The following is a 137,433-nucleotide window of genomic DNA, read 5'->3' as shown; positions in this document are numbered from 1 at the left end:
GTGATAAATTAGACGTGTTGGTCTCATTCGTTGATATATTCTGGTGTAAGTTTAATGTGTTGGATGTAGCGCCATACTTACTCTTATCGACGCAGAACTTTCTGTGCAGGACGCTACGTCTGGTTCAACACTCGGCACTGGTCAATTTATATGTAGCCGCGATATATTTAAATATTTAATTCTACGTGCCTTCTTGTGTGACGACAGTTGTCCACACTCACAGGTGATCTCTCATCATTTTTTTCGTAAAGCAAACCCCCTTGGGGTGGAACGACCCCAACTGATCCCCGCTCACTGACATGTAATTGTAATTGTGGAATCTGGTTTTGATTTATAGCCTCAAGCATACATCATCCTGCTGCTGCTCACGTTTAGATGCACGCATTCTCTCTACGTGCATGACGGGACGAATAACTCTGTCGCTTTCTTAACCGTGTCCTTGCATCAGCCCGTTTGAACGATCTGTCACACCGACGGTATTTCGTCCACGCTTGCCAAATAAGCTCATTGAATAAATCACTCTGTCCAACAGGCACACGCATTCCACACTTGCGGCGTCACTTCGAGACAAGGAGAGTGGCGTTTCTATCAAACAATGCAATGTCAATGGAAAACTAAGTGGGGCTATGAGGTGGTGGGGCAGAGGGTGTATGGTGAGAGAGTTAGAGGTAGGAGAGCGGGCAAATGGTGGAAAGACAGCATTTAGAAAAGTTAGAATGCCCTTACTATACAATACACTTGTTTCCGAGAGCTTCACTTGCATTAAAAAATAATTAGCAATTCACCGTCTGTTGCTGAATCGTGCATTGGGACTTTTCAGAATGAGCATCTCTCGTGCGAAGGGAAAGACGTACCATTACGACAGTTGCCATAACTTGCATTTTTACAAATTCATCATTGTCACCAGCCACGATCAATCCACTGCTGGATGAAAGCTTCCCGAAGCCACCGCCATATCTGTAATTCACAGCATCTCTCCATGCTTCACTGTCCACCCCTCACTTTGCTGTCGACGTAGACAATGCATGATACTCTTTCTGAGCCCACCATATAGAGCATCGTCTCTTAAATTCATCAAGTCATGTCACGTCTGATTCCGCCATCGCGAGCTGTGTGCTAGAGGCTCGCACATTTCTCTGCATTTGTTTATTATGTCCCTCCGACAGACATTATCCGGAACCCAACTTTGCAACCTTCATCATTTCCCTACAAATTCATTCCCTTTTGAACTTTCCAAATGATTGCCAGCAGAAAATACGAGGTGGTTGACGACTTAAAAAGTAGCTTTTCATTTCCAAAATTACGATTGATTTTATTTTTTTAGGCCCCGGATATTTTCCTTATTCTATTCTTGTGAGAGGCAATGTGCATGCGGCAGGTGTGGATCTCCCCATCATATTCCGCAAAGTCAACCCACACAGTCTTCCCGGCACTCACCCTGGACGAAATACGGAGACCAAGCTCAGCTGCATGAAACAATTTTTTAATAATAATAAAAAAAACATTCACATTTGGCGAGTGTTCATGAAGATTTCTAAAAACTATATATTTTTTATTTTACCGGGAAAGGCCCACTGAGCAATGAAGCTCTTTTTGAGAAGAGACCTGTCCACAAATGATAGCTCAACATAGTGGCTTAACACGTGGACATTTATAGAAGCCAAATACTTGAAACGCATGTTGTTGATTCTAAATTTGGGAGGCAAAAACCGGTGAGGACCCGAAGAAAAATCCACGCGTTCACGGGAAGAAAGAAACACCGCAAACTCCAAATATACAGCAGTCAAGTGGTCGGGGTGGAACCCATGACCTCCTGCTTACCGGGTGACGAAGCGCACCATAGGGACAGCGTAAATAAACAACAAACCCACTGAGCACAACACGCCCGCAGTCATATGCACCTGCCAGGCCCGTAGTAAGAGTTCCAGGCAATGGTGACACCGTGCTCTCGAGTCGAGCACAGCACAAGACAGAACGGACACGCGGCACCAGGTAGCGGATTACGCAGAACAAACTCCGAGTGCGCAATCTCATCTGATTAGATTTTAAAGAACACAAATTGTTCAAGGTGCTTAAGGGGACGTCCATAAATGACGTCACGCACATAGGTGGGGGGGAGGGGGGGTTGGTCAGACATTTGTGACGATGTGTGACGAGGGGGGGGGGGGTTGAGAAATGTGACGTCACATCAAAATGCGCAACTTTAAATAAATATAGACAACACGTTCTACTTAATTAAATATACTTTTTTATGAATGTTTTCTCCTACAACATCAGAGTGCAGCGCCACATTAAATACGCACTACAATGACAATAGTTTAAAGCGATTTGAAGCATGTTTTATTATTTGGGGGGGGGGGGGACAGAGCTTTGTGACGTCATTTTGAGGGGGGGGGTCTGACTTTTTGTGACGCCGTGTGACGAGGGGGGGGGGTCAAAAATCGTTCAAAATCGCGTGACGTCATTTATGGACAGCCTTTAAGATAGTTTAACAAACAACAATTTAGATTGCAGGGGCGTGCATGGGCTGAGGAATGGGGGACGACGGTCGAGGGTGCGTATGGCTTACGAGATGGTAGGGGAGTGGAGGGGAAGAAATCGAGGGGTTTGGGGGAGGGAAGAGGAAGAGAATGGAAAATGCACAAGAGGCGAGGCTTTAAGAGAGGAACGGAAGGAGGTTACGGAGGGGAGGGACTGTTAAATGTACAAGGGAAGTTTATTCTAGTGGAAGGTTAGAAGTTAAGAGAGGACCAAAGACGAGATTAGGCACAGGGAAGAAGGGACAGAAAGAGACAGAGAGAAGATTGGACGATGAAGAGGACGAGAGGGATCACAGAAGGAGATGCGAGAGGCAAGATTAGGTGGAGCAAGACTACGGAGAGATTTAAGTATTTGAAAAGACAGCGGTGTAGTCAACGGGAAGCCAGTGAAGTTGAATGAGGGGGGCGAACTTTGATCATTAAAGGAAAGATTGAGAGAGAGAAAAACCGTGGCAAAGCTATTCTTGGGTCTTTCGGTAAAGTCACGTAGATAGGTTCATAGAAAATAACAAAAAATCACAATAAATACTTGTTGGAGGCGAGAGGATAGGCAGGGAGACCCAAAAAATTTAAATTAAAATAGTCCAGGCGGGTAAAGATGAGAGCATGGAACCACGAATTTGGCAGCGGAAAGTGAAATGAGATGGCGATTTTTCCTGCCATCGAGTAGTCGCGGAGGTGTAGGCAGAAAAGGCCGGAGAGGACTCAAAGGTGACACCAAGGTTGAGGACAGAGGAAGCAGGAGTGAGGGAGAAAGGAGGGAAGGAGACGGTGGTCACCGGAGAGCGAGAACAAACAAACAAAAAACAAGATCGATGTTTTTTGAAGGATTGAGGGAGAGTAAAGCGCCATCCAGGATTGGATGGCGCCCTGCCAGGAGGAGATGCACGAGGAAAGGTCAGGGATGAATGAAGGAAGTGAGAATAAAATGTGGGCATCGTCAGCAAAAGAACTGACGAGGGAAGCACTAGAGGAGATCATCGATGCAAGAGGCGAAAAAGCGAGAATGGTAAGGGACCCAGAACCGACACCTAACCGAACACCGACACTGAAAGGGGAGGGAGGGGATACGGAATGACAGAAGGATACTGACGATGTGCGAGATGCAAGGTGGTGAGACTCAAGCCAGGAGAGAAGAGTCCCAGAGATGCCGAGGTCAGGAAAGAGCGAGAAGAAAAGTGGAGTGATCGGCAATGTCAAAGGCTGGAGGAAACGTCGAGAAGAATGAGAATGGAAAATTAATGACGGGTGAATTTCGATTTAAAGCTTTCGTGACTGCAGGGATTCATCTTTAAGATAAGACTAATGACGGGTATTGAGGGAGTTATGCAAGATGGTTCTGGATATTTGAGAAGGGCTGTTTTGGTGGAATGAAGTGGACGAAAATTGGATTGAAATTGGCTGACGCAGGTTTGATTTTTAATCCTGGGGCTCACTGGTCGCTAGTCTCTCCAAACATCAACCCTCTACTTGGCTGCAGAGATATCAATAAGAGGCCCGCCACAGTGTCGAGATGTTACCTACCTCGCGTGGTATGCAGGAGGTCGTGGGTTCCATCCTGACTCTGACGCCTGCTGCTGTATATTTGGAGTTTGCGTGTCTCTCTCTCATCATCATCACGGTCGCTAGGAGATGTTAACTACCTCACCTGGTATACAGGAGGTTGTGGGTTCCATCCTGACCCTGACGCCTGCTGCTGTTATTTGGAGTTTGCGTGTCTCTCTCCCCATGGTCGTGTGGATTTTTCTCCGGTTCCTCCGGGTTATCTCCTCCACATTTAGAAACGTGCGTTTAGACTATTTGTTTGCTACACATTCCCACGTGCTATGATTTGTGATGGCCGGGTCGCTTCTGAAAAAGAGTTACGTGGCTCAGTGGGGCCTTACCCGGTAAAATAAAATACACATTTAATAGTTTTCCTGTACACTCAATAACTTTAAAACAGTCACCAAAACACCACCCCCCCCCCTCCTCCACTCACCGCGCGCACCTGGATTTTTGCAGAATGAGCCTCAAGGAATCTGCAATTAAAAAGCATTTGGACGCCTTCGTTGAACAATCAACATCACTCGTGAAAATTCCTGACAGCGATGATCTGGCATCACTGCCCACCTCCCGCACCTCCGATTAATACTGTTGGCTACGCACTGCGCGAGAAAATTTCAACACGCAATAAAATGCAACCGATTTGGGTGTGCATTTGAAGCAGCAAAAACAACAACAACAACAACAAAACACGTGCTTCGTTGACAACTGGCAGCAACGGGGCAAATCAAAACATAGCAACCGTGACAAGCGGAGACTGTTTGACATAGTTTCGGTCAAGATTAAAAATGTTCACCTTAAGCCTGGAGTTTGCTCCGTGTTACTTTATTTAAACCTGTCGCAGCCCTCCAGCCGTGACGACGATGCATTGCAAGAATAATGTCGAAGGCGCCCGCTTGACTTTTGCGGGGAGAACACACTGTCCTCACTCTCTCTCTCGACAATATTTGACGGGGCATATGCGAGAATAGATTCGTCAAGAGGCAGCACAAATGTCCCCGTTTGAAGTAAGCGATGAAAGATGCTGAAATTGTTCTCACGATTGGGGACACCGTGATGTCATACTCTTTGGTTCTATTCGGTAAAGTCACGTAGGGAAAAAAATAAAACAACCAAAGAGTATGGATCCTTGCAGTCACGAAAGCTTCAAATCTAGAACTGTGATGTCATGTTGACCAGCCCCCTACTGGACATCTGTGACTAACAGAGCTTCGAAGATGATCGGATTTCTCCCAGATAAATTTAAACAAAAATTCTGATACTGAAGCCGACACCACTGTACGGGTTCTGTTTGTGCGATTTCGCGTGCATGTGGGGAACCCATTTGTACACAAAATTCGCTCTATGCGGTTTGAATTCACTCAACATGCGGCTGTGCGGTCGAACGCGGAGCAACATTGTGTGTACCGTGCGTACCCTGTGTACTGTGTGTACCGTGTGTACTTTGTGATGTAGCGGTTAACACGTTGCGCTACGAACCCGGCGACTCGTTTTCCGCTCACAGCCACCATCTGTGGCGATTATCTGAACCGGTCCTGGGCCTCCCCTACGTCGACTCAGCCTCAAATTAGTACCTGGTGCGGTGTGTATGTCAACACCGGGGAGACAAAGGTCGGCCGGGCGTGGCGTTGGCCACCCACCCCCTCGTGTGCCGTGCCGGCCTTCATAAGTGCTACTAACAAGACTTGCCCCAACAGTCTGCTTGGGGTATACGGGGGATCTTTGTCTTTATTGTTTTGTGTGCTCTGTGTGCGCTACTCGGAAGGCAGCTGTCTCCTCGTGCCGTGTCACTTTGTGCGCCCTCCGTTTTGTGGAACGCATACTTTCTACTACCGCATAAAGCGAGGGAAAGCTGTACTTTGTCATTGAACTGGACTGTAGAATATGTACTATGAACGCTGAACTTATTTTCGCAGCGTGCGGAGCCAACCGTGCCATTCGGAGGTGCGAAATATACCGAGTGCAGTCGTTACTCTGTATATTTGTAACTACTCCGCAGTTGCAAATATACAGAGCAGCTATATTTCTTGTGCCTCAATATATTTCACTTATTCCCGGTAAACTTGGAACGTTCGGGGCAGCGTTGGCATGTGGCTGGAACCGTTGGACCAACGCTGGCCCAACGTTCCAAGTTTACTGGAAATTCGTGCAATATATTGAGACACAAGAAATGTAGCTGCTCTGTATATTTGCAACCGCAGAAAAGTGACAAAGATACAGAGTAACTACCGTACTCTAAGATACAGATGACGGTAGATACAGAGCAACCACCGTACACTGTATCTTTCGCACCTCCGATTAGCACGGTTGGCTATGTACGGCACCCAATAAATGTGCCAACATTGTGGCAACGATGGCACATTTACTGGGTTCCTTTCTTTAAGCCAAGTAAAACCGATCGTTACAAATATTTAAATACTCTTTTTTTAAAGAGGGGGGATGGGGAGAGGAGGATTTTCATCACTGATGCAAAATGAAGACGAGTCGGCATTGTGACTGCGGTCATCACAAGAGTCCATGGCCCGCGTGACCCCAGCCACTGCCGCCCTCTTCACCGCCCGATGTCCCTACACCGTGGGTCACGGAATCCAGGAGGGTCATCGAGTTGGCATCGGACCGTAAAGCCTTCGAAGAGGCCGATGAAATTGGTTTAATACTCTCTCGGTATGAACACAAGTAATGTCGCTCGGCTCGCCTTGCCATCCATCCTTACGCGTATGATAAAGGAAAAGGAAGGAGGAAAAAAGGCATTTGACAAATAAATTCTTGCGGGGTAAACGCTTTTATGCTACCGGCAGAGGGCATGCGATGAACTGCTTTTTGTGTATTCATATACTTGGTTCAGTCACGAAAGCTTTAAAACGAAATTAGCTTTTTGTGTTTTCGGTATCCCCCCCCCCCCCACCACCTCATCGCACCTGCAATGTGCACGGTGCGAAAGAAGTTCAACATACAGTAATGTACGTACGTGCGCGTGGTTGCATTGCAATGTACAGGCTGTAAATTGTTCGTTAGCGACGCTCACAGTGTATTATTTAATAATGATTTAGACACCACTCTCTCGTGTGAAAGTTAAAGCACCGTAATAAGTACAGTACCACAAAATAACTAAATCATTATTGCCGGAAAGGGTATAATGTACGGCCTCATTTTTTTATCATACTCACAAAAAGGGTCCCATGGTTAAATTTTTATTTAAAGCTTTCGTGACTGCAGTAATTCATATTCTTAGCTCTTTTGGTAAAGTCACGTTGAAGGGAAACAATAAAATAATAAAATATATATAAAACAATACAATTGTCTCGACGTTTCGACCGTTTGTGTTATGGTCGAAACGTCGTGAGAATTTTATTGTTTTATAAATATTTTATTACTTTATTGTTTCCCTTCAACGTGACTTTACCGAAAGAGCTAAGCATATAGGTCCCATGGTTGTTATTATTTTTCCAAGGCTGTTCCCGAGGTCACCACGAGGCTACGCGGTCTGTCGAACAGTGTGAATCCAATGTCATGCAAACTCAACTTTTTTGTATGTTACCAGGTAAGGCCCACTGACCTATGCAACTCGTTTTCATCAGCGACCTGGCCACAAATGATAGCTCAACGAAGTGGCTTATCGTGTGGCAATTCACTGAAGCCAAAAACTCTAAACGGCGTGTTGTTGTTTTTTTTTTAAGTGGAGGGGGAAAACCGGAGGACCCGGAGAATAATCCACGGGGAGAGAGGACATGCAAACTCCAAATACACAGTAGGCGTCAGGGTTGGGATCGAACACACGACCTCATGTATACTTGACGAGTTAGTTAACATCTCCTAGCCACCGTGGCGCCCATGTACGGGATGCGATTGGCGAGACAAAACTGTTGCGAGACTGACAGAAAAAGAATTAGGAACGAAAATGACCAATTGGACATTCGTTCAGGGCACGACAAGCGCTCCCTCCTCGAATTGTGCAATTATTTGAATGAATCAGAAAACCTATATTATTGCATCGTTTGGTTTAATACGTTTATGAATGTATTGTCGTGAACAATAATCTGTGGTTGCATACATTTGATGATTGTCACCCGCGTTTGTTTTTTTTTATGACGTAATTGTTTTAAATCGAGAAAACAACACGATTGTGATTTAAGCACTCGTAATAACCGTACTCGATAACTTAAGGAAGATTCGATTGAGTGGAATGTTTTACGAATGTGGCAATGTCTGCTGACAGAAATACAATGTACGTGGCTGGAATATGCAAGTGAAACTGCCGATATTAAAATACACGTAACTTGGCAATGTTATTATTCGTGGGAAAAAGTTTGTTATAGAATTGAGTAGCTAAGGCGTTAACATCACACTTACAGTTTTAAGCTCCTTCACAGCGGTGGCACTATCGTTATCACAAAGCCCTGGATATACAAATGTACTGCGAAATGTAACTTCCAGCCATGCTCAATGAGTCTGGCTGGAACATTACACCAACAGAGAATATAATATGCTGCATATTTAAAATGCACAATGTTATAAATCTTGACTTTCGTGACTGCAGGAATTCATATTCTTTGGGTCTTTCGTTAAAGTCACGTAGATAGGTTCAAAATAAATTTTTAAAAACCACAACGTTTCGATCACAACACAAGCGATCGTCTTCAGGTGGAATAAAACCGTTGAAAAAAGGGGTGAAAGCTCCCAAAGGCAAGCTGTTTTGAAAGTTTCAAGATGGGCGTAGCCCAAGTGTCAACTTGCAGTGCATCAACGAAGTGGGCGGGGCACAAGGGCCCTGGGGCCAGCACAAGTGGAGATGGTTATGTTAATGTGGGGAATTAACAACTATTTGTACTTGTAGTTGCATGCCCAACTTCAAGCGGAGATGGTTATGTTAATGAATCAAGAGAAGGGTAAGCGCAGGAGCCCTGGAGAAATTAGTAAAATAAAATAACTAACATTGGAAGGTGACAAGATGGAAATATCACAGCCAGTTATGACTTAAACTGGTTGATGACGTCATTCCAATGATTGCTGAGTTTGTACCCATCCTCTCGGTTGAAATTGTGTCTGTGTCTATATATATCGATGGCTTCATGAACGAATCTTTGTTGATAGCTAGCCAGTGGGCTTGCAAAGTACCTTCGTCTTAGAAAAATACATTTCTTGTGAGCCAACCGCATTAAGACAATGTCAGCCACGGCTGAAGTGTTGGTCCTCCCGTGTTTCAGATCTGCCTTATGCTCACGAACACGATCAGAGACATGTCGCTTAGTTTCCCCAATGTAACTACTGCCACAGACACAGCTTAGTTTGTAGAAGCCGGGGTATTGCATGTCAGGGATTTTATCCTTCACAGATAGGATCAGATCACGAATTTTATGCACTGTGTTAAATCGAACCTGGATCTTGTGTTTGCTCATGATTTTAGAAATATTTTTGGTGACCCCTGCTATGTATGGCAAGGTGTTGGTTTTGATTGGGTCCTCAGATGGTTCTTTCCCAACGGTTTGAGTGATAGCTTTATGGATTGTGTAGTCAGATTATCCATTCGTCTTGAGAGCTTGGTGCACGTGTTTCAGTTCACGGGCTAAGTGATGATGGTTGGAGATACATCGAGCTCTATGGTCTAGAGTTTTGATGAGGGAATTCTTCTGGGATGGATGGTGGTGGGAGTCTGGTTTTAGGTAGGCATCCGTATGAGTTGGTTTCCTGTAGACAGAGTGGCCCATTGAACCATCTGGTCTTTTTTCGATTCGAACATCCAAGAATGGTAGCTTGCCATCCTTTTCCACCTCCATGGTGATTTTTATGGCTGGGTGTATGGAATTTATGTGATTGAGGAATTGGTTCAGAGCCGGTCGGCCATGTGGCCAGATGACAAACGTGTCATCTACGTACCTCTTCCACAAGGACGGGTGTAAAGTGGATGCCTGAATGGCGTCTGTCTCAAATTTTTCCATGAAAGCATTGGCTACAACCGGAGATAAGGGAGAACCCATTGGGGTGCCTTCAACTTGTTTGTAGAATGTTCCACTCCAGGTGAAGTATGTATTGGTGAGGCAGTGTCTCACCAGGACTGGTACATCAGCATTCAATCCTTGTTGGACCAAATCTTCAATGATTGCAATGGTTTCGGGCACAGGAACTTTGGTGAACAAAGAAACTACATCGAAACGAACGAGCAGATCACCTGAAGATAGTGAAATGTCCTTAATTAACTATACCAAGTGAGCTGAGTTAAATACAGATGAGGTGGCCTTACCAGTGAATGGTTGCAAGGTCTCAGACAGAAATCGGGCCAGTTTGTAGGTGGGTGAGTCAATGGTGGAGACGATAGGACAAAGGGGTGTACCTTCTTTATGGATTTTTGGTAAACCACACATTCTGGGTGGTCTAGCAGCAGAGGGTTTTAAAGAAAACTGCTTGGTTTGTTCAATTAATGAAGCCGAATCAGTGATGATACTGTTGGTTTTCGTAACGAGGCTGTTGGTGGGATCTCTTTTAATTTTCGTATAGCTACCATCTTTAAGCAGGTCCTGAATTGTTACTGTATGCGGTTTTGTCGATGAGGACCGTGGCATCGCCCTTGTCGGCTGAGAGGATGACTATATCGTCCCTATTTTTTAATTGAGCTAGCTCAAAACGCTCATCCTTACCGATGTTGCTGATCGGTGTCTTAGCATTTTTGAGGATTCCAGTGATTTCTGATCTTGCCACATCTGCAGCGATGTGTCCCAAACCCTTAAGGGCTGGGCAATGATATCATCCACTGGGATGTGTTTAGGGGTGACTGCGAAGTTCAACCCTTTAGCCAGAACCGATTTTAGGCCGCCGGAAATTGGACTATTACTCAGATTAATAACAACCTTGTCAACGTCTAACTTTTTAATATGTGGATCTGTATTCTTCTTGGAAAGGAGGTTGAACTTGGAAAATCAAGTTATTTTGCATTTAGCTGACATTGTAGTGGCTGTCTCGAAGTTTGTTAAAGGATCTTATAGTTGTGTGGAACCCCTCCCCGGAGAGGCGGTTAAATCTTGACTTAAAGCTTTCGTGACTGCAGGAATTCATATTCTTTGGGTATTTTGGTAAAGTCACGTAGATAGGTGCAACATTAATAACGACACAACCATCTCCACTTGTGCTGACCCCAGAGCCCTTGTCCACCACCCACTTCGTTGAGTGCACTGCAAGTTGACACTTGGGCTATGCCCATCTTAAAACTTTAAAGACAGCTTGCCTTTGGGAGCTTTCCCCCCTTTTTCCACCTGAAGACGATCGCTTGTGTTGTGATCGAAACGTCGTGGGGTTTTTTCATTTTTTAAAATAAATGTTTAACCTATCTACGTGACTTTACCGAAAGACCCAAAGAATGTGCACAATGTTACGTCCATAATAGAGGGGGGGGGGGTTGGGTTAGATCGCATAAATATATAAATGTGTCGTTAAAACCCGCCACCACCCGACACAGCCAACTTGTAAGGGTTGTGACGTGAACAGAACGTGGCCAATTCGTCACTAGTACAACACACCGATGTGTTGGAGAGCCAAGCCACAACATTCACAGAGTACGACCTTTTGCCAGTAATTAGAAGTAGCTTCATCAGGCGACAGCCAGATTTGTGGAGAAGTCCACCTGTTTCGTTCCTTATATAGATGCGTAGATGTGGTGGCCACAGTTCTGCGCTCTTGCATAAAGTGGGGGGGGGACGACGACAATGTTATGTATTTACACTTTGCAGACAAACATTTGTACTCTATGCTGCCATGCTTTAGATCAATGTTCTACACAGGACCGCTGCCAACGTGATATCTGTTTTCAAGCAAATGTCCCAAGCAGGAATATACACAAATAGAATATTAAACGATTTCTCGGCCCTGGCTGGCATCCATAATGGCATGGGCTCATGTGGCATTGAGTCTGCACAGGGCTGCAGTCACTCAGTAGGGATATGTGATCACTCCTTGTGATTGACATAAGCCACTCGCTTCCTGAGCGTATTGGTTGGTCCTGGTTGCTTGCTGCAACTCCGTGCAGTAAGTTGTGTTGTAGGGGCTCTTCATGAGGCCCATAGCCCAGCCTCGTGGGTGCTGACAAATCATGAGCTTAATATGAAGGGAATGGAAGAGGGCCCAAAGGTCCATGACCTAAAATCTGGTCAGGAGAATCATTAATCCATGGTTCAAGTTCATGGCTATGTGTAATCCATTGACAAATATTGCCGTGATTAGCACTGCTACAGCCTGTCCTCCTGTGTGCTCTCAGTAGACACATGTGCAGGTGCCTAAACCTAATTCTAGGAATTGTATGCATAGTAACACTGCTAAAGAAAACGCAAGGCAAAGAGTTCACTATTGCTTTTTCACAGTGTGTGTTTTCAGTATTTTTGGCTGTGCAACATAATGCTATGCTGATGCCATAGCATTTTAAAGTATGTGATTCCATGCCAAGTGATAAGGCACCGAAAGCTACTGCCTATAGGGAAAGCTAAGTGAAGGAGGGCAAGCGAGCTCATCTTTGATTTCCAGGAAAGCTTGGTTTCTGACGCTCAGGAACTCCGTGCTGCTGTAAGAGATGAGCATGGCTGGCGGAGGCGGCGGCGGCTCCCTTCTGCCGCGTGCCTTTCGATCACGATGAAGGCACAGCGAGAGCACGGTGATGCATCCCAGCTCGACCAGAAACACGACCGCCACGATCGCCGCGTTGAGTCGCCACGGGCCACCGGCAGGCGCGGTGAACTCGGCCGTGGTGGCGGCGGCGGCGGCGGCGGCGGCGGCGGCGTCCGCGTCACCAAACGACCGCTCGGTCTCCCAGCAGCGGCCGCGGCCCGGCCCGCCGATGGCCGCCACGCACACCTGGTAGCGCCCGTTCGGACGCAGGCCCCGCAGCACGTGGTTGCGCCAGGTGGCGTGCACGAGCAGCGACGAGCCGGCGTTGCGCGCCGGCTCGCCGTCCATGGCACGGTAGGCGACCGCGAACGCCCGCACGCCGGAGCGAGGGGAGCACCACCGCACCGCCACGTCCGACTCGCCCACGGGCACGACGGCGAGCAGCCGAGGGGCCGACGGACCCGCCGGCGACGCGTCGCATGGACAGCCGCCACGCCGCCCCGGTGTGCGGCAGGGCGGCTGAGGGTGGTGGCAGGGATCCACGTCGCACGGCTCTGCCTGCCGGTACTGGGCGACGCCCGACTCGTTGCCCACACCGGCGACGTTTTCTTCCATTTCCAAATCGAAGGTCTCGTAGGAGAAACTGGGAGGCCCGAACAGAAGATGAGGGTCGATGGCTTGCGGCGGGCGCGCCTGGGACGCAGTGGCATGTTTCGGTGTCGGTGTTTGAAAAATGGCAGGATGCGCCGTGGACGCGTCCTCGGGGGAGTTTGTTGGGTATTCTTTAGAAGTAAAGAGACTAAGTGGTGGGGTCGTGTTATCCGAAGTTATCGATTTATCCGCAGTTGTGGTGTCGCTGTCAGCAGACAGAGTAGTGAGGATGATGGGTGCTGGGCTTGAGAGGTAATGGACATCGTAAGGTTGAGACGTGGGTGGCTGACGTGTCCTTCCTTGTGCATTATCGTGGGATGTGTAGGGTTGCGTTGTGTGCCCATTATGTACGTTTTGCCTGCGTGCTGTGGGTTCTGGTGTGAATGTTGCGGGTGCGCGTGCGGTGGTTGTGTCCGTGCCCGGCTGGAGTGTGTGCGCTGTCGGGGATTCTGGCGTATGTTCACCGGGTAGGTGTGTGTGCGGTTGAGTGGCGTTTGGGTTTCGTGTGTGAGTTGGTGTTGGTTGAGAATTCAGGCTTGGCCTGTCCGTGTTTTGTTGCTCTGTACCTGATTGAGCTGTTTCAAATTCAAAGGTGCCAGGAATGTGTGCGGTGGCTGGGTTTTCTGTGCCCATAGGAGGTAGTGACGTGGGAGCTTGCTGCGTGTGGGGTAGTCGTGGACGTGTCAGGTTTGAGAGCAAATTCTCCCGGGAGGGGGCACCGCTGGGAGTGCCGCTCTTATTTCCTCTCTCGCACAGAGTCACCACAATCTGTTCGGCTGAAGGAGAGGTTGTCTTTGAATTACGGGTCACACAGTGGATCTCTTGTGGCCTGTAAAACATATGTTCATAGAATTGTATTATTACTCGGTTTCAATCGTTTTCTGTATAGATTTACACTTGTTTTTTTTCGTCAGAACATTTCATCTTGTGACACTGGAGAAAGAAACATACATTTTAGCCATACCACTGAACCACATGTATATATTGAGTTGTGAACGTGGTTTTTAAAGTAAAAGAGATGTTATTTTTTCCCCGAGGCTAATGTTTAAGAGGAGCACTTTCACACATACTCCACCAAAAATGCATGCAAAGCATTATGGGTGTCTCCCAAAACGCCGTGTTATCTAAAGCTGCACACAGTGACTGACAGTGGTGGAAATAGGCCAAAATGCCCCGGAACGCCGTGGTGGGAGTGACATTTTAAACCCGACTGCATTCCGGTTGTATTGATTTGACTCACAGATAGACCCCTAGACCAGCAGAGAGACCCACAGACACGCATAGAGACCCACGGACACACAGAGACCCACATATACTCTCAGAGACCCACAGGCACGCACAGAGACCCACACACAGGCACAGAGACCCACACACAGAGCTAAGCTCCTGCTCATGCCCCTCCTCCTCACATCTAGTCGCGAGTGGGGGGGGTGGAATCATTTATGAGCTCCCCCCAGTAATTTCTTCCCATTTCCAGCCCAGGTGACTGATAAGAACATTTGCTTGAGCAGTGAGCAAATCTGACAATTCTGAGAGCATTCCCTCACCTGCTGGAGTTGTTCTCTTGGCCTCCCGGAATCTGAGCATCACTCAGTGTTAAGCAGAAAATGAAGACGGAATGCAGAAGATGTAGCACGCTGCGCTCCATGGTCTTGTTCTGGGCTGTTTTTCTTTTCTGTGAGAGCATCGCGGAACGTCCATCACATCGACTGCACTCACTTTTAGAAGGTGAAGAAAAGACCTGTATGGCTAATGAATAGGAGGGGGGGGGGGCGCAACAGCTTTCCACTGGTTTAGTGCACCACGTTGCGAGCCATGGGGCGATAATTTCGTTTCAATACACTGCAAACAAGAGCGGCGATATCTGAACCGGTCCTGGCCACTGCTCTGTGGCCCTGATCTCCACCATCTTGCACTGCAGCCATGAGTATAAACACTGAACGGCAAATTGCACTTGCCTGGCAGCTTCGGCAGCAGCTTGTTAACCCGTTGGATGCAGGGTTTAAAAATCAATTCAAGCGTGAACTTTTTTTGTCAAATTTCTACTGCGTTGTACTCATGTTTTTGGCTTCGTGAAAAATGTTTTAATTTTCATGAAATTATGAGAACTCGCACTTTTTAAAACTTTTAAGTTCATAAACAGTACTGTAATTTATTTAAAAAGGCACAATTTTATTCATGTACCGTGAGCATAACACTTACTTTTAATCAATCAAACCATTTGAGTTCCCCGCCTGGAACTTAGCACGCGGTTCAGATTGTCGGCCATGTTGTCATCTTCACCGACTCCGAAACAGTGGCGAGACTGGGAGTGTTGCGCTGTGTAGAAGGGGCCATTGCCCGAAACGTCGCCTGTCATATACGTTTTGATTTTTTTTAAGGCCACAGTGTTGTTGACGAACGTGTTGAGGTTTTATTATAATTTGTGATTGTGCATCACGGCCAACGCAGAAGCAGCATCAATCGCCAAATAACGCGTTTAACGTAGTATTGGGGAGTTTATGGTACGGCAATAAATACATAATTATTGAGTAGACGTACAGAACGTTTCTTTCAAAAGTTAAGGGAGCAACAATTTACACCAATAACTGTTACCTAAACATGCCGCTTAACACATGTATAAACTTTAGATCCAAGTATACAAATGCACAGACTAAAGCCTTAATCGATTTTTTGGGGCAAGTGCTGTTAGCGAGTAGCACCTATGAAGGCCGGGACGGCACACGAGTGGGTGGGTGGCCAGCACCACGCCCGGCCGCCTTTGTCTCCCCAGTGGGGATGTTTACACATCTCAGCAGGTACTCGACCTAGGGGGAGGCCCAGGACCGGTTCAAATAATATTCACCGGTGTTGGCCGTGAACTCGGGTCGCCGGGTTTAACCGCTACACAAACACAAAACTCTTACGTACAATGCCTACAGTTTAATCAAACGTAGGATACACACATACGAGTTTACGTGGTTTGTCCGCACAAACAGCATCAACAAAACAAAGCGACTACTGCAGCTGTATCTTGCGTGCATTACTGTATAAGCACAGTGTTTCTGACAAAGGTGGTCAAAAACAACCACTGTTCAAACAAGGATTTAAATGTACTATTAATAACAATTTTTAAAACGTATCACATTCCTTGGGAACACAGCCGTATTTGGTACAGCCTTCGTTAAATCAATATAATCATACGCGAGCAGATGTGAATGATGATGCATTGACGGCACTTTGGGGTTGTCCGCAATATTGTAGATAATCCAGCGGGTTTTTTTGTTTTCCCATAACCACAGCCCCACTTCTGTCTGCGGATAATCCAATTTGAAATACAAATGACTCCTGCGGTGGGAAGCTCTTGTCGTGGTGAAGATCAGCGCGCCGGACTGCAATGCAGGTCGCCAGTTCCGTTATCCCCGCCACGGCAGTCAAATCAATGGTGCGCGTTTATTATAAACCCACCGCATCTGGCCACCTCTTTCAAAGTCACTGCCCAACGTGGAAGAGAAGGCCAAAGTACTCTAACGAGTTCTCTCCAGAGGGAGAGAGAGAACTCATGAGAGTGGAGGCGCTCCCGCAGGGCTGTACCTCTGCTGCCTGTACTTCTGTGTAACATGAAATGTGTCTGCTAATACCTGTGGGTTAATCAGCTCAACCTCCGATTAGCAAGGTTGGCTACGTACGGTGTGAAAGAAAAACTCAACTAAACATTTGTTTTACCAGGTAAAGCCAACTGAGGTATATTGCTCTTTTTCAGAAGCGACCTGGCCACAAATGATACTCAACGAAGTGGCTCATCATGTGTAAATTTAAAGCAGCCAAATACTCTAAAAGCATATTTATAAATGTGGAGATGTGGAGGGGAAAACCAGAGGACCCGGAGAAAAATCCACGCGACCACGGGGAGAGAGATACGCAAACTCCAAATAAAAAAGCGTCAGTGTCGGGATGGAACTCACATCCTCCTGCATACGAGGTGAGGTAGTTAAATGTCTGAAGTTTAACATAAGTACACTAAGGTTGCCACCTTGTCCACAGTAAACCTGGACACATCTCAGCCCAGGTCGATTATCAAAACTGCAATCTACTGGAATAAGGGTTCAATGCAATAATAGTACCAGATATCAGTACAAATCATATCCTGCCACCCATTTCCCAGTGGCAAGGCTGTCCTCCACACCTCACGGAATTCTATGGGTTTTTTAAAAGTGTAAATATGCGACTCACACCATAGAACTCGTCCCTGAAAAGAGATGTTTTAATCTATTTTATTGACCCATTGTATTGATATTAGGAAACGCACACTTCTGCAAACACTTTGTAAATACATTAAGGGGGCAGAATATGTGATGTTTTGTACTTTATAAAACAACAATTTTTCTGCGTAAAATAACCACTATCTTCGTGACTTGTGGTTATAATCTACACGTACTGTAATCTACGAGAGGAAGAAAACAACACAATCGATTCTTTCCAAGAGCAGAGATGTCTCCCGATGAAAAAAAAGTGTACAGTAACTCACCAGTCTCTGCGTCACAACAGCGACTGCAACAGCGTGGAAACAAATCTGAGTCGATGGCGGCGAGGGTCTATTTACCATAGAGGAAATAGACAACGGGTATTTAACACCACAATTCCCCCGTGCAGTTTCGCCTTGTGGGCACCGTAAGTGTACTTACATCTACCCCCCCCCCCCCCCCTCTGCGGGGTGTGTGTGTTGAACCCTGTTGAGTGCCTCTTACAATCACTCACCCCTGGTATGCGCGGTGTGTGGAGGACACCGAGCGGGTGATCGCGTGCGTTGGGGGGGGTGGAGACATCACCATGGAGCGTCTCTCTCTCTCTCTCCCCTCTGTGCATGTCTCCCACACAGATTCTTGGGAACATTGACATCGGCCGTGGACCGGGGAGCTTGCGAGAGGCGGTGAGGTGGCCTCGGGCGATAGCGCGTTCGCCTGCTGGGTCGCGGTCGGGGTGGGTGGGGGGGGGGGTGGGGTGTTCGCGGTTCGATTCCGCCAGACCGCCCTGGTTATTACTGCGGTGTTGTACCGAAATACTACGCGTCCGTTCGCTTCACAGTGGACGTTCGACATCCCCTGACGTCGTTTGACAGGAGTAAGCCATTGTGTGGCGGCAGCGATGGCACGCTCACAATTGATCAAAGTATAAAATATTACCGTAAAATTACTCAATTTTGGATTTCGCGTTGCAATATCGCCCCCCCCCCCCCTCCACTGTGCAACTGCGGCAGACCGTGTGTGAGAAACTAACAACGTTGCGAGCGTGCCTTGTGCTATAAGAATGGCGCGAATACCAAATGTCCTAACATATTACTGCTACCGCTGTTATTATGATTCACCAGGGTGAGAATTACGTGAATCTTCCGCGAAATGCGGCGTCATATTTTTTAAACTTTTGTAGGGCTGGGGGGTTAAAAGCGTGCTTGTGAAATTAATCATCGGATAGTCTTTGTCCTGAGTTACATTAGCAGGAAAAAAAATGTCATAAATTAATCGTGTGTTACTTTAGACTAAATTCTGTTTAATTTCTGCAGCAGTACCACGTTGCCATTAATCGTTATACACTGCAACATGAATGTAAAACAGCGTGTAAAAAAGGTAGAAACGTAAGCAACATGATGCGGAGCCTTTCCCCCTACGTTCGGAGACACTCCACACTTCACCGACTAACCCCACGAAGCGTACGTTTGACACGCGTACGTGCGCGTCACCTACCTACGCGTCAGGTGCTACCGGAGCCTGGCCATCCATGAGTGAGGATGACGCCTTGACGTCCTCACCTCTGAAAACTAAGAATCGGCTTTACACTTCCTGGCAGTAACACAACAGGTGTTAAGATGTTCAAACGCCAAATGCCCAGTTCATTTGTAACGCAACGTTTCTCCACCCAATCCGTGGGGGGGGGGGGCGGGGGGGGCAATATGCGTACGACGCACCCTGAATTGACAACAAACGGACTTTGTCAACGAATGCTGATTTTTTCCACATTGCCAATTACAGCTCCATTCAGAATATCAATTTTCGCTGATTTCACACATCATCACAGACTTGCCCCCATTGCTTCTTCTCTTTCATCTCACCTCCATCATCACATTCACATGTACTATTGTTAGTTCTGTGTAAAGCGCCTCGGTTAAGGCGCCGTACAAATTATTTTAAGACAAGGTAACATCCATTTTCCTCGTGAGTTTTCCTCTCGTGAAATTGTATCGTGCTTATAGGGACGAGCGCACATGAACATCTACCGCATGTTCGCTACGATATGCACCGACACAACGTTGGAATGGGGTTGAGCGGTAGCGCGTGGCTTCTCGCGTGGTGACCCCGGTGACCCCGGTTAGATTCCCGCACACAGCCAGCGCACCATCGGGGAGTGATATCTGAATGCCGACGTGTGGCCAAGCAACCATAATGACCGCAAAGCACTTTCACTCAGCTAGTGCGCGGACCATAAAAGGGTTATACAATTCTAATGTACGCTCCTCTTTGTAGTTATACCTTGTACCATTAAGAGAGAGAGAGGGGGGGTGGGGGAACACGTATCTGTGCTTTCACATTCCTATTTCGTATCCACTGCTGTGGAATTTCAGCCCTGTTTAAGATAACCTGTCAAGGCGGTGCCCCCCACCACTACCCCCCCCCCCCCTCCCACCACCTCCTTTACCGAGCTGGTAGGAGAGAGAAAACACACACAGGAAAGCAAATAAACTTCAGCCAAATGTGATTAATTCTGTGTAATAAAAAAAATCAACAATACCAGCAAGCGAGGGGCGCATCCTCGTGCATATTTTCCCAACCCCGCTTATTAAATCAACAAATGCTGCAGCGTGCTTTGTAATATACCACATCCCAAGCACTGCACTTGATTTTCGGAACGTTTCCCGTACAATTGTTACCTTTAAGAAGCACATGCAGACCAGTTGTTGGATTAAGTAATCCATGGATAATTTTAAATATTTACATACATACGTATTCTGGCTATAACACACATGTACAAACTACCATAGCATGAATAACCGTACATTTAAGCTGTTCGCCGTGCTGTTATTTGTATTAATTAGTATATGGAAGTCCAAGTAAGCTGCTATAGTTTGCGATGCACGTATCAGAATAAGAATATGCATTTATACTGTAGGAATCCGATGAGCTTTAAAGCTCTTTTGTTCACGGATGTCCAGTTGACATGCAGCAATAGACCTACATACTGACGCACATTCACACGCGACCTCCCTCCACCCAATCCTACTCCCTCGCAAAAAAAGACAAAGGTCCCCCGTATAGCCTGAACATACTGTCGGGGCAAGTGCTGTTAGCGAGCACCTATGAAGGCCGGCACGGCACACGAGGGGGTGGGTGGCCAACACCACGCCCGGCCGCCTTTGTCTCTCCAGTGGCGATGTTTACTACAGACCGTACCAGGTACTCATTTGAGGCTGTGTCGACCTAGGGAAGGCCTAGGACCGGTTCAGATTATCGTCCCTGGTGTTGGCCATGAGCGAGAAATGAACTCTGCATCACCGGGCTTGGAGCACACCGCTCTACTCCCTCGCACGCACACACGGACACACACTGTGAATTGTCAATGTGTGACAAGTGCATTTTCTTACTCATCCCAGTATGTGTTGCGCTGGCGGACCAACGTGCCACGGGGCAGTCCTCTTACCCTCCTTGTATGGGCAGCGCTCGGAGGGCGGACCCTCACTGCACCGGGGCACGACAGATGGCGTGCCCTGGCGTGCAGCTCATCATTTTAAAGCAGCTCAAGAGCCTCAAAATAAAGCAGGTGAGAGAGCCAATTGAAGCTTACGGATTTCACAGATGAAGCTAGGACTCACGTGGGTTTAGAAAAGAACCTCACCACCTTCGTCAATATCAGTTGATATTTACTTTAGAAGGCTCGTGTTTTTTGAGCACTAGTGCTTCTTTAGAACCGTGAAGGAGGCAGCCGAATTTCGTTTGATGGAAATCAATTTGGTGTACAAAGCCTTAATACGTTTGCTGTGGATATTTTCAAAGGCGCTTGCCGTCTGGAACAGGTATAATGGGCAATTCTCCATCTTGGCGGGCTGCCAGAAAACAGCACGCCTGACCTAGAAAAGGATTGGACACCCATGGTGCTTGTACGTGTCGCTGGGGTCACGTGGGTCACCCTGCCACTGCAAGAAAAAATCGGATGGAGGGGTACAGAGAATACAGGTGGCCTAGTGCCTCGGCAATGTGCTTTGTCTGGCTATGTGTAGCCAGAATACATCTCAGGTGAACCGTTTTATCAATTCATTGGTTATACAATGCATTGTGGACGCTGCCTGGACAACTGCTCGTCTTTTCGGCCACGGTCATGCCCTCTCGCCTCTATGCTTGTGAAACATTGACCTCAATTGGCATAAAACATTGATTTGTGTGAGGAATGCCCATAAACCTGTACTCGAAAGATCTAAACAAAGGCCAATTTGTGAGCTTTTCACACAAGTGAGACTGCATTGACTGGGTAATGTAACCTGCATGTCCAGCTTGCTTTGGCCAGAAAGAGAGCACTTAACGGGCGCAGCACGTGGTACAGTATTGAAGAAGCTATCTGATGTGATTCAGGAGGTCAATGAGATGCATGGATTTGTTGACATTTGGTGGCAGTGTTGTCAGGTTCAGCCTCCATGGAGGAGACTCTTGAATGATGCCAATGGATGGACAGCTGACAGTAGCCACCCTCCAACAACAAAAAGAGAAAATGCCAGTTTTCACGATGACCTCCAGCCAACAACCTTGCGTTACTTTTCATGACCACGAAGTGCACCCAGCCAAAGTGTCACCGACACGTAATGGCAAATGTGTGATGTTATCAAATATATTAATTCAGAGATATCATTCTGCCCTATCTTCAGCTAAAATCATGATCAAGTTCTCAAATCGTACTGTTCCAATCTCCGCTTCCCGGAATACTTTATTCCGATTGTTGCAAGTTATTTTCATACACGTGCACCTACTTAGCGTACAATTCAAATTGATTGCCGATTCATGTTTTTCCGTGCAATTCACGACGCGGCATTGCATCCGTTGTATTTCATACATATATGTGTTTGGAGACAACAACATCAACAACAGCCGCCATTCGACACTAAGTGGCGGTGACGTCGCAACGGCGCTTGTGCCAGGCCATATGCATTTCGAGACAGGACACATTGAGCCAGGGCAACATCAATTGTATGAAATGCTGCGTTAAGCCATAATGGGAGGATATGCAGAGGTTTGCAAATCGAGCGTAGTAGCCTCCTTATTAATACTGAATATACGCACTACCTGCTTCCCAATGACCGTCAAAGATCCTGTGACATTTGAAACACAGTAGGTCGTGAGCACTGGCGTCACAGACCAAATTTGCCAACTTTGAAAATAACACCCAAAATTATTCCCAATTGGGTAAAGTTACAGAGTAACATTGCCCCTTACTCTGAAACTGCTGCACATCCGCCAAGAATGACGTGAATTTCAAATGTGTTAGTTATTTCATTTGATTAATGGCCCCTCTGGGCTCAGGAATGGAATCACCCCTTTAGGGTCATTCCAGAAATGGAATGAAATTACTCCTTTGGGGTCATTCCATTTCTTTCTTGAAGGGAAAAAATAATTAACTTAAAAGGCAAAACGCTCTGCCTAACTTCCTGTACTCCTTGTTGGTCTACTACAGCATAAATATTAAATCATTGCGACCTTTACGATAGCATCATTAACAATGACAAACATAATTGGTTATTCACGTCCTCCTGGGTGACATCTAATACTTTACCTTGTAAAGTCCATGTTGTCCATATTATTTTATTTTCTGACACTACACTCATACCAGCTGATTTGGTGCATCATCAGTTTGATGACCCTGCTGGTTTGGCTGAATCTAGCTTGTTTTTTTAGCACCTGAAGGTCATGTTTGTTTTCACTACGGTTACCGACCACCTTGGGGACGCAGCGATGAGATCACCTCATGCGTAGGAGCGAGATGGATTGTGATATCACAGGACCATGAGGGATGGTGATGGTGTGGAGATGCCCTTGTCCAGCTGTGGATGGAACATGGCTGAAGATGAGCATGATGATGGAGACCGAATAAAACATCGAGCATACTCTAACAAAGCCTTGGAGAGACTTATATTTCCTACGTTGAACTCATTTTATTATAAAGTCCTCCAGCTTCAAAAAAAGGGAAACACATCTTACCTGAATATACAATATTGGCGTATCTAATTATCCACATGTATCTGCAAAAAAAATAATTCCTCTTTGTGTGATTATCCTCCAATGAGTGCAAACAGGATGAATTTTCTGCCAATTCCCAGTCACCTCTCATACACCCAAAACACGTGAATAATCGAAGTCACATATACTATAGATAAGAAGAGTGTCACAAATAGCCATTTATTTATCCAGGAACGACTCACTGTGTCATTTGAATGTTTGGCCAACTCCTTCGTAGGTGTTTTTGCCCGTGACTCTGTCGAAAAATGACACGCGGGAGAGAGATGCAATGGAGTCTCTGTGATCCCTCGACCCTCGATAGTGTCCCGGCTTGGAGGTGTTTGCCACCATGCCTGGATGTGCCACCGCCCTTCCTTTTGTTATAGGCCTCGTTTTCAGTAAACATGATCGCTCTTTTTGATGCCCTTGCGTCGTGTTACGCAATCTTACAGTTTGAAATGCTGAAATGCTTCTTCCTCAATCTTTGACTTCTCCCAACAATCCCGTCTATGTCTGTCTCAAGCTGAACTGCACAACACTGGACGCGTGACCACGATTTAAGGGATCCCGTTTTGACAGCTATGTGCACCAATGGCCATTTTCAATATACTGTATATTTGCTTTCTTCAACGCCATCTGGTTCTGTGACAATGAAAACAACAAACGGCACCTTTCAACGAAATACCGATGCGTTCTTGTGCCGAGTTTGCGTGGGGGTTTGGGGCACGGGTGGGGGGCAACGCCACTCCCAAACTGGACATCTTTATATAATTTATTTTCAGTCGTTTCAAATTCAGATTAAAAATAAATTAATTATATGCACCCGCGATTCCTAATGTGTGTGACAAAGCGACCACCCCCCCATATATAGAAGTCAAACTCCGCCTGTGGATGCGTTCATTTTGAGGGCTTCCTCTGCCACACGAATCTGTCAGCTCCTTCTGCCTCCTCAGCTTGGATAGGGGGGATGCGCACAAATATATCTCTCACTCTCAAGTTTCCACTCACCAAGCGCACTCTAACACACATCTTCAATCCATCAATACAGAATGAGTAGCCAGTAGCTGATAGGTGTCTGTGTGCCAATGGCTTACCACTCTCCGTAACTGTGCGCTGCTATTGCTCATTACAGCCCTTGCAATTATTTGCAAACCACTAAAATGGCTTCATGGTTTAAGTGCTAACCACCTAAGCCAGTTTGCATGGATTTTATGGTTCAATTCCCGCTGATATATCGTTATTTCCACAGGGAATAAACAAAGCGCTGTAAAGTGAACATTAAAAACTGTATGCCATGTCGTGGATGTTAAAGACCTATCTGCATTATTCATAAGAGCAAGTGTTTTGGTGTTAAAATCTTAAAATCACCTCCATTTAAATTGAAGAAAAAAATCCCCGTTCGAATAAATACAAACATCCAGTTGCGAAAAATATACATATATGCAACCCCTTAACGTATCTTGGTTATCCAAAAAGAAGACGAACGCAATGAGCGGTGAGCAATTGTGTGAGCAGAACGCCCGTAGATGAGGCGTACGAGATCTTGACAATGAAATCCCAGAAGGCACTGTAAAGGACTCCGGCATACGCCACTGGTTCCAAGCGCTTCCCGTGCACGTGCGCGAATCTCTCTCTGGGCTGGCCGAGATGCCGCCTCGTCTTGTCCATTCCTCCATTGAAAGGTAGGCCGGGCACGCTTCAGGCTTTTTTCATCCCTTTTTTCACCTTTGCGTTGTTATCGTGCGACAGGAGCTGAAGAGCCGCGATGCATTCACCGTCAGCCGAGCGAGCGAGCGGCGCATAGAGGCGTGCGAGAGCTGGGGGCGGGGAGGGGGGTGGTGGAGGGGATGGTGGGAGAGTGCGTGGGGAGCCCAATCATCCAAGCTCTCTCCTCCCCCCCCCCCCAACATCATCTATTTATCTGCACGGCTGGCTGGTGGGCTGCGATTTCGCACTCTTTCGGCTGCACCAGCGTTCGGAGGCTGCAGGCGCCCTTCACACGATGTCTGTCTCGAGCCCGCGCGTGCGTCTTGCACGCGCGGCTTGACGAGCGGGATTCTCCGGCGCTGGAGAGGAGCGGATGGGGATTAAGCGAGGCTCGTCGCTATCGGTGTCAAAACCTCCCCGTGCACATGGACAGGGGAGGAGGATGCAATTAAAATGGCCGTGCGCATGATGTCTGGATATCTGCCTAAACTGCAATTTAAAATCGCTCTTCAGAGATTTCCATTACTGTCATATCTAACATATGATCTCATGATGAGCATCACTTTGGGTTGTGCGCCTTCCGGCCTCGGACAGCTGCCGTTGCCCCTGGAAATAATGCGAAGGTAGGTAGGCTCCGACACTGTGTGGAATGTGATTGCATATTGGTAAAGTATGGTGAAGGTGCTCGTTTCGTGAATGACCCTTCGTAGCGTGTGCATGATGACTGACCTCCATAGGTTATTTTTGTACAAGTTGCACATCGCTACGACCGTTTTTCGCGAATAAAACCCTGTACCTAATTGTGATAAAAGAGTGAGCATAGATTGATTTTTTCCTGCATAAGGCTGTTTTGTTTCATATGTGAAAACATAGGTTTCCGTTGTTGTTATTGCACTGCATTCGTCCACTGGTAAATTTTAAAACGTGTAAATCGATATTTTGCTCCATCCAATAGATATATTGATATACAGTATATCCTGTATTGATTCTACATGTGCACAGCACAATTGTTGGAGCTGGCCAGAAACCGTGTGGGTGTTATGCGGTTCTTTATTTTTACACTTTAGGTAGCCACTGTGTTACTCCTGGTAAAAAGCAATTCTCTCCACAAGCATCGAGATATTATTTCATGACGTTATAATGCTACGATACTGCAAAATAGCATCCTTCTGTTTTTGTCTTTGCGTTCAGTCTGCACTTTGGGCTGCATTTGCTCAGCCTGCATTTAAAAAAAAATACTCAATCCACCGGTCTCTTTTTTTCTTCATTTCAGGACTTACAGAAAAGTAATTTGAGTGTCTCTGAAATAATTTGGTGAGATTTGGTGAGAAAAGGTTGTTGCTCACGCTGCTGCAAATGGAATCCTCGGAGCAAATTCCTCTTAGAACGACAGGAGCCTATCCTCATAGCTGGTGCCAATCATCCTCCGGGCCAACCGCCAACCAGCAGAGTCGAGGCTCCATTTCAGTACCGTGGACAGCTCCAAAAGGGCACCCTGCCACAGCAACGGCAGCGTCAGCTGCAACGACGGCTCGGCTTCTCTTGACCGGATCTTCAGGCGTGCAACCGAGCGGTCAGGGGGAGACATCCTTCACGGCGCAAAATTGCGGCACAAACGAGGTGAACAACACGGCGAGGCGGCACTCGCAAAACTACGTGGACGTGGAATTGGTGGCCATCAGCCCCGTGTCGGTGTCGAGGCGCACTGTGCAGCCGAGGGCTGTCGACATGACCCCAACGCCTGGCAGTGAATCGTACCCGGCCGATGACAACGGTGAACCTGTGGATTACGGCTTCATCATCTCCCTCATTTTCCTCTTCGCTGGGATTGTCCTTGTGGTCATCGCATACCTGGTGCCGAGAGAGGCGAGGGTTGATCCAGACTCCGTGTCGGCCAGGGAGATGGAGAAAATCGAAAATTATTACGCGCGGCTTGGGACCAATTTAGATAAGTGCATCGTGGCTGGTCTTTGTTTCCTGACCCTCGGCGGAATGATCCTATCCTGTCTTTTATTAGTGTCCATCTGTAAGGGCGAAATATACCGCAGGCACAGAATGGGTGGCTATCGAACGAACAGGACTTATGGCTCCGTAAACCTGCGACTAGAGACGCCCGACACTGATCTGCACATGAGCTCTCTGGTTGAGGCTGAACGCGATCCTCGGGATTCGGATGCAGAGCACGAAGTGTAAAAATATCAGCGTGCTACAACCGGCTGCTGACTGCATTCCCTGCTGCTAATGTGCATCGTTCTGCCAGCTGTCAGACATGTTTCAGTATACCACTTGATATGCTCCCGACTTTTTTTTTACATTTGATAAAAACGCATTTAATTATTGTATACGGTAGACTCTCAATTATCTGCACTTAATTTGATGAGCCTGCAGATCACCGATTTTTGCTTTCAATCAGAGATAATTCAAACGAGATTGTCCGCAGGATGGATTAGTGGATGGAGGCTGTTTGCGTGAAGCAGGAGGGAGGTGAGCAGGGTGGGGGACAATAAATGAATTAATACACTGAATGTACGAGGAGAGAAGTTGATGTTCCACACAATCGTGAGTTCTACACTCCTCGTACGACAATTTACTTTGGACCGTAGAATGATCCCATATGCGGTTGAGTAAAGTGCGGTTATTTGAAAGTGTGTTGTATGCTAAATACCAGTGTTGAACTATATCTCGTTGCATGTTTTAGAAAATGGAGACCTGAAAATTCGACGTAAATTTTAGTTAATTAATACTCTGAAATCGCAGTGAACCCCACCGTGTTCAAGATCAATGACTGCATTTAAATATTTGTATTCCTTGGTTTGAGGTTGTATTTCAAGAGCCGTATTTTATGGAAATTCACATTGTCGTGTTGGAATGATTGAATAAATTAAATGTAGGCTATATATTCCTATAAAATAATGAACCCGTATAATTTATGTTCTTTTAAACTATGCAGGAAATGTGTATAGCTGAATGTAGTGCTCAACATTTACTTTTAATGGAACGTGAAGTCGCCTTACATTTTCACATATGCTGCTTTGTGTTTTATTTAAATATACATCCATGCATATATACGAGGCCTGTACATACACGCACGTTTCACCGTACTGAAAACACATGTAAACATCAAATGTAAACCCTCACTTACCAACTGTACGCTTACATATACAGTATACACAGTGTACACGAAACGAGCCTTTTTATTCCAGGAGTATAGATAAGGGCGTTATAATTTATTTCAAATGCCTTACATTCAACGAATTAGGCGTTGATTAAAAATATGTATTGACTTTTAAATTTTGCGTGCTACTTTGAAACCACAGTATGAAAGTTAATATTCAGCACAAAAGCATATGTGAGAATACAAATGAAATAAAGTTGTTTTATTGCTCTTTCTACCTCTTTCATATTTTAAAAGTGTTTATGTTACAAAGTCAATTCATTTCCAATATGTTTCGTATAATGTGGTAATATACAATTTAAGTTAATTATATTGGCACCTACAAAGGAATGTGGTGTTAGAACATTTGCAAATGATTAATTCCTTGCAAACAATCGTCGTTCATATCTTGAAAGATGCGGTGAATCTATGTGAATACTTTTTAAAATAAATTGAAATGTTCTTGTCCGTCGGCTGCTAAAACTGCGGTAGGCTACTAAAATGATTTTATTTGGGTAAAATGCGATCATGTGTTGTGGGGTTAAAGAATATATAGATAGTAATAAGGCTAAAGTACTGTCCTCTTCGCCTACACAGGAATTTTGTGAAAACCCGAGTGTGAATTGTGACTATTTCTGCTGACGCCCACGTACAGGGGTCAAAAGATGTAAACTGTATTGATATACTGTAAATATTGACACTCTGTAGTAAAATATAAGCTACCTCTACGCGAGTTGTTTTATTTCAACACAGTGAACAGAGGAGGCAATGAAGGAGCAAGGCATGGATATTTCAGAGGGGCCATCCATCAACTCGTCACCTCACAGAAACCTGGGAAATACGCACTGCTCCCTCTGGTGGCAATCTCACGTAACGTTCACGGACTAATCGGAAAAAATACTATAATTTTCCATAATTACTGTAACAGCAATAAATCCCCCTTCTTTGGAGTACTTATAACAGATGCACATTATTATTATCATCATCATCAATGGCATGATGTAAATGGTGGCCTGGTCATGTAAGTGTGATGGATTTTTGGATATGCCCTCCGTGCGATGTGAATGCGTTTGTCAGTGATCGTATTTCGGGCATATAACACACAGTTTAGACTTCGTTGATTGCAATATTATCTTGGGGTTTTTTTTGTGGGGGGGGGGGAATTAAATCGCCAAATTATGTGGTTGCTTAGAATGGTCCCTGCCTTAAATGCAGATGTGATGTGTGTGCGAACCGTACAGCCTATTTTCCTAGATTCTTCCCCCAGCCTAGGCGCCACCTGTTCGGTCGATTGCGCAGCCGCCACCCGTCTCACGCCGGGCATGCCGTGGTTGTTAAGCTAGGCCTCTGAAGGCACCACACAACTTGTTCTAAGCAGAGATCCTTCAGAAGCAAAATAAAAAAAATTGACAAATATTAAAATAAATTCACACAATTAAATTGTGTACAGTAAAACAAACAAAAGCTGATCATTATGGCATGTATGGTATGTTTGACCGAATAAAACCAAAGAGTGATAAAAACAAGTGTTAAGATTTTGATTTGAAGCTTTCGTGACTGCATGGATTCATATTCTTGGTTCTTTCGGTAAAGTCACGTAGAAGGGAAGCAATAAAATAATTAAAATATATGTATATAAAACAATACAATTCTCACGACGTTTCGACTGCAACACAAGCAATCATCATCAGGTGTGAAACCCACAGCAAGAAAATTTTGAAAAAAGTGGTTTTCACACCTGATGATGATTGCTTGTGTTGCAGTCGAAACGTCGTGAGAATTTTATTGTTTTATATTTTTATTATTTTATTGTTTCCCTTCTACCTGACTTTACCGAAAGAACCAAGAATATGATTATTTTATTGTTTTATATTTTTATTATTTTATTGTTTCCCTTCTACGTGACTTTACGGAAAGAACCAAGAATATAGGTGTTAAGATGTTCAAACACCAAATAGAAACCCTAATCAAAATAAAAACCTATTCTCATGTTTTCATACTTTGATACTTGCAAAAAGGTCACATTTTGTAGCATGTATGTTTACATTTGGAGTGCTGTACAATATAAATTTGTCCTTATATTCTACCCATGCCATTTGATCAACATTTTATTAACTTGAATTCATCAATATGATATATTTAGTGTCGTAAATAGCGTGACATTTGAATAATCGCACATTTACTCTACTTATCGGACATTTATTCCGGGATGTTCTGAGGTGTTTTGTCATCCTTACCAAATGCTATTATTTCCTAGATTACCTCAACCCAACTTGTAATAAAATAAAATATTGGTAAGATTTAAACGTCCTCTAAGTGAAATACAGCAGAGCTTCAACAATTCGCGCTCCAATCCGCCAATTCATATTCGCGGATTACCCGCGGTTTGTGACACCTCCCATAACCCGCGGGGATCGTTGAGCCTAAAACGCGGAATTTAGGGAGCAGCTAAATTGTCCACTTAACAAGTGTCGTATTGTCGTGTGGAAATGTGTCGCGGCAAAATACTCTAAACGCGTGTTTCTAAATGGGAGGAAAAAATCCACACGACCACGGGAAAAGAGACACGAAAACTTCAAATATACAGCAGGGTCGGAATCGAACCCACGACCTCCTGTATACCAGGCGAGGTAGTTAACATCTCATAGCCACCGTGATGATGATGAGAGAGAGAGACACGCAAACTCCACATATACAGCAGGCGTCAGGGTTGGGATCGAACCCACGACCTCCTGTACACCAGGCGAGATAGTTAACGTCTCCTAGCCACCGTGGCACCAAACATGAAAGTCGTGGGTAATTTCAAGCCCGATGTCAATCCACTGCTGGATGAAAGGCCTCCTCATGCCGTGTCGGTCGGGGTGATTGTTGGTTGTTCAGCACCCGCTGGTCAGTGCGCATTGGTGGAGGGGATTGTAATGGGGGCAGGACCCGTTCAGATATCACTCGCCACTCATGTTAGCCATGGCCATAAATATATAATACCAGTTTGATTACATACCACGCGAACCACTGCACAGCCGCTCAATCCCAAGCGTCATTGATAACTGAGTATTGGTGATGATCCTTTTTCTAAAAAAATAAATATCATAATAACAGGAAGAAATTCCAGTTACCCATTTCCTCAATTTTGTCACATTTTATTTCAGTTACAGTAGCTCGTCTATGATCGTATCTCAATGTCGCATGAATAAGCCGATCTCATGAGACGAAAAGTGGAGTGTGTGAAATGGTGACACTGTGTACATAACACGTACGTGCACAACTACCTATCAGTATATGCGAGGTGAGCAAATCTGTGCAACAGGAAGAGCCGCAAATTGTGGGCAGAAGTATTCATCTCAGATTCGCTGAACCTCCTTAGATTGCAAATAAGAGGTGTGCATGTTTCGTCTTTCAGTTGACCTTTCGCTTGGAAAAAAATTTTTAGGTCGATCCGTTTTCTTTATAATCCGAATGAAGATACAAACATTGTGTAAAGATAATACATCACATATTTTCGATGTCAGGTCGTATATTGTGTCTACGTGTATATATGTATGCAGTTTATTCAAATTCGAGGTTAAAACATCTTATCGATAACGACGGAGGGACATTGTTGTGATTGACAGCATGAGTCCAGAATTGTCTCAAGCAAGTGACGGTTCAAATTTACATCTTCTTCTTTCGTACGGCTGCTGACGTAGATGCAGAGTAACAACAACATTTGTACATTCAGGTGGTCAAACCCAGACAACCGCGTCAGGAGCAAGTGGAGTGTTTCGCTGTGATGTCTCCTTCGTATTTGTGTATTGGCCATTGCGTCGTTATACGTTGTTACGATCTGTTCTGGATGACCACAGTCGCGCACTGCTGGAGAGTTTTGAATGGAGTGGAAGATGGCAAACTTCACGCGGCCCATTCTCTTAAGTGAGAAAGCACGACGAATCTTATTAATGCGGTGATGCGAACATCGATCATCGATCTCCCGATCTCCAGAGCAACAACAAAAGACATATTTACGTGACGCTCAGTCCCTGTTGTCGCCTGCTTTGCGCCACGTTACCCGTTGTGCGTGACTCGTACGATGTGACATGGACAACCCCGTGGGAAAACTTAAAACATTCACCACTGCGGTGAGCCCTTGCAATATGTTCAAAGACTTCATCATGGCTTGAAGCATGAGGCCAAGGCGAGGTTGCTCATCCATTAATGCAATTATCTGCAAATTCTCAGATATGCAGATACCGGGAAGAGTTGTGGATGTGCGTACAACTTTATTTCTGTCGTGAAAGCCTGACAAGACAAGGTAACTCGATACAGTTTTCGGATTTAAAAAAAAAAAAATCTTCCCCCCCCCCCCTCCCAATGTTCTCCTCATTGTGCTGTCGGCATCACGCCATAAAGTGAATCGTCAATTTTGGAACTCTCTCACATGGCAATGCTTGTTCGCGGACATCACAAGGCTTACACGACTCAATGTCCAAGGTCGCCTTACGTGACCTCCGGTGTACACAGTAGGGGGCAGCACTTTCCCACCCACGCCGCTGAATGACACCGCTGATCCCTTCAAGCCTCCGAGCTGGGACTTAGTGACGACATTAAGCACGGGGCCTAATTTCAATGTGGCGCTTTGTGTGAGGTCATTGGTCACTGAGCCGAGAACATCAACTCGCTGTACTGGACTAGAAACCCAGGATCTCAGCAGTGTCAGCTCAATGCTCTTAACCTCCAAAGGCCACCCTGGCCACTTAAACTCTATAGGGGCGTCCATAAATGACGTCGCGCGGTTTTGACCCCCCCCCCTCGTCACACGGAGTCACAAAAAGTCAGACCCCCCCTTAAATATGACGTCACAAAGCTCTGTCCCCCACCCAAAACCATATTTACATTTTGAAAATAAAACATGCTTCAAATCGCTTTAAACTATTGTCATTGGTGTGCGTTTTTAATGTGGCGCTGCACTCTGATGTTGTATGAGTGTTGTTATAATAATTCTACATTTATTTAAAGTTGCGCATTTTGATGTGACGTCACATTTCTCAACCCCCCCTCCCTCGTCACACATCGTCACAAATGTCTGACCCTCCCCCAGGTGCGTGACGTCATTTATGGACGGCCCCATACTGTACATTAAAATATTTTTTTGGTTATTTTAAACACACAAAAGAACATTAAAAAATTTTATTTAAAGCTTTCGTGACTGCAGGAATTCATATTCTTGGTTCTTTCGGTAAAGTCACGTAGAAGGGAAGCAATAAAATAATAAAAAGATAAAACAATAAAATTCTTACGACGTTTCGACTGCAACACAAGCAATTATCAGGTGTGAAAACCACAGCAAGAAAATTTGAAAAAAGTGGCGTTTTTTCTTAACGTTAGCACCACGGAGAGCGATTTGGCAGTTTGTTCAGATGGACGAGTCCATCTATACTCTTTGGTTTTTTCGGTAAAGTCACGTGGGTAAAATAAAATAAATGAAAACAACTAAATTAAATCACGACGTTTCGGAGGCAACACAAGCTTCTGTCTTCAGGTGGAGCAGACACAGCAAAATTAGCTGTATCGAGTTAACAGCTCTGGGACACACGAGATTATATACAGGTTAAGGGGGGGGGGGAGGAGCCAGGAAGGGACGTGGGTGGGGAGGGGGGGGCTAAGTTGAGCCGCCTTTTGTTATGCTGCAGGGGGTTCTGGGGGAGGCGGTGGTGTACTTGCACGTAAAACCACCTTTTGTTATGCTGCAGGGGGTTCGGGGGGAGGGTGATGGCGTGCTGCACGAGAGCGAGTACAATCCTGGTAGAAACCGAAATGGCTGTATAATTATAAGCCAGCTAAAGTTTGACTTGGTTGATGACATCTTTTCAAAAGTTGCTCAATTTAAAGCCATCCTCTCGGTTGAAGTTGTGTCTATGTTTGTATATCTGGATGGTGTCATGGACAAATCTTTGGTAATAACCGGGAGGTTTGCAGAGTACTTTGGTATCAGAGAAAACAATGTCATGAGAACCCGCTGTGTTGAAACAATGATCAGCTACGGCCGGAGAATTCGTTCTGCTGTGTTTAAAATCTGATTTGTGTTCGCGAATTCGGTCAGAAATATGTCGTTTCGTCTCCCCGATATAGCAGTCACCACAGGTACAACTGAATTTGTAGACACCGGGGTACTGTAAGTCAGGAATGACATCCTTTACAGATGGGATCAGATCACGGATTTTGTGTACTGTATTGAACCGAACCCGGATCTTGTTTGTTTAGAATTTTAGAAATATTTTTGGTAACGCCGGCTATGTATGGCAGTGTGATGGTTTTGATCGGAGTATCAGGTGGTTGTTTCTGTATGATGGGAGAAACAGCTTGGCGAATAGTACGGTCAGAGTATCCGTTCATCTTGAGGGCCAGATGTACATGTTTAATTCACTGGCCAGGTGGTGTTGGTCAGAAATGCAATGAGCCTTATGGTATAATGTTTTGATGAGAGAATTCTTTTGAGCCGGGTGGTGGGAATCAGGCTTCAAGTATGAATCTGTGTGGGTGGACATCCTGTAAACAGAATGTCCCAAAGAACCATCAGTCCTCCTCTCAAACAGAACATCCAAGAATGGCAGCTTGCCATCTTTCTCCACTTCCATGGTGAATTTGATGGATGGGTGTCTGGAATTTATGTGGTCTAGGAAATGGTTCAAAGCTGGGAGGCCATGTGGCCAAATGACGAAAGTGTCATCCACATATCTCTTCCACAGGGAAGGACGAAGGGTGGATGTCTGGATGGCGTCTGATTCAAATTTCTCCATGAAAACATTGGCTATTACTGGTGACAAGGGGGAACCCATAGGGGTACCCTCATTTTGTTTGTAGAAGGTACCATTCCAGGTAAAGTAAGTGTTGGTGAGGCAGTGCCTAACCAGCGCAGGTACATAAGGGTTCAGTCCATGTTGGACTAAATCTTCAATTATTGTTATGGTGTCAGGCACTGGGACCTTGGTGAACAGAGAGACCACATCAAAGCTGACGAAGATATCGTCAGGAGATAGTACAGTGTCCTTGACCATATAAACCAATTGGTTGCTATGGTCAAGTACAGTGTCATTGACGATAAGACCCGAAATGGTTTATCAAATACTTCCAATGATTGCTAAGCCAGAATCCATCTTCTCGGTTGAAATTGTCTCTGTGTTTGTATATGTGGATAGCCTCATGAACGAATCTCCCATGGTAGCCAGATGGCTTGCAAAGAACCTCTGTCTTGGAGAAGTCAATGTCATGTGAGCCTACTGCCACGGCCCGAGGTGTTGGTCATATCGTGTTTTAGGTCTGCTTTGTGTTCACGAATGCGGTCCGAGACATGTCGTTTGGTTTCTCCAATGTAACTACTACCACAGAGGCAACTTAGTTTGTAAACGCCAGGGTACTGTATGTCCAGAATCACATCTTTTACAGACAGAACCGGATCACGGATTTTATGTAATGTGTTGAATCGGACGCAGATCATATGTTTATTCAAGATTTTGGAGATATTTTTTGTGATCCCCACAATGTAGGGTAAAGTGATGGTTTTGAAAGGCTCCTCAAGAGGGTCCTTCTTCATGGTTGGAGTGATAGCTTTGCGGATTGTGTAGTCGGAGTAACCATTAGCCTTAAGAGCTTGGTGTACGTGCTTGAGTTCACTGGCTATGTGTTCTTGGTCGGATATGCATTGGGCTCTATGGTGCAGAGTCTTGATGAGGGAATTCTTCTGGGATGGATGGTGGTGTGAATCCGGTTTCAGGTAAGCATCCGTATGGGTAGCTTTCCTGTAGACAGAGTGGCTCATTGAACCATCAGGTCTCTTTTTTATTAGGACATCAAAAAAAGGTAGCTTGCCATCTTTTTCGACTTCCATGGTAAATCTGATGGCTGGGTGTATGGAATTTATGTGGTCGAGGAATTGGTCTAGAGCAGGCCGGCCATGTGGCCAGATGACAAAAGTGTCATCCACGTACCTCTCCATAAGGTTTGGCGCAGAGTGGCAGTCTGGATGGCGTTCGTCTCAAATTTCTCCATGAAAATGTTGACTACAACCGGAGTTAGGGGGGAGCCCATTGGGGTGCCCCTAGTTTGTTTGTAGAAAGTTCCATTCCAAGTGAAGTATTTATTGGTTAAGCAGTGTCTCACCAGGCGGGGTACCTCAGTGTTTAGTCCTTGATGAACCAAGTCTTCAATGATTGCGATGGTGTCAGGTACGTGAACTTTGGTAAATAAGGAAACTACATCAAAACTGACAAGCAGGTCGTCTGAGGACAAGGGAAATACCCGTGATTGTCGATACCAGGTGAGTAGAATTTTGTACCGCAGATGTTGTTTTTCCAGTGAAAGGCTGCAGGATTTCAGAAAGAAAACGAGCCAGTTTGTAGGTGGGGGAGTTGATAGTAGAGACGATGGTACGAAGGGGTGTATCTACTTTGAAAATTTGAAAAAAGTGTCTTTTTTCAAATTTTATTGTTGTGGTTTTCACACCTGATGATGATTGCTTGTGTTGCATTCGAAACGTCGTGAGAATTTTATTGTATAATATTATTATTTCCCTTCTACGTGACTTTACCGAAAGAACCAAGAATATGATCTCAAAGTTATGTGGAAACCCTCCCCGTAGAGGCGGTTAAATTTAGATTTAAAGCTTTCGTGACTGCAGGGATTCATATTCTTGGTTATTTCGGTAAAGTCACGTAGAAGGGAAACAATAAAATAATAAAAATATAAAACAATAAAATTATCACGACGTTTCGAATGCAACACAAGCAATCATCATCAGGTGTGAAAACCACAACAAAAAATTTTGAAAAAAGTGGCGGGTTTTTTAACGTTAGCACCACGGAGAGCGATTTGGCAGTTATTCAGATCGACGAGTCCATCTTTGTTCGGAAAAGAGGAGGGGGAAGACGAAAATAATGGATGCGGTCTGAAAGCCACCGTAAACGTGAACAATCAATTAAGACCCAAAATGGTTTATCAAATCCTTCCAATGATTTCTAAGCCAGAATCCATCTTCTCGGTTGAAATTCTCTCTGTGTTTGTATTTTATGATAGCCTCATGAACGAATCTCTCATGGTAGCCAGATGGCTTGCAAAGAACCTCTGTCTTGGAGAAGTCAATGTCATGTGAGCCTACTGAATTATAACAGTGATCTGCCACGGCCGAGGTGTTGGTCCTACTGTGTTTTAGGTCTGCTTTGTGTTCACGAATGCGGTCTGAGACATGTCGTTTGGTTTCTCCAATGTAACTACTACCACAGAGGCAACTTAGTTTGTAGACGCCAGGGTACTGTATGCCCGGAATCACATCTTTTACAGACGGAACTAGATCACGGATTTTATGTAATTTGTTGAATTGGACCTGGATCTTGTGTTTATTCAAGATTTTGGAGATCTTTTTTGTGATCCCCGCAATGTAGGGTAAAGTGATGGTTTTGAAAGGCTCCTCAAGAGGGTCCTTCTTCATGGTTGGAGTGATAGCTTTGCGGATTGTTTAGTCGGAGAAACCATTAGCCTTAAGAGCTTGGTGTACGTGCTTAAGTTCACTGGCTATGTGTTCCTGGTCAGATATGCATTGGGCTCTATGGTGCAGACTTTCCTGAAAGAACCAAGAATATGAACATTTCAATGTTTATGTAACTCAGCTAAATATGTTTTTTCAGAAGCAAGTGGATCAAGAGCAATGCATCTGAGCACGCGTAACTTGTGAGAACATTTGTACCTTACGGTTTGTTGTAACGTTCTTCCCAGCCCCTACTGGACATCTGTGAAAAAAAGAGCTTTACTGTATTGCTCATCGGATTTCTCCAGTATAAATACTTATTCTGATTCTGTGTGAATAATAACATCCGCGTCCGATGGTCTGGATTACATTTAAGGTCCTTTTGTTGCTGATGGGTGTCCACAAACACGAGGCTGGTGTCATGTAAACAACTACAAAATGTAAACAACTACAAAACGTAATTTACCAACGTATCTGCATCCCAAGGTTTGCGTGTGTGAGCTCTAATGAGGTCTCAAATTACAGGTCACCCCCAGACAGCTGTAAGGTAAACAGCGTGCTGCATCTAATCCCGTGATCCATAATATAGGTGTTTTGGGTGAGATCACGTAAAGATAAATGTGTCGTTAAACCCGCCACCACCCGACACAACTAATTGTTAATGTTGTAGTGGGTTTACTCTCCAACACACAGGTGTTGCTGTACGAGTAATGAATTGGCCATGTTTTGTTTTACGTGACAACCCTGTCTAATTGGCTGCGTCGGGTGGTGGAGGGTTTAAGGGGCCGTCCATAAATGACGTCACGCGATTTTGTACGATTTTTGACCCCCCTCCTCTTCGTCACACGGCGTCACAAAAAGTCAGACCCCCCCCCTCATTAATGACGTCACAAAGCTCTGCCCCCCCCCCCCCAAAATAAAACATGCTTCATATCGCTTAAAACTATTGTCATTGTAATGCGTATTTAATGTGCCGCTGCATTCTGATGTTGTAGGAGAAAACATTTATTAAAAAGACTATTTCATTAAGTAGAACGTGTTGTCTATATTTAAAGTTGCGCATTTTGATGTGACGTCACATTTCTCAAACCCCTCCCCCCCCTCTCGTCACACATCGTCACAAATGTCTGACCGCCCCCCCCCCCTAAGGGCGTGACGTCATTTATGGACGGCCCCTAACTACACATTTATATTTACGCGAGCTAGCCCAAAAAGCCTGCCACGTGTTGATCCTGTGATGTTTTCACCATTGCAGCGTCCTGCCAGCTCAGACTGGTCACGCGGTTCAACGCGCACAGCGCAACTGCAGTGATCACATTTCAAGGAGATTTGTTTTTAATTCAAAACAACGCATTGCCTCAAAACTCTGCAATGGACACGCGCGCAGTGATTTTGGTCTGGGGCCAGTTATAACATGACAGTACTCTATCTGATGACAACCAACATCAGCTTTTGATTAGGCCTGCAGGGAATTCTAACACTCAATGGCTGGCCCTACTGAGTTGGGGGGGGGGTTATATCTGAATATATAGGGGAACAATACTGGACTTGACTTCGATGGTCAAGTGCTGTTTTATTGGAAATCCAGGAGAAAAAAAGTGGGGGGCGTAGTACAGTGCAGAAATATATTTTGATGCACTTCCCTCTGTGGCCCAACACACAGCCCTGCGACACCCCATAACATCGGATGTTTTGCAAAACATCTCAACATAATTCTTTACACAACTCGTGGGGCTCCCCACACCCTTCTGGGAATAAATAATGTCAGCAGTATTGACCCAGTACAATCAGACTCTGTTTTCGACATGCAGCATCTCATCAGCACAGTCGGGCTTGTTTGTACGTTGAACTTCTTTCGCACCGTACATAGCCAATCACCCTAATCTGAGGAGCAGTGTTTAGTCTAATGGCAGTGTTGAATCTATGGGTAGTGTTAGTCTATGGGCAGTATATATATATGTATTTTTAACTTCTTTCGCACCGTACGTAGCCAATCGTGCTAATAGGAGGTGCGGGGAAAGGACAACAAACTAAAGACAAAAGGCAGTTCTGAACAAATGTTGTTGCTTGAATCAATGCTGATGAACTGATAGATGTTCTACGGACAACCATATACTGGAATGGGTTTGACCTATACTCTTAGTGGTAAGGTCCTTCCGCCTCTAACACGTGATAGTTCAATCAGCGTTGGTTCAAGCAACCCTGACTCAGCCCATGGGACATCGCATGTCAAAACTCGTCTAGAATTGTACTGAGTTGTACTGTACTGGATCAATGCTGCTGTAAATCTTTACTCCCAGAAGGTCATCAGGCTGATGAGTTGTGTAAATCATCTTTTTTTTACCTTTTTGACGTAGAGAGACAGATATGAGAAAGGAGACATTTATTGTCCAGTTATGTTTTGTTATATTCTAAGAATGACCGAAATTATTACTTTGAGTTATGTTGCATGCATGGTGGTTGCCCATCTAAGTACTATCTAGGCTCAGCGTTATTTAGCTGCTGAGGTCTGATGAGATCAGGTGCATTGTGTGTGATTTAGTCATAGTCTGCTCAAAACAATTCTGCTCTCATACAATGGTCCCAAAAGCGCTATTGGCTGATACATGTTAAATGTTGTTTAGTTTATTGGCAATGAAACGGACATTCGTCGTTTTGTCTATTAATTTATTTTTGTGTTCTTCCACTTCTTCAAGGCAGTGCACAATGATGTTGTATGTATACCTCTATGTCTTGTAAAAGAGACAAAGAGTCTCAGTGGGCTCTGACTTGATTCAAACAACTTAATATGATTGTAGCCCCCATGCTCAGCTGTGTTCTCTTTTGGAGACGATTGTGTGATTGCACACGTGGGTTTGCCCCGTGGTTGCCCTTGTCAAATGAAGCAGGAATTTCTGTTTATCGCTAACCTTGAACCATAGAACTGCTGTCCCGTGGCTGACGCCAGTAACAGGACAGCTAATCAGATCTGTAAATGACATAGAAAACACAATCATGGCAGAAAAGTCAGTGCAGGCCGAAAAAAAACATACGTTGCACTGCGCTGATTGTTAAGTTATCATGGGGTTTATTATAATCTACAGGTTCTATTATTGTTGGCATTATCCAATCTAATTGGCCCCATAGTGTAGAAGTGAGGACTCTGCACATATGGTTACCAGAGGCAGACTTTGCAGCAGCAGTGAGCATTGGTCATGATACTATCCTGATGAGTCATCTAAAGAATGAAACCAGTCTACAGTTTATCTTTGTCTCACCACTGCCTTTCAGCCGGCCATATTTGCTGAAATTTATATAATGGTGACCTAAGAAGAGAGGACCACAATGCAGTTATTTAACAACTACTGATGGTTATTGCATGATACAGAAGGCCTAAGTGCGTTTTGTCCAGGAGCGGGTAGTGGAGCACGCCTCTAACCCAGCAGCACTGTGAGGGCGAGAGTTGGTGGGTCACACAGATGTTGTGAATCTCCTTCCCGTGGGCATCAAGTTGCCACATCCTGGCTCACCAGGAAAATGCAGAACAGCAAAATGTTGACTCCACTTGTTGTATGGGATAGTGTTTCCCCCTTACCCGCGTGGGGTTTCTCCGGGTGCTTCCAGTTTCCTCCCACATTGAAACACTTATTAATTGTCCGATATCTTAATATGTCGAGGATAGTAGAGCTTGGACAATTATTGGCGCCAGCTAGCACGTGGCTGCCTTCCTGCTTGCCTGTGGTTTCTCGCGCTTTTGAGTCATTCTTCCTCTTCGAGAATGAGCGAATACTGTGCACGTTATAATTATTGAAGTTATTTGTATTACTCCATCTATGTTCGGAAAAGAGGAGGGGGAAGAGGACAGAGATGGACTCGTCCATCTGAACAAACTGCCAAATTGCTGTCCGTGGTGCGAACGTTAAGAAAAAACCGCCACTTTTTTCAAATTTTCTTACTGTGGTTTTCACACCTGATGATGATTGCTTGTGTTGCAGTCGAAACGTCGTAAGAATTTTATTGTTTTATATTTTTTTATTATTTTATTGTTTCCCTTCTACGTGACTTTACCGAAAGAACCAAGAATATGAATCGCTGCAGTCACGAAAGCTTTAAATCAAAATGTTACAGTTATATCACTTTAACGGGAAGGCCAATAACATGACGAGGTTTTTATTTTATTAGAACATCATTTTCAGAGGTCACTCACAACAGCCCCACCTAGTGGCAATGTCGTCACGAGCCTCCACTGCCTGACAGTCTACGGCAGGGGTCACCAAACTTTTTTCACAGTGGGACGGATAACTGAAAGAATGACGAGCGCGGGCCGCATAATCATTCTGTTCAATACTTGCAAGCCAGAACGAAAGCTCGGGGAAAAAGACGAAAAACTAAGTTTAGCATTCCATGTTAATCATGGGTGAGTGGCGTGCAATGCACAAAAAAACAAAGACAACCAACATATTTATTTACTAAAAAGTTATCAAAGAAGGCGACGTTAGCAAAAAGATAGTTACATCAGACCTAGTGTGCAGATATCCAAATCTCACAAACTAAGTAGCAAAAAAGGTTAGTGAGATTTGTGAAGCCGACGTTTGGCTTTCAAGATATCATCAATGTTTGGTTTGGGATTGCTGCATCCAATCAAGAGAATTGCTTTCAAATGTTCATCAGTCAATCTCGTTCGATGTGTTGGCTTCACATACTTCATTTTTGAAAATGTTTGCTCACAGACATAAGTTGTTCCAAACACTGATGCCATACCAGCGGCAAATTTCTTCAGTTTTGGAAACTCAACATCAGGTAAGCAGCCGTAAAATTCAACAAGTTGTCCTTCTCTGTGCTTCTTTCAACAAGTCATTTGCTTGCAAATCAATGAGCTCCAACTGTAGTTCAACTGGCACATCATCAAGGTTACAATCAAACGGATTCTGGAACAGGAGAATGTCAGTCTCAATTCTGTCAAGATCTGAAAAGCTCTTCGAAAAATGCTTCTTCAAGTCACGAATAATCTTTTTCGGAAAATTGAGGTTGACATCTTCAGCGATTGTAGCGCAAAACTCTTTGAAACAGTGAAAATGAGGGAAACTTTCTTCTTCCAGTTGTGCTTCAAACAATGACAGCTTTCTCCGAAATCCTTTGAATATTCTGTAGAGATCACAGACGAGGTTATCCTTTCCCTGAAGTTTCAAGTTCAATTCATTCATGTGGGATGTGATGTCGACCAAAAATGACAACTTTGACAGTCAGGTAGGATCTGACAGCTGTGGATCAGCTCTATCTTTTTCAGTGAGAAAAACATCTATTTCGTTTCGGAGCTTGTAAAAACGAAACAGGACTTTACCGCAGCTGAGCCACCTCACTGCTGTGTGATAAGGCAAGTCACAGAAATCAGAATCCATTTCTTCAAGAAAAGCCTGGAACTGACGGTGATTGAGTGCATGTCCCCGAATGAAGTTCACAGCAGAAACGACTGGTTTCAGTACGCAAGAAATATCTAAGTCTTTCCCACAGAGTGCTTGCTGATGTATGATGCAATGTATGAACAGAGCGCCCGGAATTTGCAAATCTTCCAACTGAGTCCTGATCTGCCCCACCAGACCCTTCCTCACTCCAGCTGTGTTTTTTCCTCCATCAACTGTAACACCTTGAAGCTGATTCCACTGAAGGTTATAGTCTTGCAAAGTTTTTTGCACTTCCATGAAAATATCTTTTCCAGTTGTTGTTCCATGCATGCTGCAAACGCATGCCAACTCTTCCGTTATCTGAAAGTCCAAATTGACACCACGAATGAACACGAGAAGTTGTGACGTACTCGAGAGATCAGTAGATTCATCCAGCGCCAGAGAATACCACAACAAGTTCCTAGCTTTCTCGCGTATCTGTAGCACTATGTTCTCTCCAAGTTCTTCTGTTCTCCGCACAACTGAACTTGCCGAAAGGCTGATACTTCCAAACAAATCGGCTTTCTCAGGACACAATTCATTTGCTGCTTCCATCATACAATCTTTGATGAAGTTGACATCAGTAAACGGTTTTCCTCGTTCTGCCATCTTATGCACTCTTTTGTAACTTGTACGAGTGACAGATTCTTCATTGAAAACGCGACACTCGGCGTCCACTTTTATTTTCTTAGTAGCCATAATGAAGGGTGAAGAAAACGGGATCTGAAAATGAAAAGGACATTGAATTGTTTCCTATTGAAACACAAGAAAAGCAGAGGATTCAGGGGTCACTGGTGAAGCTACGGCTCACCAAAGGTACATATAACGTTTATAGGTACCTTTGGTAATATAATATATCACATAATAAGGTTTACAAAATATATAAATAGGGCGGGCCTAAATAAACAGCCTAGAGACCAGCTCGATTAACACCTTGACTGGGGAATTTTTCTGAGCTAGGGATAATATTATCGTAATAACACGAGGCTTCTATGGCATTGTTATGCTCTGTTTGTTACTTTATGACCTCTAATCACACTTGTAGTTCACTTAGCTATCACTGTCAACACAAATAAATCCTTGTTACATACCTATGAAATGGATGACAGGCAAAAAGAAGTAAATATTTCTGGAGCGTGGGACCTGTGCTGACAGCCGGAAAATCTTGGGGCGGGAAAGATGCGTGCTTGTGTGTTGCCATGGAAACCACGGTAACGTGTTGCCATGACGTTGCCATGGAAACCATAGTAACGTGTTGCCATGACGTTGCCATGGAAACCATGGCAACGTCATGGCAACGTCAGAGCGTAGGCGCGAAATAAGCAAACATCACAATAAACAAGAACATCTAGATACAATCATTTAACATTTAAAATAGTAAATTTAAGGCACATAGCAGTCAGGAGGTCTCCGCACGCGTGAAGATCTCCTAGTATTCTAAACATAAAATTTAAATTGTATCACAACGTCTTGTGTTCAATACGTTTTATCAACCAAATTCAAGTACCGTCGGCGGGCCTGATGGACCGACGTCGCGGGCCGGATCCGGCCCGCGGGCCGTAGTTTGGTGACCGTAGACTCTACGGTATCAGGTTTTACGGGGGGATCTCTGTGTGTAATAGGTCAGGTATCTTGCTATGAATAGTTTCTGAATCGAGTAAAGGGAGAAGTGCGTGGTGGCAAGAGGTGTGCAGGACTTTGCAACGTGCAAATGCCATGGAACCAGTCTGCCGTCACAAAGACAAAGATCCCCCGTGTAGCCTTAACAGACTGTTGGGACAAGTGCTGTTAGCGAGCACCTATGAAGGCCGACACGGCGCAAGAGGGGGTGGGTGGCCAACCCCACGCCCGGCCGCCTTTGTCTCCCTAGTGGCGATGTTTACACACCGCACCAGATACTCATTTGAGGCTAAGTCGACCTAGGGGAGGCCCAGGACTGGTTCATATAATCGACACTGGTGTTGACCGTGAGCGGGAATCAAACTCGGGTCGCCGGGTTCATAGCGCGGCTTGCTAACCGCTACACAAATAAAGCCACAGACGCACGCGTGCATTTACACACACGTGCTTTTGGAATAATGTAAAAAGATTTGAGTGATTCCATTTTTTATTTAAATATATTTTTTATTTTACTAGGTATGGCCACACTGAGCTGTATAGCTCTTTTTCCCATAAGCGACCTGGATATCGCAAATAAACGCTTAGTGAAGTGGCTTGTCATCGTGTGGAATTTTATAGTAGCAAAAATACTCTCAACACATTGATTCTAAATGTGGAGAGAAATCCCAGAGGACCCTTGGAAAAATCCACTTGATTCAGACCCATCTGGCACACACAGACGTACAATTAAATATTCGTCATCACTTCCCCTTGTTAGATTTACGGTTAGTAAGGAGGTCAGTGGAGAAGAGCACCACGCCCATTCCCGCAAATTGGTGGAGAGAGAGGGGGGGGGGGGAACTCACTGAATTAAACAGATTCGTTTTTTTTTACTGGACATATACTCAGAGAAGAAATGTAGTTAAAGTGTAAAAACAAAATGTTAATTAAATGAGCCCATAATATCATCAACAACAATACTGTACTGAGTGCCAACGAGGAAGTATCTTGTTGAGTTAAATCTCGCAAAGAAAAATAAAGACACATTTAAAAAAGCACAAGCTTGTAATGAGTTAATTATTTTAATATATTTTTTGTATTATTGAGGTCAAACCAGCAGTCACAACAGAGGGCACCGTAAACATACAACGAAGGCCATCGCGCGTCTCGGGATTGGTGCTCTCTGGGTTGGGCTTTCCTCCCTAAACCGGGGCTTGTTAAGGTGCACCAGGTTCATTCTCGAACCAAGGCGTGGGGTGGGGACTGGATGGTGGGCACAGTGACGAGATTTGAACTAGTTTAACACGTAGTAGTAGTAGGCTTTCGTAACCAATCTATAATCGAGGATTTTCGGGTTAGATCGCGTAAATATGAATGTCGTTAAAAACCCCACTTCCTAACCATTTTCATTCCGCTTTCTTGCTTTGAATTTAATGCCGTGGTAGTTTGTGCTTACTGGGGTTATTGAGAAAGGGGGCCCATACCCGTCTCAAATTCCTGTTCCTTTACCCTTCAATTCGTAACTGAAGTGTTCCATTTGCAGTCAGAGCCTTTCATGATCGGCTCCAGTGTCTCAACAAAGGGGATTCGTGGTCTATAATTATCAGTGATTTTAGTATATGGTATTACAGAGAAATGTCCCCTATTTCATTAATTACTCTATTTTTGCAAACTTAAGAGCACCATAGGAACTGAATCTGACATCATTACAGTTCATCGTTCGCAAGTAGGTACCTGTTTCCACTTTTATATTACTCTTGTAATCATTGATTGGACCATGCTGCTTATCATGAGTATTACGTACGGAGTGTTTCTGCTAAGATTATTCAGAGTTAGAGTCGAGAGGTTGTGAAAACCATTGTCATTGTTGCCCAGACAACACTGTTCCTTCAACACAGTTTAGTAAAAAAAAGCCGCGAATATTGACTCATCAGCCCTGACAAAACATCTACTCCATTGCCCCGACTTCATGCACTATCAATTATCGCTCTACCAGATATTCACTGCAATGCTGCAACGCTCCATGAACTGCACCAATGACGAGTCGACCTAAACCTGCCACAATCATTGATGATCTGAACTACATCCCTCATCCACAGCTGAGATCCAGAAAAGCCATTTTGGAAACGTGCACACAAACTTTGGCGTTCCGAGAATTTTACCAGACGAAACTTTTTATTGAGCTTTACCCCGGAATTGTTTGCTTCCTCTGGAATGGAACGTGTCTGGAAATCATTGACGAAGTAAAAAAAAAGATGATGTGGGGGCTACCGTCCCCCGCCATCACCGAATTGTCGGGGCCGCTGTCCCCCAATTCCCCCGTAACGCTCGTACCACTACCCCCCGGCTGTTCTGTGGGGTCCAGGCTACCGGCCTCCACTCCCTCGCCTCCCTGTACCCCTGACTTTGTTGCTGCCCGCGTCGGCATATTTCTATTAGCGGGGCGCTTTACGCTTGCAGCGCGCTACGCTGGTTAAAGGGGGATCCCTGCGTTCTGATTTAAAGGGGCCGTTTAAACCGCCGCGCGAATACGCACACGCCTGGCGCGTCGCTCGCTACCTCGCTATAGACACTCGTGCAGGCGAGCGATCGCAACACAGCCACACCGGCGCGCGAGCGCTAAGCACTACTGTAAGTGATTGCGCAGGTACACGAGCGCTAAACGCTACTGTAAACAATCGTACAGATGCGTGGACACCAAGCACACTCCACACTCTCAAAGACCGCACGACGCAGTTTTATCCCCCCCTGCTAGCGATTTTATTTGCCGCGAGTAACCATGTTTAATCTACGTGTGATGGTGTGGGTCAGTGGACGCTAGTCTATCCCTCGGAGGTCTTCGATTCAATTTCTCCTACCGATCGCCCCGCTCTCTACCCTGGATTAAAAACACTTAGACTTACGCCTCTCTCCTTCACACTTACTGCCACCCTGCTGCGCTGAACGCTGTAGGGGGACGAGGCGGCGATTGTCTCTGTAGAGGGGCGAGCCTGGCGGTGCTGGAGTACGTCCCACGGACGTCTCGGACGGCTGACTCTGCTGCTCCCGGGACCGCGATGATCTTGAAGAAGGACTCTCTAATACTGCCTCAATCACCTCCTTTTATCCTACCTATCCCATAGGCATTCCGTGGCGCCCCCATGTTCCGCACCCGTGTCCTTTGATGTGCGGATCCTAGCGCTGGTGACGTCACCGCAGTGGTTTCTTGCTACCAGTCCACTGACCCGTGCTTGTGCGTGTGCGGTTCCAACCGCGGTGGCCCGACGGCCCCTGCCGTGACCATGCGACTTTAATATTAGGTCACGGCGCCGCAGTGCATGTCAGCTACGGGGGGAAGATCGCCCAATTTCCCGGCCGCAGGAAACCATGAAGTTCGATCCCATTAGGGGCTTCTGGAAAAAACCTATCGGCCGGGTGACCTCCCCTCCCGGCTCTATGTGGGGCGTGTGTGCGTTCGTATGGGGGGGGGGAGGGGGGGAGGGGGGGAAAGGAGGGGGGCGGCGTGGGTGCGCAGCGTCGGCGTCGGCATCACCCGGTGGCGGCTTCACGGCGGTGGGCACAGTCTCGGCAGAGAGGCTCTGCTGTGGCGGCCTCACGACTGTGCAGTGGGCAAAACGCAGACGTCTGAGAAGGCACCGGCCCCGGGAGAGTGGCGGGAAATCCGAGGCATCGGTGACGGCGTCGCGGCGGTGGGTACGGCTCCGCTGGAGCGGCCCTGCTGCGGCGGCACCACAATGACATTTCATGTTCATATTGATAGCTGAGAGGCTGGGATTATTTGTTTTTAGTCTTGAGGAGTATGTTTGGTTCATTATTGATAACACTGTAACACTTTAAGGGCCGAAATGCAATTTCGCAGGAGTTCAGTTTGCACATTATCAAAGTGTGAAGTGGAATCTAAATTAATGGCCTGGTTTGCCGGCAGGTTTAATATTAACCATGTAGTATCCTTTCATTGGAATGTGGTGCGTAAGGGCCCAGCATATATCTTTCTAATGGTTTCATGAAGTGCTTGGAATGACCTTGTTAAATGTTCACGGTTCAATGCGACACTGATAGAAGTTACTGTAAACTCCAACCCGATAAACGCTGCGTGTGCAACAATAATAAATAAATATTTCACTTTGACGCAGTTATTGCAAAACTGTTTTACCTCAAGTCAGTGCCCTGCCAGAAATGTGCCCATGCGTGTACATTTGAGGTCACATACCTAAGCTGTTAAAAGTCATAGCCAAAACAAGTCTTATTTGATTTATATAGCCGCTGCATATGTACAGTATGCAAGTTGACCTTCTTTTGCACTGTACGTGGTCAACCGTGCTAATCGGAGGTGAAGCAAAGTTTTTGAGTGATTGGAGTAATCATTTGTCGTTACCTTTAGCACTCAGATAATTTGGATATTGGCTATGACATCACAGACCAGCAGCGGATCCGATACAGGTGTAGTGACATATGATGTCACTGCTATGTCGGCTCTGTATACACATAACGTCATTACCATGTTCGGTCTGTATGTGTGACGTCGCTGCCTGTTCGGTATGGAGGCTGTTGATGGATGCCACGGGGGTTGTGTCAGGCCATGGCACGCGGAGCGACCCCGGCTGGACACGTGACTGGATCCAAGAGGGGTCCGGAGGCCCTGGGGGACCCTGGGGGTCACGTGGTCAGGCAGGGGAGCCTTCTCGAGGGTTCGAGAAGGGGGGCGTGGCCAGGGCGGGGCCGGCCACGCCATAGAGGCTGATAAGCGGGCTCAGCGCGCGGAGCTGGGTTGTTGGTGCCTGGGATGATGCCGTCTCACGAAGACTCTGAACAAGCCTCCAGCCGTCGTGGCCAAGCAGAAGCCCTCCTGGCGTCACCATGCCAAGTAGTGTTCGAGTGTCAGCGAGTATAGGCCGGTGGTCACCACCCCTGAGTGTACACGAGTGTGTGTGCCTTAATCGGACCATTACACAAGTAATCACTCTTGTCCCCCCCCCTCCCGCCACCATTAAGACCCCACAATTTGATAGGTTATTTATATTCTTAGTTTTTTCGGTAAAGTCACGTTGAAGAGAAACAACAAAATAACAAAATATATATAAAACAATAAAAAATTCTCACGACGTTTCGACCATAACTCAAACGGTCATCATCAGGTGTGTCGGTTTGCATAAATTTATTTTAAAAAACGGCACATTTATTTATTTATAAAAAACGTTGGCGTCACGCGCAGCGATTGGCAGTTTGCCCAGGACTAGTCCATCTATTTTTTTAAAAGAGGAGGGGGGAGACGAAATTTTTTATAATGTATGCTGTCTGAAAGCCACTGTAAGCGTGAACAATCAATCAAGAACTGAAATGATTTATCAAATCTTTCCAATGATTGCTAAGATAGAATCCATCTTCTCGGTTGAAATTGTCTCTGTGTTTGTATATGTGGATAGCCTCATGAACGAATCTCTCATGGAAGCCAGATGGCTTACAAAGAACCTCCGTCTTGGAAAAGTCAATGGCATGTGAGCCTACTGAATTAGAACAATGATCTGCTACGGCCGAGGTGTTGGTCCTACCGTGTTTAAGGTCTGCTTTATGTTCACGAATGCGGTCCGAGACATGGCGTTTGGTTTCTCCAATGTAACTACTACCACAGAGGCAACTTAGTTTGTAGACACCAGGGTATTGTATGTCCGGAATCACATCTTTTACAGACGGAACCAGATCACGGATTTTATGTAATGTGTTGAAACGGACCTGGATCTTGTGTTTATTCAAGATTTTGGAGATCTTTTTTGTGATCCCAGCAATGTAGGGTAAAGTGATGGTTTTGAAAGGCTCCTCAAGAGGGTTCTTCTTCATGGTTTGAGTGATAGCTTTGCGGATTGTATAGTCGGAGTAACCATTAGCCCTAAGAGCTTGGTGTACGTGCTTGAGTTCACTGCTTATGTGTTCCTGGTCGGATATACATTGGGCTCTATGATACAGAGTCTTGATGAGATAATTCTTCTGTGATGGATGGTGGTGGGAATCCGGTTTCAGATAAGCATCCGTATGGGTAGCTTTCCTGTAGACAGAGTGGCTCATTGAACCATCAGGTCTCTTTTTAATTAGGACATCCAAAAAAGGTATCTTGCCATCTATTTCGACTTCCATGGTAAATCTGATGGCTGGGTGTATGGAATTGATGTGGTCGAAGAATTGGTCTAGAGCAGGCCGGCCATGTGGCCAGATGACAAAAGTGTCATCCACGTACCTCTTCCATAAGGTTGGGCGCAGAGTGGCAGTCTGGATGGCGTCAGTCTCAAATTTCTCCATGAAAATGTTAGCTATAACTGGAGAAAGGGGGGAGCCCATTGGGGTGCCCTCAGTTTGTTTGTAGAAAGTTCCATTCCAAGTGAAGTATGTATTGGTTAAACAGTGTCTCACCAGGGGGGGTACCTCAGTGTTTAGTCCTTGATGAACCAAGTCTTCAATGATTGCAATGGTGTCAGGTACAGGAACCTTGGTGAATAAGGAAACTACATCAAAACTGACAAGCAGGTCGTCTGGGGACAGGGAAATACCCTTGATTGTTGATACCAGGTGAGTAGAATTTTGTACCGCAGAGGTGGTCTTTCCAGTGAAAGGATGCAGGATTTCAGACAAAAAACGAGCTAGTTTGTAGGTGGGGGAGCTGATAGTAGAGACTATGGGACGAAGAGGTGTATCAACTTTATGTATTTTTGGTAAGCCATATAATCTTGGTGGCCTGGCAGCAGAAGGTTTCAACGAAAACTGTTTAGATTGATCAATTAATGCGGTTGAATCAGAAATTATTTTGTTGGTTTGTGTGACGAGGCTGTTGGTGGGATCTCTTTTTATTTTTGTATAACTACCATCGTCGAGTAATTCTTTAATTTTGTTGTTGTATTCTATTTTATCCATGATGACAGTAGCATTGCCTTTGTCAGCTGAGAGAACTACAATATCATTCCTCTTTTTTAATTTATATAATTCAAAACGCTCATCTTTGCTGAGGTTGCTAGCTGGCATCTTAGCGTTTTTGAGGGTTGCAGCGATTTCAGATCTTGCTACGTCTGCAGCGATGTGACCCAGACCCCTGAGAGCAACGTCTACCTGGGCAATTATATCATTAACTGGTATGTGTTTAGGTGTGACTGCAAAGTTTAGACCTTTAGCTAAAACGGATTTCAGACCATCGGAAATAGAACTGTTACTGCGATTAATTACGACTTTATTAACGTCTAACTTTTTGGTGTGTGGGTCCGGTCTTTTGTTGAAGAGGAGGTTAAATTTGGAAATCAGGTTTTCCTTACATTTGGTCGACATAGTAGCAGCTGAAGAGGCAGTCATATTGTCTACATGTTCCCAATCCGATGTGGACATTATTGCCGTCAATGATAAGTGTGATTTGTAGAGTGTCTTGTCTAACTGATCTAGTTCTGTGCGTATAAGTCTGATTTTTTCTGAGATAAGAGCTAAGCTAGTTTTGAAAAGAATTCGTTTCGCATTAGAAGAAGTTACAGCAGCAGAGGTCAGTGTAAATGCGATTGGTATTACCCCAGAGTCGCGGCATCTCTTCAGGAAGGTGAGAGACTCGATCAGCTGAGCTTTCTTATCCCGGAGTTTGTTGAAGGATCTTAAAGTTATGTGAAAACCCTCCCCGTAGAGGCGATTAAATTTTGATTTAAAGCTTTCGTGACTGCAGTAATTCATATTCTTAGTTTTTTCGGTAAAGTCACGTTGAAGAGAAACAACAAAATAACAAAATATATATAAAACAATAAAAAATTCTCACGACGTTTCGACCATAACTCAAACGGTCATCATCAGGTGTGTCGGTTTGCATAAATTTATTTTAAAAAACGGCACATTTATTTATTTATAAAAAAAACGTTGGCGTCACGCGCAGCGATTGGCAGTTTGCCCAGGACTAGTCCATCTATTTTTTTAAAAGAGGAGGGGGGAGACGAAATTTTTTATAATGTATGCTGTCTGAAAGCCACTGTAAGCGTGAACAATCAATCAAGAACTGAAATGATTTATCAAATCTTTCCAATGATTGCTAAGATAGAATCCATCTTCTCGGTTGAAATTGTCTCTGTGTTTGTATATGTGGATAGCCTCATGAACGAATCTCTCATGGAAGCCAGATGGCTTACAAAGAACCTCCGTCTTGGAAAAGTCAATGGCATGTGAGCCTACTGAATTAGAACAATGATCTGCTACGGCCGAGGTGTTGGTCCTACCGTGTTTAAGGTCTGCTTTATGTTCACGAATGCGGTCCGAGACATGGCGTTTGGTTTCTCCAATGTAACTACTACCACAGAGGCAACTTAGTTTGTAGACACCAGGGTATTGTATGTCCGGAATCACATCTTTTACAGACGGAACCAGATCACGGATTTTATGTAATGTGTTGAAACGGACCTGGATCTTGTGTTTATTCAAGATTTTGGAGATCTTTTTTGTGATCCCAGAAATGTAGGGTAAAGTGATGGTTTTGAAAGGCTCCTCAAGAGGGTTCTTCTTCATGGTTTGAGTGATAGCTTTGCGGATTGTATAGTCGGAGTAACCATTAGCTCTAAGAGCTTGGTGTACGTGCTTGAGTTCACTGCTTATGTGTTCCTGGTCGGATATGCATTGGGCTCTATGATACAGAGTCTTGATGAGATAATTCTTCTGTGATGGATGGTGGTGGGAATCCGGTTTCAGATAAGCATCCGTATGGGTAGCTTTCCTGTAGACAGAGTGGCTCATTGAACCATCAGGTCTCTTTTTAATTAGGACATCCAAAAAAGGTATCTTGCCATCTATTTCGACTTCCATGGTAAATCTGATGGCTGGGTGTATGGAATTGATGTGGTCGAAGAATTGGTCTAGAGCAGGCCGGCCATGTGGCCAGATGACAAAAGTGTCATCCACGTACCTCTTCCATAAGGTTGGGCGCAGAGTGGCAGTCTGGATGGCGTCAGTCTCAAATTTCTCCATGAAAATGTTAGCTATAACTGGAGAAAGGGGGGAGCCCATTGGGGTGCCCTCAGTTTGTTTGTAGAAAGTTCCATTCCAAGTGAAGTATGTATTGGTTAAACAGTGTCTCACCAGGGGGGGTACCTCAGTGTTTAGTCCTTGATGAACCAAGTCTTCAATGATTGCAATGGTGTCAGGTACAGGAACCTTGGTGAATAAGGAAACTACATCAAAACTGACAAGCAGGTCGTCTGGGGACAGGGAAATACCCTTGATTGTTGATACCAGGTGAGTAGAATTTTGTACCGCAGAGGTGGTCTTTCCAGTGAAAGGACGCAGGATTTCAGACAAAAAACGAGCTAGTTTGTAGGTGGGGGAGCTGATAGTAGAGACTATGGGACGAAGAGGTGTATCAACTTTATGTATTTTTGGTAAGCCATATAATCTTGGTGGCCTGGCAGCAGAAGGTTTCAACGAAAACTGTTTAGATTGATCAATTAATGCGGTTGAATCAGAAATTATTTTGTTGGTTTGTGTGAACATAAAGCAGACCTTAAACACGGTAGGACCAACACCTCGGCCGTAGCAGATCATTGTTCTAATTCAGTAGGCTCACATGCCATTGACTTTTCCAAGACGGAGGTTCTTTGTAAGCCATCTGGCTTCCATGAGAGATTCGTTCATGAGGCTATCCACATATACAAACACAGAGACAATTTCAACCGAGAAGATGGATTCTATCTTAGCAATCATTGGAAAGATTTGATAAATCATTTCAGTTCTTGATTGATTGTTCACGCTTACAGTGGCTTTCAGACAGCATACATTATAAAAAATTTCGTCTCCCCCCTCCTCTTTTCAAAAAATAGATGGACTAGTCCTGGGCAAACTGCCAATCGCTGCGCGTGACGCCAACGTTTTTTTTTTATAAATAAATGTGCCGTTTTTAAAAATAAATTTATGCAAACCGACACACCTGATGATGACCGTTTGAGTTATGGTCGAAACGTCGTGAGAATTTTTTATTGTTTTATATATATTTTGTTGTTTCTCTTCAACGTGACTTTACCGAAAAAACTAAGAATATGAATTACTGCAGTCACGAAAGCTTTAAATCAAAGGTTATTTATAATTGCCAGAGAAATGCACTGTCTTTTTTATTCATGTAGAGTTCTATTTAAACATTTTGTTTAGGACTGCCCACTCGGTTTGGAGTGTTCTAGATCTCCCGCTACTCACAGTAGATCCGTGACATGGCCTGAGCTTAAGAATTTAGTGACAGATCGTTTAACAACAGGCACAATTTGATTATTCCTGCTATCTGGTGACTGTGGTAAAAGTCAGGCCCTCAACTCCTTGAAAACTTGCCTAATGAGGGAAGCATTGTTGGGCCTGAACTATAATCACCACCCCCAATTTATTTTTCATTCTCATTACGATGTAAATGCAATGTTACATTAATAGCACAACAGGTCAAAGACTCTCTCTACGCGTATGAGCAATGGTGCGGCACTTAGTGGTGGAAATTCGACAATCCCATGGCAGGGCTCAGACAAGCATAAGACATCCACCATTGATTTACAGAAAATTGGTGATGTATTGATTTTAGTGACAACATAAATAGAGGAGTAATATGAGTTGTGTGGAAGCGAGGAGAGTGAGGGGTGGTGAAAGGGGAGAGGTAGGAGAGTGCGTGGAGTGGAGTAACGTGAGATGGTAGGGGAGTTTGGGTGAAATGAGAGGGGGGACGTAGGAGAGTGCATGGAGGGGAGTGGATTGAGGTGAGATGAGAGAGGAGAGGCAGGAAAGTGCATGGAGGGGAGTAGAGTGAGATGAGAGAGGTAGGAGATTGCGTGGAGGATAAGTAACGTTACACTCATGCCGTATACTGTACACGTGCTCACACTTCAGAGCGGATGGGGCAGGGAGTTGAGCGGATAAACAATAGGCAATGTTGCCGCCAACAAACGGGGCTTTGTGAAGGGAGGGGAGGGAAGGCAATTGTCGAGAAAACCGGTACTGCAGGTGTGATTGCCGAGCTGTGTAAACACACCATTTGGTCCCGTCATCACCGCGAATGACATGGGAACATCACGGTGGCTAGATGTTAACTACCTCGCCTAGTATGCAGGAGGTCGTGGGTTAAATCCTGACCCTGACGCCTGCTGTATATTTGGGTTTGCGTGTGTCTCTCTCTCTCTCTCCGTGGTCGCGTGGATTTTTCTCCGGGTCCTCCAATTTTTCCCTCCACATTTCGATTCAACAGTCGTTTAGAGTATTTGGCTGCTTTTCATTTCCACGTGATATGCCACTTCGTTGAGGGATCATTTGTGGCCTGGTCGCTTCTGAACAAGAGCTACATAGCTCAGTGGGCCTTACCTGGTAAAAAAAAGAAAGGTTAGTTTAGACATACCGTGTGCCATTCCATTTGTGTGCCTGTGTGTTTGTAGGGCGACCCAGCCGCAAATGAGTACCTGGTGCAGTGTGTAAAAAAAAAACATCAATACTGGGGAGACAAAGGCGGCCGGGCATGGTTTTGGCCACCCACCCCCTCCTCGTGTGCCGTGCCGGCCTTCATAGGTGCTCGCTAACAGCACTTGCCCCAAGTCTGTTAAAGGCACAATGGATGACCCTGAAAAACCCGGCGACCTAACATCAGTGGCAGGTGGTATGTGATCCTGTTATTGGCCTCCTCTAAGTCTATTCATGCGTTATGAGTGCGCGTTCAGCGGTGTGCGACGAAGGTTTTGCAGATTGGAGAGGGCAGCTGTTCAGGAAGGTCATGCTGTGGTCCTCAAGGGGATCTTGGACATGGTAAAAATATGGGTTATCGGTCGACAGTACGTCGAGGCCCTTTTATCGAGGCCGTGCTTCTTAGGAAGGGGCAAGAGGCCGTGGTCAGACTGAAATAAAAGAAAAAAACATTAAGATTGGATGGATGAATTTGTGATGTTAGCAAACAGCACTGATATATCGTTCGAGCAGCGTTCGAGGATGGGGTTAGGAATAATATCAAGAGGAGATGTTTTTGTTTGGTGAGAGAAAATCACCTGTTCGACTTCAACTGGAGTGACCGGTAGAAAAGAGCTGATAATCACGATTAAAAGGTGTTCAATCCTTAACCCACAAACTGTAATTTTGCTTTCCAAAGTATTTCATATAAAGCTCACAGTTAATAAAAAAAACACATTGGAATCCAGTGTGATGACTTTAGGTGGGGGAATGATAGACAAACAACAATTGTTTTTGTCATATCGATATTGCTACCCGTAGTTTAACGAGGCCAGGTTGAGGAGTCATGTCCTAGCGGCCAGAACAGGGATTCATGTCGTTCAGAGTTCTCAACGATTCACGGATGTGCATCGTTGTGACATCTGGTGAGACGTGAGGTCACGATGCTCTGCATATTGGCAGAAGAAGAAAAAACATCAAGGCATCCGCCTGTGTCCCTTGACTTTCAGCCGACATCAGCGCAAACATTATACTGTGGATGCAGCCAGGAGTGTGGTTGAGACGAGGCAGGAAGGAGGGCAGCCTATCCGCTTTGGCTTCAGCGTCCGAGCAGAATGACAGAGGAGGCCGGAATCAATTCCACCTCCTTCCTTCACGGCATTCTGGCGCAACAGTTTCCCAGCGGCCGTGTTGTGGCGAACGGGTTGCTAATAATAGCGCTAGACTCGTCGGGCTGCCAGGTATTTATCCCAAAGGGCATGCTGTTGAATGTTCCTGGCTACCTGCGTTCCTGTGGGTATGTACGCAGTGCCGGATTATCCTCATAGCAAAAGTAGCTACACATGCTACGGGCCCCAAACTTTCAGGGGCCCCGCGTTAAATGCTTTCAAGCTCTCAATTCCGGTTCAGTGATTTTTCACTTGCTCTATTACTAAAGTACTATACTGCATTCAACTTTTATGAACGACTGGGTGTTTAAGGTTAGCGATATGTCGTATTATCTGGCTGTATAGCAAATTAAAAAAATACAATTACTTTATTATGCAAGTAAAAAAATTGTGTTTTAATATTTGTGGGTTTTTTTCATTTAGGGACCCTTTTATAACAGATGCTACTGGCCCCGCCCGAGCTTAATCCGGCACTGTATGTGCATGACCTTGTGCTACGGTAGCGCAACACTCATTAAAGCCCTGTGTTATGAAACCGGCGTCCCGAGTTCGATTCCTATTCACAACCAATATATCGGTCACGAATATCTGAACCAGTCCTGGGCCTTCCAATATATATCGACTCAGCCTCAAATGAGTACCTAGTACATTGTGTAAACATTAGCCTTGGGCAATCAAAAGCGTGGTGCTGGCCACCCACTACCCATTATATGCCTTGCTGGCCTAAATACAGTGAGGGAAAAAAGTATTTGATCCCCTGCTGATTTGGTACGTTTGCCCACTGACAAAGAAATGATCAGTCTATAATTTTAATGGTAGGTTTATTTGAACAATGAGAGATAGAATAACAACAAATAAATCCAGAAAAACGCATGCAAAAATGTTATAAATTGATTTGCATTTTAATGAGGGAAAAAAGTATTTGACCCCCTCGCAATCAGAAAGATTTCTGGCTCCCAGGTGTCTTTTATACAGGTAACGAGCTGAATTTAGGAGCACACTCTTAAAGGGAGTGCTCCTAATCTCAGCTTGTTACCTGTATAAAAGACACCTGTCCACAGAAGTAATCAATCAGATTCCAAACTCTCCACCATGGCCAAGACCAAAGAGCTCTCCAAGGATGTCAGGGACAAGATTGTAGACCTACACAAGGCTGGAATGGGCTACAAGACCATTGCCAAGCAGCTTGGTGAAAAGGTGACAACAGTTGGTGCGAAATAAATCCAGAAAAACGCATGCAAAAATGTTATAAATTGATTTGCATTTTAATGAGGGAAAAAAAGTATTTGACCCCCTCTCAATCAGAAAGATTTCTGGCTCCCAGGTGTCTTTTATACATGTAACAAGTTGAGATTAGGAGCACTCCCTTTAAGAGTGGTACCTGTATAAAAGACACCTGTCCACAGAAGCAATCAATCAACGTAAGCCTCGAAACCTTAATGACTTGGAGAAGATCTGCAAAGAGGAGTGGGACAAAATCCCTCCTGAGATGTGTGCAAACCTGGTGGCCAACTACAAGAAACGTCTGATCTCTGTGATTGCAAACAAGGGTTTTGCCACCAAGTACTAAGTCATGTTTTGCAGTTGGGTCAAATACTTATTTCCCTCATTAAAATGCAAATCAATTTATAACATTTTTGACATGCGTTTTTCTGGATTTTTTTGTTGTTATTCTGTCTCTCACTGTTCAAATAAACCTACCATTAAAATTATAGACTGATCATTTCTTTGCCAGTGGGCAAACGTACAAAATCAGCAGGGGATCAAATACTTTTTTCCCTCACTGTAGTGCTCACTAACAGCACTTGTCCCCAATAGACTATAGAGGCTTTAGGAGGATCTTTGTCTATGACTTGTGTGAGTGTACCACGAAACGACTTCAAGTCGTTGGGTTCGTAGCGCAGTGCACTATCAACTATGCCACGGCTGCACATTTTTGATACCTGGCCAGAGCCAACATCAGTAGCAGATTACATTTAACCTGGTCCTGGGCCTCCCTGAGGTTGACTCGGGCCTTAATTTACTACCCGGTGCAATGAGTAAACATCAGAAATGGGGAGACCAAAACTTATTGATAAAAAAATGCACCATGGTTGTGGTCTCTTTTTGCAGCATCCGCCATTCAGCTTGGCATAACAAACAAAAAAAATTAAAAACACGTACGACCTCGGTCACTTCACATGTTGACTACAGAGACTACACACGGTGATTTAGACTGATGTCGTGGTGTGAATTTTGAGAAAAGGAAACATACTTTCACAAAAAAATCCCATAGGCAGTTTCCCAGCAGCGGAAGAGTGACTTTCCAGATTGCCTGCGCACACATAATCTATGATAGCACCTGTTTCACGTTTAATCTTCAACAAACAATGAAAACGGTTTTTTTTATATATACAAGTTTGGGAAGATGTGGTGAAGCGATGAAACTCACTGCACACACGAACATCAACAAATAATGTTTACATGATCAAGAAACCGTCACCGAGTATTAATATTTTTTTGGAGGATTCTATTTTAAATGTTTGGCAATGTGCGAGTACGTCCGCATCAGGGAGATAACCAGAGATCCGAAGAGAGGACATGCATTTGAGATCATGTCACCTGACATCTTTGCCCTGCAGGTTGTTGTCTCACGTAATCGACGCCTCCAACAATGTGTTATCTACAGGCAATGATTTTCAGTTCAAGCAGTGGCTCGAAAATTGAACCCACGATCTCAAAAATGCCAGTTCAGTATCCTGGTACAGGTAATAGCCACTTGAACCACCTATCCACCTATTTTCTAAGTTATAGATAGCAGTATTGAGACATTCGCCTCGCGTTTTACGCGCGCTTATGTAACGCGATTTTGAGAGAGCGCCTTAGATTAATTGACACTTATTCGCAACACCATGGCGCGTTGGCTATGGTGTTCCGGAACGCGCTGCGAGCTAGTCGTTAGTCGGGCAGCAAAGTTCAGCAGCGATGCTGCCTGAGGCCCAAGCAGTACGACAATCACAAGCGCGGAAAGCAGCATCAGCTGCTGCTCCTATCTCGCGCGACATTTTAAAGATCTTGTCCCCATGAACGTTGTCTTGCGCACACATTTGCCTACAAATTTGTCCGATAAGCATCTCACTACGTGTTACAATTTTTTACTTTTTTTATTTAAATAGGCTGTTACTATCTTTAATACATGTATAGTAGTATTGTAAATATAATAAGTATGTACTGTAACCAGTGAAATATGTAGACGTTCGAATGAGGTTCGATAGCATACTCTCTAACCCCAAGCATTTTCTTTGTTTCCTATGGAAAAATAAAGTTTAATTTACGCGATTTTTGAGTTACGCGCAGGTTTTCAAGAACACGAAACGAGAGGTAGCCGTATTGTAAACGTTTAATGTACAAAAATGTCAAGTGTCTCACTGCCCTAACAGAACGGGGGCAACGCTCATCTATCTCTGTTGTGGCCCTAAGGCAACCAATGATTTACCACAGAGTATTGTTTTCATCTAAATCACAGAGATATAAAGGCAAAGGTTTATCCTCAATCATGATTGGAAACTCACATCATTCAGATTGTGAGTTGAGCACTCTAACCCCTGTGCCGCTCGGCTGTATCGTATCGACTTTGCAGTTTATAAAGTATATGGAATACTTTTAGCATATCACAAGCCAGCTCAGCCCGGTTCCTCCACAATGGATTGCCACAAGGTTCAATACTTGTGCCAGCGCCTTTTCAATGTCTGCACCGGTGACATGCCGCCAACCGGGTCACGCAAATATGTATATGCAGATGACCTTGCCTTGGCAACGCAAGCAGCCACTTTCAACGACATCGAATTCACTCTGATCCAAGACCTCAACACCACGGGTAGAATATTTCTGGATATGGAGGCTCAAGACAAATTCCCCACAAAAAGACAATCACCACATTTCATCGTGATAATGGCAGCGCCGAGCACACTCTGAAAGTGACCTTCGACGGCAACACCGTGCGACACGACCCCACTACAACCTATCTCGGACTGAAGCTGTACCGTACGCTAACCTTCCACGACCACCTGAAAAAGGTAGCCGCCAAGACCAAAATAAGGGTCAACCTGATCCAGAAACTGGCAAGCACAAGCTGGGGGGGCATCAGCACCCTCCGTAGAGGCCGACCGAAATTCGGTTTCGGTTTCGGCGCCGAAAGTTGGCAAATGGCCTCTTTGGGCATACTTTTGGTTTCAGCCGAAAGTAAATTTATTACTTTCGGTTTACTTTCGGTTTCGGCCGAAAGTAAATTTTTAACTTTCGGTCTGGTTTCGGTTTCGGCCGAAACTGATATTGACTTTCGGTCATCAACTGAAGATTTATTTTTAGAATGTAACGGTAGTGCTACGTCTATCACTCTGCCTATCGGCCGGTCAGTCAGCGCTAGGCAATCCTATGCGCTAGGCTACAAACACACACACATGTCAGCAGCAGCAGCTTGGGAGCGGGTTACAGCCGCAACCATGGTCTGCTAATGTATATACAGTGAGGGAAAAAAGTATTTGATCCCCTGCTGATTTTGTACGTTTGCCCACTGACAAAGAAATGATCAGTCTATAATTTTAATGGTAGGTTTATTTGAACAGTGAGAGACAGAATAACAACAAAACAATCCAGAAAAACGCATGTCAAAAATGTTATAAATTGATTTGCATTTTAATGAGGGAAATAAGTATTTGACCCCCTCTCAATCAGAAACATTTCTGACTCCCAGGTGTCTTTTATACAGGTAACGAGCTGAGATTAGGAGCACACTCTTAAAGGGAGTCCTCCTAATCTCAGCTTGTTACCTGTATAAAAAAACACCTGTCCACAGAAGCAATCAATCAATCAATCAGACTCCAAACTCTCCACCATGGCCAAGACCAAAGAGCTCTCCAAGGATGTCAGGGACAAGATTGTAGACCTACACAAGGCTGGAATGGGCTACAAGACCATTGCCAAGCAGCTTGGTGAGAAGGTGGCGACAGTTGGTGCGATTATTCGCAAATGGAAGAAACACAAAAGAACTGTCAATCTTCCTCGGCCTGGGGCTCCATGCAAGATCTCACCTCGTGGAGTTGCAATGATCATGAGAACGGTGAGGAATCAGCCCAGAACTACACGGGAGGATATTGTCAATGATCTCAAGGCAGCTGGGACCATAGTCACCAAGAAAACAATTGGTTACACTACACCGTGATGGACTGAAATCCTGCAGCGCCCGCAAGGTCCCCCTGCTCAAGAAAGCACATATACATGCCCGTCTGATGTTTGCCAATGAACATCTGAATGATTCAGAGGATAACTGAATGAAAGTGTTGTGGTCAGATGAGACCAAAATGGAGCTCTTTGGCATCAACTCAACTCGCTGTGTTTGGAGGAGGATGAATGCTGCCTATGACCCCAAGAACGCCAACCCCACCGTCAAACATGGAGGTGGAAACATTATGCTTTGGGGGTGTTTTTCTGCTAAGGGGACAGGACAACTTCACCACATCAAAAGGACGATGGACGGTGCCATGTACCGTCAAATTTTGGGTGAGAACCTCCTTCCCTCAGCCAGGGCATTGAAAATGGGTCATGGATGGGTATTCCAGCATGACAATGACCCAAAACACGCGGCCAAGGCAACAAAGAAGTGGCTCAAGAAGAAGCACATTAAGGTCCTGGAGTGGCCTAGCCAGTCTCCAGACCTTAATCCCATAGAAAATCTGTGGGGGGAGCTGAAGGTTCGAGTTGCCAAACGTCAGCCTCAAAACCTTAATGACTTGGAGAAGATCTGCAAAGAGGAGTGGGACAAAATTCCTCCTGAGATGTGTGCAAACCTGGTGGCCAACTACAAGAAACGTCTGACCTCTGTGATTGCCAACAAGGGTTTTGCCACCAAGTACTAAGTCATGTTTTGCCGAGGGGTCAAATACTTATTTCCCTCATTACAATTCAAATCAATTTATAACATTTTTGACATGCGTTTTTCTGGATTTTTTTGTTGTTATCCTCTGTTCAAATAAACCTACCATTAAAATTATAGACTGATCATTTCTTTGTCAGTGGGCAAACGTACAAAATCAGCAGGGGATCAAATACTTTTTTTCCTCACTGTACGACCGGTCAACAGACGGCAGCCTGCATTTCCATCCGTGTGTGGAGTCTCTTTGGCGGGACGACAACAAAGTGCCTCTGTTGTCTGTTCCCAGCCGCCTGCCCGCCTTGGCTTATGTGTTGCGTTCGCTTAAGTCTACACGCGTGTTGATACCGAGATTCGAAGTCTGACAATATTGATATTCAGTCAGTTAATAGTTCTGTAGCGAATTAGTGATAACGAAATTACGAATCTGAGTGAAGTAGAAAATTAAAGTTAATAAACGGAGCAGTTAATCACCGTGACGAATGTCGAAACATGCGATGTGGGATTACTTCACTAAAGTCGATGCTGATGCAAGCAAGGCACAGCAACCTGCTGGGCGAGAATGTGGAAAAACTGTTGTTTATTAACTACAACATTCGTTTGTTTGGATATAATATCTAAGATTTGATATTTAGCTACTCTTACTGCAGGCTCTGAATGATTAGTTCTAGATTTATTTTTCATTAAATTAGCATTGCATCATGACATATTCAATAAATCTTGTGTTTGGTAACTTCGGTTATGTACCTTTCTGGTTCGGTCTCGGCCAAAAGTGTAGTTAAACTTTCGGTTTCGGCTTCGGTTTCGGCCGAAAGTATAGTTAAACTTCGGTTTCGGCCGAAACCAGAAATTCAGTTTTGGTCGGCCTCTAACCCTCAGTGATACGGACATCAACAATGGCCTTTGTGTACTCTGCAGCAGAGTACTGTGAACCAATATGGACCAGAAGTATTCAAACTCGCCTTGTTGATATCCAACTGAACACTGAAATGCTGTGTATCACTGGAACCCTAAAGTCGACCCCAACACCCTGGCTGGCCGCACTATCACAAATCTCTACCCCAACCTTCCGCCGCAATGCTGCAACCCTTCGGGAAGTCCTGCGAATCAAGTAAAGCAGTCGCCTTCCGATTCATCAGGACCTCAATAACGTCCCTCGTCATAATCACTTGAAATCACGCCGCAAACCCTTTTGGATCCATGCGATTAACCTTCAACAATGTGAGTTCAACCCTGATGAAGCCTGGAGAGCTGAATGGAGTTCAAAGAAACTCACAAACAAACACCTTGTGAAAGACCCAACGCAGAAGATCCCTGGGTTTGAACTTCCACGAAGCTCATGGTCCACCCTAAATCACATCCGCACAAGCCGCGGCAAATGCGGATACCTGATGCACAAATGTAAAATTACAAACTCTGCAGTGGTGCGACTGCGGTCATCAACGACACAATGCCCGATCCACAAATACGAATGAGACATCACAGCGATACACTCCGCTACTCCCTGACACGGTTGTTTGGCTTCACCACCTGAATGTGAAATTGTAGTTGTTGCTCTGCATCTGCATCAGCATCCATACAAAAGAAGAAGCATATAACATCAGCACTGTTTGCTGATGGAAAATCGACCACCGCATGTTGTTGAATAAGTCACGCCACGCTGACGTGACTCTGTGAAGTAGAAACAAGTCCAAGGTTTTCCCTTGCAGCAAGGTTAAAGGGATATCTTGGTTCATAAAATCCCGTTGCTCGTTCGGGTATATGTCACCGCATTTATTTATGGTGGGGGAGGGGGGTGGGAGGGAACCCACACTCTTACTTGCTGCATATCTGTTCATTTATTCGATCGCTGTAATGGTTAACTTTGCTGTCGTAGCAAATGGACATTTTCAAGTTGTCCAGCAATAGGGAGGTGCTAATCTAAATATGGCGGCGGGTGCCTTTTGGAGGTGAGTCACTCATGGCACGGAGCGCACGGCCGTTTGGAATAAGCAAACATTCAAACCCGTGACTCTCACACAGGTTGCTATGAAACAATTGCATTGTTACCTACAAAAGATTGCAAATGTGTCATCCCTGACTTGTTTTGTGAGTGCCCCTTACATTAGAACCCTCACCGGCCATGATCAGTGTGCCGAGCAGCATCGAGTTGTTATTGCAAGCAGTGTTCCAGCCCGTCATGGTCCGTGATGGGAACAAAAGTCTGAGTAGCGGCCACTGCAATGTTTGCTCGGACTTAACAAAAGCGGGTCGCCTGAGACGAGGTTACCATTTGCTGGTGCCTGACACAACAGCAAACGTGAAAAATCAGGCACTCGCATTTCTATAAAGTTAAAACATTTCCAAACTGTGGTTATTTAAGGAAACAAGGTTTTTTTTGAAGCTGTCAAAACAGGTGGCACGTCATCGATATCCAGAATACACACATATGCAATAAAAGTAAATTTATTTATGCCCTTTTATACAGAAAAGTTTTGCCAAGTTTACAATGGCTTTGCCATTCGCTTCACTTTAATTACTTTTTAAACTATGTAATGACTGAATTGTATAAGGAATAATAGATCATCTTCGACGTCCTTTACACCTTTAATTCTCCATTGCAAGTTTGGGAATGCAATTTCTGATGACGCTGTTCATAACTTTCGCGAATGTGCCTCTTCGCCTGACTCGCCTTCTGTTACTTTCGTCATGCAATCTCAGTGGAGCGGTTGCCTCCTTGCAAATTACGTTCATCATTTATTTTAGTTTTATTGAAGTCTTGGTATGAGTGAGCTTGCAAGGTTGTATCCATTTTCACTTATATAAGCGCATTTTTATTTACAAAGGTTAGGTATAATATTAATTCATACTTCAGAATATGATTGTACGTGGTGAGTGGTAAACAAGCCGTTCTTTGCTTGCTCACGAGGTTGGTTGGGCTCCTAGTTCTCCTTTATTCATTGCCAACGATAGTTGTGAACAATTTAAATAGTGAAATAAAAGAGGTTCATATGGATCCGTAATTATAAAAGTTATATTTTCACCAATGTTGACGAGAATTATTAAGGTGTTATTCCATGATTGAGGTATTTAATTTCTTTGTGAATATTCAGTAAATGTATCAACTAATTTTGTTTCAACAACTGGTTCTATTTTGATGACGTCCACAGTTAATACCATCTGGTCCAGGAGATTCCCATATTATCACGATACAAAGGATAATGTTCACACTCCTTCAAGTGTGCCATCTGGAACTTCCTCTACCACTGATAAATTGTTTTATTCCTAGGGTGCATGATTCTTTGCTATAGAAATCTGCATAATATTCCTCCATGAATTTAAAGATTCCATCTTTATGTTGTGTTATGTTCAATCTGTCTCCCTAAGGTTGGTTGGCCTCCAAATGTTATTTTATTCCATTCCCAATGATATTTGTAAATAAAATTGAAATGAGCTTGATGATTAGTAATTTGCAAAATCATGCCATTTTGCAAATTACCAACCATCAAGCTCCATTTTTGCTGCTTTCATCCTCCCATTGTTATGTCTGTAATAGTCGTGGGTTATGTTCTCTTGTGGAATGACACAGTTAACCGATGGAGAATTAAAGTAAATGAATTCGTGTTAATACCGATAATATAATCATTATAAGGCACTTCGTTGAGCTATTATTTGTGGTCAGGTCGCTTCTAAAACGGAGCAATATAGCTCAGTGGGCCTTACCTGGTAAAATACAATATATTTTTTAATTGTAATAGTTGAGGTTGATATCGGTGGCTGTGATGCTGTGGGTAAGGTACACCTTATTGCAGCACAAGAAAGGAGATTTTCAGTTTTCAGTTTATTTATTTTGGTATAGCCCTGTGAGCCATTCGGCTCTTGAATCGGGTGCAACCACAACAAACACAAAAAACAAAAACACGAACAAGAAAACATCTTAAAGTGACTATGTGACTGTGCAAACAGAAAATCCATGAAAAAAACATCTAAATATTCCTGAAAAAAGCACCATACACAAACGCTGTGTGCAAAAAATCCCAGTGGGATGCAAGTCAACAACAACCACAAGAAAACTTAGATTAAGGCCGTCAGTCTAACTCCGTACTACAACAAAACAAACATGTCCAAACCAAAAAACTTTTCGAAATCACCAAAAAATGAAGCCATAATTGCAACGTAACAGTGATCATAGGGACTGTGACCGAATTTTTACAATAAACTACATAAATAACATGTAATACGAAATCCTAGAGCCATAGCTGGCTGCATGAGTTACTCCACAACAACAGAAGCATCAGTTGGTATATCAAATTTTTCAATGCACCTTTAAGATCAGCATGCTAAATCAAAATACAGATAATACTTTGCAGCATCATCCGGAGCGAAACATTTTATTTTATTTTACGCCAATGAAGAGCAGTGGCAGCTAGGGGTGTACAACTCCTCTAGAGCAGTTTTGAGAGAAGATCTCATTGGTAGCGATTCAAGTTGCAGTTTATTGGCAATAGCATTCCAGACCCTGGGGGCATCAAGAGCAAAGGCCCTTCCTCCAGTTTTTGTACGGCAAAAGGGAATATGAAGCTGATAAATGAGCGAAGACCTGAGGCGAAATTTGTTCTTTGAAACAGAGAGGAGATCCAGCAGGTAGTCTGCGGATTATTTTTGTAAGTACAGTGAGGGAAAAAAGTATTTGGTCCCCTGCTGATTTTGTACGTTTGCCCACTGACAAAGAAATGATCAGTCTATAATTTTAATGGTAGGTTTATTTGAATAGTGAGAGACAGAATAACAACAAAACAATCCAGAAAAACGCATGTCAAAAATGTTATAGATTGATTTGCATTTTAATGAGGGAAATAAGTATTTGACCCCCTCTCAATCAGAAAGATTTCTGGCTCCCAGGTGTCTTTTATACAGGTAACGAGCTGAGATTAGGAGCACACTCTTAAAGGGAGTGCTCCTAATCTCAGCTTGTTACCTGTATAAAAGACACCTGTCCACAGAAGCAATCAATCAGATTCTAAACTCTCCACCATGGCCAAGACCAAAGAGCTCTCCAAGGATGTCAGGGACAAGATTGTAGACCTACACAAGGCTGGAATGGGCTACAAGACCATTGCCAAACAGCTTGGTGAGACGGTGACAACAGTTGGTGCGATTATTCGCAAATGGAAGAAACACAAAAGAACTGTCAATCTCCCTCGGCCTGGGGCTCCATGCAAGATCTCACCTCGTGGAGTTGCAATGATCATGAGAACGGCGAGGAATCAGCCCAGAACTACACGGGAGGATATTGTCAATGATCTCAAGGCAGCTGGGACCATAGTCACCAAGAAAACAATTGGTAACACACTACGCCGTGAAGGACTGAAATCCTGCAGCACCCGCAAGGCCCCCCTGCTCAAGAAAGCACATATACATGCCTGTCTGAAGTCTGCCAATGAACATCTGAATGATTCAGAGGATAACTGGGTGAAAGTGTTATGGTCAGATGAGACCAAAATGGAGCTCTTTGGCATCAACTCAACTCGCCGTGTTTGGAGGAGGAGGAATGATGCCTATGACCCCAAGAACAGCATCTCCACCGTCAAACATGGAGGTGGAAACATTATGCTTTGGGGATGTTTTTCTGCTAGGGGGGCAGGACAACTTCACCGAATCAAAGGGACGATGGACGGGGCCATGTACCGTCAAATATTGGGTGAGAACCTCCTTCCCTCAGCCACGGCATTGAAAATGGGTCGTGGATGGGTATTACAGCATGACAATGACCCAAAACACACGGCCAAGGCAACAAAGGTGTGGCTCAAGAAGAAGCACGTTAAGGTCCTGGAGTGGCCTAGCCAGTCTCCAGACCTTAATCCCATGGAAAATCTGTGGAGGGAGCTGAATGTTCGAGTTGCCAAACGTCAGATTCAAAACCTTAATGACTTGGAGAAGATCTGCAAAGAGGAGTGGGACAAAATCCCTCCTGAGATGTGTGCAAATCTGGTGGCCAACTACAAGAAACGTCTGACCTCTGTGATTGCCAACAAGGATTTTGCCACCAAGTACTATGTCATGTTTTGCAGAGGGGTCAAATACTTATTTCCCTCATTAAAATGCAAATCAATTTATAACATTTTTGACGTGCGTTTTTCTGGATTTTTTTGTTGTTATTCTGTCTCTCACTGTTCAAATAAACCTACCATTAAAATTATAGACTGATAATTTCTTTGTCAGTGGACAAACGTACAAAATCAGCAGGGGTTCAAATACTTGTTTCCCTCACTGTACATCGTGAATAAATAAGATCTGGTGCACAAGCCGTCGAACATTAAGAGATGTTAAGTTTGACCCAAAGTAGAGATCACAGTGGTGAGTCCTATATGGGCAGTTCAATGTAAATCTTAAGGCCGAGTGATAGATGGAATCCAGCTTCTTCAGTACAGTACTTGGGGCTGATTTATACACGATGTCACAGTAGTCAAGTAGAGGCAGTATGGTAGCTTTTATCAATTCCAAACGGAACATTGGGGGGAAGCAGTGGTTGTGTCGATACAGAAAACCAATTTTTATTTTTGTCTTTTTACCAATATAATCAATGTGATCTTCAAAATTCAGTTTTGAATCCAGGATGACCCCAAGATACTTATAGATCTTGACTTGCTCTATTTGATAATTATTTAAGAATGCAATTGGGGAAAAATAACGTCCTGCTTTAGTCCTGGTGAGAAGCATAGAACCTTGGTTTTGGAGGTATTCAGGACTAGTTTAAGAGCAACTTGCTGATGCTGTAGTTTGTTGAAATCACCCTGTAGCTTAGCAATCACGTCATCCAGAGGGCGGCCAGCAGTAATCAGTATCGTGTCATCTGAAAAAAGATTTACCCTGGAATGATCCAGGTCAGTGCCCAAGTCATTGACATAAAGAGATAACAAAAGGGGGCCGAGGATGGAACCCTGTAATTTTGTAACCATTTTACTGCGTTTTCGGAAAAACCGAGGCAACTTAGTTTACTAAGCAGGGTGTTGTGGTCTACTGTATCAAAAGCTTTGGACAAGTCTAGAAAAAGACAGGCACAGTACTGCTTATTATCAAGGCTACTGTAAATGTGATTCAGAGAGTCTAATGCAGCAGATGTGGTGCTGTATTTTTTTTGGAACCCAGATTGCTTTAGATGTAGTTGATTGTTGGTGGACAGGAAACTACTAATTTGGTAGGTCAATAATTTTTCAAAAATTTTCATCAACGGGAACAAAATTGAGATAGGTCGGTAGTTATTTGGATCATCTTTACGGCCTCCTTTGTGAAGTGGACGGACATAGGAATGTTTCCATTCTAGAGGAGCTGATGCTTCTTTGATGGACAGGTTGAAAATATGGGCTATAGGTTTGTATATTAGGTGACCAACAGTTAGTAGAGCAAAGACGGGAATGCTATCTGCTCCGGTAGAGGAGGACCCTTTGAGGTAGGACAGTTGTTTCAGAACATTACTTTCGTGGATTGGCTGGAAACTAAATTCGTTTAATGTTTGGACAGGGGTGTAGGAATTTGCATGAGCAGGGGTGTAGGAATTTGCATGAGCAGGGGTGACTCCCAATACATTATCAAAAAGATTACCAGCTTCAGAAAAATGAAGGTTAAAATTGTCAACAATTTTTTGGGGATCTGAAAAATATTCCCCATTTTGGTTAAGCTCAGCAGGCAGATTGTCTGTTTTGGATGCCTTTTCGATACATTTGATTGTTTTCCAGAAAATCCTGGCATTTCCATGTGATTCCAGGAGAGTGGAAGAAAAGTAGGCATTTTTTGGATGCCATATTTTTTTGACGCATCTATTCCTTAAAATCCTGTATTCTAGCCAGTCATTGACCAAATTACTTTTCTGAGCACATGCCCAAGCCTTGTCCCTAGTTTTCATGAGCTTTGTAATCAAAGGATCAAACCATGGTGGGCGGTTGCCTTTAGTTTTAAATCTAACCAACGGAGCATGTTTGTTAAGAATTTGGAGAAACGTGTACCTGAAGGTCTCCCAAGCCGCATCCAGGTTGGGGATATCACAGACCTTGTCAATATCCAAGTGAAGCACATCATAAGTAAATGCCTGAGTGCTGAAGTGTCTCATAGAGTGCTTCTCAACCAATTTAGGGGGGGGCTTTGGTTCTGGCTGATGATCTCACCCCAAAAATTAAGGAGTGATCACTAAGGTTATTACCCAGAACACCAGTCAGTGTGAAATTGTGAGGGGCATTTGTCAATAGGACGTCAAGCAGAGATGACTGTCCCGGATTTCTTAGGTTGGGTCTTGTGGGGACATTTATTAATTGAAAGAGATTAAATTCATCTGCAAAATTTGTGGCCATGGCCGGCGGGTTTAGGCAATTCCAATTTAGATCCCACTAAAACTATTTCACCTTTAGGGAGGCCTCCAAAAAGCTCTCTCAGTGCAGATGCAGCTTCAACATCCTTCCCACTAGGCGGTCGATAGCAGCACACTACCAATAATCTGTTGATTATTTGGGAGAGTTATTCTGAGAGCCAGACCTTCAAAGCAACATTTTTAAACAAGGAGTGAGCTATGATTTAAAGCTTTCGTGACTGCAGTAATTCATATTCTTAGTTCTTTCGGTAAAGTCACGTTTAAGGGAAACAACAAAATAATAAAATATATAAAACAATAAAAATTCTCACGACGTTTCGACCATAACACAAACGGTCGTCTTCAGGTGTGTCGGTTTGCATAAATTTATTTATTTTAAAACGGTGCATTTATTTATAAAAATCTTTATTTATTTTTTTGTTCATGCGAACCGACACGCCTGAAAACGACCGTTTGTGTTATGGTCGAAAAGTCGTGAGAATTTTTATTGTTTTATATATTTTATTATTTTGTTGTTTCCCTTAAACGTGACTTTACCGAAATAACAAGAATAAGGAGTGAGCTAGTGAACATGCAATAGTATTACGAACATATATGGAAATTCCACCTCCTTTAGATCCTCGGTCAAGCCGAAAAAGGTTGTAGTTGTCAATCGCAATCTGCAAGTCATTGACGGCAGGAGTGAGAAATGTTTCTGTTAGGCAAAAAATGTCGGGTCAAGATTTTCCACTTCCAGTTTTAGTTGACTTAATTTAATCACAAGCCCTCTGATGTTGACATGTAGAACACCAACACCTTTCCTGCCAGAAAAATATACAGAATTACACGAGTTCTTTTCATTTGGGCCAGGATGAAGCTCAATACCACCCAGAAATAAGAAAAGTAGAATTAATAGTTTGCACAAGTATTTTCTGTGAAAGGATGAAGAGCGGCGAACCTTGGACGAATAGCAGTAGCTCGCAGATGGTGTTATTTTTAAGAGCAGAATGAAGTTTGAAAGGAGTGCTGGTGAAGTAATGGGACAAAGATAGGGTTTAAAAGGATACAATGATGGAGTGTATAAGTGTCTATGAGCTGTTTCATTAGCAGGTGTAGTGGCAAATCGAGCAACAAGTATGGACGCAAAGTAACGAGGGTAGCTGTTTGTAGAGTTGAGTGTGGCAATAGATATGGCCGGGAGGGACAGCAGTAGGATACACAGCAGGAGAATTGCCATCTCTAAAATATCCGGGGTAAACACAGATTAACACACAAGCGTAAAAGAAAAAATATATATACTTGTAGGCCGAGCACGAGAAAACGTCTTGCCGCATTCGTCACACATGCACAGCTTCTCGCCCATGTGCTCGGGTTTAACAGCACCCCTCCCCCCCCCCCAGACAGGGACAGCAGATTCTTGGCTGTTGTGTGCTCGGCTGAACCGCTTGCACCGCCTCCTTTCCCCGCCGCAGGATGGTGCTCGAGCTAGCCCTCCTTGAGCTCAGCCCACGACTGGAATGTCGTTTCTTAGCCTCTCGTGTCTCTGCTGCCCGACCAGACGGCCCTACTGAAGCCCACACAGGGGACTCTTCATTCACGACCCTTGGCCGTCTTGACGATCTCCGTGAAGTTTTCTAGGATCATAGCTTGGGGTCCGTCACAATGTTGCCTTGGCAGGAACACAGCTTGAGGTCCGTGGCAATGTTGCCTTGGCAGGAACACAGCTTTGGAGTCCGTGGCAATGTTGCCTTGGCAGGAACACAGCTTGGAGTCCGTGGCAATGTTGCCTTGACAGGAACACAGCTTGGGGTCCGTGGCAATGTTGCCTTGGCAGGAACACAGCTTGTGGTCCGTCGCACTATTAACTAGGCCTCACTCAGGCTGCCCCATGGGTGCGATCAACCAGGCCTCACTAGGCTGCGCCAGGTGCACGATTTACTAGGCCTCACTCAGGCTGCACCAGGTGCACTGTCAACCAGGCCTCACTCAGGCTGCGCCTTGTGCATGATTAACCAGGCCTCTCTCAGGCTGCGCCAGGTGCACGATCCGCCAGGCCTCACCCAGGCAGTGTCATGTGCACAACCAGGCCTCACTCAGGCCGTGCCATGTGTATGACCAACTAAGCCTCACTCAGGCTGCACCTTGTGCATGATTTACGGGGCCTCACTCAGGCTGCGCCAGGTGCACGATTAGCTAGGCCTCACTCAGGCAGTGTCACGTGCACAATTTACTAGGCCTCATTCAGGCTGCGCCATGTGCGCGATTAACTAGGCCTCAGGCTGCGCCACGTGTATGATTAACTAGGCCACACTCAGGCTGCGCCAGATGCACGATCAGCTAGGCCTTACTCAGGCTGCGCCGCGTGCACGATTAACTAGGCCTCACTCAGGCTGCGCCAGGTGCACGATCAGCCAGACCTCACTCAGGCTGCGCCAGGTGCACGATTTACTCGGCCTCACTCAGGCTGTGTCATGTGCAGTACTACCTAGGCCTCACTCAGGCCGTGCCACGTGCACGATGAACTAGGCCTCACTCAGGCTGCGCCACATGCACGATTAACTAGGCCTCACTCAGGCTGCACCACGTGCACTATTAACTAGGCCTCACTCAGGCTGCGCCACGTGCACGATTAACCAGGCCTCACTCAGGCTGCGCCAGGTGCACGATTTACTCGGTCTCACTCAGGCTGTGTCATGTGCAGTACTACCTAGGCCTCACTCAGGCTGCGCCAGGTGCACGATCAGCAGCTGCAAGCAGGGGGGAACCTAATATAGTTGTAAGTTGTAATTCAACACACTGGTTGTTCAGTCTTGCACAACGTGTAAACATGCTGGCTAGCACTGGTGACAAGGACAGAGCCACCCCACCACCCCCCGCGATTGCCTCAGGCTGCGTGAGCAGAAGCTTTCTGTAGCAGTCCGGATTGTGGATCAGAACAGAGCGTGTCACAGGAAAGTTCCAGACCCCTCCTCCAAACTGCTCTGCTGAGTAACAAGGAGCCGGTTGTTGGGGCTGGTTAGTGTGGTTGGTTGATCGAGGTGGTTGGTGAGGCTAGTTGATCAGGGTGGTTGGTGGGGCTAATTGATTGGGCTGGTAAGTGGGGCTGGTTGGTGGAGCTGGTTAGTGGAGCTGGTTGATCAGGATGGTTAGTAGGGTTGGTTCATGGATCTGGTTGATCGGGATGGTTAGTGAGGCTGATTGGCGGAACTGATTGGTGGAGCTGGTTAGTGGAGTTAGTTGTTGGGGCTGGTTGGTGGGGCTAGTTGATCAGACTGGTTCGTCAGGCTGGTTTATCGGGCTGGTTGGTGGGGATGGTTCGTGTCCCCTTGTTGAAGTCACGCTCCCTCTTGCAGCTTTCCCCCTTGCTCCCGAACACGTTGTTAGCAAGATCATTTATTTTAGCCACCGTTACCTTATCCGTCCTCCTAGTTTTCTACTCACAAAGTATTCTATTTTTGGGGGCATTTTCGTATTATACCCTTGGATTATCCTCACATCTACCATGGACCGTGTGTCACGGGGTACATATCCACCAGCTTGAGCTGTAAATGGCTGCCACGACAACCATGTGGAAATACTTACTTTGCTCTCAACAACTTCCTCCACTGCCTCAGCACTATACCTTCTCCACTGCTTTATCACCAAACCTCTGAGTGGTTACTCCGCGTTTCAGCCGATCCCATACGGTGCACGACTTCGATCGAGGGCACCCTTACAAGCTACCTGGATAATGTGAACATCAGGAACATCAGGGTTGCCGCTGGCTCTCTGCCCCCCCCCCACCACCCCGGGTTCCGGCTCTCCTCTGGCCCCCCTTCCGGCCCTTCCACTATTCTCGCTGGTATGGCCCTCTCCTCAGAGTGTGACCCACTCACTCATATACAGTACCGATCTCATGAATGGACCAATTTAGTAAGAATAATGTAACATTATATATATAATGTTTTCCATGAGAAAGAGAAGTGCTCTTTTTGTAGGCAATGGATACCTTGCCAAATGAATTGGACCTCCTCCTCAGCTTGGCCATGAAACTATCCGCTTTTGGAGATAAGGTGTTTGTATTTGGCCTCATGTCCCATGCCTTGCATTCTTGACGAAGGTCACAGTGATGATGACGAATGTGTTGAGTCTTTTGTTGTTATTGCTCGTGTGCACCACTGGTAGCACAGCATCACAAGAGACCGTGTCTAATTTTGTTGTTATACCCCCTTTTGAAGAGGCCGAGATGCATTCTTGTGGTTGAGGAACAGTGTGGTGTGGCAATAGAGAGCATAGATTTGGGGCTTGCGACATGTTTATGGCCTTGGTGATTTAACCAGCGTTGATGACGAGCGCACGCTGATGGCCAAGCCTGACAATGATCACAAGATGCTTTGGCCAAGGATTTCAGAAGATGATGAAATTGAGAAATGCAGATGCTTGATATATGTCGAACGCACTCGCATTCTTGGATTGATCACAAAGATAATAATCGGTTGATGGAATCCAAATGTATTGTGCAAGTGTTGAGCATGTTCCAAAATTCCGTTGGTGGTGAAGCCTTTGTGAAGTATTTGAATAACACTTGGACTTGACTTGACCATTAACCATGCCCTTGACACACAGCACATGGCATACATGGTAAAGAGACTGGAGCTAAGTATTACTGATAAGTCAGTAATACCAGCCCCACCAACCAGCTCCACTATTACTGATAAGAGTATACATTTGTACCAATTGAGTGGTAAATTGGTATTTTATTAATATTTTGCAGAGGAAATATAGATCTTTTTTATAGGCCCTATTTATAAATGTTGATATTTTGGGACCGTCCCCTCTTGGAAAGTTTCCATATTTGCCTCAAAATTGAGGTGACATGACTCAAGTGGTAAGTGTGTTTATTTATATGATGTTAAAATCCATCTCATTTATGGGTAGTGTACAGGAGGGTACGGGGAGGGATGGAGTAGCTGAGGCCGAGCCTACATAGCCTCATGGCTCACGGAGTATGTCCTCGGACCCACATCTGGGTCTTGGTACTTACCTTTGATCAGAACTGGGTCATTCCTGGACACCCAAGGTGCGCCCTACTCGACATCTCGCCTGGATGTAGTGCAGTAGTGCTCAACAATGTTTGGTATGGCAGCACTCCAATTAAGAACACTGATCCCTTTCCGACCACTTTTTCCCCAGACCCACTCATGGCACTTAACATAATTTTACTGTGCATGAGTTGCTAACACTTAACAATCAAACCGTGCAGGACATTATCTCTAGCTGCTACTCCATCATTAGTCTCGACCTCTGGTCATCATCCCTTCTATTCCCAATCAGGGCCATTTTCGTACCATTAAATATGAAACATGCCTTGGTGTCCACTACCCCCTTTTTTATTTTGTTCATGTTTTTATTGTATTTCAACAAGACCCCGATACAGAACATAAACCGCGACGTATGAGGAGGGGCAAAGAAACTCGGCGGTGTAAAAAAAAATCCAAAATCAATCCTCCTGCGCAATCAACAAAAAGGAGGAGGGGGAAAGTTGGGCTCACTGTCCCACCCAGGTGGGGAGAGTGGTAATGTGTACTTTACTTTACAGAAGATGATGAAATTGAGAAAGTAAAGTACCTCCGTAGGTACTTTACTTACTCCTCCTACGTACATCGTGCTCATTTTTATGCTAATTCCTTTGTCAAGCGTTTTGCTTCCTCCCACACAGCTTAAAGGGCGCGACCTGGGCTTGGCTGTGTTCACTCCAACGCTGTCCTCATGACAGCACGGTCCCTTCACCTGAAGGCCACTTGTGTTGTGGCCGAAACGTCGTGAATTTTTTTTTACGTGACTTTACCGAATAGAACAAAAGAGTATGTACTTTACTTGTGTATAGGAAAGGGGTGATTAGACAGGAATAACTTAAGTGAGTGGGATATAGGGGGTATAGGGAACGGGAGAAGAAGGGGAGGTGGGGGAGAATAGGGGGACGCGCTTAACAAACTAGGATAGGAAAAAAGCAACTTACACGAGCTTAGTGAATGTATGACTTGTGAAAGTCCTCTAGGGCATTAATTAGCTCCTGTCCATCGCTGGAGGAGGGGCTAAAAAAACCCCTAGCCTCCGTCCCGACCCCACTGTGTTTGTACCTCACACTAGGGCTCCTCTGCAGGAATGGGGGACATGTCCTCAAATTTCCGTTCCTTGTCTCTAAGCCTGTGGCTTAAGTGTTCTGTAGCCACAAGGGCAAGAAGGGACCCGTGCCACTCTTTCCATTAAAAGGGGTTCATGGTCATTTAATTGTGCCAAAATGGCCTTCTGAGCCGTAATGCTAAATGTTTGCAGTCGAGCGCGCTGGTCAGTTTGACGCAGCATAAATGGTCATCGTAGGTGCCATGCATACATTTACATTGGATGAGCATCAATAGTTGTGACCTTGGGCCAGATTGAGGGGCCCACCAGATGTAGGTCCGTTTAGGCTGGGAGATGTCTTGCCCTAGAAGCCTATTCCAGAGCTTCCGAGTAACGGATCTTCCAGTGCCCCTGGTGGTAGATGGTGAGGGAAGATCTAGGAGTTTGTTGGGTGCTTTTCGTGATGGCATTTCTAATTTGCAGATATTTAAAGAAATGTGTTTGGGGGATACTGTATCTTACCTGCAGCTGGTCAAAGGGCAATAAATGCCCCTCTTTAAGTCAGGTCACGGACAGTTTCCAGCCTGTTTCTCTCCAGCTAAACTACCTTATCTCTTTGCCCCCCATTTTCAATGAGGGGCTGCCCCAAATTGGGATACCTTCTACGACGGGGCACTGGGAGGAGGGGATGCGTCTACCTCTGCATATTCCAGGCGTCGAGGAAACTGTCCAAGTCGGTGACCTGAGGCCCCGAGGTGGAGAAGCCAGTGAGGGGACCACGGGCTCATGTACTCCTCCACTCACCATTTAGCAACACCTCCGTCTATAGCAGTGGTTCTTAACCTAGGGTGCACGTGCCACCTGGGGGTGCGAGACATGTCATATTTGTTTCGAAGGTAAATAATCGAAAACACAAATTAAGGATGGGCAGGTAAGTACAACTACTTTCTTTCATCAAACCTATGTATTTATTAACATTATTCATGTTTTAATGATTGAAAACCAAAGGGGTGCAGGCTGCAGTAAAGGTTAAGAACCTTCTGCTTTATAAGGTTAAACCAATGCTTTATGTTCTGGAGGGTAACCCCCTTATGGATATTTGAATAGGTCCGGGAGAACCAAGCCTCCTGTCTTTACTAGGAGGGTAAAGGGAATAACTATCTATCTGTCCGGGTTTATAGTTCCAGATGAAGGATGAGACTTGGGAATGAAGTACTTTAAAAAAAAGGCTTTGGGTTCCGAGAAAGAACCATTCGTAAATAATATAATAGTTTAGGGAGGACCATCATCTTTATAAGATGCTCTATTTTGGAGGGATAGGGGAGTCCTTTTGCCCACGCCACTAGTAAGGTAGTGGTCTCTTTGAGCAAGAGAGGAAAGTTCGTCTGGAAGAGTGATGTTAAAGATGAAGGGATCATCATACCCAGGTACTTGAAATGGGTTGGACATCATTTAAAGGTTAGCAATCCCACCGGGGGGTTGGGAGATACGGGGGATAGGGGCATTATATTTGCATCGTGTTTTCTTCAATCTGCGTGTGTTTAGTTTATGACCGTTAAATAGTTTGCTGCTGCACTCACGTCGGAGCACAGATGTCCCTTGTAGCCAGGAAACTGGGACCGTCCGTGGAATGAATCAAGTAAACTCAAGAGCCAACCATCCTCCGAGGTTAAACATTAATTTGGTGGCAACTGGCTGCACAACTATCCCTGTTTGGGACCTCCCTCCGCTAACCTCCAATTTCGGCTCATATCTTGATCAAATGCGAGACGCAGTGTAGTGAGCGACCGAACAATGTGTCCTCCGTGCTCCGTTTATTAGCTATTTCACGGGCTGCCAGCTCCATATCAACCTGTGGGGTCTGCCAAGCGAAGTTCTTCTCAGAGAGGGTCCAAGGAGCGCCAGCGGACTGCGACGGCCCTCCAGGTGGTCCGCGGGGATGTGATGCGCATTCATCTGGAAATAATGACAATGTTTATTATACCTTTTGTTTAGGACGCGTATTCATATGTAATCTAATTTTAATTGTCGGTTTACTCTCCAACACACCTGTGTGCTGAGCTAGTAACTAATTTTGATTGAAAGCTTTCGTGACTGCAGGGATTCATATTCTTGGTTCTTTCGGTAAAGTCACCGCGTAGACAGGGAAACAATAAAACAATACAAATATAAAACAATAAAATTCTCACGACGTTTCGACTGCAACACATGACTTTACCGAAAGAACCAAGAATATAGTAACTAATTGGCACGTTTTGTTTTTTTCCGTGACAAACCCTCACTAATTGCCTATCAATGTTGTGGCGGGTTAAAACTTCAACCACACACACACATTTATGTTTACGAGATCTAACCCGAAAAAAAGTTGGGGAAAAGACCGCTCGATCCCCTGGTGGGGTGGGGAGGAGGAGGAGGAGGGTTAAAAAAGGGGTTGGAAAGGGGGATGGGGCATCTCACGATAGCACTATAGCACGCTGCCTGGGAGGGAAACGGTGTTGGTAGTGAGGAAGAGGCGCGCGCGTTCGCGTTCAGCTCTCGCCTGTTCGGTGAGGTGAGGCGCGCTGGGTCTTCGACAACGCAGCTTGTTTTTAGATTAATTTGAGTAACGCGCGGTGATGGGTTTTGGTGGTGATTATGATGAAGATGGTTGCGCCGTGTTAAGGGTTTGTATGGACAACTTAAACGTCAGCTTGACGTAAGGGCGCGTAGTGGGCTCGCACGCTGATATTAAGTGGTATGTTGCGGGGAATAGTGTTACATTAACACAAAAAAACCCGTCGATTGCTTCAACTATATAAAAAAAACAATTATTCATGATTTGAAGCCTATCCTGGTCCGTAGTTTGTAGATTAATGCGAGTTGACGTACAGTTCCGTATATTCTGCAACAACGTGCTCGCCACGTGCGACCGTGCACTGTACCGCACTGTACAGAATATTATTATCTTCTAGAATGTAACATCCTTTCTAGTTGTCTCGCTCATGTGTATATTTGTGTGTGTGTGGCGACTGAAACACTCGTGGTAGAACGTATTGCGAAGGGCGGCGTTGTGTAATGTTTATTTGCCGCGGCCTACTCAAAACAGTATAGGCTGATTGTAAGCGATCAACGTGCCCTGTTGCTGTAAGATTTTATTTTTTTATTGTACTCGGAAGCGCGTTTCTGAGGAAAAGTAGCATCGAGTCTTGCTCTCCCTGCGATAGTATCGCGACGTATTTTATTTCTGTTTAGTACCAAAATGTATATTGGCGCCCAAGCCCGCGCTGACCAGAGTGGTGAAGTATGGTCGGCGTAGGGTGGTAGGGGAGGCCTTCATCCAGCAGCGGCTTGATGACACACACATGCTCTGAAAATATATAAATAGAGCAAAATAGCATTAAATCCCATTCGGAATGCAACTCGTATAGAGTACTGAACTATATAGTTCATTACAGTACGTATACTCTTCTTTGGTTCTTTCGGTAAAGTCACGTAGAATGAGAATAAAATAATAAATTAATAAAAATTAAATACCACAATAAAATGTATTATTTTATTCTCATTCTACGTGACTTTACCGAAAGAACCAAAGAAGATGAATCCTTGCGGTCACGAAAGCTTTAAATCGAAATTTAGTACGTATACTGTAGTGCATTATACTGTGTAGTGTTGTACATGAAAAAGTCGGTACGATATACACACCGGTTATGCGTAATAGTGATATTAACATGTATTACAGGTACCAACTTAATGGAAGTTACGTAGATTATTTTTAGTGCCGTACATAGAGCGATAATGAAATGTCACACGTTAGTGAAAGTGAGGCAATCGATTAACTGCGTTCGATTGTGCACACGGGACAATTCTGTCTATACTATTCTCGTAAATACGAGTGTGTGGTTTTATTTTTACGTTTCACTATATTTTTTTTAAAATTGTCGCCGCGACTTTGTCAGGCCCCGAGAGAGGCTTTTGCCGCCAAAGCGCCGTTTCCGCTTATTTATTACGCGGGGCTTCGTGCGATATTAAAAAAAAAATAAACCCCCAAAATTGTTTTGCTACAACCGTGGGTGCCCTTTGCCAGCACCGGGTCGGCGCCCGGGCGACCCCCACGTCGCCACTGGGGAGACAAAGGCGGCCGGGTGTGGTGCCTGGCCGGTCAACGTGTGCCACACAGTGCCTGGCCCCTCACACTAACAGCGCTTGCCCCAGCACTCTGCTGCGGCTACACGGGGCTTCTTTGTCTCTGTGCATGTCCATTACACGTTTGAGATGCGTGCCACTTGACAGCCCTTGATAAAAAAAAAGTTGCGTTGTTACGCCCGAAAGGAGGTTTTTTTTTTTCAGGTGAAATGTTTAATGTCTTCATTTGAAGTTTTCGTGACTGCAGGGGGAAGTCACGTAGGTATAAAATTAATTGAATTAAATCGCGACGTTTCGGGCGCAACGCAAGCGTCCGTCATCAGGCGTGACAACCACAGCAGTGAAACAACAACACTTCAGAAATTGTTTCTTCAGCAATTGTTTCGTGCTGCGATTTGTCCCACCTGATGACGGGCGCTTGTGTTGCGACCAAAACGTCGTGACTTTTTTATTTATTTTCTACCTACGTGACTTTACCGAAAGAGCCAAAGAATATGAAATATTTTAATTACGAAATAAATAAATAAAGTTCCACCAGCGCTAGGGAGGAACCAATCCACGTGCACAGTATAATAATCTTAACGTATAAACACAACGTAAACCGCACCTGATTATGTCACCAACCTCGTGTAGACTTTGTGAGAGTTTTCAACACGGCTGTGCGAGACGCGGAGGTCCGTAGCTTTCAGTCTTAAGTCCGCTGTTGGGAAGAAAGTTTGCAGGAGTTCGCCGTAAACCTGTTGTGGTATCAATACGTGGGATCGCCAAGCATTACTACCGCTCATACGCGCGCATTGGGATACCTTGGATAGATATGAGCCTTACAAATTTCGAAAATTATTATTGTTGTGTACAATACTCTCCACAACGAGGGAATTGCAGTGGGGGCGGCAACTCAGTAGATGGGAGTTTTGCCAAAAATGGAACTTAAAAATTGGGGAATTGATATACGTTCTGTTAAAATCACATTTACGGCGTTATGAATCTCTAAACTATTTTTCAGGGGGGAAATAAGACAACACGTTATCTGTCATATGTCCTCACGTGCAATTCATGGCGATCACTGCATTCTGATAAATACTGTACAGCCTTTTTTTGTGACTTATTTTCAGTTTTTTTTATTATCTATACTAGTTTTACTACCCACCTTCGTCCAGGACTTGGATTCACCACGCCCGGCCGCCTTTATCTCCCCAGTGGCGATGTTCACACACCACACCAGTTACTCGTTTGAGGCCGAGTCGACCTAGGTGAGGCCCAGGACCGGTTCAAATAATCGTCACCGGTGGTGGCCGTGAGCGGGAATCGAACTCGGGTTGCCGGGTTCGTAGCGCAGCGCGCTAACCACTACACTACCGCTCCCCCCCCACAACAACAACCGCCATTCGCCACTAAGTGGCGGTGACGTCACCACGACGTTGTGCCAGGCCATGTGCACCTTGAGGCCACGTGAAGTGTCGAACGCCCGCTGGCAGGAGGTCACAGGGCAGACCCAGGTGCCACGGGTCGACTGACTGAGATGACTGGCTGATGCACCACCTGTGCCCCCTACTGTGCCAACCTCCTGTGCTTTAGCCACCCGGCGCTCCGCTCGTTGTTGTGAGCGTCGCTCCTCCGCCCTCCGTTGTTGTTGGAGGGCGACTGCCTCCAACTGCCCAGTAGCGTCCTTCACGAGCCTCCTCCACAGAGGCTGATCTTGACACCGCTGGTACCAGTCATCGGCAAGTCCACTCAGCTCCACGTCCTCCTGTACCACATCACTCCATCTCTTCTCTAGCCCGTGCCGTGCCCGTTTAGCCCCCTCGATCCGGCCGAACAAAAGCTGTTTCGGCATGCGGTGGCTGAGCATGCGGGCTACATGACCCAGCCAACGCAGCCTTGCCTGCCGGAGGAGCTCACCGATGGGACCTTGCCCAGATCTTTCAAGGATTTGTGAGCTCCTCACACAATCCAGCTTGGTTAAACCCAGGGTGGATCGTAGGCAGGCTAGCGAAGATGTTCCATTAAGGGGGTCCACGTTTCGCAAGCGTAGAGAAGGGAGGGAATGACCGTGGCCGAGAAGACCTGAAGCTTAGTGCGGAGCGACAGACCAGGTAGCTTCCACACAGCGTTACGCAACCGATGAAAAGATATTGCTGCTCGACTGATTCGGAGTGAGACCTCTGCTGTTAAACTTGAGCTGGTCATAAGTACACTGCCCAGGTATGGGAAACTCTCCACTCTCTCCACAACTGCCCCATCACCGATTGGGAGTTGTGGGGGTGGAGTGTCCGTCCGATGGTACAAAATACCCAGGCAGGTGCTTAGTTTTGGTGGGGCTGATGGTAAGGCCCCATCTCTTAGTGGCACTCTCCAGTCTCAGCAGCAGCGTCTCCAACTCCTCTGAATGAGCAGCTATTACCAAATCATCGGCATACATAACGTGGTTGAGCAATAGGGAGCCATCCCATGACCGCACCCGGGCATCAATCAACCTCCCATTATATCTGTATCAAATGGATATTCCCCCGGTACACTATTGAAGGCTTCACGAACTATGTGGTCAAAATAGATGTTAAATAATGTGGGAGCCAGAGTACATGCCTGTTGCACCCCAAGGTGTACAGGGAATGGCTCTGACTCCCGGCCACGTAGTTTTACCCGGGCCCGCTCACCATCATGAAGGTCCTTAATGGTCGTGAGCAGAGGGTCAGGAACTTCAAAAGCACGAAGAACAACCCAGAGCCCAGGCCTACTGATGGTATCATAGGCCTTGACTAGGTCAATAAAGAAAAGATGTAGGTCCTATTAGAATTCCCTACACCTCTGCTGTAGCAGACGGACAGAAAATATGGCATCTGTGCAGGACCGCCCTTTCCTGAAACCGCATTGGGGCTCCGCAAGCCTCTCCTCGGCGTGCCTGGCGAGGCGATGTTGAATAATCCTTGCCAGGACCTTTCCCGGCACACTGAGGAGTGAGATGCCCCTGTAGTTGTTAGTCTGTGCGGTCCCCCTTCTTAAAGAGGGGGACCACCAGGGCATCCTTCCAATCCTGCGGAACCCCTCCAGTGGTCCAGACTGTTGTTATGATGTCATATAGGGCAGTCTGTGCACAAACACCACCCTCCCTCAGCATTTCGCTTGGGAGATCATCTCTGCCCGGTGCCTTTCCTGGTCTCAGACTCCGGATCACCTCCAGTACTTCCTCAACAGATGGCACCTCAGCAAGCCACTCACAGGGGGTGACTTCCAATATTTGAGGCACCGCAGCCTCATCAGGGTCATCCCCACTTTGTGCCACTGTTTTCCTGGCTGAGGGGTTTCTCCTCCCCCAGGACCTCACAGAAATGCTCAGCAAATCTGCAAACCTGTTCCTGGGGGTCAGAGATTGGAACACCGTTTTTTCCCCTAATGATGGTAATAGGTGTGGCGCTGCAGGTTACTTTTTTGATGGAGTTAAATAGAGATTTGTGGTCGCGGGCCACTGAGGCAGACTCCATCTCCTCAGCAACCCGCAACCACCACCCATCCTTGCAGAGCCTCATGGCTCTCCGAACCTCCGAGCGAAGGCTGCGGTAAGCCTCCTCATTCTCTGACGTGGGATTCTGCAGCCGATGACAGTGGGTCTGTCGCTTTTTCTCAACTATCAACACCTCTGTCAGCCAGGGTCTCTGGGGAGGTCTCGACCGCGTACCCAAAGCATCCATGCTATGGCTCCCCCCACACACACACACGCGTGCGCGTCCATAGGTACACATACATGCGCTTGCTGCAGACACACGCAATTTTCAGGGTGCGTACGGCAGTAAACGACTCAAATAATAAACCAATGCTGCGCGAAGAACGCCTTAGACCTGCAACACATTTGTATGGCACTTTACTCGCGGAGGGTTGGGGGGGTGGATGTGTGACGTCGGCAGGCACACTCCGTTACGCTTCCGCACGCGCGGGTGACATGACAGATGTGACGTCACCGCTCACTTGCCGTGCAAAATATATCCATTATTGGGCCCCCCCCCAAAAAAAATCCAAAAGTCTATTTTTATCATTTTTGCATGGTGTACAGTCTGGAAAGTACCCACATGGCAAATTTCAAGTTATATATATCTACATATATAAAAGGGAAATTTGTGAATGTGTGTCTGTTCAAAATGTTTAGCGTACTTCCCGACTTCCAACAAGCTTGAATGTCGTCCAAGCGCAGCGAGGATGAATGCGCAGAAGAAACAAAACCTTGAAACTTTGACTAGCGCATCGTGTAGAGCTCGTCGAGAGGAATAGATTGCCGTATTGTTCGCTTTCAACAGACAAAATGACGTCGAAACGCAGTTTTTGCGAGAGCCGGGAGCTTATGGGACCCCGGGGTCCCGTCATGAGGTTCATATTATCGTAACCGCCATTTCTTTCTTGCTGTGTGGAAGCCAGGAGTGACAGCCACAGATGCTGTGTGCCCATGGGTTCATGCCTGGACAGCTGGTACTTGTTCATAAAGGATCATGTTGTCGTTGCAGAAACCTAAATTCGATTTCTGGCCACAGCTGACATACGTGGGTGTGATATCTGAACCAGTCCACTGCCCCCACCACCAGCGCTGACCAGCGTGGTAAACTGTGGTCACACAACTGTCATGACTGGCATGTTGTAGGGAGTCCTTAATCCAGCGTTGATTTGACAAAGGGCCGTAATTTATCGGTATTTCATTTAAGTACTAGATGCATATATAGGCATACCACAGTTTATGCCCAGGATGTGTTCCTGAAAACCAGAACGTAAAATCGAAAGTACTTCCATCAAAGCATTTTTGGTGGATCGTAACGTGGTAGAGTACCTAAACAGAGGATGCTCAGTCACCCATTGCGCATTTATACTGTACAACCATGTGAAAAGTAAGTTATGTTATTGATATATTAAGATACATTACCTTGTCTATTAGACTATGTATTAGTATATCGTTCTAAAAATATTTTACACTTGTATAAAGATAGTTGCCATAAATACAGTATGTGGGGGGGGGGGGGGAAATTGCGTACGTGTGCACATGAAAGACTCCTGTACTCAGGAACGCTCACGCTTGGGCACCATCTGGCACATGAACGTCTCCGTGAAATTCGTGCGCCAGATTTTTTAGTCTTTTCAAGACTCAAAATGTCAAGTCTTAATGGTAAAGTTCTTAAATCTCGAGTACGTTATGGCGAGGTACCACAGTACTTTAAACGGAATTGGGTATCATTGAGTTGATTACATTATGGCGAAATAACGTAAAATGGTAGGGCGGAAATTGGGCTATTACTATCCTGCTATGTATATATGCAAATGCTATATATGGTATATTCGTGGGCAGCCCATTGGGGTTCAGCAGTCATAAATCAGTAATTGCCAAAATGGATTTCCATACAAATGTGTACGTAACCTGATTCATCTTGTCCTCGCAGCCCTGGGGCACGGAGGGAAAATTCCACAGCCCTGCAAATACACATGGTCAGTAACACTGCCTTTAAAAGGAAAAAATATATATTAGGTGACATATCAGGCAATGGTCCTTCTTCAAAGTAAAGAGGTTAGATAAATAGAGGGGCTAATTTAACATTTTCTTTGGTTCTTTCGGTAAAGTCACGTAGAATGAGAATAAAATAATAAATTGATAAAATAAAATAACACAATAATATTCTCACGACGTTTCGGCCACAACACAAGCGGCCTTCATCAGGTGAAGGGGGCGAGACTGTCTGGTAGGACAGCGCTGGAGTGAGAGAGCCACGTTCAGATCACGGCTTTTAAGCTGTGTGAGAGGAACAAAGAGCCTTGACAAAGGGATTAGCATAAAATTTAGCATTGAAATGGCTGAATGATTAGCTTGTGACTGGTCACAGAAATAGCTATGTTAAAAGTTAAAGCATACACATCCGCAGAGTGGGTGCCTCTGCGGATGTGTATGCTTTAACTTTTAACATAGCTATTTCTGTGACCAGTCACAAGCTAATCATTCAGCCATTTCAATGCTAAATTTTATGCTAATTCCTTTGTCAAGGCTCTTTGTTCCTCTCACACAGCTTAAAAGCCGTGATCTGAACGTGGCTCTCTCACTCCAGCGCTGTCCTACCAGACAGTCTCGCCCCCTTCACCTGATGAAGGCCGCTTGTGTTGTGGCCGAAACGTCGCGAGAATATTATTGTGTTATTTTATTTTATCAATTTATTATTTTATTCTCATTCTACGTGACTTTACCGAAAGAACCAAAGAAGATGAATCATTGCAGTCACGAAAGCTTTAAATCGAAATTTAATTTAACATTATTTTGTGATACTTGCCTTGGCAGTGGTACATACCAAAACTAATGGAGCATCAACAAATACATAGCAACCATGGCCTTGGATATCATGGCAAATTATATCTCAGCCATGGTTGCCTTAGCTAGTCTTCAAATGAGTCCCGTTATGAGCCTGCACCACTTTGTGGGAAGTCAATAGTGGTTGACCAATGAATAGACTTGTAATTTCCACTGGAATGTGTACTTTCAGCCCACTGGCCTTGATCCTCCAGCCACGAACAGTGCCCTTCACTTGGTTGGACATAGGGAATTGGACCTTTGATCAATACCCCATGGTTTTCTCTCAACACCCCGTGATAGAGAAACCATAATATAATTTTTAAAATGAATATTAATAACATATTCCCAGCCACAGGTTCAAATTCGTTCGTTTCTCCATCCGCTTGTCCCTGGGTGGGGGTCACAGCGGCAGAAAATTCCTTAACCAAATTGCCCTCGTGTGCCTCGTAAAACTGAGTGGGGACCGTGCACAACCAGCGACATCTCACCACCTTTCCAGCGTTGCATTCAGCGTGGCAGATCTTGAAGTTGACTCCAGGCAGTAATGTTGCACCATCTGCCGTGAAAAGGCACCACAGATTAAGCCTTTTGTTGCAGCAATGGGACAATGAGTTGTGCGATTGGGTCTTGAGCCATTGTGGCACATGCCCACACCATCTGTTCGTTGCGTAGGCCCCAGGCCAATCGGGCACAACATAAAAGGAAAGAGACAATCGGCCAGATGACCCTGACCAGCCAAAAAGGTCTCCGGTCCAGAAAACAGAAGGAACTAGTAGTCTCGGTTACTGTGACATTCATAATGCTGAATGTTTAAAATATTCGCAGTTTGTTTATTCCTAATAAGAGACATATTTGGGTGGGGTGAAATGCAAGTTTGTTATTTTTCGTGATGGCCCCCTCTGTGTGAAAGGGCTTTTTATATGAATTTGATTTATTTCTCATGCCAGAACGGAGAGATTAACAACCAACCACACACACACACACACCCTATTTGCAGCCAAAGCTAGTGTTTGGATTTGGTAAGGCTTGCCTTCAAGTCCAGCGACTTGGAGGGTGGGTTCGTTGTGGACCATGTACGCTAATTGCAATTATGTATTTGGAATGTCCACTTGCAGAGACTTGAAATGTCCTTAGGCAGTACTTCAAATAGCTATGTCATCTGTTTTGTGCAGAGTTTTTGCTTATTTTTGTTAGTTTTCTTTAAACATTTTTTATTTCCTCACATTCACAAAGATACTCAATTGTATTTGTTAAACGTCCCAATTAATTACCATCTTGATTAACAGTTTTTAGACTTGGTGAGGCTGGATAAATAAATGATATTAATATTTCGATTTAAAGCTTTCGTGACTGCAAGGATTCATCTTCTTTGGTTCTTTCGGTAAAGTCACGTAGAATGAGAATGAAATAATAAATTAATAAAATAACACAATAAAATTCTCACGACGTTTCGGCCACAACACAAGTGGCCTTCATCAGGTGAAGGGACGAGACTGTCTGGAGGACTGTCTGGAGGACAGCGCTGTCCTCCAGACAGTCTCGTCCCTTCACCTGATGAAGGCCACTTGTGTTGTGGCCGAAACGTCGTGAGAATTTAATTGTAATTTTATTTTATTAATTTATTATTTTATTCTCATTCCACGTGACTTTACCGAAAGAACCAAAGATATTAATATTCTAGTTTTTTTGGAATACTTCCTTTACCCATTGCTCAGTGCCAGTTTTTGCTGATTTGCTATGAAGAAGCACAATTGCCTGGATTGTCACCTATTATGTTTTTTTCCCTTTTTAAAGTTGTGTTATTGACTAATGTTTTTTTTGCTTCCAATAAGAACTGTACGGGTGGAGCCAAATAATGGTATCAAAACAGCGAGCGCAACGCCTCTAGCAATGGGAAGGTCTTGACATCACATCCTGTTTTATGGATTCGTCTCATCCCATATTCACTCTGGGCTGGTTAAAATAAGTACTGTTTTGCGTTAATTTTTTTTTTGTTCTATGGAGACGCCTCGCATGGCAATGTCGTATTTACACGACTGACTCAGGACTGTCAAAATAGATGAGCACTGCTCAACATTCAGTTGATCATCCAGAAATATGGATATGTTTTGCATAATTTCATTTCATAAAAATGTATACTTGAGGCTGCACGCGCTCAACTTCAGAATAAATTACTTGATATTTACAGATAATGGTTTAATTGTAACTGAATATCAGAAGGTCCAGTATAGGGACAACAGGCCTCTCGCTCATCTGAACTGTTTATAAAATATAGCTAGCAAGCCTGAACGTCCTTTTGATGTGTCCATTTGTCCCTCCTTCCAGCCAACTATCCAGCGAGCAATTTTTTTTATACGTATGATACGCGTGTCCCCTCGCATAACACGCGACAAGCGGTCCTGAAAAGCAGCACGTGAATGGAATCGCGCTGTATGAAGCCTAGTTCCCCATAGACATGTTATAACGGGGGGGGGGGGGGGGAGTGCGTTTTTTAGTATTTCATTATTTTGTCCCTGTATTTACAAAATACGTATAAATGTAATACTTAAAGTATTTTTTTATTTAAAGCTTTCGTGACTGCAGGGATTTATATTCTTGGTTCTTTCGGTAAAGTCACGTAGAAGGGAAACAATTAAATAATACAAATATAAAACAATAAAATTCTCACGACGTTTCGACTGCAACACAAGCAATCATCATCAGGTTTTCGTGAGAATTGTATTGTTTTATATTTTTATTATTTTATTGTTTCCCTTCTACGTGACTTTACCGAAAGAACCAAGAATACTTAAAGTATTATTAACATTACAAAAAAATTGAATGAGGGGTTTAATAACAAACAATTAAGATTAAAAGATTACGACTTACAAAGATTACTTAATAAGGAATAACAAAGATTACTTAATAAGGAATAACTTCCAGGGCGGCTGCTTCTACTCGGATCAAAGTGGCCACGGCAAGCCCGCGCCACAGGGCACTGGCATGACACGGTGACGCCATCAGATTGAGACTCGAGTTAGTTAACCTGTGAACAAAAAAAGACTTTGTATTTTTTTTATCAATGATGGGTTTTTTTATTTTATTGAGAAAAACGTAATTTGAAAAAGCACGTAACTGTGAAATGCACAGAGCACCTCCAATTAGCACGGTTGGCTAAATGTGGTGTGAAAGAAGTTCAACACACGTGCATACAAGTATGTCCCTTAAAGATTAATCACGGAACTGCGAATTTGCGCTATGCGGGGGGCGGCGCCTGTATAGTACGATAGCGTATCCCACTTCTTTGGTTCTTTCGGTATTGTCACGTAGGTAGAAAAAAATAATAGATCACAATCGAAACGTCGTGATCTATTATTTTTTCTACCTACGTGACTTTACCGAAACTACCAAAGAGTATGGATTCCTGCAAACCCTTGTTGGCAATCACAGAGGTCAGACGTTTCTTGTAGTTAGCTACCAGGTTTGCACACATCTCAGGAGGGATTTTGTCCCACTCCTCTTTGCAGATCTTCTCCAATTCATTAAGGTTTCGAGGCTGACGTTTGGCAACTCGAGCCTTAAGCTCCCTCCACAGATTTTCTATGGGATTAAGGTCTGGAGACTGGCTAGGCCACTCCAGGACCTTAATGAGCTTCTTCTTGAGCCACTCATTTGTTGCCTTGGCCGTGTGTTTTGGATCATTGTCATGCTGGAATACCCATCCACGACCCATTTTCAATGCCCTGGCTGAGGGAAGGAGGTTCTCACCCAAGATTTGACGGTACATGGCCCCGCCCATCGTCCCTTTGATGCGGTGAAGTTGTCCTGTCCCCTTAGCAGAAAAACACCCCCAAAGCATAATGTTTCCACCTCCATGTTTGACGGTGGGGATGGTGTTCTTGGGGTCATAGGCAGCATTCCTCCTCCAAACACGACGAGTTGAGTTGATGCCAAAGAGCTCCATTTTGGTCTCATCTGACCACAACACTTTCATCCAGTTGTCCTCTGAATCATTCAGATGTTGATTGGCTAACTTCAGATGGGCATGTATATGTGCTTTCTTGAGCAGGGGGACTTTGCGGGTGCTGCAGGATTTCAGTCCTTCACGGCGTAGTGTGTTACCAATTGTTTTATACTCTTTGGTTCTATTCGGTAAATTCACGTAGGTAAAAATAAAATAACAAAAATCACGACGATTCGGACACAACACAAGTGGCCTTCATCAGGTGAAGGGATCGGAGGACAGTCCGAGGACAGTCCGAGGACAGTCCGAGGACAGTCCGAGGACAGTCCGAGGACAGTCCCGAGGACAGTCCCGAGGACAGTCCGAGGACAGTCCCGAGGACAGTCCCGAGGACAGTCCGAGGACAGTCCGAGGACAGTCCGAGGACAGTCCGAGGACAGTCCGAGGACAGTCCGAGGACAGTCCGAGGACAGTCCGGTCCCTTGTGGCCGAAACGTCCTGATTTTTGTTATTTTATTTTTACCTACGTGACTTTACAGAATAGAACCAAAGAGTATGGATCCTTGCAGTCACGAAAGCTTCAAATCTAGAATACCAATTGTTTGCTTGGTGACTATGGTCCCAGCTGCCATGAGATCATTGACAAGATCCTCCCGTGTAGTTCTGGGCTGATTCCTCACTGTTCTCATGATCATTGCAACTCCACGAGGTGAGATCTTGCATGGAGCCCCAGGCCGAGGGAGATTGATAGTTATTTTGTGTTTCATCCATTTGCGAATAATCGCACCAACTCTTGGCACCTTCTCACCAAGCTACTTGGCAATGGTCTTGTAGCCCATTTCAGCTTTGTGTAGGTCTACAATCTTGTCCCTGACATCCTTGGAGAGCTCTTTGGTCTTGGCCATGGTGGAGAGTTTGGAATCTGATTGATTGCTTCTGTGGACAGGTGTCTTTTATACAGGTAATGAGCTGAGATTAGGAGCACACTCTTAAAGAGAGTGCTTCTAATCTCAGCTTGTTACCTGTATAAAAGACACCTGGGAGCCAGAAATCTGTCTGATTCAGAGGGGGTCAAATGCTTATTTCTCTCATTAAAATGCAAATCAATTTATAACATTTTTGACATGCGTTTTTCTGGATTATTTTGTTATTCTGTCTCTCACAGTTCAAATAAACCTACCATTAAAATTATAGACTGGCCATTTCTTTGTCAGTGGGCAAACGTACAAAATCAGCAGGGGATCAAATACTTTTTTTCCCCTCACTGTTGTATCTGGCTTGACCACCAGCCATACAAAAGAACAAGGAGACTGTGGACTTGACCACGCACCAGGCATGCAGGATTCCAGCCAAAAATGTGTTTTCTAATATAATGAAGTATGATACTGTTCGTGTTCAGAACTTGCAGTCAGCTCCGTTTAATGGCTTTGTGCACTCTTCAAATATTTGTTGCACTTTTGGTACAATGGTGATGTGGCTTTGGCAGCAGTTATTAACACATAAGTCTTGGAGTGTGTACTCGAAACAAGTTAAATTGCCCAAGTTCATAAATATGCAGTTCATACAATGCGCATGCAATGTTTGAGATACAAATAACATTCGAATTTCGGACCAGTGTGTAAAATAAGCTCTCTAGGTCTTGGCGTGCGTAGAACAAAAAAGCTTAATATTTATCAAAAGTGTTTTGAACACTTGCATTGCCACGATTGTAAAAAAAAAGCAATGCACATACGTGTACTGGGTTGATGAGGGTCATTGTTAGTTGTTATTGCCAACTAGCCTTTTGCCCGTCCAAGGACGGGTGTATTGCAGTAAATCTGAAACTTGCAAGCGAAAATCAGACCGCGACGTGATATTCATTGCATCAATGCGTGTGCAATTTGTAAGGCCGTGGTGACACAGACTTATTTTAATTTAAAAGGTTATAATCCCTTGTTCATCACGACGTCCTTTTTACTTTGATGTCTTAATAGCGTGACGTGAGGGTTCTGCCTAAGTTGACGCTGACGAGGGGGGAGGAGGCGCATCGCCCCCCACGTGGAGTGACGTCATCTGCTAATTATTATTAATGGCGGGGGGGGGGGTGTCCATTTGGAGGACGTCACCTGGTCATGAATATTAATTAGGGGGGCTGGTCGATGTGGAGTGACGTCACGAGCGTTGGTATGCTTTATTGACTAAGCTGTGTCATCTTGCTCTTGGAGTGGCAAATGCTCAACCTTCACATGATATTCCTTGTTTTTTTTTGTGGGCAGCACTATATGCTGCATTCGCTCTCCACCAAACGGTCATTCTGCTCGTATAGCCGTGGCGATTAAAAATAAGTAGGACAAATGCGTCTGAACGAGTCCTGTATAAACGTGTTCCAATACATGTTCAGGGCACTGCGGTGGCGAGATGTTAACTACCTCACCTGGTATGCAGAAAGGAGGTAGTGGGTTCGATCCTGACCCTGACGCCTGTATATTTGGGGTTTGCATGTTTCTCCCCGTGGTCGTAGGGATTTTTCTCTGGGTCCTTCAGGTTTTTCCCCTCCACATTCAGAATCAACATGCTTCTAGAGAATTTGGCTGTTTACATTTCCACGTGATTAGCCACTTCATTGAGCTATCATTTGTGGCCAGGTCTCTTCTGAAAAAGAGCTGTATATCTCAGTGGACTTTGCCTGGTAGGATGAGGATAGTTTAGTGTTTTATTTGTATGTGTTTGGGTGATTTGTTACCTTTCTTGTACTTTGCACTTGTATCAGATTTGTTGTTGTTGTAACGTTGTCACCCGCCCCCCACTGCACATCTGTGAAACACAGATTTGTAGCTTATCGGATTCCTACCAGTATAAATAAATATTCTGATTCTGATTTCATTTGCCAATACAACGATAAGGCCAGCTCATTGTGTGTGATATTATTGTCTTGGCCACCGTGGCTTGTCTTTTGAGCGCAGGTTTTAATCACCAAAATTTTTGGTATTTGGGCTCTCGTAAAATAGTTCTCCCTTCTCGGGTTGATGGCCCCAGACGGTTGAGATATTTATTACTGCGAGTCAGGCCACAGATGGTGGTATGGTAAGACCTCTGGAAGGTGGGGAGAGCCTTTCCAATTGTTGGATGCATATAATTAACAACTCTGGCTGTCGCCTGATCGGGCTGGTTGTAATTACCGGCAAAAGGTCGTACTAAAATTGTAAATGTTGTGGGTTTACTCTTCAACACACGGGTGTACTGAAGAACTAGTAGCGAATTGGCATGTTTTGTTTACGTAACATACCTTACTAATTTGTTGTATCGGGTGGTGGCGGATTTAACGACACATTTACGCGATCTCATCCAAAAAAAACTCTATGGTTGAAAGTTTACATTTACACTCGATTAATAACGAATACCTTTAATTAACGAAACACCAAATCTTCACCAGTGTTGTTGTGGAGAGAATAAATCACAATAGGTAAGCAGACGTCTCCTTAATATGTCTTACGCAACCCATCGGCAAACGTCCTTCCTATGTAGGAAATTGCACGCATGACCTAAAAAGGCTTTTGGGCCATTGTGTTGTATCAGAGATACTTTTATTTTTACACAACCTCACTGGCCTTTTCTTACTTCCTTTGCTATCTCTCAGTGTTACTTTCACGATCTGTCGCAGGCTGGGTTTTCTGCTTTTTCAAGCATTTTCTATTCCTTATTTTCGAGCTTTCGTCTCCAGAAAACATGAAACACTTGTGATTTCACTGAGGATTTTGTACTTATCTTGCGGTACAAACATTTTTACCGTACACGATTGCATCGCAGGATCGCGAGACATGTTACCAACTTAGGGGGAGGTCTTCAACCCGCAGTGGATTGTTCACGGCTGTAGTTGATGATTATTTACCATGGACAGTGACGTCGAATGGTTTTCTTGTAAAGATGTACAATACGAATCCGGTACTGATGATTGTAGCATGTAAATTAGTATTTGACACGCAAGACCTTTTTTAATCATTGACGGCGATCAATTATCGCTTAATTGCACCATCTATTAACTCTCAAAGCCTCATCGCATCCTCCTGCCATGCTAGTAATACGACCCAGGCATTTAAATTTCACCGGTGATAGTTGTTTTCTCACTTCCCCTGGCTGATGGTTTCCCTCATACTCCTGGCTGCTCAGTACAACTTGGGGACTTACTGATGTTCCCCTTCATGTCACCTCTGGCAAGGTGCTGCTGCCCTCCTAACCAACCTCGCCTCGCTTCTCCAGTGTATCCGCAGTGATGACGAGATCATCAGCAAACAGTCGGTTCCCCAGGGCGGTCCTGTTTCTCGTCTCTTCGAGTAACAACGTACGACAAACACTACTGGGGGCGGCAGTACACAACTTACGAGCGGGTTACGTTCCCAGACCCGTCCCTAAGTCCATTTGTTCGTTGTCTTGGTAGTCAATATTTAACTGGACAGTACACACGGTCAGTGTTATAAAATGTGTTATGGTTCAAGAAAAAAGGGAAGCATTGTTAAACTTGACAATACTGTTGTTGTGCATAACGCGAGAAGCTGGGACTCGTTACATCTCGCGAAGGATCGCTCTGCCGCACAAAATAGTTCCGCAGTTTGGTTTGCGAGTACGACCGAACGTTCGCAAGTCGGACTGTTAAAAATAATAACATCTCATGGCGGTTCGTTCATAAGTGCTGAATGTTCTTAAGTTGGACGTTCGTATCTTGAGGGCTGCCTGTATAATACATCGCATGGGGCTAAGTGCTTCCCTGTGGTGTAATTCAATGTGATTGGGAATTTTTGTTGTTGCTTCTCTGTATCCTGCCCGAGTTTCTAGCGCAGTGAAATGTTTCAATCGGGATTCCCTGAGACCCCAAAGTTGGTTTATGTATTTACTATTAGTTTAGCAGGTAAGGCCCACTGAGCGATGCAGCTCTTTTTCAGAAGCGACCTGGCCACAAATGATAGCCCAATAAAGTGGCTTATCACAGCCAAATACTCTAAACGCATGTTTCTAAATGTGGAGGGAAAAACCGGACCTGGAAAAAAATCCACACGACCATGGGGAGAGAGACACGCAAACTCCAAATATACAGCAGGCGCCAGAGTCGGGATCAAACCCACGGCCTCCTGTATACCAGGCGAGGTAGTAAACATCTCGCCCTAGTTATTTAGATACCTATTGCAAATGAGACTTTTGGTCTCTTTGAGTTCTCTCACCTGTTAAAATAAAATGAAGTCGAACTAAATCACGCTCTCGTTCACTCGATCACTCGCTCGTGCTTGCAAATGAGGCGATCTGGGTCATTTGAGTTCTCACCTGGTTAAACAAAATCAACTTAACCACTCTGGCTTAACCCCAAGTTCAAATTTAGTCGAGTCCGGGTTTGGCTAACGCCCATGCTTCAGCGCGTGCGCATATTCTTTGACGCACGAGTAGTGGGACCTTTTAGGTTTATTGTTTAATATTTTTATTTAGGGCAGCGTTCCTGGCTTTACTTCAGTCTAACTTTTAAGTTTTACTGTCGGTGGTTAAATGTTATATTTTTTTGTTGTTGCTGCTGTGCTCAGGCACCACAGATCTCGCACGTAAAATAGCTGAAAAACTGGCCAAATGGGAGCATCCGTGTGACGAATCAAACAAACTGAAACCCAGCGCAGACACAGGTCACTATCTCTGTGCAATGATCCTGTTATCAGAATAATGACGAAGGGCTAAAGGTTTGAGCACGGTTGGGGTTTTGTCTTTTACATTTGGGTCTGTTTAAAGGAGGAAAATAGATTAAAGTTCGTCACTTCATATGAGTACACAGTCCATGTATACATTATTCAATACAGTAATGCGTCGACATTCGTATATTCGATGAACAAAGTTTTGGTATAACGGAAAAAGAAATGCAATTAAATAAATAATGCTTCCATCGATCTACGGTACTATAAAAATAGGAATAAAACAAATTATTCACTCTTGATTTGAAGCTTTCGTGACTGCAGGAATCCATACTCTTTGGTTCTTTCGGTAAAATCATCACGTAGATATAAAATAAAATAAATCACGACGTTCCGGACGCACAACAAGCGTCCGTCAGTTTTTAATACTGTGCAGTCTAAAATGTAATATTATTTTCAATATGAATTGTCTTTGTTTCCAATATGAATGGTTATGGCAATTTCCATTGCAGCCAGCTTGGTGTGAAGACATCACCGTCATTGTTTTCCTTTGCTGGTCGAACCTCCTTGCGAGGCCTCGTGGGTAACGTTTTAATCTGGCTGGTGCCTTGGATAACTTGCTAGTTGCAATATGAGCTTGGATAAACCAGAAAATGTGGAACGTTATCTTGTGCAAGCAAATAAACAACCGGTCATTTATCAGTTAAGTAGATCGTGTCATGTCTAGCATAGAGATATAAATAAAACGAACTTTGGATGCCAATTTTTATTTATCGACAGTTTACTGTTAATGTGCCATTTATTGTGGGACTAAGTACGTACTTTGAACTTCTTTCTCACCTTACGTAGCCAAACCGAGCTAATCGGAGGAGCGGGGGAAGGAGAACAAACGAAACACAAAAGGCAGTTCTAAAGAAATGAGTTTTCAAATCTAGATTTAAAAGTGCATAGCTCCAGTGGCTTCCTAGTATCGGCAGGAAAGAACGTTCCAGACGGCCGCAGAGGCGCATCTGAAAGCACCACGCGATGCAGTGACCGTCTTTTGCAGTTGTCTATGTTCGATCGCTATCTTGCCGTGATCTCGGGACTGGTTTTGTTGTTGCTGTTTTCCTCGCTTGCCCAAGCTTGATAAATCGGGCTCGTATTATTTATTTCTATTTAGTGACTTGCCTTTTCTCTTTTGCACTCGTATCGTTTTTGTGTTGTTTGTTGTAACTTTGCTGACCCGCCCATACTGGACATCTGTGAAAAAGAGCTTCATAGCTACTCGGATTCTTCCTGCAGTCTTAAATAAAGATTCTGATCTAAGCGAGCTACTTTAAATTGTGTCCAGATTATTTTTTCTATAAGGGTTCGATACCGAATTAATTTTCCCCATAAGAATGAATGTAAATGACATTAATTGGTTCCAGACACAAGAAATCTCTCATTATAAAGCATTTTTACACGAAGTTTACAGCAATTACATGCATAAAATCATACAAAAAAAACAAGAAACACAATAAATAAATAAATGGAATAAATGAATACATATGTGGAATAAATGAACATTGAACGTCACTTTACCTGTAGTAAGGAGAGTTGATGGCTTGAGTGGAAGGTGGTGAGGAGGAGGAGGAGGAGGTGGTGTCATTGTTTGGAAGGGGAGTCCTGTTTGTCTGGGCAAGCGTCATGCACGCTGCTGGCCATACGCCTCTCAGCCGTACAGGTTCTTTCAAATCGCGATTGCCCGTTCGACCTCCGAATTTCGTTCGGTTTCTGGTGCGTTCGATCTCCAAGATCCTACTGTACTGTATATAATAGATGTAGCACATCTATTATTGGACACGCTGCACTTTATACCATGGGGCCTGAGAGAAATTACATTTTAAAAAAAAGTTTGTTTGTGAACAATTTTTTTATTGACATTAATCGTTAATTGCTAGTAGCAAATTGCGTAGCAGACACCCCCGTCAATAATCAGAAACGTGTTACTAAATAAACCCATTTCTTTTGAAATGTTAATTTCTAAAATAATGCTGACACCATTGCATTTTGGGGGCCTCTATTGAATTCCGGGGCCTATTTATAATTTCAATAGGATTAGAGCACCTCTAAAGAAAATGTCAGCCTAAATGAGACTTACAACTGTACTAAATCCCTGATCCTTGAAAGAGGAGTAAAGGAATTTGGGAACAATTTAAAGATGAGTTATATTTGAGCGTCGCTTTAACATCGCTTTCCAATTTTACAGATGTATGTACGTGGCTTTACCGAAAGAACCAAGAATATGAATCCCCTGCAGTCACGAAAGCTTTAAATCAAAATGATGTATATATGTTGAACTTATTTTGCGCCGTACATAGCCAATCGTGCTAATCGGAGGTGCGGGGGAAGGAGAACAAACTAAACACATAAAGCAATTCTAAAGAAACGAGTTTTCAATCTAGATTTAAAAGTGCATAACTCCCAGTTCCAGTCGTCCGCAGAAGTGCATTTGAAAGCGTGTGATGCAGTGACCATCCTTATTTGATGGCTAGCCAAAAGCCGCTGCGAGGATAACCGGAGTTCGCGTGATGGTTATCACACATAAATCAAATGTGTAATGTAACAAATGTGTGTTCCAGTGGGAGGTTACATCGTATATTACCTTCAAAGGGGAGAATTTTGAATAGCACTCATTCGTAAAGCTTTGCGAGAAGTGAGGATGAGTAGTTGAAATCAAGAAGAGGTCATGCACCGACTTTTCACTGGGGCTATGGTCACCACTCTTTGAAGTGACGAGCCACTGGTTTTGACACGATGTCTGCACAGTGAGCTAGCTGAAGATGCTGGGAAAATCTTGTTGCCCAAGGCGTTTTACCAGTTTCCAAAATTTCGCGGAGGCCACAACGTTTGCGCTCAATGCAATAAACTACATTTGGTGGAGGCGCATGTAAACCTACGGTGTCATAAATGATGCTCTGCATGTCGAATGAGTTTATTTACCAGTAGTACACGTTTGAATATTGGAAGGGTGATGCAATAGATACTAATAGATAACTAGTCATGCCAATTTAAGAGCTGTTACTCAAGAAATATTTTTTTAAAATGTATTTATCGTGGTGCCATGGTGCAAAGTGTAGTCTCCAATTCTTGTCCACTCTATCCCACAGGCCTCTCATTGTGCTCTGAAGAAGGGCTATTGCCAGAAACGGCGCCTATAAAATATTATGGCCACTTCTTTGGTTCTTTCGGTAAAGTCACGTAGAATGAGAATAAAATAATACATTGATTAAATAAAATAACGCAATAATATTCTCACGACGTTTCGGCCACAACACAAGCGGCCTTCATCAGGTGAAGGGGACGAGACTGTCTGGTAGGACAGCGCTGTCCTACCAGACAGTCTCGTCCGCTTGTGTTGTGGCCGAAACGTCGTGAGAATATTATTGTGTTATTTTATCAATTTATTATTTTATTCTCATTCTACGTGACTTTACTGAAAGAACCAAAGAAGATTAATCCTTGCAGTCACGAAAGCTTTAAATCGAAATTATGGCCACTGTTAAAATGACGAATGTGAGTTTTCAGTCATTTGTTAAGGTAACTGAGCTGGTTGTGGAAATTCCTCATTCCTGTGGTCAATATGAGTCTGTCCTTAGGACAGCCACTGCCGACTTAACACAGTGTAGTAGTACCTGTTTATCGGTCCTTCGAGTGCTGATGGGCTGATCGACAACCCTCGACGGAGAACTGAATGTGTAGCTTCTTTGGTTGTTTCGGTAAAGTCACGTAGAATGAGAATAAAATAATAAATTAATGAAATAAAATAACACAATAAAATTCTCACGACGTTTCGGCCACAACACAAGTGGCCTTAATCAGGTGAAGGGACGAGACTTTCTGGAGGACAGCGCTGGAGCGAACACAGCCAAGCTCAGACCGCGAACTTTAAACTGTGTGAGAAGAAACAGAGCGCCTTGACAAAGGAATTAGCATAGATATTAGCATTTAATTGGCGGACTTAGCATGATGAACGGTGTAGAGGGGGTGAACATGTGCAGACCGGCGAGGGGGGGGGAGGGGTAGTTTACATATTGATGGTGTGAAAAGGGAATTTAAGCTGCTGCGAAAGTTTGGGATACCACTACTTGAAAAAATATACTGTACCATTGAAAATTAGTTTAATGTTTGGTTCGGATAATTGAATGTGTAGCGTTCTGATTGTGAGCGGTAGGGGCGATTCGACCACAGTGCGAGCTGCCCTAAAATTATTCGAGGCCCAACGTTGCACGAGGGCTGTGTGTCGCGAACCTGACACAGTGGCGCTAATTTGAAAATGACGACTGAACGTTCGAGCGGCCAAAACGGTGTCTAAAAAAAACCCCACCTCTAAATGAAGAGATAATCTGCTGCTCCCAAACTGTGCTATTCAATTTCACCTCATTGCACAAGCAGAAATTAAATACTTCAGAAACTAAAAACCGTACCCTAATTAACTCAAATACACTAAGGTCCCCTGACAGAAGTTGAAAACCCACGTGTTTGTTTTTCTCTCTATCAATATAACACATAAACACTAAACATTTACACTGTTAAGAGGACATGGTAAACACAACAATCCCACAAAAATACCAAATATGTTTACTGTTTTTAACATGGGCCCAGCCCATGCTGACCTCACAAATTACTGGGTGGAGTCATGTGCCCCCGAGTAAACTTGTGGTTTTATGAGCAGGGCAGTGAATCGAGCGCCTGTGCTTGGATGCTTCGGCCCCAATTGCACTGGCATGCTATACCTTGTTCAGCCATATCCCCACATGTGTCTGGTGATCATGTGTGTTGGAACCATTGCCAGTACCTATGCTGACGCGTAGGAATGAAAACCGTTTGTCAAGTTATGCCATGGCTACTGCTGCTTAGATAAAAGTATCTGAAGGACATTTCTTCTTGTAATGAGACTCTCATGGCACCACACAGAGACACGTGATGCAAGTGTAACAGCCCTCTGTCAGTGTACTGCTGGACAAGCCCCCCCCCCCCACTCTCCGTGGAAGTTCTGACAATACTTCACTAAACTGGTTAGTGCGAGTTTATAAAGGTAGGGACCATAGACGGGAGAGCAAAGGAGTGCAGTACAATGATAGATTTTTGCTGCACTGCTTTTGCTGCCCGCCCACGACCTGTTATTAGACGTGGTGGTCTCGTATCTTAGCGCTACCCAGACTCGCTCAACCCTGCTTCGCTTCCAAAAGCAGCTGAGATTGGGCATATTCTGGGTTATTTGGTCATAGTCTTGGAGAGCTGAATGGCGTTCAATAGAACTCACAAACAGACACCTTATGAAAAACCCAAGGCAGGAGATGCCTGGGTTTGAACTTCCACGAAGTTCATGGTCCACCCGAAACCGCATCCACTGCACAAAACCATGGCAGATGCGGATATAGGATGCACAAATGGAAAAGAAAAAATGATCCACTGTTTGACTGCGGTCGGCCAGAACAGACCGTACAACATGTAACAACGCAATGCCCGATCCACTAATAGGTAGGAGACATTGTGGCGATACACTCCGCTGCCCCTGACACGGATATCTGGCTTGACCACCTGAATGTGAAATTGTAGTTTGTTGCTCGGCACCTTCATCAGCAGCCATACGAAAGAAGTACGTTATGGGCAAGTGATTCGTGAATGAGTGACAAAATCCAAAGAATTAATGAGTGCGGATAAATGATTATGCAACCCCTTGAGTGTGGCTCCGGGCCCCGCCGTGCGTGTGTTTTACATGTGCGTGATGGTAATAAGGGTTCTAATTGAATCTCTACATTAGTGGGGAGGGTGCGGGGGATTGCATCTTGTTGTTCATCAAGCGTCTTTACTCATTAACGTTCGTTCGACATTGGCGGCGGAATTCTTTGGCCGCTCGGTCAGCGCTTGCGGTGGGGAGTAGTTGAGAAGGCGCTGACGCGCGACCACAGTCCCGGATGTGAAAGGATCTCGGCCCCGACAAGAAAGCGCAACGATTCCGACTTTTCAGAACGCACCCCTCCCATGCCCCCCCCCCCCCCCCCCCACACTTGAAGGCCAACTTCGGGAGTAGTAGTAGTAACCTTCCACTGCGGGTTTCGCGATGTCTAACTGCCTTTAGAGCTAATCGATGAACAAATGGGATTAGTGGTCCTCGGCTTTGTTGACCGTGGGGGGCATGTTGGGATGATTTGATGATCCCATTCAAAAAGTGTAATGCTCTTGGAGCAGTGTTGATTTCGTTTTAATGGTCCTGAGCCCTTGGTGGATGTAAATTGCACAGTTGTATGGCTGCTAACATTATATACATGCTCCAGACAATCACTGCTGACTTCCCGCAAAAGCAGTCCTCTGTTTTATTTGGTCCTGAAGCGGATGATGGGCTGATTATATCACCAACGGTGCTCTTGTCACAGCGAACAAAAAAAGATGAACACTTCATCAATAACACTTGTCTTCAAGGAAAGAGAGGTATGATTGGTGACGTTTTGGTCAATGGCCCTACTTCATTGCACATAAAGAGAAAGCCCAGAGAGCACGGAAAGGATAATACAAGTTTTAAGACTGCACTTGACGCCATGAGGCCTGATGAGCATTCCGATTTCTTCAGTAGTAGATTTGTGATGAGAGAAAGAAAGAGTGAGTGATGTTTAAACCAAAGGCATATGAAGCATTCTGTACACAACAACACCTTTCATCGCTTACTTGCCATGCCCTAGGTTTTCTCTGTGCATTTTTTTCAAGTCACACATTTGTTTCCATGTTCTATGAAACCCACATGAGAAGTTACTCTGACCTCGTTGCACAGCAGGTGGTTGTAGTTGTTTGTTCCGCGCCAAACAAGTTTAGGTGATGGAATTGTCATTGGCAAAAAAACAGAAACACATTTGACCAATGAATTACAGCACCGTAGAGACGAGGACAGCGTCTTCCCACTCGAGCGAATGCTGGAAATCTCTGTTGGCAGCTCTGAGCCCAAGGCACATGGTGTTCAATTGAGTTATATGAACCTTATGGCGGGATCTTGGGGTCCCGAATAAACGGAAGTCAAAATCGTAATTAAGTAATTTCTTTTTGGCGACTCCGTCCCACCGCGCACACAAACGCTGCAACCCACGTGGCGCCGATCATTCTGTTGTCATGTCGGCCAAGCGCAGCGAGGACGAATGCGCAGAAGGAAGTAAACTTTGAAACTTTAGTTAGCGCATCGTTTAGAGCTCGTCGAGAGGAATAGGTTGCCGTATCGTTCGTCTTCAATAGACATAAAATGACGTCGCAAAGCAGTTTACGCGAGAGCCGGAGACTTATGGGACCCCCGGGGTCTCGCCATAAGGTTCATGTGGTGACTCCATACCAAGAGCATTTTTTCAATGTTCTACAGGACAACCATGTGAAGCATAAACAGCGCAAATAGAATCGCAGAACAAGAGAGGCAAAAAAAAACACGCGTTGTTGGGCGGTGGCGGAGTGACACTCGGAGTGGATTCATTAGGAACACTTGGTTAAATGGCTCTGACGTGTGCTGTTTATACCACAGACGGGCCAGAGGTATTTTGTTGATGTTGCTCCTGTTGAGTTTTCGGCCTCAAGCTGAGCTTTTGTCTGCTGTGGTTGCATCAACCCATCTCGATAGGCTGTTGTTTTGTGTCCTCTGCGCAGGTCTATGTACAATCCACCATGTGGTCAGCCCTAAACGACAGGATCTTAGAAATGGCAACGCGCAAAGAGTGCTACTGCTCACCAACAGCAGGAAGGCACGGCTGCCCATCATAAATTGCGTTAATGTCATGTGACCACCACATTACCAATAAAACAATCCCAGCCTTATCTTATTTCACTGCTGCCTGATGGGACAGCCACATTTTTTTGTGTTTGTTGGTGATATAAATTATATGGCCACACATTCCACTCACTTTTGAGCTGCTGATTTAGGCATTTTTGTACTGTTACAGTACATTACCTGCCACAATTTTAGCAATGTTCCTGTATAATTGGGCAGTGGTTGGCGTGGTAATGTCTCCTAAATATGTCTGGTGTGGTTTTTTGTATGCGTGCGTTTCTGTAATTGCGCGTGCGTGTGTATTCCACGCACGCACGTGTTCGCATACGTGTCTTTTTTGTGCACGTGTGCCAATCGCTCGCTCACTTGGGTTATCCACTGCTTGTTTGTGTTCGCATGCTTATGTCACCCACAGCTGCAGGACCACGTGATCAGCCCAGACACACAACATGCCCAGCCAGGCAGCGCCCCATGACAGGTAAACGCACCTCAAACACACATGCGCCGTTGACCAGCGTGGTGAAATACGGTCTATTTTTTACTGAATATTTGTATTTTAGCAGGTAAGGCCCACTGAGCTATATAGCTCTTTTTCAGAAATTACATGGCCACAAATGATAGCTCAAAACAGTGGCTTATCATATGGAAATTTATAGCAACCAAATACCGGAGAAAATCTACACGACCACGGGGAGAAAGACACACAAACTCCAAATATACAGCAGCAGGCGTCAGGGTCGGGATCGAACCCACGACCTCCTGTATACCAGGCGATCTCGCCACCTTGATGATGATGAGAGAGAGACATGCAAACTCCAATTATATAGCCGGCGCCAGGGTCAGAATCGAACCGACGACTTCCTGTATACCAGGCAAGCTAGTGAACATCTCTTCACCGTGGGGCCCACCATCCTTGTGACTTACATGGCATGGGGGGAAACTTCATCCAGCGGTGGATCGAAAAGGGAGCCGAAAAATAAACTACGGGGTACAGTTACGTGTTGGTACCCTGGCAGGGATGTCGCGGCGGCACGGGACGTCGTTCGTACTTGCGCACGCTGTGAAGAAAACAACCAGTCTCTTGTGAGGAATGTGAGAGACCCGGTCGGTCGTGTGTCTTAATCACTCACGGGAGCAGTGTCGCCATAACCTGACCCTTGGAGCGCCCCTCGGTTGACTCGGTCTAAATTGAGGCAGCCACGCGCGTGGAAGTCGAGGCAACACCGCTGCCTTTTGTTTGCCTCGCTAGCCTGAAAAGATGCTCGCAAACAGCACTTAAATAAAACACGCTATGAGGCCTCATGGGGATTTCTTTCTTTTTGGCTGGACATGTACAAGAGTGGCTGCAAATGAGAAAGATGACGATGATAATAATACTCTGGTTCTTTCGGTAAAGTCACGTAGGTAGAAAAATAACAGATCACGACGTTTGGATCGCAACACAAGCATTCGTCATCAGGTGGGACAACCACAGCAAGAAACACCTGCTGAAGTAGTTGAGAGATCTGCCGTGGCACGAGGTTATATAGTAGGCCTCGGCAGTAGGGGGGAGGAGAGAAGGGGAGGGGGGCGAGGAGGCGGGGCAGAAAGTGGATCGAAAGCTTCAAATCAAGATAATAATAATACATGCCAAAGGTGATTATCAGTTGTCAAACTACGCCATTGTAACTGTAAGATAAATTCTTCCATCGTGATTGGTCCTCACGTTCTTTACAAGAATGTGATGTATAATTGATTCAGTAACTGCAAATGCTTTTTACGGCCAAGTTCGTGTTTGTATTTATGCACCACACCAGGTAGATTATACTTGAAGTGTCAATAAATGGTACTCATGATTTTGATTTAAAGATTTCGTGACTGCAGGGATTCATATTCTTGGTTCTGTCGGTAAAGTCACGTAGAAAGGAAACAATACGATAAAGATGAGGTTGGCGGACCGTAGAGAGATCATCGTGAGCAGTGATGAGTGCCATTCCGACAGAACCAAGAATATAGGTACTCATGATGTCACAGGCAGCTCCTGTTTGAGATATTTACCCTGTCACCTACAGGGATCTGTGTGTGTGTGTGTTTCTGTGTGTTTCCGTGTGTGTGTGCGCACACGTGTGTGTATGCGTGCGTGTATCTTCGACACTTCACATGGCCTCAAAGTACACTTTTCCTGGCACAAGCGCTGTGGTGACATCAACGCCACTTAGTGGCGAATGGCGGGTATTGTGAATGGTATCTGTATGTTTCCGCATGTTTTCCGTGTGTGTGTTGCCACGTGTGTGTGTGCATGTTTCTGCGTCTGGGCCTGCAGCTACCACCTCGTATGGATCATCTTCTTCATCCTGGGCCTTGGCTCACTGCTGCCATGGAATTTCTTTATGACGGCCACCATGGTGAGACCTCCAAGAATTCCCAAATTTTTCCTGTCCCCTGCATGTTCCTGCCCACATAAGAGATAATAATAATAAATGTCAAGAATGACGTACGTTTGGTATTCCCAACATTCTTAAATCGCAAAGGCTGTCGCGAAGGGGTTGTGGTTTTTTTTTGCAGACAGTCTGCAGTAGGTATCACGCAGTATGGGGAGTTGTGGGTATGTGTAATCCTGATTTGAGTCATTTTCAGGTGATTTGATTATTGTATTTGGGCCGTGAAGCTCGCGCACAATGCCCTACTATTTTTGAACGACGTCATGGGATCTTTATCGTCCACTGTGAAGCAGAGGACAAGCATTTTACGGTAATTCCACACGCAATAGTAACCAGGGTGGTCTGCTAGATTCTCACGGTGAACTTCTGCAGTGAGCGACAATCGCACTGCCACTGGGCTATATCGCTGCCCCAAAGTGGCATCGGTGATGTATGGATACATCATTGGCGTATAACGTATTATGTGTGCGTGTGTGCAATTCCTGGTCCCGAGTAACATCAAATTTTACATTGTAAACCTTAGTTTAGAGTATTTGGTTGCGATAAAATGTCCACGTCAGAAGCCATGTTGTTGCGCTATCATTTGCGGACAGGTCTCTTCTGAAAACGAGCTATTAAGCTCAGTTCGCCTTACCTGGTAAAATAAAAAAAAATGTTTAAAACAATATGGTTTTAATCAAAGATGCCCTTGTAAAAGAGACATTTGCATTTCAATAGGTTCTCAGCTGGTGAACTAAAAGGTAAGTCATTTGCAGATTAAGATATCAAAGTTGACCCATTTAATTTACAAAGCAGTGGGGGCTCTGAAAAAAAACCAGTCGGCTACATCACATGGATTGAGGTGCAAAATTTGGCGATGAGGTTGGTGGACCATAGAGAGATCATCGTGAGCAGTGATGAGTGCCATTTCAGCCAGAGGGCCTGCTAGCTGGTCAGGTTGCAGTAGAGCAAGAGGGTTGGTGGCCCCGTCTGCAACGAGGGTTTGAGTGCAAGTGGATTTCATTATGGTTATTCCTGTTTGCTCCTACACGATACAAACAAAGTCAATGGAAATTAATTGGCCAAACGTAAAAATGCAATTCCCTCCTGAAAGAGAAGCGAGGCTTAAGCTGGGCTTTTCAATCAATAAAATGCATATATATTCTATTAATATTGTACAAGCAATTATTACTGTTATGCGTAATTTGTGAATGGATTAAACTTAGCTAGAGATATTGTGTGTGTGTTTGACGCTTCCCGTGCAAAAATCCGTCAAATTGCTGCCATTTACAGCGCGGTTGCTGCAGGGCTGCGTGGCTGTTCCACTTGGCGAACGTAAACAATGTATCTATTTGAACGACATCCAAAAACTACTTGGCAGAACATTCTCTGAATGTGTTTATATAGAGTCCGGGCTTGTATTCCCTATGTTGCAGCGCGACAAATCGCAATTTGGCCGCCCTCTGTTTGTGCCGTACCGCCAACATTGAGCAGCGACGTGCCAAGGCCACGCTGCGGTTTGACGCTGTGGAGGAATATTGATGGTTGTTTTGGTTTGGGGTGAAAGTTGTTATAGGGAGTGACGTTCTCTGTGTGGTGAGGGTGTGATGAAGAACGTCAATAAACACGGGCCAAAACGCATCACCTTCGGTGGGGGGGGGGGGGGTCTTCTCTCATCGGTAGTGGAGACATTGGGAAGCTTTCACGAGAGGCCGATCGAAATGGAGCATTCGCCAAGTTGTGAGTCAGGCGAGTGCTGCATTTGCAGAAACCGGCCTTTGTGATGGACCGAATCAACCAAATATTGAAGACTGGAGTCCAGGTCAACTTCAGCGATAGGAAATTGGTGTTTGTGGCAGGAGTTTGGTACCACGTGGATTAAGATGTTGGAACATTTAACAAAGCACAACAAGAAAGTAATCTGAGGGTGGAGGATTGAGCAGTATGATGACACGACAGTAGTAAGGCACATGGATCCCTGTAGACGTAATCAAGCGGGGAGGTTGTCATGAGCAGGGCAGGTGTGCAAGCAGGCAGAGGGAGGGGCAGGTTACCCGGACAGATATTGGAGTGGCACCCAGAGATCGGTGGCCAAGTGGTGGCATAGTTTGACCTTTTTTGGGTTGTACATCAGTTTAGAGTTCTGGCAGAATGATTTTAAAGCTGAAGTGTGGTGGCGTCGTCAGAATTGGCCGAGATACTCTCTTTTAACTTGATCTGTAATGTAATTCATTAATTTTTTTGTTAATGCGAGTGTGGGGGTAGTTCAAGCTCACAATCCAGTGACTTGGAGACAGTGGGATCATGCTGAGATGTACGTGGGCAGCCAACCAGCGGGGTGTCTTAAGATGTACTGAATGGGAGGTGCAGTATAAATGATATTTGATGAGGATTATGAGAGGTGGCTGTAAGGAGTGCAGCACAGCAAATAGGACTGAGCAAATTTAACAAGAGAATAAGCTCTTACATGTTGTTTATCATTCTCGCCTGCTCTGTGAACTTGTAATGATGATAGCATTATTACGCAATTTTTTGTTACGCAATTGTTCATGTTCAGTGGTGCCTTCGTGTGTGGCAACAGAGGGCAGAATGTAGAGTTTGTCCGCCCGATAAAGTATTGGGTCACGCGCGCTTCTTGACAACGTAGATCCTTGCACAACTAGTGCCATCGACGCTTAATTCATTATTAATTTGTCTTTTACTTTTTCACGGATTATTTTCGTGAGAGCGCGATCGGAGTCGCGATCGGAGTCTCGTCATGAGATGTAGTTTTGTTGTCCCCCCAACCCTGATTAGCACGGTTGGTTAAACGTACATAGGTGAGATGACGAATCACCCTTGAGTCATCGGAGCCTTGCGTCCAATCGGGGGAAGTGCCACGGACGACGCTACCCCCACTACTCTCTCGGATATACGGTACACTAATTATTAAAAATGGACCTTAATTTCGAGAGAAAAGTGCGTGTGGAATCTCATGATCTATGTCTCCCGGCGGCACTTTGCGGACAACTGTCTTGTGCACATAGTTCACCAGGCAGGGGGCATCATTGTTAGGAAGGGGGCATTCGCCAACTTGATGCTGCCGGATCGGTCCTGTAATCGGTCAATGTTTGTTCCTTTTACACGGAAAGTCCCGTGTAGCCAGTTTCCCAGCTAGTTTGCTAAGGGAGATCCGTAGTGCATCAGCACAGAACAAGAACAATACCATTGGTGATCCATACGGAGGAACAGGCAGCAACGGAACGGAACGTGTCAGAGGTGCAGGCAAAAATAGTGCGGAAAGAACAAAACTTAACTACAAACCGGAAGTTATATTGCACATTCTTTCACAGATTCAATATTCTTGACGTTTTGTGTGTACCATGCACCTTTCAATGACAGGTGGACCACCCTGCAGGATCCCTGGATAAATAAAGGACGTTGTTTTTCACGTGTAGAGTTCGTCTTCTATTGGGGCTCTGTAGAGCACCAGCGTGTGGCCGCTGGACAAATTAGCAGGACAACCAAATTCGTCGTAATCGATGTTCCATGCTACGTGTTTAATCAGAATCGGAATACTTTTTTATACTGGAGGAATCCGATGAGCTGCAAAGCTCTTTTCCCCCACAGATTTCCAGTAGACGCGACCTCCTTTAGGCGTCTTCCACTCGATGACGCCCATGGGTGTGTTCGTATCACAGCAGAGCGAACGTTTGCTTTCATCTCGAACTCCTATCACGCGCTGAACTAACGACGTGTTGTTGGAGTCGTAACCGGTCAAAGAGCTGCAATATGTGTGAATAATCCAGCCCCCGCGCCCTTCTATATATTTTTCTAATTAATGGAAATTGTAGTTTTTCCCCCACCCTACCCTGAAATGACCCAGCCACCGCGCTCCACGTAAAAGAAACTGCGATTGTGCATTTTCGGGTGAGGCCAGGGTGACAGTCGTTCATGAGTCTGCGCGTGAAGATTCGCCCCCCGGCCACTAACGGCGCCGTCAACTGTGCGCCGTGCATGGGCGAGATTTGATTGAATAATAATAATATTTGTAGAGCCCCAAAAAGGCTGTGGAGGTTTGTGATTTGGTTTCTCGCAACTTATTGCAATCTACTCCTCTCGTAGAAATACATTTCCATAAATAAGCTGCTTACAAGAACGTTTCGAGGCATGAATTGTGTGTGTGTGTAGAAAACTGTTTTAATGAACACGAATGGTGGGAGGAGTGGAGCAGTGGTTGGCTCGATTGCGTTATGAACCCGGCCACCTGAGTTCAAGTCCTGGTTGCGGCTAACATGAGTGGAGGGTGACATCTGAACCTGTCCTGGACCATCCCGCATCACCACCACATTGGCCAGCGGGCTGGTGATGGGGTGGCAGTCAAACAACCCCCATGACCAGCACTGCATGGGGTGGCCTTCATCCCGCAGTGAATTGACAAAGCCTTGCAAGTTGTTATTTTTCGTTAGTTAGCGCACTGAGATTGGCTCACAATGAACATGTCTTGAGACTTCAGGTTGCACCGTTGAGCTGATGGGTTCTGCATTGGACTCTAGACACCCATAATTAAATCGGGCTACAGGGAGCATCAGTGTCTGCACATCCCGCACCTCTGATTTAGCACGGTTGGTTACGTACGCTACGAAAGAAATTCAACATACGTACAGACATAAGGGGCAATGACTACCAATCCTGGTGGTGCCCCACCACACCTTGTCATCGCTTGCCTGCTTTGAGATTCTGCAACCCTTGCACAGTTCACGTCTGACATCTGCAGTCCGATGTTGTAGTGCGTCACCACCATTTGGGTCACTGACATGTGGCTGCCGATCCATTGTCCCTGTCTGAGTAAGCGGCCCTCCTCCATCCTGCACACACACCCCGCCCCTCGTAGCCGCCTGATAACAACAGCCTCAAGCCTACACAAGTCTGCTTTGAAAGTTCTGGTTACAGTCCACTGCTGAAACTATACACTATTTTGGATTTTACCAGGCAAGGCCCACTGAGCTCTTTTGGAGCAGCAACCTAGCCACAAATGAGAGCTCGATGGAAGTGGCTTATGTGGAAATTTATAGCAGGCAAATATTGTAAAACGCGTGTTTCTAAATGTGGAGAGGAAAAACTTGAGTATCCGGAGAAAAATCCAACCACGGAGAGAATATGCAAACTTCCCTATAAACAGGCATCATCAAGGTCAGGATCGAATCCACGACCTCCTGCATATGACGCGAGGGAGTTAACATCTCGCCACCACGGTGCCTGTTACATGACCCTCTCCTCCAAATTGCTGGATTGCACTTGTTTTTGCAGGCTGGTCACCTATTCAAGCTCAACGCCCGGGTTAGCTTGAGAAATCTGACGAGGTGGGGCACATTCCAGTAGATGTTGTCATGCGATCCGCACATACTCATTCTGAAATGGCAGGAGCTTCGAAAAGAACGACATACTGTTTTTTTCCTCTCCACGTAATCTATCCCAGCACAGCCCCGAGGACGAACGTAAATGTACGTCCATAAGAGGTTTTTTTTTTCTTTTTGGTTAGATCGCTTAAATATAAATGTGTCGTTAAACACACCACCACTCGACACAGCCAATTAAGTAAGGCTCGTCACGTAAACAAAACATGCCAATTAGTTACGAGTACACCACCGGTGTGTTGGAGAGTAAACCCTTAACATTTACAATTTGAGTACGATATTTCACCGGCAAGTGCTGCAACCATCCTCATCAAGCGACGGCCAGAATTGTGGAGAAATCCTCCTGCCTGTTTCGGTCTTAAATAGACGTGAGGCGAATGTGATGATGTCACTTGTGAGCCAATCAGGTGCAAAGACCAGAGGGGGCGGGGAGGGGTTAAAATCATAAATTACAATGGATATCTATTATCGGTTGGGTTATTTGAGGTGCAGGGGGAGGGACAACAAACTAAAACATAAAAGCAGTTCTAAAGAAATTAGTTTTTAATCTAGATTGAAAAGTCCATGGCAGCAGTAGAGTGAGCGGCTCGCAATCGCGAGGTTGCGAGTTCAAATCCTTGCTTGGGGGTTAACTTGGCCTCTCAATCAAACTTTCATATTGCACCCATCAGAGTGAAATTGTCAGAGCGCTTCACAAGTAAGCGTGACATCAATAACATTTTGGTTGCACAAAAACAATGGAAAGTATCACATTTAGTTAAAATACATCAAAGATATTATACAATACACCTTGAACCTCTTTTTAAACACCGCGACACCTTGTCAAATGGCGTTCATGGTGCACTCCACATGAACACAACGTCGACCGGTATGCAGCACTTTGAACACCATATTCGTTGCACGCTGAACACCCTACCGGCTGCACCATAACACAGCACACGTCACGAACACGCCTGTAGGCTGCACCATGAACGCCCTAATCGCAAGGACGCGTGATTGTGGGGAAGGCGGTCGTCGCCCTGTGGGATAATACCCTCACCATAGGAATGTGGAATCTTCACCACTGGCTCAGGGCTTGAAACAAGAGAAGAGCACAGCCTCAATGCTCATCAGAGTAAGAAACCACTTTGACCTTTGACTTTCATGACAGAGCAAGAAAGCACCACCTAGCGTGGGACTTATTTGATATGAACTTATTTTGCACCATATGTAGCCAATCGTGCTAATCAGAGAAATTCTAAAGAAATTAGTTTTCAATCTAGATTATTTAAAAGTGCATAGCTCCCACAGTGGCTTTCCAATATCGGAAGGAAGAGCGTTCCAGAAGGCCGCAGTAGCGCATCTGAAAGTGTACGATGCGGTGACCACCGTCTTTTTTCGATGGATAGCCAAAAGCTGCTGGGAGGGTGAACGGAATTTGCGTGATGGTTTATGCTACTTGAGATCAGCAAGGTATCGTGGTTCATTTGTGGCAAGCACTTTGTGTGCAATGAGTGCGAACTTGTGTAATGTATTCGTTCAGCAACCGGAAGCCAATGCAGCTCAGCAAGGACCGGACGGACACGGTCAGATCTTACAGTACCCATCGCAACACGTGTCAAAGGATTTTGGACACGTTGCGGCGTGCCAATAATTTTCCAGATGTTCAGTAGAGTAGTAAGTTGCAACAATCGAGCTTTGTCAATAATGACAGTCCTTGACTTAGGAACGGGTTCAGTTGAGACCCGTTTTAGAGTCGAGCAGTTCGTTAGGCAGAACACAATAATGTACCGGATTTTAATTGCCCATATGGTCACTTATACAATATCTTACGGTTTGACAAAAAAGGGAAACATTGTTAAACTCTTAAATAAGAAGTATTGTGTATTTACATGTAATACTGTGATAAATATTCACTTGCAAATAAAACACAAATAAAGCAACAAATGAGAGAATTGTTTCGCGAGTTTGCGTTTTAAGTCGATATTCAAAATAAATTCAGTAAACTCTACTTGTGAGGGTTACATTCTTTGAAACTTTTCGCGAATGCAGAAACCTTGTCCCAATAGGACAAACGGGGTTACGTTCCTGGTACCAGTGAACATAGGGGGGAAATAATAAATCTTTAATAACGATGACTACAATAAATAATTAACAACAACTTTTGATTTAAAGCTTTCGTGACTGCAGGGATTCATATTCTTGGTTCTTTCGTTAAAGTCACATAGAAGGGAAACAATAAAATAATAAAAATATAAAACAATAAAATTCTCACAACGTTTCGACTGCAACACAAGCAATCATCATCAGGTGTGAAAACCACAACAAGAGAAAAAACAAGAATAAGTCAATCTTATGTTCGGAAAAGAGGAGGGGAGAGACGAAAATAATGGATGCGGTCTGAAAGCCACCGTAAGCGTGAATAATCAATTAAGACCCGAAATGGTTTATCAAATCCTTCCAATGATTGCTAAGCCAGAATCCATCTTCACGGTTGAAATTGTCTCTGTGTTTGTATATGTAGATAGCCTCATGAACGAATCTCTAATGGTAGCCAGATGGCTTGCAAAGAACCTCTGTCTTGGAGAAATCAATGTCATGTGAGCCTACTGAATTACAACAGTGATCTGCCATGGCCAAGGTGTTGGTCCTGCCATGTTTTAGGTCTGCTTTGTGTTCACGAATGCGGTCCGAGACATGTCGTTTGGTTTCTCAAATGTAACTACTACCACAGAGGCAACTTAGTTTGTAGACGCCAGGGTACTGCATGTCTGGAATCGCATCTTTTACAGATGGAACCAGATCATGGATTTTATGTAATGTGTTGAATCTGACCTGGATCTTGTGTTTATTCAAGATTTTGGATATCTTTTTTGTGATCCCCGCAATGTAGGGTAAAGCGATGGTTTTGAAAGGCTTCTCAAGAGGGTCCTTCTTCATGGTTGGAGTGATAGCTTTGCGGATTGTGTAGTCGGAGTAACCATTAGCCTTAAGAGCTTGGTGTACGTGCTTGAGTTCACTGGCTATGTGTTCCTGGTCGGATATGCATTGAGCTCTATGGTGCAGAGTCTTGATGAGGGAATTCTTCTGCAATGGATGGTGGTGGGAATCCGGTTTCAGGTAAGCATCCGTATGGGTAGCTTTCCTGTAGACAGAGTGGCTCATTGAACCATCAGGTCTCTTTTTTATTAGGACATCCAAAAAAGGTAGCTTGCCATCTTTTTCGACTGATGGCTGGGTGTATGGAATTGATGTGGTCGAGGAATTGGTCTAGAGCAGGCCGGCCATGTGGCCAGATAACAAAAGTGCCATCCACGTACCTCTTCTATAAAGTTGGGCGCAGAGTGGCAGTGGCTTTCAGACCGCATCCATTATTTTCGTCTCCCCCCTCCTCTTTTCCGAACATAGATGGGCTCGTCCATCTGAATAACTGCCAAATCGCTCTCCGTGGTGCTAACGTAAAAAAAAAACCACCACATTTTCAAATTTTCTTGCTGTGGTTTTCACACCTGATGATGATTGCTTGTGTTGCAGTCGAAACGTCGTGATAATTTTATTGCTTTATATTTTTATTATTTTATTGTTTCCCTTCTACGTGACTTTACTGAAAAAACCAAGAATATAACTTGTTTTTCAAGTGCTTTTGATGATCATCATTTGATGATGTTGGAGGCAATGGTGAGGAATTCAGGAGGATGACTCATCGGGAGATGCGGGTGATAAAAACGCCGCACAGTTATCATTTAAGACTGGGGGAGTGCTCGCTACAACACTTTCCCTAACTGCATTCACGTTCTTTTTAACGGACCTCACAGTCTACTTATACCAAAATGTGTAAACGAAGTCAACTAAGTACGTATAAAGTAAAAAAAAAATGCCTAATAGCGAGTTCAGAACGGGATTGCTTTGAGACTGAGGACAAAGCGGACAGCCCAGTGAGCGTGGCTAAATCTTTGCAGACCGTTTCAAATGTAACAACATTCTGCGCGCACCTCCCCAATGTTGGTGGTCTGGCACTACGGAGCGCACTCGCGAACGCTGTAGTCTGGCGGGTCGCGACTTGGGAATTGGTAGACATTGAGTTGCTCGCGAAACTCGCGAATCCAGAACTCGCATATAGCGAGGGTGCGGATGTTCGCAAAGTCGTGTGTTCGTGAGTAGAGGACTGGCTGCCCTGTGCTACATTGCACCGTGTTGACTGTCGTGACTCAATAGCAGCCGAGTGTGTCGTAGAGCCCTGACATGAAAATTGCAGGACCTGATGATATTATTGCACGTGGCGATCAAACAACATTCTGACCGACTGTGGTGCTGAGGCTCCTTAAGACGAGTAACAAACTGGGTCCTGGAGTCTGTGAATGCCACACGTCGCCTGAGCACGAGTGCCAACCAGCAGGAACCTCTTGATATTCCTGGTTTAATCAAAGGGAAATGGGCTGAGATAACCTCGAGATTGTGCCCTGCCTTACAGTCGTCAACTCATTTCCTTGTTCAGAGATAATATTTCACAGAAGAGGAAACCTGAGCGGCTGGTAAAAACCTGCGCCTACAAAGGGTTTTGCACGGACGGGGGCGTGAACCCGCTTGCTATGCTGTTGCGGATGCCTCACAGTCCCGCATGCCTCACAGTCCCGCAGCGTGAAATGCAAACTCCCAGCTTTGACGGCACTGGGTCACGCGCTCGGTGCATCACCGCACCCAGCGTGGCGGAATCCATCAGCATTGGCGCCTTGGAAATCTTTGAATGCATCTAACGTACGTACGCGTGTTAAACTTCGCACCGTAAATTACTACGTGCCCGAGTGTACTCGCCCGCTCACCTGTCGCTGTCCCTGGCTCTGTTGCAGTACTTCAAGGGCCGCCTGCAAGACAAAAAAGAGAACGTCACGGCCAGGAACAGCAACGACAGCAATGACACCATTTCTGGTGCACCTGCGTGGGAGAGCGAGTTGTCCAAGAACTTTGACAGCACCATGACCATATGCTCCATGGTGCCCCTGCTCATCTTCTGCTGCCTCAACTCCATGCTGCACACGCTGTGAGCCTCGCACAGACACACAAGCGCGCGCCCATGCCTACCCGTCCACCACGCCTCTTGTCAGGAGTGGGGCAAGCCTCCCCTACGGAAGGGGTGCAACCTTCCTTGTGAGCCCCGTCCTTGGCTTGTCGTCACGTAGGCAGCTTCCGCTGCAGTGGACACAGTGACAGCTGTCTTATGCGCCGACTGACACGTCCGCATTTGAACGTGTCCTCAGCCAGCTGAGACTGCCCCTACTTCCCCATACCAACCCACTCCCTCTCACCTCCACACCATACCACTGACTACTCGCGACACCACCACTCACCTACACACCACGCCACCACTCACGTACACACCACACTACACACCACACCACCGACCCCTCACGAAACTACCACTAACCACCACACCACCACTCACCTCCACATCACACCACCACTTACCTATCCACCACTCACCTACACACCACACCACCGACCCCTCCCAACACCACCTCTCACCTCCACACCACACCACGACTCGCCTCAACAGTAAAAACAATCACCATTCGCCACTAAATGGTGGTGACGTCACCACGGCGCTTATCCACGGGAAGTGTCCAACGCCAGCTGGCAGGTCACGGGACAGACCCAGGTGCCATGGGTCGACTGACTGAGATGACTGAGACGAGTGGCCGATGCACCACCTGTGCCCCCTAGTGTGCCACATTGCTGTGTTGTAGCCACCCGGCGTTCCGATCGTTGTTGTGAGAGTCGCTTCTCTGCCCTCCGATGTTGCTGGAGGGCGACTGCCTCCAACTGCCTAGTAGCGTCCTTCACGAGCCTCCTCCACAGAGGCCGATCTTGACACTGCTGGTACCAGTCATCGGCAAGTCCACTCAGCTCCACGTCCTCCTGTACCACATCACCCCATCCCTTTTCTAGTCTGTGCCGTGCCCGTTTAGCCGCTTCCATCTGGCCGAACAAAAGCTGTTTAGGCATGTGGTGGCTGGGCATGCGGGCTACATGACCCAGCCAACGCAGTCTTGCCTGCCGGAGGAGCTCAGCAATGGGACTTTCTCCAGATCTTTCAAGTTTTTGTGAGCTCCTCACACAATCAAGCCTGGTTAAACCCAACATGGATTGTAGGCAGGCAGGTCTAAATGTTTCTAACCGGCAAAGATGTTCCTTTTAGGGGGGGTCTACGTTTTGCAAGTGTAGAGAAGGGAGGGCATGACCGTGGCTGAGAAGACCCGAAGCTTCGTGTGGAGTGACAGACCAGGTAGCTTCCACACAGCATTACGCAGCCGATGAAAAGATAATGCCGCTCGACTGATTCGAAGTGAGACTTCTTTTGTCAAACCGGAGCCGGTCATGAGCATACTGCCCAGGTATGGAAAACTCTCCACTCTACAACTGCCCCATCACCAATTGGGAGTTGTGTGGGTGGAGTGTCTGATGGTACATATACCCAGACAAGTGCTTAATTTTGGTGTGGCTGATGGTAAGGCCCCACCTTTTAGTGGCACGCTCCAGGTTCAGCAGCAGCGCCTCCAACTCCTCCTCTGAGTGAGCAGCAATCACCAAATTATAGGCATACATAACATGGTTGACAACTAGCGAGCCATCCCTTGACCGCACCCAGGCATCGATTAGCCTCCCATTGTATCTGTACCAGATGGAAATTCCTCTGGTACAGCCATCGAACGCTTAATGAAAGACGTGGTCAAAATAGATGTTAAATAATGTGGGAGCCAGAGGACATCCCTGTCGTACCCCAAGGTGAACAGGGAATGGCCCTTGACTCCCAGCCACGTAGTTTTACACGGGCCTGCTCACCATGATGGAGGTCCTTAATGATTGTGAGCAGAGAGTTAGAGACTCCAAAAGCACGAAGGACAACCCAGAGCCCAGGCCTACTGATGGTATCATAGGCCTTGACCAGGTCAATAAAGAAAAGATGTAGGTCCTGTTGGAATTCCCTACACCTCTGCTGTAGCAGACGGACAGAAAATATGGCATCTGTGCAGGACCGCCCTTTTCTGAAACCACAATGGGGCTCCGCAAGTTTCTCCTCAGCGTGTCTGGCAAGGTGATGTTGAATGATCCTTGCCAGGATCTTTCCCAGCACACTGAGGAGGGAGATGACCCTGCAGTTGTTACAGTCTGTGCAGTCCCTCTTCTTAGAGAGGGGGACCACCAGGGCATCTTTACAATCCTGCGGAACCCGTCTAGTGGTCCAGACTATTATTATGATGTCATGTAGGGCAGTCTGGGTACAAACGCCACCCTCTCTCAGCATTTCGCTTGGGAGATTATCCTTTTCTCAGACTCTGGATCGCCTTCTGTACTTCCTCAATAGATGGTACCTCAGCCTGCCACCCACAGGGGGTGACTACTTCTTCCAATATTTGAAGCACGCAGCCGAAGTAGGGTCATCCCCACTTCCCCATGTTTTCCAGGTTGAGGGATTTCCCCTCCCCCAAGACCTCACAGAAATGTTGTGCAAATCTGCAAACCTGTTCCTGGGGGTCAGTTATCGGATCACCTTTCTTTCCCCTAATGATGGTGATAGGTGTGGCGCTACAAGTTACTTTTTTGATGGCATTAAAGAGCGATTTGTGATTGCGGGCTACTGAGGCAGACTTCATCTCCTCAGCAACCCGCGACCACCACCCATCCTTGCAGCGCCTCACGGCTCTCCGAACCTTCAAAAGAAGGCTGCAGTAAGCCTCATTCTCCGACGTGGGATGCTGTAGACAGTGAGAGTGGGCCTGTTCCTTTTTCTCAGCCTGCCTGAACACCTCTGTCAGCCAGGTTCTCTGGGGAGGTCTGGACCGTTTACCCAATGCAGCCATTATAGCTGCATGAGCCATAGTCCTAAACCTCGCCCATTTCCCCTCGGCATCAGGAGGAGTGAGGGACGATGCCAACCCTAGCTGCAAAGCGATGATGAAATTCTCGCTTGCAACTTTCTTCAGTTAGCCGAGACCAGGCTGCTGTGGATTTGAATGGGGTCCTGGGTGTACACCCACTACTGCAGTGGAAGAATGGCAAGCGCATCTTACAGTTGGCAGATCAGCTCCACGGTAGGTTCTGGTTTAAAAGACATGGGCCCACATCCACTGTTCCGTCACTATGTAGTCCAGCAGATGTTCTTGCTTGGACCCGGCGTGCATCCAAGATGCGCCGATGATGGGACAGCATATTGGTAATTACAAACCCATGGGCTGCACAAAAGTCTAACAGCCTCCTACTGTTGTTATTGAGCTGATCTGGCCCATGCCTTCCAATCACTCCAGACCAGGTGCCAGCATCATGACCAACTCGAGCATTAAAGTCACCCAACAGGATGACTGTCCCGAGGGGCCACTTTAGCCAGCACCTGTGAAAGGAGGTCATAGAAGGCATCTGACTCATCGGCCTTGCCTGCATCCCTCCACTGATGTTCATCTTCGGTGGGGGCATAAATAATCACAACCACCACTCCTCGCCTCTGGTTGATTAGAAGGCGAGTCCAAAGTAGCCTGGGGCTTATAGCTTCCCACACTTCACCGCCACGCTTCCATGCACTCTTAATTTTTGTTCAGAAGAAGGGTCATTCCCTGTTGTTTGGCAGTCTCCTGCCCCGAGTAGAGGATTGTCCACCCCTCATGGTGGCAGGAGCCAGAGCCGGTCCACCGGACATCCTGAATACCACAGAGATCCAGCCGGTACCGGTCCAGCTCCCGACAGAGGATTGGCAGCCTCTCCTCCGCAGTGAGCGTTCGAACATTCCACGTGGCCACCCGTAGTGGCTTTTTGTTGTTTCTGGATTCAGTCTCCTGGCTCCGCCAAATGGGGTTTGGCCAGAAGATGTCATAGACGGCCGTCTCCTCGGGACCTCTGACACAAACTTAGTTGTATATTTTTCACGTGGTTTTGTGGTAATTAAATTGAAGGTGGAGGGGTTACCAGCCGCTCTCGCACCCATCCAGAACAACTTTTTGGCTGCTTTGGTGACTACAAACGCCATGAGGGGAATGGCCAGTCGAAATTGGCCCTTCCCCCATGGCACTGCTCATCACAGCATTACCGTCCGGCACCAACGAGGAGGTAGGGGGTTGTTTTGCCGGACTACACCACACCACCACTCAATTTGTGTCCACTACACCAGCGTGTTGGACACAAATTGTAAATGTGTGGGTTAGGTCTCCAACCCACCGGTGTGCTGAAGTAGTAACTAATTGGCACGTTTTGTTTACGTGACTAATTGGCTGTGTTTCTTCCTTCCCCCCCTCTTCCCCCTTGCCTGCGGTGCAGGATCCCGATCAAGCTGCGCATCGTGGGGGGGCTGGGTGGCATCCTGATGATGTTCGTGATCACGGGCTCCCTCGTGTGGGCCAGCTCCCTGTCGCCCAGCGCCTTTTTTGGCATCACCATGGTCACCGTGTTCCTCATCAATTGTGGGTCCCCTCGCACACTGCTCCACAGCACCACAGCCGTACAGCGCCACAGTCACACAGTCACACAGCAGCCACACAGCCATACAGCCCCACAGCCACATATCCCACAGTCACACAGCAGCCACACAGCCGAACAACCACACATCCCACAGCCCTACAGCCACACAGCCATACAGCCACACAGCCTCACAGCCACACAGCCACACATCTCACAGCCACACAGCCCTACAGCTACATAGCCCCACAGCCCCAGAGCCCTACAGCCACACAGTCACGCAGTCACACAATCACAGCCACACAATCACATAGCCACACAACCCCACAAACCCACAGCCCCCAGCTACCCACAGCCACACAACCGCACAGTCGCATGTGCACGTGATCACGGGGGATTCTTTCTGTCGCTTTGTTCGTGCAAATTGCATTTCACAACGCTGCACAATCTGCAAACGCTATCCTGGTGATACCTCTCCCACACCTTGTCATCGCTTCCCTGCTGCTGTGAGATGCTGCATCCCTTGCACAGTTGACATCTGACATCCACCATCCGATGTTGTAGTCCGTCACCACGACCGCCTGGCTTTGAGTCAATGACCTCTGGGTGCCAATTTATTGCCCCTGTCTTGGTAAGCGGCCCTCCTCCATCCTGCACACGCACCCCGCCCCTCGTAACATCCTCTTCCTGATAACATCAGCCTCAAGGTTAACGTGCCACGTGACATTCTGAACCGCCGACAAAAGTCTGGCTTTGAAAGTTCTGGTAACAGTCCACTGCCTGGATAAGGACCTCCCGCACGCCGTGTGGGTCGTAGGTAAAAGTTGAGTAGCGTAGACAAGGAGGTGTAGTGTAATATAACAATGGACTGTTCTGCACTGCCCTCTGCTTCCGCGACGAAGCACAGACAAACGGGAAGGCGGCCACGTGGCGAATCAGCACCAACAGTTGTCCAAGCTCTGCGTTCATCTCTATATTAAGATGTTTTCATTCAATTAATGGGTGTTGATATGTGTGGGAGGTAACCGGGGCGCCCGGAGAAAGCACACACATGCGAGGGGGCAACGATGTATCCCATACAGATGGTCTGCTGTTTGCCGTACCGCCTTCTCCTGGCGAGCCAGGGTATAGCACCTCCTTGACGTTCACTGCCTCGACAGTGCTGCATTACAGACCACGTGCATAATAGCCACCACCGTTAAGCTGGTATGTACAAGACGGAGATCCCTCTTGTTCTTGATAGACGGTTGGGATGGCCCATGGAATGATCGGATCAAATTTGTGTGGTTGAGACTCTCAAGCACCCGACACAGACAAACGAATCAAATTGTCGCGTTTAAAATTGGTCTCGTGGTCTCGACGACACAATTATCGCCAAATCTCTCTGTGAAGTTATCCCCCCCCCCCCCCCCCGTAGACTGTTGGGGCAAGTGCTGTGTTAGCGAGCACCTACGAAAGCCAACACGTCACACGAGGAAATGGTGTGGCCAGCGCCACGCCCGGCCTCCTTTGTAATCCCCCAGTGGTGATGCTTACACGCCGCACCCGATACTCCTTTGAGGCCGAGTTGACCGAGGGAGGAGGCCCAGGACCAGTTCATATATTTGTCACTGTTCGCAGTCGTGAGCGGGAATCAATCTCCGGGTTCATAGTGCAGTGTGCTAACCACTACACTTACGCTCCCCATACCATATGCATTCATACATAACTTGAAAAGTAAATCCTCACGCAACGCGTTTTCGCTGTGACGCGGTTCTTCCATTTGGGAACACTTACTGCACAACGCGGAACGCACGCCGTTGTGACACCGTTTCTGAGCCATCGGCGACGAACTACTTTCTTGAGCTGCGAAGTTGAGCGGTGTGGGAATTCTGGGTATACGCGCGGAGTGATACGGCACGTGGCGGCATACCTACAGCTCAGTTCTTTGTCCCGCCATAGGGTGACTGCCGCAATGTGTATACGGTATTCCCTCGTTCTCTCTATTGGTGCAGTCGTGTACAGTTCCAGATGCAATTTGCAGATAGCAAGTTCGTCAATAACGAGGGTATACTGTAGAGTAATTCCTAGCATAATGCGTTTTCGCTTTACCTGGGACTTTTCAGGAATGCATCTGCAGGACTGACCGTAAAAGACGTTATAAACACAACAACACGTCACTACTTGTTGATGTCGTGCGTGTGCGTGTGCAGCGTTTGGCGCTGTGTTCCAGAGCAGCGTGTTTGGCCTTGTGGGACGGCTCCCCCCTGGCTACACGGCCCCCGTCATGAGCGGCCAGGGCATGTCCGGCATCTTCACCGCCCTCGCCATGATCTTCTCCATTCTCAGTAAGCACCTCGCCACATCATACAAAGACAAAGATCACCCGTGGAGCCTGAACGGATTGTTTAGGGAAAGTGCTGTGAGCGAGCACCTGTGAAGGCCGGCACGGCTCACGAGGGGGTAGGTGGACACCACCACGCCTCATTTGAGGCTGAATCGACCTTGAGGAGGCCCAGGACTGGTTCAGATGATCATCGCTAGTGTTGGCCACTAGCGGAAATCAAACTCTGGTTGCCGGGTTCGTAGCGGAGCGCGAACCACAACGCTACCGCTCGCCACTTCACACCTCCACAGCAACAATCGCCGTTCACCACTAAGTGGCGACGACATCACCACGGGGCTTGTGCCATGCTAGGTGCACTTTGAGGCCACATGAATTGTCAAAGGCTTGCTGGCAGGAACTCACGGTACAGACCCACGTGCCATGGTTTGACTGAGATGGCTGGCAGATGCACCGACTGCGTTCACCACTTTGCCAACTTTCTGTATTTTAGCCACCCAGCGCTCGTCTTCGCTCCTCTGCCCTCCGTTGTTGTTAATAGGACGACTGCCTCCAACTGCCCAGTAGCGTTCTTCATGAACCTCCTCCACAGAGGCCGATCTTGACACCGCTGGTACCAGTCATCGGCAAGTCCAATCAGTTCCACATCCTTCTACGCCACATCAGTCAATCTCTCCTCTAGCCCGTACCATGCCCGTTTCGCTCCACCTATCTGGCCGAACAAAAGCTGCTTGGGCATGCGGTGGCAAGGCACCTCCAAACACCTCGTGACACTGCACGGTTGCACTTGACGCACGGTGCTGTGCCGTACTGCCGCACTGTAGCGTGTAACAGGACCTGTGCCATACCAACACAACAAAACGTAAAAAAGAACATGCCCGAGAAGACTTGCACTGCATTGAATTTGTTATTTTCACAATGATTTATGTTGGCGCAGTATTCTCGATGTGTCTTGTGGCACAGTTGTTTTTGCACTGGCTTGCTTCATTGCTGTGCTTTATTTCACTAGTTTTGCTTTGGTCATCTTCGTAACCCCAGGTCACTTTCAAATGAGGCTCATTCGCACCACGCAAGTCCTCACCTGGTTAAACAAAACTAAACTACAAATAAACTTGAACAGCATTCCCTGCCGTCGTATGAAATGCATCGATTCATTAGTGAATATAAATGTTTTGGTCAACAAAAAAATATTCGTTGGTGAAAAAGGGGACAGAAGAAATGGGATTGAGATCCAGAATGGCGACGATTCATTGTACGGTTACAACCACACCAACAGTTTGGGTCTCCACGGTGACGGCACCACCAGGAGACGCGCGGGAGACATGCGGTCGGATGCAGCGATGTCCCCTCGCCCATCTCCCTCCTCTCCCCCACAGGTGGCTCAGACTCTCGCTCGGCTGCGTTCTGGTATTTCGTGACAGCGTGCGTTGTAACGGCCATCGCCATATTTAGCTACCTCTACCTGCCTCGTCTGGTGAGCCCCTCCCCCCCCCCAATCCCCCCCCCACACACTCGCCACCTCACCTATCTCACCAACCACCATAGCTCATTGCAGCTCACCACCACACCGATCCCACCACCCACCATGGCTTATGTCATCTCACCACCGCACCGATCCCACCATCCACCATGGCTTATTTCATCTCACCACCACACTGATTCCACCACCCACCATGGCTTATTCCATCTCACCACCGCACCGATCCCACCACCCACCATGGCTTATTCCATCTCACCACCGTGTCCTCCTCGCTTCACTCTGTGCCTTCCATCCACTTCTCCTTTCTACCCTCTCTATCTCTGTGTCCATCTTTTCATTTCCCCTCCAATTTCCTCTCCGTTCTTCCCTCCCTTTCCTTTCTACCATCTCCTCTTCTTCCGCTTTCCTCCTTCCATCCTTCTCTCGCTTTTAATTTCAATCCCTTACTGATCTTCCACCTTTTTTTTATCTTGCCTTCACTTTTTCTGTCGCCTCCATTTCTACTTTATCCCCTCCCTCCTTGTTCCTCTCTCTACATATTCTCCATTTCTTCCTCTCTCAATCACATCCTGCCATCCTTGCCCACACCTTCCCCTCTCCCTTCTCTCCCTCTTTCTACAAGTCATCCATTTCTCCCTCGACCAAATGTTTCGTCTTCCTGTACACTCCCCGTTTTATTTTCGCATTCACTCTCTGTCTCACGGTCTCGCCGCACCTGTTCCTCCGTGGTACGCACTCTGGCGTGTTGTGTTTTTGTGCAAGCTTAGTCGGCGTCTCTCTCGGATCGTACCTTTTGTTTTGCTCGTCGTCTTCGCGATGCCCGTCATGTTCCTCTGTGCTGCTGTGCCTCCCCCACCGCCCCATGCAGAAATTCGCCAGGTATTACCTGTACAAAGACAACCACCCCACCACCACGGATGACACAGAAAACAAAAATGAACACATCGCTAATGGTGGGTGACCCGCGTGCGTGTGCACGTGCTTGCGTCATGTGCGTTCGCTCGTTCGGCCTCTCAAGACTAATTAGAGAATCTATCGAAATTGAAAGAAATCAAAATAACTTTAACCGTTCGGATAGCTACCGCCTTAGTGCTGCGTGGAAGCGAATCATCAAATAATACATTTGTAATGTAGCTCTCGGAGACACCGTTGTGTCTTTCTGTATATTTATTATGAATAAAGTCCACTGATAACGAGTAACCACGAGTGAATATATACTTGGAATAGTTATACGGCTGAGACAACGTAGCTTCTAGTCTCAAGACAACTCGCAGACGATGGAGACGACCCGTTCCAAGGCGATGACGACGACGATTCCCCACACCAACAGCCCCCAGCTCCGGCTCTTAAGCCTGGCCCGGTCCGGCCACGCCCCTATTCTCGAATTCTCCACGCCGCACCTGCTCTGTCACTCACCGCCTTAATTATACTTCCCCCGCCATTGGATCCCGTGCTCCCCCTCATGTGACCCTGTCAATGTTTGGCTCATCAATCATCACTAGCACGTCCATTAGTAACCGTGGTCCCGGGGAACCATACTGTCCCACTATTGCTCTGTACTGTCTTTACACATTATTTAAATGCATGCCTACAAAGGGCAACGTACTTCAATAGGGATTACCGTTGGTAGGGCTATTTTAATAAACACAATAGACAGATGGACAAGTTCAAAGGGCTCGCATAATGCACATGCATCATGTACGCAGACTCAGTCACCCCGCCCCCCCCCACATTGTGCAAGAGCGCAGAAGGGTGCTCACCACATCTACGCCTCTATATAAGGAACGATACAGTAAGACTTCTCCACAAATCTGGCTGTCGCCTGTTGAAGCTAGTTGTCATTACTGGCGAAACGTCGTACTCAGATTGTAAATGTTATGGCTTGGCTCTCCAACACACCGGCGTGCTGTACTAGTATACTACACTACACACTACTATACACTACACTATACACTACACACTAGTGCTGTACTAGTGCTGTACTAGTGACGAATTGGCACGTTCTGTTTACGTGACAACCCTTACTAGTTGGCTGTGTCGGGTGGTGGTGGGTTTTAAGGACACATATTTATGCGGTCTAACCCAAAAACCTCTATTATGGATAAACCACTTGGTTAAGCTGTAATTTGTGGCCAGGTCACTTCTGATAAATAGCTACATAGCTCAGTGGGCCGTACCTGGTAAAATAAAAATAGTAATAGTTAGTCGTTTTTGGTAATTGTTGAGTGTCAGCTCAGGTCTTTATCCCTCTGTGATTGTTAACATTAGTAACAATATGTGCAAGGTTTGTAGTGGTCATCCTGCGGGAAGACTGGCCACCGCTATGGGAATTTGGAATTTCCATCAATGGTTCAGGGACTGCGCCATTGATGGAAAGACTTTGACCATTTACTTAACTTATCGAACTTTGCCTTTATCATGGGACCTCCTTTGCCAATACCTAAATATGAGAATAGAATCGAACTTGTAATCGCTGCATAGACGGCTCGGCGAGGGTCTTTGTGCATGCGTGCATGCATACGCAATGCTGCTTTGGTTCACTTATGGGCACGGTGATCCTGGAAAAGCTGTGTTCAATTCCTGCTCATGGCCAACATCGCTGGTGAATATCTGAACCAGTCCAGGGGCCTTCCCTAGATCGAGACATTTAAAAAATCAGTACCCGATGCGTGAGCATTCGCACTGGACTGGGGAGACAAAGGCAGCTGAGCATGGTGGTGGATACACTTTCCCCCGCATGCGCCGTACTGGCCTTCATACGTGCTCGCTAACGGCAACAGTATGCAGGCCATACGTGTAATCTATTTCTGTTTTATATATGTACACGTAGGTGTGTCTGTATTTCCGTCGGTTTTACAGGCGATAGTAAAGTAGCAGGCCCCAATCAGGCCTTCTTGAACCTGAACAACAAGGGAGAAGAGCGTCCTAAGCCCGACAGCATCTACATCATCTTTAGGAAGGTACTGGCTCGACACTCAAGTATTATCTGCGCTGGCACCAATGGGCTGCTTGCTATAACAGCCCCTTAACCTCCACAGCCTTGCCGAGTCCTAACCCGTTGCGCGACGTCTGTCGTGTTTTGCAGATCTGGTCGATGGCGCTGTGCGTGTGTTGCGTGTTCTGGTTCACTATCGCCGTGTTCCCGGCGCTCACCGTGCGCGTCGCCACATTCAGCACCCACAACATGTGGAGTAAGAAACCCCCCCCCCATTCAATAGCGCCTGTTTCTCTCCCGTTTAATGCATTAGTCGGCTTTCGCAACTGTTTTTTTTGTCCTTATTATGTTTCTCTCCTCGTTAATAAAAAGTTATAGGTGTAGCTTTCCCGTGCACAGCTTTAGTGATGTGATTAAAGAAATATTTCGCTGTGTCCCATGCTCAACAGGCATCTTTGTTGCTGTTGATTTACAAAACAATTGCACATTTCCTTGCCATTCTACTAACTTTTTTAGCCTCGTCTGCGTAATAAATCTAGGTTTGTGAGGCCTCAAAATCCGTCCTCCCCTCTTGCATGGGATCTAAACAAGGAAAGGCGCCTGTTTGGCCAATGGGTTTAAACATATATATAAATATATACCAGACATTTTATATTTGTAAAATGCCTTCATGAAGATAATATTAATCTAGTTTTCTGAATAAACGTCTTCACACTTGTAACATGCATTGTAACAAAAAATCGGCCATGTTGGTTTTAGCATCACCATGACGACTCGGAATAAATCCGAGCTCGCATTTACAGGGAAACTAATTTCACATAAGGTCTTGACGTTTCTTCCGTATATCGCAGAGCCACGGTGGACGAGATGTTAACCACCTCGCCTGGTCAACAGGAAGTCGTGGGTTCGATCCCGATCCTAAACATACGTTTTAGAGTATTTGGCTGCTATAAATTACCACATGATAAGCCACTTCGTTGCGCTATCATTTGTGTCCAGATCACTTCTCAATAATAATTATATAGCTCAGTGGATCTTACCTGGTAAAATAAAAATTATTTTACAGTTTTAACTCTTATTTCCCCGGCTTTGCAGCCCATGTAAAACTAGCAGCATGGACAACAACTCTCTTGGTGTAGTACGATTTGCCCGGTCGGTAATTTCAATTACCGCGTTTGCCCGCCCCCCCTCGAACCCGTGCGACAGACAGCCTCTTCCTGCCCGTGTGCTGCTTCCTCACGTTTGGTGTGAGTGACTTCATGGGCCGCAGCCTCACAGCCGTCGTCATGTGGGTGAGTTTTGTCCCACCCAGCGCCTCCCACCGCATCCAACATCCGCCACCCACCACCACCCTCCTCCAAAAATTCCCCAATGACATCCGTGCAGAGCGCACGCGCCGAACAGGCCAGACCGGACGGCGGTTGGAGACGTGTGCACGCGTACAACCCTTGGATGAGAGGTCCTTCCCCAAACTGTACAGGTCATGAGGGATGTTTGACCATACTTCACCGTGCCGCTTACTGCGAGTTAGATGAAGGCGGAGAGCATGTAAGTGCAGTAGAGAATGCTATTATCTGCGCCACTCACAATTTGTCCGCGCAGTCGATAAGACCGGAGTGTGCTCCAAACCTGGCGACATGTTTCATTCATTCCCAGCCCGCTGCCAAACATCACTGGCGAATATATCAACAGGGTCTCGGACCTGCGGTAGGTTGAATTGGCCTTGAATGAGCACCCGGGTGCACCTGTAAACGTCGGCACTGGGTAGTCCATTGGCAGGGGTCGGCAACTTGTGAATCCGGAGCCGCTTGCGGCTTTTTAAGGCCCTTGAAATTCGAAAAAAATGGCTCTTGTTATTTTGGTTTGCTAACTCCTGACCATGAAAGTCCAGTTTACCATGGCAGGCCAGATAACCTTGGGCAGGGTTTGGCAACTTGCTGCTCCGGAGCCCCATGCGGATCATTCAGGACCGCTTCGTGACGTTATGTATTAAGGACCGTCTCGTATTCACATGCGTTGCGGCTTTTGAAATATTTAGGTTTTTTTTACCGAATTCGAAAAAAATGGCTGCTCTTGTTTTGATTGCCGACCCCTGGGGCATAGGCAAAGCACGTGTCGACCCCACGCAAGTCCCTCGTGCGTCGCGCCAGCCTTCATAGGCGCTCGCTGAACAGCACTTGCCCCTCCGCAGCCCGTGTAGTCTTCACGGTGCATAAGAGGGGAACTTTGTCTTTCTTTGTAGCCAGGGGAGCACAGCTGCTGGTTCCCGGTGCTGGTGGCGGCACGCCTGGTGTTCATTCCGGCGTTCCTGCTGTGCAACGTGACCCCGCACCCCTTTGGCAGCGCCCTACTGGCGCACGACGTCGCCTTCTTCCTCGTCATGCTGCTGTTCGGCATGAGCAGCGGATACCTGGCCTCGCTGGCCATGAGCTATGGCCCCAAGTAGGTGCTGCTGCTGCCGCTGCGCCCGCGCCAGGGGGGGTAGCCCTTTTGCGATGTAACCTCCGCGTCGGGGTTTAGCATTGCGCTGTTACTACCAAGCGAGCCCATAGCGCTGCGAGATTTAAGCGTCTCCGGTTCGATTTCCGGCCAAGCGCAACTGCAGGGGCACCCGGTATCTGTGTCGTGTTTCCCCTCGGTTGACTCGGCCCAAATTGAGTATCCTGAGCATGAGTTGGTCCTAATTCTAAGAGACGCAAGGAAGACGAAGGTTGTCGGGCATGAGTGGCAGCGGCCACACAACACACATCTTGTAATCTTGTAATGCGCCAGCCTTTATTTTGACCGTGTGCTGGGCGATCTGAAGTGATTTTCAAGCTTCTTCCAAGGGGAAAAAGACTTAAGTACATTTCAAGGGTGCTCTGTGGCACCCGAGTGACATCATTGCAGTGTGACTGCTGGGCATTTAATGTAATGCCACCGGAGTGGCATCACAGCAGTGTTTACGGAGTGTTCCTGAAACTCAATAAACAACAAACAAATATCATTCACAAAGCTTCAAACCCGGGTTCGGATTGCCCCGGGGGACACCTTACCAGCACGTGTAGTTACAAGATAAGCTCCGTGTGTGTTTTTGAAGCTGCATCTTTGCATGTATGAGTGTATGTTGAACTTCTTTCGCACCGTACGTAGCCAACCGTGCTAATCCATAATTAATTTTTGTTTGGGTTAGATCACGTACATATCAATGTGTCGTTAAACCTGCCACCACCCGGCACGGCCAAATTAGTAAGGTTTGTCACGTTAACAAAACGTGCCAATTAGTTACCTCAGCACACCATTGTGTTGCATTTTATGTGAGGTGCGTGCTAATCTTTGTTTCGCGGCTGCTCGACAATGACGCCCACCGGCAGCAGTACTTCCCGCGCTCGGCTAAACGGGTGACGTTTGTGTGTGTTTGCGCGCGCAGGCGAGTGGAGGCCCACAATGCGGAGACAGCCGGCTCGGTGATGATGTTCTTCTTGGCGCTGGGCCTTGCTTTGGGAGCAGCGACGTCGTTCGTCATGATACAATGCCTCTGAGCTGCCAGTGCAGTACATACGGCGGGAATCGTCACGCCAGGCCTAACTGCTACACTGCCATCCACCAGGCCAATCACACCCGTCACACTGCCGCCCGCGCGGACACACACACACAGACACGTTCCGCGTCATGTGGTCCATCACGAAATATTGTTAGATTACAATCTGTGGTAGCGAGATGCGAATTCTCTTGCCTGTTATGCCGGAGGTCGTGGGTTTGATCCTAGCCCTGTTGTGACGCCTGTATATTTGGAGTCCGCGCGTGTCTCACCCCATGGTCCCGTGGATTTTTCTCTGGGTCCTCCGGATTTTCTCTCCACATTTGGAAACATGCGTTTAGAGAATTTGGCTGCTATACATTTCCACATGATAATCCATTTCGTTGAGTTATCATTTCTAATCGCCAGGTCCCTTCTCAATAAGAGTTCTAGGGCTCAGTGGGCCTTACCTGGTAAAATAAATAAATAACACGTCATGTTTTACTTTTTTTTCGTATTTGCTACTGAAGGCCAGGAACTGTTCTGTTCACTGCCTGCAAACTGAACTGCAATTACCAATATTTTATAATCATTAAGTTTTATAAATGCTTCCCTTGGCTTCCATTCAAATATTTATCTTAAATGCCATTCTCTGTATTGTTTGAGACTCCCAAGGACTTTTTTGGAGTCACGCGTTTGTCTCCAATACCATGTTGTGTCAAATGTAATCCAGACAGTGCAGTGATAAAAGTTTATCCAATGACACAGCTCATTATGCTCTCTTCAAAATCGCAATTAGGATTTTGAGTGACCTGCAGATGTTTTTTTTACCAGTGCTTTCAAAGTCAGAAATTGCAGGTGAAATCTGGCATGCTCATACTCCTTGCCACATCCAGTAATGATTTATTTTGTTGCAGCGATTCCCCATAATTGAGTCCGTGGTACAACTGTGGGGCGGAACCCATGGGGGCACCCACCCCAACCACCCCCCCCCAACCCTCCACTCTGTATGAGCGTGTGGGTAAATGCAGTTGCCTGCTTTACCAGAAGCTACACCACTGCCCCTTGTTCACTGTTGTCTGACTCCTAAGTTAATTCCCTTTGTCAATAAGTTAAATCCACCCATCCCCCTTCCCCAAAAACCAAAAGCAGCCGCAAAGCTTTATATCCAAAGTTACCAAATCGCCCAGGTATATATTTTTTTGCAATTTATTTACATTTTTTCCCACGTATCTTCATCTCTTGTCGCCGTCTTTCTCGGTTGCATGTGCGTAACTCCTGTGGAGGTCCGCTTGGCCCGTCAACTTTCGAGGGCTGATAAAATGAGGACCTATATACTTGGTTCTTTCGGTAAAGTCACGTAGAAGGGAAACAATAAAATAAAAAAATATAAAACAATAAAATTATCACGACGTTTCGACTGCAACACAAGCAATCATCAGGTGTGAAAACTACAACAAGAAAATTTGAAAAAAGTGGCGGTTATTTTTAACGTTAGCACCACGGAGAGAGATTTGATAGTTTGTTTAGATGGACGAGTCCATCTGTGTTCGGAAAAGAGGAGGGGGGAGACGAAAAATAATGGATGCGGTCTGAAAGCCACCTTAAGCGTGATCAATCAATTAAGGCCCAAAATGGTTGATCAAATCCTTCCAATGATTGCTAAGCCAGAATCCATCTTCTCGGTTGAAATTGTCTCTGTGTTTGTATATGTGGATAGCCTCATGAACGAATCTCTCATGGTAGCCAGATGGCTTGCAAATAACCTCTGTCTTGGAGAAGTCAATGTCATGTGAACCTACTGAATTATAACAGTGATCTGCCACGGCCGAGGTGTTGGAAGGATTTGATAAACCATTTCGGGTCTTAATTGATTGATCACGCTTAAGGTGGCTTTCAGACCTCATCCATTATTTTTCGTCTCCCCCCTCCTCTTTTCCGAACATAGATGGACTCGTCCATCTGAACAAACTGTCAAATCTCTCTCCGTGGTGCTAACGTTAAAAATAACCGCCACTTTTTTCAAATTTTCTTGTTGTGGTTTTCACACCTGATGATGATTGCTTGTGTTGCAGTCGAAACGTCTTGAGAATTTTTTTATTTTATTGTTTCCCTTCTACGTGACTTTACCGAAAGAACCAAGAATATGAATCCCTGCAGTCACGAACGCTTTAAATCAAAATAAAATGAGGACCTCTTTGTGGGGTGTCGATGTTGGCTGTCTCATGAGAAGGATTGGCCTCTGCCATTTCATTGTGGAATTTCCACGTGGCCTCGAGGTGGCCCATGGAATGGAGACCCTCCCAAAATGTGTCAAACTTGTTTTTGATGAGAAAATTAGATGTGTAATTGAGTTATTTATATTTTTTCTGGTGGTTGTATAAATACAACCTTCAGAGGCTGCTTCTCTCTCGTGCATCCAACAATGCAGCAAACGCGCACACATGGCTGTGAATTGTACGCGTACACACCTGTGCCTCTTAAGCGGCCACAGAGTCATCGCATCCAATGAAGTTGTAAGTTTTCCCCAAAGCCGTTCACGATAATTTACAGTGTGTGTGTGTGTATACTGTAGTAAGCTTTGTCTTTTGTTTGTGATATAGTTTTGGTTAAACTATTGTTAGGATTATTTAAATGAAATTTTATTTTATTCGGGGTTATACGCCAGGTTGGTTTTAACGTTTTTGTTGGCCGTAATGTTTTGGATTGGAGTGTTTTGACTACTGCCTGGATGAGAATACCGAGTGGTTTGAAACAGCCCCAGGAGACCAACCCCCACAGGTTTTTATTAGGTGAACACACCAGCAATAGTTTGTAATTCAGCCGGGCAACATTGCGCTAAAGGGCTCTTGTTTTCACAATCGTTGTTTGTTAAGTTTGAGCCTACAAACCCCCCCCCCCCCAGCCCAGTAGAGTACCGATGTGTGGGAAGTCTGCAGTGGATTGTCAATCGGAGGGATTGGACCCCCCACCATTTTTCACGGGAAATTCTCACCCCGGTGGCTTTGAGCACCCACCCCCCATGCTCATTTCCACAGATAAGATTTATTTATTTAGTTTACGTTGATTTTTACTCGAGTCCCAAGACCCATTTCTGAAAAGGTGCTGCTCTGGGGTGAATTGGGACGTTTCGTTTTTTAGCATTGCACAATATGAAGGAAACTGGGACGCACTGCAGAAAATAGCGGTGAGTTGGGAAAAAAAAATTCTACTACTGTGACGGAAACAACCTTCCAGCAAAAACATGAGATTTGGTCCCCAAATATCCGTGCCTTAAATTGTAACTCCCCACCGTAACACATGCATTGTCCCTTAAACTCAGGTCTCCTGGAACTTAAGTTTTAAGCCACAAAGTATCTTCTTGTTGCCTGCAGCTTAGTCTTTAGGGCATGCGTGGCGTGTGGACAATGTACCAGCGGTCCTATTCTTTAGATGGCCAGTAAAAGGGAATTGAAAGTGAATTGTCCATTTTGATTTAAAGCTTTCGTGACTGCAGTAATTCATATTCTTAGCTCTTTCCATTCAACGCGACTTTACCGAAAGAGCTAAGAATATGAATTGTCCATTTTCTTTAACTGCGGAATTATGGACATTCATTTTCATTGGCTATCTATAGACATCGGTACTGCTTGGATTGCCATTTTTGGTGAAATTTAGCTTATAATGCTAACATTTGTTTTAGGGGTTTTTTTGCAAATGCTTGGATTAAAAAAAATATTTCATGTTCATGCTCGCAAGTTTAAAGTTTTCTGTAAAACAACATTTTTGCAGGTATAAAACATTATACCGAGTGAAGAAAGTTTAAGCCTAATAAAAACGCACCGCGTCAACTCGGCACGCGCAACTTGCAATGGCCAAACCAACTGTTACAGATGGTAGCATCGAATGTGTCGTGATATAACTCGGCACTGATAAAAACATTTACGCTAATGTGAGAGGCAGTGCCGTGTTTGGGAAGTGGCCCAGAGCATATTGGATCGTTCACGGGTTGCTGAACAGATGCAACTTGTCAGTACTATTAAGACGTGACGTTGGTGGTACTAGTGTTTTTATATGGCTAATTAAACGTGAATTTCATGATTTTCTAAAAAAAATAGCAGGGACGTCTCATTGACTTGTGTTGGTCACATTAAGACTTTTAAAAAGGTGAATGTTTCTGCAGCTTGGATGACACCGATTCTGAAACGTGCCATGGACTCTGGATCACAGTACGGTAAAACAGTGTCATGTTTACAATACAGACAACTAGTGCCGTCTGTACGGTGTGTATGGCTGAATACCCATGGATGGGCTTCCCTTAAACGCTTGCTGTTCAACCAAAGACCCCCGTAACAGTATTCAGCACCTGGGTGCCCCTTAACTTTCTTCACAAGACGTGTGTG

General features: G+C 45.5%; 2 protein-coding genes and 2 long non-coding RNA genes across 8 annotated transcripts; 2 read left to right on the top strand and 2 right to left on the bottom strand.

Annotated features, from left to right (window-relative positions):
* Positions 1-4,718: 4,718 nt before the first annotated feature.
* LOC116948259 (uncharacterized) lies at positions 4,719-18,173 on the bottom strand. Of its 2 annotated transcripts, none has more exons than XM_076071559.1 (3): positions 17,830-18,173; positions 14,870-15,040; positions 4,719-14,151 (listed from the first exon to the last, which is right to left on the bottom strand). In XM_076071559.1, exons 2-3 carry the CDS (start codon positions 15,007-15,009, stop codon positions 12,531-12,533), a joined length of 1,761 nt encoding a protein of 586 aa, XP_075927674.1. In that variant the 5' UTR covers positions 15,010-15,040; positions 17,830-18,173; the 3' UTR covers positions 4,719-12,530. The 2 variants fall into 2 exon arrangements, with proteins under 2 accessions (XP_075927674.1, XP_075927673.1); XM_076071558.1 differs by having other exon boundaries at positions 14,870-14,997; positions 17,830-18,172.
* LOC116948496 (uncharacterized) lies at positions 16,872-27,126 on the top strand. Its single transcript, XR_004403809.2, has 5 exons — positions 16,872-17,283; positions 18,181-18,231; positions 20,944-21,110; positions 25,301-25,881; positions 26,532-27,126. It is a non-coding gene; the product is annotated as an uncharacterized LOC116948496 (long non-coding RNA).
* Positions 27,127-77,071: 49,945 nt separating this feature from the next.
* Positions 77,072-81,168, bottom strand: LOC142929749 (uncharacterized). The gene is made up of 2 exons (XR_012945901.1): positions 81,089-81,168; positions 77,072-79,776 (listed from the first exon to the last, which is right to left on the bottom strand). It is a non-coding gene; the product is annotated as an uncharacterized LOC142929749 (long non-coding RNA).
* LOC116948495 (equilibrative nucleoside transporter 1-like) lies at positions 79,598-136,777 on the top strand. 4 transcript variants are annotated; one of them, XM_076071556.1, is made up of 13 exons: positions 79,598-79,746; positions 106,018-106,080; positions 107,905-107,986; positions 118,224-118,414; positions 122,677-122,819; positions 125,007-125,141; positions 126,514-126,611; positions 127,486-127,570; positions 129,477-129,577; positions 129,703-129,808; positions 130,759-130,844; positions 131,795-131,994; positions 132,962-136,777. In XM_076071556.1, the coding sequence occupies exons 2-13, from the start codon at positions 106,052-106,054 to the stop codon at positions 133,071-133,073; spliced, it is 1,368 nt and encodes a 455-aa protein (XP_075927671.1). In that variant the 5' UTR covers positions 79,598-79,746; positions 106,018-106,051; the 3' UTR covers positions 133,074-136,777. The 4 variants fall into 4 exon arrangements, with proteins under 4 accessions (XP_075927671.1, XP_032821112.2, XP_032821113.2 ...); XM_032965221.2 differs by lacking the exon at positions 79,598-79,746 and adding an exon at positions 80,258-80,371; XM_032965222.2 differs by lacking the exon at positions 79,598-79,746 and adding an exon at positions 80,260-80,366.
* Positions 136,778-137,433: the final 656 nt, after the last annotated feature.

This window comes from Petromyzon marinus, chromosome 33 (genome assembly GCF_048934315.1).
Source record: "Petromyzon marinus isolate PM22_M1 ecotype Great Lakes invasive population chromosome 33, UKy_Petmar_22M1.pri1.0, whole genome shotgun sequence".
NCBI classification, from domain to species: Eukaryota; Metazoa; Chordata; class Hyperoartia; order Petromyzontiformes; family Petromyzontidae; genus Petromyzon; species Petromyzon marinus.
This window is presented reverse-complemented; position numbering and strand designations above follow the sequence as displayed.

What these genes read in the sequence shown, in the direction of transcription:
- LOC116948259 (XM_076071558.1), bottom strand. Translation starts at nt 17,907, where the DNA reads ATGGTAAATAGACCCTCGCCGCCATCGACTCAGATTTGTTTCCACGCT. An exon ending in CTGTTGTGACGCAGAGACTG is followed by an intron (nt 14,998 to 17,829) that starts GTGAGTTACTGT and finishes ATGCTCTCACAG; the next exon opens with AAAAGAAAAACAGCCCAGAA. An exon ending in CAAGAGAACAACTCCAGCAG is followed by an intron (nt 14,152 to 14,869) that starts GTGAGGGAATGC and finishes TATGTTTTACAG; the next exon opens with GCCACAAGAGATCCACTGTG.
- LOC116948495 (XM_076071556.1), top strand. Translation starts at nt 106,052, where the DNA reads ATGCCCAGCCAGGCAGCGCCCCATGACAG. An exon ending in CAGGCAGCGCCCCATGACAG is followed by an intron (nt 106,081 to 107,904) that starts GTAAACGCACCT and finishes CTGGGCCTGCAG; the next exon opens with CTACCACCTCGTATGGATCA. An exon ending in TCTTTATGACGGCCACCATG is followed by an intron (nt 107,987 to 118,223) that starts GTGAGACCTCCA and finishes GCTCTGTTGCAG; the next exon opens with TACTTCAAGGGCCGCCTGCA.